This window comes from Eulemur rufifrons, chromosome 28 (assembly GCF_041146395.1).
Source record: "Eulemur rufifrons isolate Redbay chromosome 28, OSU_ERuf_1, whole genome shotgun sequence".
Lineage (NCBI taxonomy): Eukaryota > Metazoa > Chordata > Mammalia > Primates > Lemuridae > Eulemur > Eulemur rufifrons.
The window spans coordinates 19,053,324-19,172,791 of record NC_091010.1 but is presented as its reverse complement, the minus strand read 5'-3'; the positions used below and the strand labels follow the sequence as shown (position 1 = coordinate 19,172,791).

General features: G+C 52.9%; 1 protein-coding gene across 1 annotated transcript; it reads left to right on the top strand.

Annotated features, from left to right (window-relative positions):
• The first annotated feature begins 52,096 nt into the window (after window positions 1-52,096).
• On the top strand, window positions 52,097-112,026 carry ZCCHC24 (zinc finger CCHC-type containing 24). Its single transcript, XM_069460764.1, has 4 exons — window positions 52,097-52,406; window positions 65,187-65,387; window positions 100,973-101,137; window positions 107,923-112,026. Exons 1-4 carry the CDS (start codon window positions 52,158-52,160, stop codon window positions 108,034-108,036), a joined length of 729 nt encoding a protein of 242 aa, XP_069316865.1. The 5' UTR covers window positions 52,097-52,157; the 3' UTR covers window positions 108,037-112,026.
• The last annotated feature ends 7,442 nt before the right edge of the window (window positions 112,027-119,468 follow it).

Below are 119,468 nucleotides of genomic sequence, written 5' to 3'. Positions count from 1 at the left end.
TTTATCTTTTCTATTTGTGACTGGTGAATAGCAATGCAAGTGGTTATTATATTTTGATTTTGTATCCCATGATCTTGCTAAATATTCTTATCCATTCTAATAACTTAGCTGTAGATTCTCTTTGACTTAATTTCTTAAATAGATATAGGACAATTTGGATTGGGTAATTTGTGTCTTTCCAAGAAGTTTGTCTATTTCATCTAGTTGTCAAATTTATTGGCATAAAGTTGTTTATAATATTCTTTATTTTTAATATCTGTAAGATTTAGCTGATGTATTTATTTCCAACATTGGTCATTTTTATCTTTTTTTCTTGGTGAATATTGATAGAATTTTTGTTTTGTTTTTGTTGGGATTTTATTAATATCGTGCAGTTGTGTTGTCCATGAGTTTTGGTTTTGTTACCTAGTTGCTATCTATATGTGATGATTAGGGGAGATTTAAAAGTGATGTCATTGCTATTGCGGTCATTTTCCTAGAATCCTACACTTTTATTGTTGAAGTATATTTCAGTGGGTATAATTCTATGTTGGCAGATTTTTTAATTTCAGCACTCAAAATGTCATTCCAGGGGCTTCTGGCTCACATAATTTCTGGTGAAAAGTCATTCTTCTACTTACTGTTTTTCCTTTGAGGACAATATATCTTTTTTCTCTGGCCACTTTAAAATTTCTTTTTCTTTCTTTGTTTTTTAGCAGTTAATAATGATGTTTCTAGGTGTGATTTTTCTTGTATTTGTCTTGTTTGTGGTTTGTAGAGGATTCCTGAGTCTATGAACTAATGTCTTTCTTTTAATTTTGGAATTTTGGGGGGCTCATTTTCTCTTTAATTTTAGGTCCTGTCTCATAACTTTCTTTCCTTTCCTTCTTGGACTCTAATTACTCACATATTAGACCTTTTCCACATGCTCCATATCTCTCATTAACTTTCTTCTATCGTCCATCCTTCTCTTTCTCTCTCTCTGAGTTTAAATTTCAGTGTTTTCTACTGACCCGACTATCACTTTCCTAATCCTCTCTCCTATTTTGTTTAATTTGCTGTTAAAATCCATATATTGGATTCTTAATTTCTGTTTTTTTCCTCAATTCTATAATTTTTATTTAATTCTTTAAAAATTAAGGTTCAGCTATTTGGTAAGATTCTTCATATTTTCATCTGTTCTTGATGACTATTAATCACGGTTAATTATTTGTTATTGCTGCTGATCTCTTAACTGGAGATAGTCAGAATCTTGCCTTTGACACAGGGTTGTGTGTCTGAGTTATTAATATTTTAGCCTTTACTTTTTCTAGGCCAGCAGAACTCGGCAGATGGAGGGCAGCTCAAAATGCACAATCTTTCTTCTCCCCCCTGCTTCACTGACAGAGAACTGCATGCAAATATGGCTTGTATATATTGTTTCTCATTTATTTCACCAGCTGTGCTTCTCCTTAGTATAAAACCAGGGTCTCAGAAGCTTCTTCCCAATCTGTTTTTTATCCTCTTTTCCATGACCTTAAAAGGAGGGTATTATATAGAGTAGCAATTAATAATCCAAAAATGAACTTTAAAAAATTCCATTTACAATAGCACCAAAGAGAGTATAATACTTAGGACCAAATTTAGTAAATGAAAAGACATAGTGTGTTCACGGCCTGTAAGATTGAATATTGTTAAGATGGCAATACTCCTCAACGTCATCTACGGATTCATGCAATCGCTATTAAAATCCCATCAATCTTTTTTCAGAAATTGACAAGCACATTCTAAAATTCATATAGAAAATCATGGGACCCAAAACAGCCAAAATAATCTTGTAAAAGAACAAAGCTGGAGAACTCACCCTTCCCAATTTCAAAACTTACTACAAAGCAACAGCAAGCGAGACAACGTGGGGCTGATACAGGACAGACATAAGGGTCAACGGAACAGAATTGAGAGTTCAGAAATAAACCCTGACACTGACGGCCAGTTGATTTTCACCAAGAGTGCCAAGAAAATTCAATGGAGAAAAAAATTGTCTTTTCAACAAATGTTGCTGGTACAACTAGATTGCTACATGCAATGAGTGAAGTTTAATGACTTCTTCATACCATATGGAAAAACTAACCCAAATGGATCTTAGACCTAAGTGCAAGAACTTTCAGAAGAAAATAGAGGAGTAAGTGTTTGCGACCTTGGGTTAGGCAAAGCCTTTTTAGATATGGCATCAAAAGCACAATCAACATAAGAAAAATAGATAAGCTGGACTTCATAAAAATGAAAAACTTTTTTGCTTCAAAAGATACCATCAAGAATGTGAAACAACAGCCCACAGAATGGGAGAGATCTTTTGAAAATCATACAAAGGACTTGTATCCATGATATATAAGGAACACTTATGACCTAACAATAAAAACACAAATAATGAAATTGAAAAGCAAGCAAAGGATCTGAATACACATTGCTCCAAAGAAGATACGCAATTGGCCAACAATCACATGAAAAGGTGTTCAACATCGTTAGCCATTAGAGAAATGCAAACGAAAATCAAAATGAGGTACAACCTCACACCATACGACTTCACTGCCAGTAGGATGGCTGGAATAAAAAAGACAGGTGTTGGTGAGGGTGTGGAGAAATTGGAACCCCCACACACTGCTGGTGATACTGTAAAATAGTACACCTGCTGTGCAAAACAGTTTGATGGTTCCTCAAAAAGTTAAGGAAGGTGTTATCATTTGACTCAGCAATTCCATTTATCAGTGTAGACCCAAAAGAAACAAAAACATATATCCACATAAAAACATGTACACAAATGTTTATAGCAGCATTACTCATAATAACCAAAAAGTGCAAACAACCCAAATGTCTATCAACTGATAAATAAGTGTGGTATATCCATACAAGGGAGTACTGTTCCAAAAAAAAAAAAAAAAAAGGAATAAAGTACTGGATACATGCTACAACATGAATAAACCTCAAAAACCTCATGCTAAGTGAAAGAAGACATTCACAAGGACCATATATTATATTTGGTTTATATGAAATGGACAGAATAGAAAAATCTGTAAGACAAAGTAAATAACTAGTAAATAAGGCAAAGTAAATAATTAGGGCTGAGGGAGTTGGGCAGAAATGGGAATAACTGCTAATGGATACAGGATTTCCTTCTGGGATGATGAAAATATCCTAAAATTGATCATGGAGATAATTGTACCACTCTGTAAATGCATTAAAAAACATTTAATTATACACTTAAGTGGTATGTGAATTCTCTCTTAATAAAGCAGCTTTTTTAAAAAGGGAAGATACTCTTTCCTGTTTCGCTTACCCTCTTCACAACTGGCTGGAAAGCAGATGTGATGGCGGAGTCAATGCAGCCATCTTGAACTATTGAGATTGGAAAACACACTTGAGGATGGTAGACAAAATTATGCAAAGAGCCTAAGTTCCTGACATGGCTAAGACACCCTATTAGCACTGGACCGCCTTCCAATGCTTCATATGACAGAGAAATAAACTTCTAAGTTGCTTAAACCTCTGTAATTTTGTGCATCTTTATGACAGCCACTTAACCTGTATCTTAGCTTACACAGTGCTTATAAATGTCTCCTGGTTGAGTTAATAAATACAGATAGCTGTTGATGTAGTACTGGAGACATGGGTGATATACTTTCTCCCAAAATCTAATGATACATTTTTTATATGAATGCATGTTCTGTTTATGGTTATCCTGGGAGGACTGAGATATTATCCCACCCTCAAATACTACAGGAAATTAATTATGTAGAGGAATTTTCAAAAATTTGGATGAGGGACTACATAACACTTATTATAGTATCTTATAATTGTTCATTTGCTTGTATATACATATATATATATATATTTTTTTTTTTTTTTTTTTTTTGAGACAGAGTCTCACTCTGTTGCCCAGGCTAGAGTGCTGTGGCATCAGCCTAGCTCACAGCAACCTCAAATGCCTGGGCTCAAACAATCCTACTGCCTCAGCCTCCCAAGTAGCTGGGACTGCAGGCATGCGCCACCATGCCCGGCTAATTTTTTCTGTATATATTTTTAGCTGTCCATATAATTTCTTTCAATTTTTAGTAGAGAAGGGGTCTCGCTCTTGCGCAGGCTGGTCTCGAATTCCTGAGCTCAAACAATCCACCCGCCTCGGCCTCCCAGAGTGCTAGGATTTGCTTGTTTATATTTTAATTTAAGCCCCTTGTTGGCAAGAACTATGTCTTTTTAAATTTTTTTCTTTTGGCAAAGCCTTAATATATTTAAAAAAATCTTTGTATCTTCTAGAACTAGTATGTGCTGGAAGCACATGATCTCTCTACTGAAGGTGTTGTGATCATCGTGCAGGGTGAAACTTTCTTGAACACCTTCTCTGTGTCTAAGGTGATGGGAGAGTGTCTTAGAATTTGGTTGACTTTGAGCATAAAAAGAAGTGACAGAGATATTCAGAGCTGGCTTCAAGGGAGGGAAGCTGCTACAGTTTGCTGGCTGTGAACTTCACCTGGGAGGAATGAGGGAAAGTGCAGGCTTCACTGGTCAGATGTGGACCTTAATAAGCAAAAGCCTTGGGAATTGTGCTGGTATACACACCCCAGATCCAAAAAGACCTTCAAAAGCTAGATGAGAGGCCAAAATGAACAAGGAGAAATTTGCTACAGTTCATGCTAATGTTCTGTCCTTGGGTTCAAATAGTCAATTTCATAAATTCAGAATGAGGAAGATCTGACTCAGGAAGAGTCCTTAGGAAAAAGTCTAGGAGTTTCAGTTGGCTTCAAGACTAAAACAAATTTTAAAAAACCTAATGCTATCTTTAGTATCATTAACAAAGATGTAAAAAAATAGAACAAGGGAGGTGATATTCCCACTTTACATCGGTCAGCATACCGTACAGGGCCTGTATTTGGTGTTGAAGATATGAAATGTACAACGCTTATGTTGAAGGAGAGAAAAGCAAAAGCTAGCCAGATGTGTGGTGTATGTGCCAGCTACTCAGGAGGCTGAGGCAAGACGATTGCTTGAGCCCACGATTTTTAGGCTGCAGTGTGCTGTGATTACGCCACTGCACTCCAGCCTGGGTGACAGAGCAAGACACTGTCTCAAAAAAAAAAAAAAAAAACCCCAAAAACCAAAAGCGATTACATTGAGGACATCATGTAATGAGTGCTCCAATGCAGTGGTCCCCCACATTTTTGGCACCAGGGACCAGTTTCATGGAAGACAATTTTTCCATGGACAGGGTTGGGGGGAGTGGAGCTCAGGCAGCGATGTGAGCGATGGGGAGCAGCTGTAAATACAGATGAAGCTTTGCTTGCTTGCCCACTGCTCACCTCCTGCTGTGCGGCCTGGTTCCTACGTTTCACGGAAGACAGTTTTTCCATCGATGGGGGTGGGACGGGGTTAGGGGGAGGCAGAGCTCAGGCGGTGATGCATGGCTCGGTTCCTAACAGGCCATGGACTGGTACCGGGCCGTGGCCTGGGGGTTGGGGACTGCAGCTCTAATGGGGGTACAGGCAGTGCTGAGACCAACTTATCTAACTGTACAGGATTAGGGTGGTGGGGGAGGGCAGTCAGGAAGCTCGCCGGAGACACCTCATCAATTGATGTCTGAAAGATAATTAGGAGCTCTATGGATGAACGTTTTAACCCAGGTAGCCAAATCCAGTGTACCAGTGCATGCTGGTACAGGGTAACCCTGGGGCAGCGGGGAAAGCACATGCAAAGCCACAGGGTCAGAGGAACACGGCAGCTTAGGGCAGGAGCACACTGTCCCAGCGGCGAGGCCTCAGATGGTGGCTGCAGGAGAGCACACAGTCTCACGCACTGCGCCGTGGGCCTGGGGGCTCCCGAGGGGGTCTGAGTAGGAGGGTGACAGGGTCACTCTGGAGGAGGAGAAAGATGAAGTAGCCAACAGGAAAAAGGAATGTGGGAGCAAAAAATCAGAAATGCGTAAAGGGAAATGTTATTAAGTTTCTGCTGTGTGAGGTGAGATATGATTCTCCTCCCATCTCCCCGGGAAATATTCTGTAAGCCAGGGGTCCCCAACCTGTGGTGAGCTGTACAACTATTTCATTATATGTTACAGTGCAATAATAATAGAAATAAAGTGCATAATAAATGTAATGAGCTTGAATCATCCCCAAACCATGCCCCCCACCCCAGTCTGTGGAAAAATTGTCTTCCATGAAAACAGTTCCTGGTGCCAAAAAGGTTGGGGACCGCTGCTGTAAGCGATTCCTATCAGAATAGGAAGGGAGGGAGTGAGGGAGGGGCTCGCCTGGAAGCCACGGGAAGGGTGGGCGGACAGGAGATGCCTGGAGAAGACGAAGACTCGGGAGGACACAATCTCTGAGTCATTGAAGGGCTGCTGTTTGGAAGAAGGGACAGGCTTGTGTGAGGGTCACAACTGTATCCTACGGGTAGAAACCAGAGGGGGATCAATTTTGATTCTAACTTACGATTGGAGCAGGCCATTTAGCAATAGAATGGACTGCTTCAAGATCTAGTGAGCTTGCTGTCACTGGAAGTAAGCAAGCAGAAATTGGCTGGCTGGGTGTGATTCCAGCCAAGAGGCAGGGTGTTGACAGGTGACTCTGTGGCCCCTAAGCTATTCATTGGGGCTCAGAAAGGCAGCCTCATCCCTTCCGGTCCTCCCCTCTCAGCCAGTTCCTTCAGGCACTGAGACAGTCATTTTGCATCTGATGGAAGGTGTTAAACAACAACTGCATACTCAGACCAAGGCTTGGGTGATACGTAGCACACCTAGAAAGAAAAATAATTGGAGAAGGCAGAATTCTGCAAGGAGCAGGGAGGAGGGGTTGGTGATGATGATCCAGAACACAGACTCCAAGAGTCAGGACTGTTCCATCGGAACCAGGTGAGTGTGTGTAATTTCCCCCTGAGGGCTCCACTCATTAGGTCTCTGCAGAATCACTCCAGACGGCTCCATGAAGATACTGTAAAGTGACCACCGGCGAGTGCGGGCAGGCTAAGGGAACAGATGGGCAACAGAGAGGCTCCCAGAGACCAGCAACAGCGGGAGGACTTCATCACCCCTGGGCTGCAGGAGTGGGAGAAGAAATGTCCCAGACTCCTTAAGAGCTGGGGCCATGGAGGGGGAGTCATTTGAGGGAGCAGCAATCCTGGAGGTGACACAGCTGCAGATGCAGGGGAGAAATACCCCCAACCTCTCTCCTCCCACCCCGCAGAGTTCCACTGTGCCTGCCATTGGTTAACCCAAAGCCAGAGGCGAAGGAGCCAGGGAGACTCTCGGTCTGCACGGGTGAGCCGCCCAGACCACAGAGGAGGGAGAAAGCCGAAGAAAGAAGTGTGGGGTCTCGGGGAGGGACAGATGGAGAACGAAAAGCAGGGGGGCTCCTTTCCCTGCTCTGTGGCGGAGACTGCAGGTTGCCCCATAGTGTCCTGCTGCCTGGAATGCAGACACACAGGGGGCCATTTGGGACCCCGAAGATGAGGGCAGAACCCCAACAGGGCAGACTGAGCCTGGTCCCCACCCCAGACTGCTGCCATTAAGACTGTTACCTGAGAGAAACCCAAAGTAGTAGCAGCTCAGAGCTGTCAACCTGTGCCCACCCAAGCTATTATTTTGAGAATGACAGAGTATCCAACTTTAAGGAGGCTTAAATAACTTGGTGCATGGTGTTAAGTGGTCCAAAAAGGGCCGATCCCCTTCTTGCATAGGATCCCCATCCCTGAGAATGCCCAGAGTAGCTATAATCTTGCTCAGAGGTCTCTCTTGGTACAGATTTCCCTCCAGGGCATTTACTTCCTGGGTTCTCTACAAAATGTCGGTGTTGACCCCGAGTGGACCGAGGTGGGGCTGGATGATGCTGCAGCTCTGTGCCTCTCTTCCTGGCCAGGCTCTGTCCTGCATGGCTGTTCCTCCCCTCACTGGCTGTGTCTTCTCTGCCCTGGACAGTTCATGGGAGGGCAGTTGCTGGTAAGAATCACTTCCCGCTGGGTCCCAAGGTGAGAAGAGCTGGCCCACTGTGCAGCACCATCTCACTTCCTGTGTGACTCCATTAAGCTTCCCCTGGGAGCAGCGGAGTCTGTGCTCAATCAGGTCATACTCCATGGATCGTAGGATGCCCTGACCTGCAGGAAGTTGGGGAGGGAAGTGACAGAGGAGAACACCTGTCCCCTACCACCTTCACTCCCCAAGCTGCCTGCCTGGCTCACACAGCAAAGCATATACAATTTGTACGAGTTACTGATAAATCAATTCTACGTTTGGTGTTTTTTCAGGCTATAAAGCAATTTCACATAGGATTTTACTCGACCTGAGAAGTTTGGAAAAAGCAATTTTCATTCCCATTTTGCAGATGTTGAAACTGAGGTTCAGAGGGGTAAAGTCACTTACTCACCCAGTGGCATATAACCAGTAACCAATCAGGCTAAGACTACAATCCAGTTTCTGATATTTCTATCAGAAGGTGTTTTCTTTTCCCAGAGTAGCTCCACGTGGTTAAGAAAAAATTCCCTCTTCTTAGTAAATGACACTTATAAATTCTGACCTCGGCCCTCCTCAGGCCTTGGAACGGGAGATAAGGGGGTCACCAGGGGGACACCTCACACCTCAGAGGGACCAGCTCAGGAAGCTGGAACCCACCCAGCTCCATGAACCAGAGACAGTTTTGGAGAGCTTGTCTAGACCCTGTGCTGTACAATGAAGCGTGTGCTCACGTGTCTGTGTGTCTGTGTGTGTGTGGCACGTGTGCTGTGTACGTGGACGGCGGGTGGATCTGTGACGTAACGTGTGTGTGGTGGGTGTGTTCACTTGAGGGTGTGGTGGGTGGGTGTGTCGTGTGTGTGTACATGGTTATATACGCATGTGTGTGTTTGTGTGTGACACGTGGTTGGAATGCATGAGTGCGCGGCGAGCCTGCGTGGTATATCGTGTGTGCAGACGTGGGGTGTTCAGGTGTGCGGGTGGGTGTGCGATGTGATGACTCAGATGTGAGTGTGCAGGGTGGGTCTTTCTGAGTCTAGTGTGCCGGGGTGGGTGTGTCCCCTGCGGGTGGCTGTGTGGTGTGTGTGTCAGTCTGTGCAGTACGTGTGCGTGAGTGAGCATGAACGTGCGCGTATGTGGGGAGGGCAGGTCCGGGACGGAGGGCTCTGGGAGAGGACATCTGTGCCTCCAGCAGCACAGGTGCCACGGGCTCCTCCATGATGCCTGTGCCACCTTCCCCCGGACCCCCGTCCCCCGCCATGCCCAGCCGAGACCCGTTTCCACTTGCCAGCTGGCTTGCCTTTTGTGTTGGACGAGACCCAAATGCTTGGCTCGGATGGGGCCCTCGCTCTGGCCCAATCCCTGACTGCAGACCGCTTCTGAGCCACACAGCTTCCCCCCCTCCCAGTCTGACCCAGAACAGCCACGCCCCCTGGGAAAAGTGAAAACCAGTGCCTGACGCCAGCACACTACAAACGTCAGAACTCTGATAGGGGAGGTCTGCTGGCCACCTCCGCTGTCATCCTCTCAGGGACGCCTGCCAGACCTCCCTCGCCCAAACTGCAAGCTGCCCCGCACCCCCCCCCCCACAGTCCTGACACTCCTTGCTTCAGCGTCTGTTCTCTGTTGTTTGAATAGCATTTATCTCCTAACAGCCTGCATGGTTTACTTCTTGTGTACATTTCACGTTTGTCTCCCCTCACTAGAACGTAAGCTCCGTGAGGGCAGGGACCTTTGTGTCGTGTTTCCATGTGCCTAGACGAGTGCACGACATTTAGGAGCTCAAAAAAAAAGATGTGTGCAAGGACGGGAGGGAGGGAGGGGGCCCTGTGGTCGAGGTGAACGGACTCCCCTCCCGCTCATGACCCAGCAGCAGCTAGAGCCGGGGGACAGCCTCTGGTGGCTGAGGATAGGAGGGCCTGTCCGCGTTCCTCCGGCAGCCTGATGGACAGGCACAGCTGTGGGTGGGAGGGAACAGGGAGGAGAACGTGTCCAGTGTATGAGGACGGAACTACCAGCCCGAGGGGGACTTAATTTAGTCTGAGTCTGGCGAGGCCGGGGCGGATGAATGTAGGTCAGGTGCAGGCCTTTCCTCGGGGCGGGGAGCCAGGGGTTGGCTCGCCTGTGTTATTGGCCAAAGGGGCCTGAAGCCAGGCCCAGAGTGGGGTGAGGTAAACACCCCCTTGGGACAGAGCAGTCCTCCCTCCAGGAGAACAAGACAGCTGGCCCTGGCCTGCCCAGGCCACCGTGATCCGAAAGAGTCAGTGTGTTTGTCTTTACAGCCCACGGACCCCTGTCTCGGGCATGGTCCCATCCGGGCCACAACCACCTGTCAGGGAACTCAAGTGTCCATTTTACAGGTGAGGAAAAGGAGTCTGCGAGGGCAGGAGAGGTTTGGAGGAGCAGAGGGCAGTGGCTGGAACCCAGGGCTCCAAATCCAGTGCTCCTCGCTCTTCCACTAGTCTGATGGAAGGAGCTGACACGCTCGCCTGCTTCCCCGCCTATGGAGCGGGCCCACCAGGGACGCTGGACCGCCCCTCTAAGCCCACACCACGCCCTGTGCTGACGGCAGAGCAAAGCCACGCTGGGAGCCAGAATGCCAGGGTTTGATCTCCAGCTCAGCTGCAGACTGGGCAAGCCACCACTGCTGCCTCGGACTAAAAGTTTCCGTATCTGGACAGGCCACGCCTTGTCCAGCTGATGGCACTCGGGTGGGTTTCAGGGAGACTTGAGCACGACTAGGCTCTGTGCACTGTTGGACTCCAGGCACCAGCCAGGAGCTCCAGAGGGTTCTGCAGGAGCTCATGCTCACTCTTGCCCTCTCCCCCCACCTTCCTATTCTCTTTTCATCCTCTTCTCACTCTGTCCTGGGCCCTGGGACCTAAAGAAAAACCACCGCAACTCAGAGGTGCCCTTCAGGGCCTGCAGCTGCTCCAGGAAGCACCATGGTGGCTGCAGCAGCCACCTGGGCAGGCCGGGCGAGCCCAGGGGAGGACAACGCTTTGCAGGAGGAGGACTCCGGAAGGGGCACGCTTGCTCCAAAGGGTGGACTGCTTCAGGCTCTCAATGACTTCTACGTCAAAATGGGGCCAGTGATGGAACAGCCCCAATGTCCATCAGCAGATGAACAGATACACACCATGTGGTATATCTATATGAAGTGGAACATTATTCAGCCATGAAAAGGAACGAAGCCCTGACGCATGCTTCGCATGGATGAACGTTGTAAAAAATTATGCTACGTGGAAGAAGCCAGACACAAAAGTCTGATGGTGTATGATTCCAAGAATACAAAACATCCAGAACAGTTAAATCCACAGAGACGGAAAACAAATTTAGTGGTGGCCAGGGGCTGGGAGCAGGGGAGAACGGGGAATGACTGCTTAATGCATTTCGGATTTCCTTTTTGGAGGGTGAAAATGTTTTCCAACTAGATAGAGATGGTGGTTGCGTAACATTGTGACTGTACTAAATACCACTAAATTGTAACTCTAAAATGGTTAATTTTATGTGACAAGAATCTCAAGTTTTAAAAATGAGGCTAGTGCAGTAGGCCCAGGTGCCCGCACCTGCCCTCCCCCGGGCCCACAAACACCCTCCTCCTCGGCCCCCTTCGGTGCCGGGCCAGCCCTGACTGTGGGGGTGTTCTCAGCCCATCTCCTGCTCAGTCATTCCCCGTAGGGTTCCACTAAGCTTGACACAGTCGTCCCTATTTATAGAGCACCTATTACACACCATACTCTTGCTGAGCATTTACAACGCCTCTGCCAGGTGTTGTGCCAAGTTCATTGTGTGAGAGGTGACTGTTCTCATTTCACTGGCTTTCTGTGAGGACGTGTTTTCAGCCTCGCCCGTAGGAAGCCCTGAAGACAGGCAGCTGCTACAATCTGTTATTATTGCTGCCCGCGTCTCACAAATGTCAAAGCCAAGGCTCAGAGCTGCAGCAACCCGTCCAAGGTTGGGCCCACAACCATGTCAAGCTGAAACATGGACGCTGGGGACAGAGGAAAAGGGCCGTGGGCAGTTCTTCGAGGCCTGAGGCTCCTAGGAGGTCACGGGGGGAATCTGCGGGGCCCTGAGCCAGCGGCCCAGGAGGAGGGCAGGCCTGGGTAGGGCGATGCCAGAGGGAGAGAGGGAGAATGGAGGTTCTGGGAATGGGACGGGGGGGCGGGGAATAAGTCTGCACAGGCTCCTTAGGAAACAAAGGCGTTTTTCTCACCTATAAAATGAGGTGGAAGCAGACCTAGTAGCCAGTCCTGAACCGAAAGCAACCACCAAAAACAAGTGTCCTCAGGCGAGATGTACCCGCCACTGGAGGCAGGACTGCTTCCCGGGGCAGGGTCCTGAGCCGTGCCCGGCCACGGGGGAGACACTGGACAATCCACTTCATCAGGATTGTCCAGCAGCCTCGTCTGACAGATAAGGAAACCAGGGCCCAGAGAAGGTATCGAGGACTTGCCACAATTTCATTGCAGAGCCCTGTTGGGGCCCAGGTCTCATTCCCCATCAGACGCTCCTTGTCGCACCAGCTGAACACCTAGATCCATGAGAGATAGCAGGGAGCAGCTCCTGGGACCTCGTGCTGTGAGACTGAGGTCCTAGGGGGCCCCAAGCCCCACTCTCTCTCCCATACTTCACCCCGATTCCTGGAATCCCGCCACTGGAGAAGAGCTTGCGGGGAGTAAGGGACAACCCACCACCTGATGCTTGGGGATTCGTTTCTAATCACAAGGTAGGGACTGTGTAGAGTCCAAACTACCCTTGAAGGTAACTTACGAGACACCTGGGAGAATTCCCCACGCAGCCCCTGAATAAACCCACACGGGCAGGTTTTCCTGCTACCTTGGTTCCGATCCCTGTTTCTTTGGTGGACACCAGATGAAGTAGCTGGCTTGTTTCAGGATCACTTATGAACCGTGCCCATCTGTTCACCCGGAGTCACTCCCAGCCCGGAAAGGAACTTGTGAGAGAGACCAGAGACCCAGCGAGGGCAGATGTCCTGAGCACCCCTCACCAGCTAAGTCATTCTGTTCTCGCCCTCACTCAGGGCCAAACGGGCGCTGCTGAGAGGCCTGAGCCCACAGCTCACAGGGCGCTCGGGGTCCAGGCGGGGGTTAGCTGCCCTGTGTGCTCCCCGGCAGGTGACTGGGCAGGTCTTTCCCAGGCCACACGGTGGGGTGGAGAAAGATTTGGGCTCAAAAGTCATCACAGCTAGGCTCAAACCCCGGCTTTACCATTTCCCGTTTCTGTGAACAAGTCAAGTTTCTTACCTTCCCTGGCTCTCCGTTTCCTTATTTGTCAAAGAGAAGAGCAAGACAGTTGAGGGTAAAACCAAACAAGCTGCTCATGTAACAAGGCTTCGGGAAAGGGCAGTGAGCGCACGCACACCCCTCGGCCTGGGGCGGGGGTGTATGGGGACGTGGAAAGGGAGGCCAGAGGTCCAGCGCCCTGGGAGGCAGCAGGAAGGGGCATCTAGGGGTCTGGGGGGAGGAGGCGGCTGGGAAGGGCTGTGGGTGGGGTGCAGCCCAACCAAGAGGTCCCCACCCCAAGGCAAGTCCTGCCCCACCACACTGGGCGGAAGGTGTCAGGAGAAGCCTGGCCAGCCAGGGAGTGAGGGGTGGACCAAAATCCAAACATCAAAGCTGGGTCTGAGGTTTTTGGCCAAACGAAGAGCAGCAGGAATGTGTCTGGGAGTTGAAAGGCCCAGGAAACCCCAGGTGTCTGAGCTCTCAAGGCTTCAGAGAGACCTGGGTTGAGTGGCTGGAGCCTTCTGGACTCCATCCAGACCCCTGGCCAGCCCTGCTTCACTGTCTCTTTGACTCATGTCGGGGGAAGAGAGCAGGGAAAACAGAGGGCGGCGAGGGGGAGCCATGCAGCTGTTCCTGAGTTGGGGGCCTGGGAAATTCAAGCCGGGCCACAGGCTGCGGGCAGGCAGGAGAGGCCCCTTGACAGCTTCCTTCTGAGGCCCTGGCCCGGCCTCGCCAGCAGCCCCAGGATTAGCGCAGCAGCAGTCTCTGAGCTCCGAACATCTGCAGCCTGGAGTCCACTCCCTCTGGCCCAGCCCCATGGGGCAGCCCCCTGCGACGGGGGCAGGGGGAACAGACAGCTGCAACCTGGAAGGGGGTCAGGAGGGGGCCCCGGCTGGCCTAAGACTCAGGGATTGGGACACAGCAGCGGGACAGGAGTCAACCGGGCCTCATTCCAGAAATGCCTTCCCCTTTCCCTGCCTTGTGAGCCTCTAGGAGATGGGGTGAGGAGAAAAGGAAGGGAAATAACATCTGCGTGGGCCCACCAGATACTAGGAAGGAGCTGGGAGCTTTGCCTGATGCTTATAGCTATCTCAAGATTGGTCTTACCACTGCCATCCTTTATTTGAGAAGACAGGCTCAGAGAGGTTAGGTAACTTGCCCATAGTGACCCAGTAAGTTAGCAGTAGTATCAAGATTTAAAAAACAATCCCAGGTCCAGGTCAATCTAGCTCTAAATCTTGAATATTCAGTTTATCCGGAGTCCAAAGAATTAGAACCAGGCAGGTGAGAATGGAAGCCAGGGGTGGGGCTAGGCTCGTGTGCCTGCTGAAGGCTCAGTGCAGTCATTGGCTGCGTCACTGAGTTAGAAAGAACACCGAAAGGGGGAAGAGGCAGCAGCCTTTGCAAACTGCTGCCGGATGGCTGCTCAGTTTGCACACTGCAATGTGTCCAGAAAAGAAGATCAGGTGAGAAGTCAACAGCCTGGAGGCCAAGCTGGAACAACTGGGGGCCATCTAGCATGGAGAAGTCCTGGTGGAGGCCGGGTAGTTGCTGGCCCTGAGCAGACTGACTTGTTCTGTGGGACCCGGTTCAGCCAGGATAGGTTAGGTTTCGCTGTGATAATGAATAATTCCCAAGGCTCGGTGGCTCACACAACCAAGCGTTATTTCTTGCTCACAGTACACGTTCAGCACAGGTCAGCAGGGACTGTGCTCATCCTAGAGGCTGGGGGATCCAGCCCAAGTCAGGCTTCATCAAGGCACCAGCTCCCCCAGACACTGCAGCAGTGGCGTAGAAAAGAAGTGAACTGCACTCTGGTTCTTAAAGCTCCTTCTCACATTTCATTGGCCAAAGGAAGTCGCATGGCAACACCAAACTTCAGGGGACCGGGAGATGCAATCCCACGCGGAGCCCAGGAGCAAATAGAAACTTTTGACGGGCAGCAGTAAAGACTCCTGCAAGACCCGAAGGTGCAGCTGGGGCTGTGGGTGGACACATTAGGACGTCACTTTGAATCCACTGAAGCATGACCTTCCCAGGAAAATGGTGAGTAGCAGAAGGGTGCCAGCCAAGGCAGATGGGAGCGTTGCAGGAAGGTGGTAGAAGAGTCTCCACCATCACTGGCGTCATGGCCTGTGCGGTGGCACAGGGCAGTGGCAGTCAGGGCAAGGGCTCTGGAGCCAGAGGGATTTGTGTTCAAATCCCGTTCGCTCTTATTAGCTGTGTTGCTTTGTGCAGATTATCTAACATCTCTGGGTTCCAGCGTCCTCTGTAACGTGGGGGTGATCGTAAGTCCACAGGATTATCATGAGGATTAAGTGAGGTGATGTACATAAAGCCCAGAGCGCCCAAGCCTGGCACACGGGAGGCCCTAATCAAGTCAGTGGCTCTTGTTGTTCTCATCCCTACTCAAGATCCTGTGACCGCCCCTCCTGGAATTCTTGGCTGCATCCTTTCCCTGGCCTCTCACATCCCTAAGACATTAGTCAGCGGCCGGGGCAGGGTTGGGAGAGCTCTGCGCATGGCCGGGCAGGCTGATGTCTCCCCCCGGTGTCGCATGTCTGTGGAGGTGGGGTGCTTTCCCTAACCGACCCCCGCTCCCCAGTGTTCCCCCCTCCCCCTGGCTCCCAGCCTGACTGCAGAGCAATTTCCTGCTTCAGCTCATCCCCACATCTTCCCTGACAACCATTGATCTGTCTCTGCTTTCGCCTTCTCCGCAGTGTCATATGAATGGAGCCAGACGGTATGAGGCCTTCCTGCTGTCTCTTGGTTTATCTGCTTCACAGACGTTTGGCCGGATCAGACGGGCGATCTCCCGCCCCCTTCCTCCCATCCAGTTAGATCCCCGGCATTGGCCCCTGGGTTGCTCTCTCCGTAACTCTGAGTCAAATGCTCAAACCTTCAGCTGTAGGCAGTGTCCCTAGGCTGCCCACTTTCTGAGATAAAGCTACCTTATCCTTCCCCTTCCCAGAAGCTCTCAAATGACCATTTTGGTGACATGGGGACGAGGTGTGGCAAAGTGAAGCAGTGTGCTTTGGAAATGGGTGCTGCAGGGGCACAGAGGAGGGGTGGATAAGAGAGGCTTTCTGGAAGAGGCGAGCTTGAGCCTGGCCTTGCCCTCTTAGTCTCTGGAGGCAGCGACCGGCCAACCCGCCATCCCCACCTGCGAGCCCCGACCTGCAGTACCTCACTCCAGACACCAGGGGGAAGACAAGTGGCTTTGCTGGGGCCACCTCTGCACCTGTGGACCTTGGGGGGCTCAGCTCTCGTCACCCCGGTTTCTCTAGGTTCTCAGCTCTCAGCCCTCTACCCCCATGGAGCCCCCCACGTAGGGGTTGGGAACCTGCGGCCTCAAGGCCACATGCGGCTCTCCTTTATTAAAAGCATTTGTTCTGTAAAATTTAGATTCAGTCAAAAGGCCACACTCAAGGATCCAGAAGGCCACACGTAGGCCCAAGGCCACAGGTTCCCCACCCTGTTGTCTCATTTGCACTCCTTGAAAGTGTGGTCCCTCGAGCCTTTGCGTGGGATGCAGCTTGTTACCCACGCAGACTCCGGGGCCCTGCCTCGGACCTCTTGTTAGGAGACGGGCCTGGGACTACGCTTGTTTGATGCTTGGCCCGTGTTCTCCCCTACGCAGAGCAGACTGAGAACCTCAGAGTCAATGCTTTCCGTGATCCCAGCCGCTCAGCCCCTCCAGCCTCTCCGTCCCCTTCTCTCCTGTTGTCCATGGCAGTTTCCAGGTGAAGGGTCTGTAATTTTGGGAAACACATGTTTGATTCCTGGAGATTCACTGTCCACAGTACCATGCGTAGTAAATACGCCTGTGTGACTTTGTTAAAACTAGCATTTCCCCCAATTATTTGGCAGGGAACTCCCTTTCCCCCCATTTAAGGCCTGTTTACATCACACGTGGCGCACCCTGAGAAAGGCCATCGTAACCACCTTCAGGCCTCACCTGGCTGTTCCCACCATAGACTGTACACTGCGTCCCACTCCCCCAGGAAGGCTTCCCAGTCTCCGTAGCACCCACAGCCTAGAGCTTCTTGGGGCTCCAGCCTCAAATAACCCTCCCTTCTATGTCACTTTCAGTCACTTATTAGATGCTTCAGTTCCAGCCATCTCAGTATAAGAAAACCTCCTCCCTCCCCGTGTTCTGGAGGAGAAGCAAAGGCACAGGCCCTCCCGGCCAACATCTCCAAGGGAGGGAAAGACAGAAAGACTCATTCTAATCCCCCCCAAGTCCTGCCCACTCCGTAGGCTGAGCCCCAGCAAGCTGGCCCTGGTCCCTTCCCAGGTCACCCCCTCATCTACCAGCTCTACCTAACGCAGACCACTCACTCTCTGTTGCTGCTCCGGGCTGATCCCCAGAGCACGTGCTCAGAGGGGACAAAATGCTATTGCTGCTAAACTCAGGGGCCACCTGGATTTTCATTCTCCATCCTTTGAGCCCAGTGCTTCCTAAAACTTTCGGATTTCAAGGGCCTGTAAGCAAACTACACCCCCTGCCTATATGGAGGGCCACGTAATATTCTCAACTTTTAATTTTGCCAAAGAGCCCAGTAAAATATTATCTGCTCAACACTTCAGTTTTCTCAAAGTGTGGTTCTTGGAGCCTTTGAATAAGAATCCCCCATCATTTTATAAAATAATTTTAATGCATATTTTAATATTTTTATTTTAATACCAAAATAAGTAAAAGAAAAGATTTTTGGAATAAAGAAAAGTCCCCAAAGTTAATAAATTTAACTTTGTGGAAAGTTTACTATATCATCCTCAATTTTCCTATTTTGTGTGAACAAATGAAGACCTTGCCACAAACCAGCCCGTGTCCCCGAGCCGGGGTTTGGGAAGCCAGCAGACACGTGCACCTGCTCTGAGCACAGGTCCGTGCCGGGGACTGGGCCGTGACTGCAGTGCCAGGCAGAGGGGCTGTTCTGGGCTCGCAGCGCACATTCCGCATAATGTGAAGACCTGACATTTTAAATGAAAGAGATGTTGTTGTCATTATTTTCCATACTTGATCTTTGTGCTGTTCCGAGGATTGAGGGTTTATGAACATGCAAGAAAACGATACCATGTCATGCCGCACACATCGTGTCTACTCTGTGGGCTGGATGTGCCTGGAGTCTGTGGACAGTTGCGGGCACTGACCTTGAGCAGCACGGGCAGGATGCGGAAGGGTGGGGCCTGCGTGGTGGGGGATGGCCGGAGGATCCGGAAGTGCCCTCTGCAGAAGGTGAGTCCCAGGAAGGTCACGGTGTCGCCTTCGTACCTCTGCAGGATTGACCCCGGGAGCAGCGAGCTGCCTGACGCTCTAACACCTGGAGAGAAGAGCTAGGCCCCGTGGAGAGAAGTGTAAGCTTGAGAGAGGAAAGAGGTTCTAGAAATCAGAGATGCCTAAATATAGAAGCTTCTCATTACTGAATACAGAGGCTGGACAGTCGTTGGTCTGGGAGGAGGTGGAGAGGATTACTGTATTTAAATAAAAATAATGAAATTCAGTAAAAATAATAAAAATTATTTTATGTTTATAGTACTTGACATTTAATAAGTTGTTTTGATATAATTGAGTCTCAAAAACAGTCTTAAGGTGTAGATAAAGAATTATTCTGTCTTCAGATACAAGACAGAAGATTAAGGACACATAACAATGAATAAAACAGACAAAAATGTCTGTCTTTGTGGAGCTCACACTGGAGAAATTTCATAGATTTTTATGTTACCCTGGAGATTCTGAAAGAACTTGAGGATAGGGTAAAATAAGGCAATACAAGAAGAAAAGAAAGGCAATTATAAACTACAAGAAAAAAAGGCAAGAAAAACAATAAAGGCAATTTAATTGTGACATACTATTGAGTATACTGTAAACAATATCTACATTGACACAAAAAGGTAAACACTGGTTTTGATTTTTTGAAAAAACTTATAGACAAAGCATAGAAGCTTAGCAATGATTAAAGAATAGAATGTAAATGTTAATTATCTTGACAATATAAAAATAAATATATAGCCAATGGAATACTCAATTAAAAGGTGGGAAATATAAGAAAATGTGGAGGAGATAAGAGCCTTATCCTCATACAGGGCCATTGAGACATTGAACAGAGTAAAAGAAAGAAAGAAATAGAAGTATATTATTTAAGTGTTTGAACACAATCAGTAGAAAAGAACAGATGATAAACTGATGGATCAAACTAAGAGGAAGAGAAGAAGGAGGGAGCTTATGTGAACTAAATTCTCCTTTATCATTGCTTAAAGTTGATGCTCCTTGGCCATCTCGTGGTTAGGGTTCGGCGCTCTCATTGCTTAAAGTTGGTAAATCAAAAAATGGATCCATAAGCATTTATGATGCTCTAAAGTTTCAGAAACTAAGCCCCTAAATAAACACAAACAGAAGTGGTTAAAAGAGGCTGCCTTGGGGAAGTGAATCAGGGTTAGGAAGGGTTGGACCAAAAAACTTGTTCTTCATCACAAACACGTGTGTAACATTTCTTGGTTTTTAGAAGATACAATGTAATGTATTTTTTTTCATGTTGTTTTTATGCGTTTGTTTAAAGATAGGGTCTCATTCAGCTGGTCTAGAGTGCAGTGGCTTCATCATAGCTCACAGCAACCTCAAACTCCTGGGCTCAAGCTATCCTCCTGCCTCAGCCTCCCAAGTAGCTGGTAATACAGGTGTGTGCCACCATGCCTGGCTGATTTTTAAAATTTTTTTGTAAAGATGGAGTCTGACTATACTGCCCAGCCTGGTCTCAAACTCCTGGCCTCAAGTGATCCTTCTGCCTCAGCCTTCCATAGTGCTAGGATTAAAGGCTCATGCTGTTTTTACATTTAAAAACTACCTTCCCCATAACTAGATGAAGAAACTGACCCTCAAAGAGGTGAAGTACCTTTCTTGAGGTCACAACACTCAGAAGAGAAGGGACCGGGAATGGACACGGTATGTCCTGACACCAGCTGCTCTGAGCTGGGCGGGGCGGCTCACACCACCCTGGGAGTTCATTCTCCCGGGCTTCTAGGATCGCCACCCAGGCGGGCTGCGCTGCCTTTGCACCTGCTCCTTTCTCTGTCTGGTGTGTCCCTCCCAACCTCCTCCATGGCATGAGCCAGTTTATTTTTCATGCCCCAGCCCAATGTCAGTCCCTCCATAACTGTGACTCTCTTTTGTTCTCTGTGCATACTATGTCCTTGCCTCTACTATAAGGTTTATTTATGATCCCACAGGATCATAAATATTTGGTTACCTATCTTTCTGTCCACCTTGCTGTCTCATTTGCTAGATGGCGAGCTCCTCAAGGCAGAGGTTTGTGTCGGATTCACCCCTGTACCCCAGCTCCCACGCCAGTGCCTGCCACTGGGCATTCAGAAGCATCTAGGGAATTTGCAAATGGGTGGAGTGCATGTGGCTTTGCCTCTAAGATTCTGGTCCAGTGGACCAAGGCCCCAAACTCTGGCCACAGGACTGACAGCTGTGGACGTGGCTGTCCCATCAGGTTCAAGCTCATCTCTAAGTGACTCTCCCTACCCCCACCCCCACCCCCACCCAGCCTTTATCATCTGCCACCCTCCTGTTTCCTTGTGTTCCTCCCTCACCCCAAGGTTTATCTGCAAATCTCAGCACTCCCAAAAGGCATGTTTTAAGAGCCAAGTGGATGGAGCCTTCCATCTGGATTGAATTAAATCACTGACAGAGTTATGTCCCCGAGTCAGCAGGGGCTGGAGGAAGGCTCGGGGAAGTGACCGGACCTTTCCTCCTTAGAGGAACTCACTCAGAAGAAAAATAATGTGCTGGTAAGAGCTGCCCAAAGGGGTAGGAGCAGGGAGATGGATGAATTGAGCAAGTCTCTTGCTAGACGTGTGTCCCCAGGCAGGCTTGCAAGTCTCTGGGCCTCCTTTCTCACTTGGATAGTAGGGGTAGTGACACATGCTTCCTGCTGGTGGGTCAGTGAGACAACCCACGTGGAAGTGTCCAGAACAGCACAGCCTATGTGTGAGCTCTGTCCTCTCTTGTTCTTTTCTTCTTTTCCTCTAGTTTTGTTCTTATTTTTACCACAATTACCTATGAGCATAGATTAAAAGTTTCCACTATTTCTTTTTCCCTAGAGATAACTCTTTCTTAGGCAATTCTTTTGGTACTTACTTCCATATTTTGAAATAACTTGCTCGTATTGACACTTTTTGTATTTTCCATTTTGTGCCTGACCGATTGATTTCCTACTGTGGTTGCTGACAGTCTGGTCTCCTTGGCATACCCCTCTCCCACCCTCACATCCTCCCCCAAAGTTCTCTCTCTCTCTCTCTCTCTCTCTCACAAACACACACACACACACGCACGCGCACACACTTCCCGTGCTGCCCCCACCCTCCCGTTATGCTTGTGTTGTAATTTTGCTTAGAGCCATTTTCAGAGTTCACATTTATTACGATTACATAAACACTACCCATCGCTGAGACAGGAATTGCCCACGGTTACTTTTTCCCCCGTCTGAACAGTATTTTCCCCTCTGGAATTAATAATTATCATTTTGTTCGATTGGTTTTTAAAATGTTTGGTGTAGTTTATTTTATGTACCCCAACACCAACTCCGCTGTGTAAATCTCCTCTCAGTGTGTTCAACCATATATGAGAATCCAGCATTTCTGTCTTTCTGGAAAAGTCCCTCCCGGCCCCTCTGACCGGCTCCTCCCTGGCCTGGCTGCTCTCGGGGCTCCCCGCACAGTTGGCAACAGGGGTCTGCTGTGACCTTCACCCTTGTCTCTCTTGTGTCATGTGTCCTATTTTCTGTCCCAAGCCTTTCTCTTTCTTGGTTTACACCCTCCCTTTTGGTGTAAACCAAAATCCTCTAGTAGCTTTCTGAAAAGAAAGCAGATGAGGCAAATACTTGAAAATGTCCTTATTCTACGCTCATACTTGACTGATACTTTGGTGGGGCATAGAATTCTAGTTTGAAAATAAGTTTCCCTCAACAGTTTGAAGATGTTTCTGCGCTGCTTTCCAGCTTACAGTGCGCTGTGGTAAAGAGTAAAGCGGTTCCGATGACTCTTCGTGCTTAGCCTGATTTGTATCTCCGCAGTCTCTGAGCATCTGCTCTTCGCTCCAGGTGTTCTGGCATTTCATCGTCTCGTCGTCTTGGTGCGGATCTATTTTTACCCATTGTGCAGGGCACTCGCTGACACTTTCTGATCTGGGAATTTATGTCTTTCAGTTGTAGGAACATTTCTTGAATCATTGCTTTGATGATTTTCTCCCCAACATTTCTCTCTGCTCTGTGTCCGATCCTCCTGTTAGGCAGATGTTGGACCTCTAGCTGATCCTCTGATTTTCTCATCTTTTCTTTCCTGATTTCTATATCTGTATTTTTTTCCTCTACTTTCTAGGAGAGTTCCTCAATTTCATTTTCCTTTCTAATTAATTTTCTTTCTTTTTAAAAATTACATATCCCTGTTTTAAAAATTAACAGGTCTTATTTCTAGAGCAGTTTCAGGTTTGCAGAAAAGTTGAACAGAAAATGCAGAGCTCCCACAAATACTTTTGCTTCCCTCACAGCTTCCCCTATTAACCTCTTGTGTTCGTGTGGTACGTTTGAGACAACTAGCGAGGCAATACTGATATGCTGTTATTAGCTAAAGTCTATAGTTGACATAATGGCTCACTCCTTGTGTGTGCATTCTATGGGTTTTGACATGTGTGTGTCATGTATCAGCCACCACATGTCACGCAGAATAGTTTCACTCCCCCTAAAAAATGTGCCCTATTCATTCGCTTCCCTCCTCCATCCCCCAAACCACAGGCAGTTGTTCTTTTTATCACCTCTACAGTTTTGCCTTTTCCAGAATGCTCTATAATTGGAATCATACTGTAGCCTTTTCAGATTGGCTTCGTTCACTTAGTAATATGCATGTAAGTTTCCTCCATGTCTTTTTCATGGCTTGATAACTCATTTCTTTTTATCACTGAATAATACTTCACTACACGAATTAACCACAGTTTGTTATCAATTCACCTACTGAAGGACATCTGAGTTGCTTCCATTTTGGGGCATTTATAATTAAGTTGCTATAAACATTTGTTTGAAGGTTTTTGTGTGGACGTAAGTTTTCAACTCATTTGGGTAAACACCAAGGAGCATGACTGCTGGATCATATGGCAAGCGTATGTCTAGCTTTGTAAGAAACTGCCAGCCTGTCTTACAAAGTGATGGAACCCTTTTTGCGTTCCAATGTTCCAACCAGCAATGAATGAGTGTTCCTGTTGCTTCACATCCTTACCAGCATTTTTGGTTGTAGTGTTTTGGATTTAAGCCATTCAAATAGGTACGAAGTGGTATCTCATTGCTACTTTATTTATAATTCCCTAACGACATATGATGCTGAATATCTTTTCATTTGCTTATCTTCCACCTTTTATCTTCTTCAAAGAGGTGCCTATTTTTTAATTGGGTTGTTGGTTTTCTTATCGTTGAATTTTAAGGGTTCTTTGCATGTTTTGGATACAAGTCCTGTATAGAATATGTGTTTGCAAATATTTTCTCCCAGTCTTGGGCATGTCTTTTCATTTTCTTAATCTAATGACGTTTTACTCTGATTATATGCTTAATTTCTAAGAGCTCATTTTTGTTCTCTGAATGTTCTTTCTTGTTCTTTCTTTTTGTTTCATGTGTCCAATAATTTGTCTCATCTCTCTGAGGATACGGATGATAATTTTTCTGGAAGTTTTCTTCTCCTGGAAAAGCCTCTATTTCTTCCAAGCTGCTTTTCTTTCTCAGTAGAGGCCTTCTTTAAATGCAGGTGATTTTTGGCTTCCTTCTTATCTGAGGAAGACACCAAAAAATCTGACTGGATGCTTGTGTGTGTGTGTGTGTGTGTGTGTGTGTGTGTTGGGGTTGGTGGGTGTTTGCTGACTGAGGGCATCTCTCTGGGGTGATCGGGCTGGGCATTTTGTTGGGAGCCTGTCTTTACAGTCCTTGCCTCAGTCTTACAAACCTGGCTGCTTGTAGTCTGGGATTTGCATGGGAAAAAATACTGGAGGTCTCAACATCTAGTAAGTAAATTTTCATTTTTTAAATGATTATTTAGTTTTTAAATTGACAAATAAAAATAATACGTATTTATGGTATATAACACAATATTTTGATATATATATTCATTGAAAATAGCTAAAACAAGTTAATTAACATATGTATGACCTCATATACTTATCATCTTTTTGTAATGAGAACACTTAAAATCTACTTTTTCAGAAATTTTCAAGTATAGAGCACATGGTTATTAACTGTAGTCACCGCATTGTACAACAGATCTCTTGAACTTATTCCTCTTTATTGAAATTTTGTATCCTTTGACCAACATCTCCGTCCATTTTCCTAATTGTTCAATTCTAGTATGCGTGTATAGCAGTAGCAAAATCGCTAACCTGTACTCCCATGGGAAATAACTAGAGTATAACTAAACAACAGCAATTATTATATGGACAGGGTTTTTTCCTTTAGTGTTACAAACTCCCCTCGTTTCCAGAGTTAGTTAGGTCAGCACTGTTCTACCTCCTCCCCTTCAGCCAGGTTGGTTCAGACTTGTAAGACAGTTAGATTCTTTTGTTATCTCCTTCATTTGATCCTGAGATCTGTTGACTTTCTTTCTACATTATTTTTAAAAATTTTTGCAGACATTAAGGTTTATTCTTTGTGCTGTCAAATTCTATGGGTTTTGACAAATGTACCATTACAGCATCACACACGATGGTTCCAGTCCTCAAAAAAACCCTGTGCTTTTCCTATCCAACCCTCCCCCACTCCCTGACAATCCCTGATCTCTTTACTTTCTCTATAGTTTTGCCTTTTCTAGAATGCCATATATCTGGAATCAAATAGTATATAGCCTTTTCCAATGAGCAATATGCATTTAAGATTCACACTTGTCTTTTCAAGCTCATTTTTTTTTTTTTTTTTTTTTTTGAGACAGAGTCTCACTTTGTTGCCCGGGCTAGAGTGAGCGCCATGGCGTCAGCGTAGCTCACAGCAACCTCAAACTCCTGGGCTCAAGCGATCCTACTGCCTCAGCCTCCCGAGTAGCTGGGACTACAGGCACGCGCCACCATGCCCGGCTAATTTTTTCTATATATATTTTAGTTGTCCATATAATTTCTTTCTATTTTTAGTAGAGATGGGGTCTCGCTCTTGCTCAGGCTGGTCTCGAACTCCTGACCTTGAGCGATCCACCCGCCTCGGCCTCCCAGAGTGCTAGGATTACAGGCGTGAGCCACCGCGCCCGGCCTAAGCTCATTTGTTTTTGTCTCTGAATAATATTTGATTGTATGATGTACCGCAGTTTGTTTATCCATTGAAGGACACCTGGGATGCTTCCAGTTTGGAGTGATTATGAATAAAGCTACTATGAAAATTTGCATGCAGGTTTTTCTGAGGATATATGTTTGCAAATCAGTTGGGTAATTAAACAGACTTTGACAAGTGGTTTCTCTTTTGGGATCCGTCTTCACACCCACTTCCAGAGGAAAGGGGTCCTGCCTGTTCTTGAGCTTTTGGGGTTCTGCAATGTCAATTGACTTGCTTCATGGCTTTCCACCTGCTCGTTTATGACTCAGGTTTCTCTGGTCCACTCAGCCAGTTACATTTTTCCATCACTTTTCCAGCCTAGAAAATGATGTTGCATAATTCCCTCTCCTGGTCTCATTCTTGGGTTGGTTTATACCTTCTCTTGTCCCCTTTTTGTCATTTTAGTGGGATGGAGTAAAAGCTAATGTCAGTGTTCAACCCACCAACTTCAACCAGAAGTATTCCCGTTTCTTTTCTTAGATGCTCAGATTTGAGCTCTCTGGGGATGAGGCAGGTAGAGCCAGCATCGGGCAAGGCCAGGGCTGCTGTGACTCCAGCCCTATGCGAACACCCTGTGCCTCCAAATCCAAATAGGTTTGGGGCTTTGAAGGCCCATGTTTATTTTAACCTTCATTCTTCCTCCTACATCATTGGCTCATCTCTCACTGGGGTCAAGAGCAGCCTCCCAGCTCTCTGGTTTCCTCTTTGGAAAAGTCGTTGGAAGATTTGTTCCCATGGGATGAAAATCTGGTTCTGAGGATGACTCCAGAGCTATTTAACCAATCACTGGGGGTTTATGCAATATTCTCGCTGTCCCCAGGCCTGTGCCAGCAAAGTTTTACTGTGTCCGGGATAGAGCCTGAACACCTCGTCCTGTAATTCATGCCACCAACATCTGTGACATCAACTTTATCTGGGGCTGCAAAGAGTCAGTGGGGCACAGGAGTTAGGAGTGTGGCGCCTGCAGGCACCCCACCTGCGTTCTCGTCTGACTGCCCTGCACTCACTGTGAGACCTTGGGCAACCTGCTCACCTCTCTGTGCCTCAGTTTCCTTCTTTGGAAGTGGTAAGTGATGGTAATAGAAGTAGGTGCCTCAAAGAGTTTTTAGGAAGATTAAGTGAATTAATAAATGAAAAAGGCTCAGAATGGTACCTAGTGTTCAGAAAGTGCTGCAGAAATGTAAGCTACTAGCCTTACCTCCTTCACTTCCCAAGACAGATTCTCTGCCCTGCTCGGACTGGACCTGTTCCCCTCTCCAGCTCTGAAACTTCTGCTGGCTAGAGTCTTCAAGGGCACAGTTTAAATCCTCCTCTCCTCCTTCCCCCTTTCCTCCTTCTTCTCTTCCTTATTGTGTTATCAATGAGGGCTACCATTTATTGAACACTTGCTACATGCTAACTACTTTTCCCGTATGATTTGTTCAATCTTCACAGTAACCCTGAAAGGCTAGTAACATTACTCCTATTTTATAGACAAGAAAGGAAAGTGTTTCGAGTCACTTAATTGCTAAGTGGCAGAGCTGAGAGTTGAAAGGTGTCCCTCCTGCCCAACTCTCTTCCTTGGCAGGCTGTCTCTCCCGGTCTTACCATCAAACATTCACTGTCCACCGCCCCAGCCCGCAAGCCCAGTGCTTGGGGCTCTCCTTGTTATGAATTGTATCACTTGCAATGCTTTTTGTTGCAAGTAACAGAAAGCTCAGCTTAAGCCAGTTTAGATGAGAAAGGGGATTCATTGTTCACAAAAATGAAATATCTGTAGGTCAGGCAGATTTCAAGGAAGGGTGGGTCCAAGGGCTTATCAGTGTCCCAAGGAGCCGCTTTCCCTTTTCTCTCTGCCCTGTCTTCTTTCCCGGCCCTGGAATAGCTGTCAGCAGCAGTCCCGGTGCCTTAAGTTGCAGTCCCCCCAGACCCTGAGACAAGGGTGTGAGGATAAGGAGTTTATTGGGGAAGTGATCCTGGGAAAGACTAGTAGGAAAATGAGAAACCGGGGCAGGGAATAAAAACAGCCCATGAAAGGTTATCTAGAAAATTACTTCTGGAAAACTAGAGTGCAATCTTACTGAGGAATTTTGGGGAACGATGTAAAACCATGTGTCTGAGTTATCCCACCAAGTTTACCAGGCCCTGTTGGCCTGCTGCGGAGCAGACTGAGTGGGCTCCAGCAGCCAGGAAAAAAAAAAAAAAAAAGCAAAAGCTGAGCATTGGAAATGAGATGTGGGAATATGAGTGAGGGCATGAGCACACCTGTCACGGGGTGTGCGCGTCCTCGGTCAGACACTGGGATGGGAGTCTGGGCTTTGCTCTGGTTCACCTGCTGTGTCCCAGGCCTACACCTGAACCAAACCCTGTGTCCAGGCGAATACCCTGCTCTGGTCACCTCCATCTTCAGTCACTGCCCACCCAGCAGCTGTTGTGGCAAGAGATGGGGTGGCACAGGTCAACCGACGATGCAAGCCAGGGCCTCCCAGTGCTGGGGGCGGGGCCAGGACTGCACAGCGGGGCTGGGACGCTGGGAGATGGGAAGGAGGCTGAGATGTGAGAGGCAACATTCATCACGTAATTGTTTCCCCAAAACAGAAGGTACTGGCTGGGCACGGTGGCTCACACCTGGAATCCTAGCCCTCTGAGTGGCCGAGGCGGGAGGATTGCTTGAGCTCAGGAGTTCAAGACTAGCCTCAGCAAGAGAGAGACCTTGTCTCTATCGAAAAGACAAGGAAAAAAAAAAAAACCGGAGGTTGTTGCGGTGTGCGCACCTGTAGTCCAAGCTACCCAGGAGGCTGAGGCAGGAGGATCATTTAGAGCCCAGGAGCCGGAGGCTGCAGTGAGCTACAATGACGCCACCACACTCTACCCAGGGGGACAGAGTGAGACTCTGTCTCAACAAAAACCAACAAGGCAACTGACCACCCCTCCTCACAACCCCCAGCCCTTCATTAAATAAATAAATAAATAAATAAAACAAAAGGTACTAGTGGAATGGAAATAAAACTTGGAAACTCAGGGCTGGGAGAGGACTTTGAATGTCATGTAGCTTAATCCACTTGTGCTGCTGTAATTTCCTACTCTGTCCTCCAAGATGACATTCTATCTTAGCTCGTACACCTCCAACAAGGGACGCCCACCGTCCCAAAGTAACCCACGTTTCTTCTAGAGACAAACCACTGGAAGTCTCTCTTCATGTTGGGTTGGAACATTCCTTCCTATGACTTCTCGCCTTGGGCCCAGCCCTGTCCTCTGGGGTATCTAGGACACATCTGCTTCATCTGTCCTAAATCTGAGTCCTACAGGGACGTGTAAACAGGGAGCGCATTTCCCCAAGACTTCTCTGGAACACACTGACCCCTCCCAGGCCTGTCGCCTCAGATGGTGGTCAGAGAAGGGGCCCGACATCTGGAGCGGGAGCTGGGGAGGCCCCGGGGGCAGGCACCTGGGCACGGGTGGGGCATCGGAGGGGTTTCTTCCCTGGAAGTGCTGGCCAGTCTCCCAGTCAGTCATACTTTACTGCTCAGAAACAAATGGCCTCAGTCACAGGGAGGAGCCCCAGTTCCCTCATGGATGTGTTTATTTGGAAGCCATGACCCTCCAGACACGCAAACACACTACCCGCCTCCCACCCCATCAGTTCCCACAGGCGCTCTGGCGTGCCTGGGGGTGGCCGCGGCGTGCCCTGTGGCTTTAGTTCCTGAGGTCTGGGCTGCTCCCATCTGGCAGCCACATCCAGACTCCCAACCCAGCGCTGGTGCTGGCCCCCCATCCCATAAGCGATCTGCGAAGGGCTGGGAAGTTCACAATGACGGAAGGAGTCCAAGCTGGAGTCAGAGTCCCTGGTGAACCCTGCTCTGCTGAGATAAGTGACTTTGCCTCTCAGAGCCTCAGTTTCCCTTATCTGAAAAGCAGGGAAAGGGAGTCACTTGCGGAGATGCTGTGGGAATGCGAAAGTACCGAGCATGGCGGGGACAGCAGGTGCGCGTGCTGCGGTGTCTATCGGCGAAGGCTTCCCTTGCTGCCTCCCGGATTGTCAGAATTGGTCCACACGCCCCTGAATCCCGTGTTCTAGCAACCCTGCAACTCTGGTGGCGGATGGAAATGCTCCTGCCGTGGAGACGCTGTGGACACCCTGCCGTCCTCCAAGAAGCCCCTACATGTTGGCCGGGTAGGCTGGGGGTCCCCTCCTCGCCCCACCCCTCCCTGACTTTACAGACCGTGTAGGCGACTGTGGTTGTCTGCCCCTCCCTCTTCTTGGTTACTGCCCCGCCCACTCACTCGGGCTGTCATCCATCTCCCGGGCCTCCGCCGACCTCGTGGCCTAAGCTGGGTCAGGCAGAGGTCTTCCCTCAGCTTCTCCAGGCTGGAAGCGGAAGAATCCTTCCTCCTCCAGGGTGTGTAGATCAGGAGTTGCTGGCAGTCGTGTCACTTGGGAGCGAGAGAGCAAAGCTGACACACAGAGAGCCACAGAGACAAGAGACGCAGCACATCTGAGCTCCGGTTCCGTCTGTCCCCTGCTTAGTGGCACAACCATCCTTAGTAGAGAAGAGGAACAGCCCATTTCCCAGCCTCCGCCGAGTTCCAGCTGACTGGACTTTGGGTGGACATGTGACCAGGGGGAATTAATCCAGAAGCCAGATGGGCCCAGCATCTCCTGGAGTTGGGACACAGAGCGTCAGAGCCGGGTTTTTGCCAGTGCTGAGCCCTGAGGTGAGCACACCTTTGGGGGCAGACATGGGGATTCTTACCCAAGCGGAGAAAGGGACATCTCCAGAGCTGGACAAGGCCGGAGTGGGGACGGGAGGAAAGCCGGGACAGGCTGCCTCGCCTTTTGCCAGCGTCCCCCTCTCGCCTTCACTCCCTCCAGGGTCCGGCCCTCCTGCCCCAGGCAGCGCTGGGCACTCCTGCCTCTGTCCGGTGAACCTTCCCTCTCAAGCTCAAGCCGTTCTGTGCCTCTGGCTGTCCCGGCCCTTCAACACTGCCAAAGACAGAGGCCACAAAAAGAATCTGTGATCACCCGTGGGGAGCACTGGAGGAAGGGTCCCCACCATGACCTGGGAGTTTACAGTCTTTAATGCACATACATAAAAGTCGCCCTTTTAAAGTGTACAATTGAGTGTTTTTAGTGTATTTACAGAGTGTGCAGCCATCACTGCTATCGAGCTTCGGAACATTCTCATCACCCCAAAATGCAGCCCATACCCCTTAGCAGTCACCTGCCATCCTCCCATCCCCCTCCCCAGCCCCCAGCGCCCAGTAGACTGCTTTCTGCGTCTGTCTGTGGAGTTGCCTGTTTTGGACGTTCATATAAACGGAATCATACAAAATTTGACCTTTTCTGTATGGCTTTTCCCACTTACCATAGTGTTTTGAGGTTTACCTGCGCCGTAGTGTGGATCAGTACCGTATTCCTTTTACAGCTGAATAATATTCAGATTCTGTTTATTCATCAGCTGATGGACATCTGGGTTGTTTCCACCTTTCATCTGTTGTGTGCAGTGCTGCTGTGAGTATTTGTGTATTACTATTCGTTTGAGTACCTGTTTTCAATCCTTGTGGGTGTGTACACAGGAGTGGAATTGCTGGGTCCTATGATAAGTCTACATGTAACTCTCTGAGGACCCCCCATCTGTTTTCTATAGCAGCTTCCCCATTTCACGTTGTTACCACCAGTGTTTGAGGGGTCCAGTTTCTCTACACCCTGGCCTGTCCTAGTGGGTGTGAAGTGGTCTCTCATTGTGGGTTTGATTTGCATTTTCATAATGACTGACAGTGTTGAGCATTGTCTTATGTGCCTGTTGGCCATTTGTATATCTTCTCTGGAGAAATGTCTATTCAGATCCTTTGCCCATTTTAAAAATTGGGTTGCTTTTTGTTCATGAGTTGTAATACTTTTTGAATATACGGTGGATACAGGTCCCTTATGAGATATATAATTTGCAAATATTTTCTCCCATTCTGTGAGTTGCCCTTTCACTTCTTCGATGGTATTCTTTGAAACACAAAAGATTTTAATTTTGGCCAGGCGCAGTGGCTCACACCTGTAATCCTAGCACTCTGGGAGGCCGAGGCGGGAGGATTGTTTGAGCTCAGGAGTTCGAGACCAGTCTGAGCAAGAGTGAGACCCCATCTCTACTAAAAATAGAAAGAAATTAGCTGGACAACTAAAAAAACATACAGAAAAAATTAGCCGGGCACGGTGGCATATGCCTGTAGTCCCAACTACTTGGGAGGCTGAGGCAGGAGGATCGCTTGAGCAGAGGAGTTTGAGGTTGCTGTGAGCGAGGCTGACGTCATGGCACTCTAGCCCGGGCAACAGAGTGAGACTCTGTCTCAAAAAAAAAAAAAAAGATTTTAATTTTTATGAAGTCTAATTTGTCTACTTTGTTGTTGTTGCTTGGACTTTGGTATCATCTCTCCAATATCCATCTTTTCTCTTAAGTTCGGACTCTTTCCATCTGCTGTGTTCCAGATCTGGCCTGATATCTGCAAATGTCTTTTCTACTACTTGCATCTTGAACAAATCTATCTGTCTCAGACGACAAATTTCCCCAGGGCCAATGACCAGCTCTGAAAAAAAATCAAGCCTACACTGTGCAATTAATTAAAGCTTTTAATATGATCATGATAATGGCCAGGGTCAGTAAGTCCTCCCGTGGGTCTAACCTCACATTGCAGAATAAATCCATTTTCCGTTCACTGGTTGGGAGGAGGACTTTGAGAAAGAGGAGACTCCGAAACACAAAGAGGGGGTCAGGAGCAGCTTCCCCACTTGGAGCAGGACTTTCCACTAAACCTGGCTTTCCACCGAGCAAGGCCTGCGCCTTGTGCGGGGATGATGGTGGGGGCTGGGAACTGGCCCTGCCTCTCCCACTCCAACAGACAGAACTGTGGTGCCTGGGCAGGATCAAGTCCCTGTCCCCGTCAGCTCAGGTTAAGGGTAGTGACAAGGTGGGGCAGGCAGAAAGCAGAGGACTGAGGAGAGTGGCTGATCAGTTCCTGGTCTCCAGGGACACTCTGTGGGCTGTAGCTCTTTTTGGTCTGCGACTTGGAGCTGACCCGTGTGGGAAACTTGTCTCTGGGGATCTTCCCAGGCCAAACCAGGGCAAGCCAGCCCTGAACCAAACACATCTTCTGCCCGTAGACAGGGACCACAGCCGACCAGCCTCAGATTCCAGACTGCCCACACCCATGCGCTTTGGCTGAACTCTCCAGCATATTTGGATCCGTCATCATTTAGAGCTCCCACTGTGAGCCTGTGCCAGGCTCCACGGTGCCCTCTGTCCTGGGCCTCGGCACCAGGCTTGGCACACTGAGTGTTTGGGTTGGTACTGGAGAGTCCAATGTCCCTGCTAAACTCCAAGGCCATACAAAGAGCATGGGCTTTCCATGTTGGATTACCACTTAATCCAGGTGTGACTTTGGGCAAGTCACTCAACGCCTCTGAATGTCTCTCCCACATCTGTAAAATGATGTGTTTGGTGTCACAAGGTGGCTGTGAGAACACATGAGGTAAGGTATATGTATTAGCCAGAGAAACAGAGCCAATAGGGTATATGTAGACAGATATATAAGAGGGGATTTATCATGAGAATTGGCTCACATGATTATGACAGCCGGGAAGTCCTGAGATATGCCGCCTACAAGATGGAGAACGCGGAAGCCCATGGTGTAACTCTCAGTCTGAGGCTAAAGGCCCAGAAATCTGGGGGCTGCTGGTTTAAGTCCTGAAGTCTGAAGGCCCCAGAACCTGGAGCTCTGCTGTCTGAGGGGAGGAAAGGATGGATGTTCCAGCTCCGGAAGAGAGAGCGAATTCACCTTCCTCCACCTGTTTTGGTCTAGTGGACCCTTCATGGATCAGATGATGCCTGCCCACACTGGTGAAACTGGATCTTCTATACTCAGTCCACTGATTCAAGTGCAATCTCTTCCAGAAGGACCCTCACAGATATACTCGGAAACAGCATTTCACCAGCTATCTGGGCATCTCTTAACCCAGCCAAATTGACACCTAAAATTAAGCATCACAATATTAAGGGTCTAATGTAATGCACAACTGATAGAACGGGCTTGATAAATGGAAAATATTGCTGTCATTAACCACACAGCCAGCCTTCAGTCCTCGTCTCACTTTACCTGATCTCTTCTTTAATCTCTTCTTTAATATCCTAAATTGGCATCTCAGCCCGGATCTCTCTCCTGAGGACCTGACTATCCAATTGATCCCAGACACATTCACCAGGCATCTCAAAGCAGATCAAATTCAGCACACTTATGCTGATCTCCATCTGCCCACGGAATCTTGCTCCTCTTCCCATTTTGGTAGTTTCAGTAAGGGCCCACCATCCAGCCAGTGACCCAAGCCAGAAAGCCGGGTGTCATCCTAGAGTTTTGCTTTTCTAAACCCCCCCATCCGGTCAGTCACCAGACCCGCTTTGACACCTCCTGATTCCCTTGTGGCCCCTATGCCGTGCACCCCACCCCCACCCCGGCAGAGCACTTTGGGCGCTGGGCATCACACGCCCTCCCCCATGGCTTCCAACGCCGCTGTGCAGCTGCACTCGGGCTCTTGCCTCCCCTACTTCCCCACACTGCTCCCTTCAAGGTCCCCCATGACCTCCGTGATGCCAAATCTGACAGTCAGTTCCTTTCCCTCATCCTTCCTAACCCGCCAGCAGCCCCTGACACAGGGCATGCTCCCTCCTCCTGAGACGCCGCTTCATCTAGCCTCCAGGACATCCCTTTGCCCGATTTCTCCCACAGTCTTCAGCTGTTTTCTCAGCCTCTCCTGCTGGCTCCCCCTCACCCCAACTCCCAAATGGGGGGGTCCCCACTCCTCAGTTCTTAGCTCCCATTTCCTACCTACACTTACTCCACAGGCGAGCTCAGCCTGGCCCGTGGATTTAAAGACCACCGCCCTGTCGACGATCCCCAGTGCTCGTGCACACGTGTCTGTGTCTCCCTCTCTCTCTCTCTCTCTCTCATCTGCGTATCTAACTGCAGACTGATGTCCCTGCCCGGGTGTCTCCCAGACATCTCAAGTGAACCACACCCAGAACTGAGCTCCTAGTCCTCCCTGCGAGCTTGCTTTCCTGCAGCCTGTAGTCCCCAGCTCAGTTCATGGCAACTCTATTCTTGCAATTGTTTGGATAAAAAAAAAAAAAAACCCCTTGGTGTTATCTCTCATGCTCTGTGAGAAACCAGCCAGGAAATCCTGTCAGCTCCACTTCTACACATACCAGAACCCAGCCTTTCCCACCACCTCACGGGCTGACTGCTGTTCCCAGCCACCGCCACCTCTTGCCTGGACTGCCACAGCGGCTTCCAACCAGTGTCTGTACTTCTGCCTTCATTTGCTCTAGAGTAAGTCAGAGACCCTGTCGCTCCTCTCAGACCCCTCCAACCCAGCCTCTTTCTCACTCCCAACAAAGCCACAATCTTTACAGTGACCCAAAAGGATCTACATACGCCCCTGTTTTCCCTCCAAATTGTATCACCTTCTCCTCTCCCACAGATAACAGTTAAGAACACAAATTTTGAACTCAGGAGCAGTTGATGATAGAGGTGTGATTTATCCATCTCAGCATCCATTCGTCCTTCCTTATTAGAATAAGAACCCAGTAGGTAGATGGGCACATTAGACCTGGAAAAAAGGTCTACATCTCCCATATTCTCTTGCAATTAGGTACGGCCATGTTACTAAGTTCTGGCTCCAAGTTATCATGGACATAATGGCTGGAGCTCCAGCAGCCATCTTGGGCCATGAGGTGACTTTTAGGTTAGAAGCCAGTGTATAGGATAAGGAGCAGAAAGCTAGGAACTTAGGCCCCTGATGACAGGTGGAACTTTCACACTGGTACTAAGGGCCTACTCCCAGGTTGCTTTTATACTAGAGAGAAATAAACTTCTACTTTAAGATATAATTGGTTTGGGTTTTTCTCCTATATGCGAATGGACCTATTTATAATTGATAGGAGAGTTAGAGTAGACCCCTCCCCGCTCCCTGCCAAAGATTTCCACATCAAATAATCCACAGATTATTATGGATTATTTCTTATTTGAAAAAAGGTCTTTGTAGATGTAATTAAGTTAAGCTCTTAAAACGAGATCATCCTGGATCATCTGGGTAGGCCCTAAATCAAATGACAAGTGTCCTTTTAAGAAGCACAGAGGAGAACAGACACACGGAGGAAGAGATGATGTGACCACAGTGGAGATTGGTGTGGCCACAAGGCACATGCCAAGGACAGTTGACAGTTGCCAAGAAGCTAGAATGGGCAAGGAATGGATTCTCTTCTGGAGCTTCCAGAAGGAGTACAGCCCTGTCAACACCTTGATTTCAGACTTCTGGCATCCAGAACTGTAAGACAATGATTGCTGCTGTTTTTGTTTTGTTTTGTTTTTTAGAGAGACAGGGTCTCACTCTGTTGTCAAGGCTGGAGTGCAGTGGTGTGATCATAGTTCACTGTAACCTTGAACTTCTGGGCTCAAGTGATCCTCCTGCCTCAGCCTCCCAAGTGTCTGGGACTACAGGTGTGTACCACCATGACAGGCTAATCTTTTTGTTTTGTGTAGAGACAGGGTCTCACTATGTTGCCCAGGCTGGTCTTGAACCCCTAGACTCAGTGATCCTCCTTCCTCAGCCTCCCAAAGTGCTGGGATTATAAGTGTGATTCACAGTTCATTTTATAGCAACTCGAGAGGCATGATTTTACTTTTTTAAAAAATATCTCTTTTTAATAATACATAGGATAGAAATGATTTTTGCTGTCTTAAGCCATCAAGTTTGTGGTGATTTGTTATAGCATCTAAAAAAAACCAATATGGGAGTCATGGATACAATGAAGGTCACTGAAACAATGAAAGTGGACAAGGTTCCTCAGGGAGAGGTCAGCATCCTGGGCAGAGCAGAACCTGCAAAGAAAATTGCCAAGCAGTGGTCAGAGGGGAGGAAACCAAAGCAGAGACAGAGTGAGGTGGACAACAGTGTCAAATGCTGCTCATGTCAGAGCCGAGATGTGGCCAGAGAACCGGACGATTTAACATCAGAGAGGGCAATTTTGACTCTCATCAAAGCATTTTCCGTGGAGTGGTGGGAGTAAGAGTGAGGTGCAGAGGATGTGCGGGTGGGTGAGTGGCTGAGATGGGGAAACGGCGAGTGTAGACAACTCCGACGTCTGGTTGTGAAGTGATGGAAAGAGAAGCTGGAGAAAGCAGAAAGGTTTTCTTTAGATGGTGGAGACTCGAGGATGCCCGATTGCTGATGAGGAGACGGGGAAGGGTGAAGACTCAGGATGACTGCCCAGGGGAGGGAAGGGCTCCCGAACACCAGAGGAGGTCCCCTCCCCCCAAAGTGGATCCCAACACAGGTCAGTGAGAGAGGTGTGTGGCAGGACGCTGAGAAACAATCCATCCAGTGGCTTCCATTTAGTCTCTGATGTGAAAGACAAGGTCATCTGCCCAGATGGATGAAAAGAGAGTGGGATAGAAAGTGGTAAAAAAAAAAAAAAAAAAGAAAACAGTGAAAAAGGTTTTAAATAGCCTCAGGAAGCGTGAAGAGAGGCTCGAAGGCTCACTGAACTCAGCTGAGTGCCAGTTGAAGCCGGAGATCAAGAATTTAGTGGCCCCGGCTGGCAAGATTTTGCAAGTTTCTCCAGCGTCTCTTGACAGCCCAGGCCAGTCCAGAGAAGGCAGCCAGTGGATGAATCTATGCTGGACATTCTCCAAGCAGGGGGGACGCCAGGCCAAAGGGACTATTGGGATGCTGACACAAGTAACTGAAAAGATGTAGCAAGACATGTAAGGTAGATGAGGAAAGAATAAAACATGGGGTAAGACAAGCCAGGTGGTAGGGCTGGTGGAAGGAGAGAAGTTATGGTCAAAGGGAGATGTCTGCATTTTCCAGTGTCAGAGAGGAGGCAGTTCTGAGTGTGGCCAGGGGAAGTTCGTGGACTGCAGTACCGTGGAAGTGACCATCCCTGGACATGAGGTGCTTAAGGGACCAAGAGGGTAGGGTGGTGATAGGTCACCATGTAATTTATTGGCTACTTTTGAAAGTAAAAGGAGGCATTTATCATCCACCTGGCATAACAGGCACGAGTCTGGATTGTCCTGAGCAAAGCAAGGCAGGGGTCACCCTAATGCTCAGCCACTCAGGCTGACGGCAGGCCTCGGGATGGAGAAACAGGCAGTGCCCTGGTGAGAGGCCATCAGGGACTGATGGGGCCTGCAGGCGGTTGAGCACAGCGTGGGGGAAGGTGGCATGGCCAATGCCAAGTGGCTCGCCAAGCAGGGGCTTTCGGAGAGGGGAGAGGCACCAAGGTAGGAGGCTTTGCTGGGGAGGGTGGAGGACGCAGTCCGCACCTCCAGACCTTGCGGGGGTTTTGTTAGGCCAGAGAATGAGGTTTGCTCAACCTGCTGCATGGATTGCACTTTTTTTGACTTTCCCACATGTCTTTTTTCTCAGCCTCTTAACTTCTTTGAGTGTTATCTGTTTGTGCTTCCCATTTTCAGAAAGTGAAACCAAGGTTGATTGCGGTTTAGGTGATTGACCCAAGTATAGTAAATGAGGAAACCCTAGAAGTAGGGCTTCCATATAAAATACAAAATACCCCGTTAAAATTTAATTTCAGATAAACAATGAATAAATAAATTATTAGTATAAGTATATCCCAAATATTGCACGGGACAGACTTATACTTAAAAAAAATTATTCCTTGTTTATCTGAAATTTAAATTTAACTGTTCTGTGCTTTTTATTTTGTTGTTGTTTTGCTTTGTGTTGATAATTCTGGCATTCTAAAAGGAAAAGGAGCAGGCCAGAGTGGCCAAATACATCAGAAAGCCTTCCTACTGGCCCAGGAGACTGGGAGGGGAGGGCCAGGCCTAAGCACAGCTCAGAGAAGGATGTCAGCCTGGGAAAGTGACTCAGAACCATATCTAGCATGGGAGGCCTGAAGACTAGCAGGGCTGCCTGTGGACAGGGAAGGGGTAGGGAAGGATGCTGTCTGCTCTGGGCCACGTGACTTGCAGGTGAGCAGATAGAGCCTCGGAGCTGACAAAGGGAGTTCACATCTGCTATTTTTATTAGGTCCTTACCCAGCCCTGGGAAGCAGGCACAGCAGATCCCTGTGCCCAAAGGTTCCAGGAGAGATTTTGCAGAGTTCCTAGAGTCGGGGGGTACAGAAGGAAGGGGTCTTGGGAAGGATGCCTGCTCATGCATGGTGGGTGGGGGAGCTGTTGCAAACCCTGGAACCCACCCTGCAGGCCCTGGGGAGCATGGGCCCAAGACTATGCCCCGGCACGAGGTGAGCAAGGCCCTCCATCTAGTAAGGGGGCAGGCAGGGTGCAAGAGAATCCTCTGAGAGAGCCACCATGTGCAAGGAGGGAAGGCAGGGAGGAGAGAAATGACCAAAGCTCAGATCACCTAGTAAATCATTAGCCTTCACCAGAACCCAGAAGCTGGTGGACTGGTATTGCAGGATAATGAAATGAAATGGAAACCAGCAAAAATAAAATACAACAAAGTCAAATAAAATAACAAAACAAGAGGAATAAAGATGCCAAACCATCTGATAAAGGATGGTGTCAGCCAGAATCTGCCAGAGGGCTGGCACCTAAGGTAGGCTCCAGGACAAAGCTGATGGCCACACACCGGGGGCTCGGAGGCAGCAGGGGACAGTGGTGTCAGGAGGCCAGGGCTGCACTCCTCACTGCACCATTCACTCCCTCGGTGACCTGATGGCATCTCTTGTCTTTTTGAGCCTCATTTTCCTCAGCCATTAAAGGAGGGGGCGAGCCGGCGAGGGTTCAGCCTGGGTTCTGCCGAGGGCTCGGGGAGACCTGCAAGCCGGTTTCCAACTGTGCAGAGACACCAAGTGCTGCCCCCCAGGTGTTGGAGCCAGTGCATTCGTTCACCAGCACGTGGCGACCCCCTACTGTGTGCCAGGCAGCGTGCTGTGTGCTGGGTGAGATGGATAAGGTCCCTGTCTTTGTGGGGCTGTCTTAGTATGGGGGGAGACAAGTAATAAGTCAACAGATAAATGAGCAGGGAGGCAATATTTGGTGGAAGGCAGAACGGTCTGTGCAGCCAGGCAGACGCTGGGGCTGAGCGGCCCAGGCAGCGCCAACAGCTAGTGCGAAAACCCACAGGAGCAAACCAGCTGAGGGTGTTAGGAGAACAAAAAGGCCAGTGACTGGAAAGAGAGCGGGTGAAACAAGCTCTGAGAGGAGGTGCAGGGCAGATGCTCTAGGGCCTGTGGGCGGGGTGAGGACTCAGGGCTTTTTTCAAATGCGGTGGAAGCTACTGAAGGATCTTGAGCAGGGGCATACTGGCATCTAAGAGATGTTTTAAAATGGTGGCTTAAGAAATAGTTGTTGTATTATGATCAGGCACACTAGCTATGTATACAAGCATATGTGTTTTTAAATAAAAGAAACAAAAGTATCAATAAACAATGGATGCTTTCTACAATGTATTCTTTTTTTTCCGAGACAGAGTCTTGCTCTGTTGTCCCGGGCTAGAGTGCCGTGGCGTCAGCCTAGCTCACAGCAACCTCAAACTCCTGGGCTTAAGCAATCCTTCTGCCTCAGCCTCCCGAGTAGCTGGGACTACAGGTGTGCACCACCATGCCCGGCTAATTTTTTTTCTATATATATAATTTTAGCTGTCCAGATCATTTCTTTCTATTTTTTTAGTAGAGACGGGGGTCTCACTCTTGCTCAGGCTGGTCTTGAACTCCTGACCTTGAGTGATCCTCCTGCCTCAGCCTCCCAGAGTGCTAGGATTACAGGCGTGAGCCACTGTGCCCTGCCTACAATGTATTCTAATAGTCTTGATTTTCTCATTTCATTAAAATAAAAATCAGTCTATGACCCACTATATTGATTTCACAACCCACTAATTGGTTGTAACCTACAGAATACCCTACTTTTAAGATATTACTCTGGCTGTTGGGTGGAAAATACATTGGCTGGGGAGACAAGAGAAGAAGCAGGAAGCCCAGTGAGGATATTGCAAAAATTCTGGCACAAGAGGATAGCAGATTGGAGCAGTATGTTGGTGGTGAGGACAGAGGGAGGTGGGTATTCTACATTTTAGAAGCAGCATGGACAGAACTTAATGGATTAGATGTAAAGAAAGAGAGAGGAGTTAGTGATGACTTAGTTTTTGGCTTGTGTTGCTGGGAGAACAGCAGTGTTGATTACTGACATGGATTATTTTGGCTAAGGGGCAGATTTGCAGGTAATTGAGAGTTCTGTTTGGGCAATGTCAATTTCAGTGCATTTTCACCCATCTTAATTGTTCCTGCTCTAGTCTTAAGAGTCAGCCAGAGAGAAGTTACACGGCAGGTAGAGAGCAGCCCCACAGTGAAATGCCAAGGCACAACGAAAAATTAGTTAACATCTGCTCCAGGCATACTCTGCACCAGGCAGCTTTAAGAGCATTACACATATTCATTTAATTCTCAGGATAATGCTATGGAATAGGTGCTATTGTTGTCTATATTTCACAGGAGCACAGAGAGGTCACTTTCCTTGTTCTCCATCACACAGGAAATACATGCCATAGCTGAGATTTGAACCGAGTCTGTCTGATGACAAAACTATAATATAGCTCTGTCAGGGAAAAGAGGTACTTAATCTCTTGAAGTAGGATGAATCTTGAGTTAGAAAAATGTTCACATTATGTTTCAGAATTGAAAAACAAAAGCCGGCTTCAAATTAAAAACAGTACATGCAGTTTTTGATCTGCTTTTATGGTGAAAATTATGCATGTATATATGCAAAGGAAAAAAGGGCTGGTATATATCACACAGTTAACAAGAATTGTTACAATTGCTATTGTAAAAGAATTTCTTTTAAAACAAGGGGAAAATTGAAACAATGTTCTGTGTATCTAGAGTGTATTTGACAAACTCGTGCAGGAAAGCGCGGCAGGAGGAAAAGTGTGTGTCGTTGTGGAGGCCTCAGAAGATTTGGACTGTCATCCTGCCCCTACCTGGACCTCACTGTGTGGCCTTGGGACCACACGTTCCTCAGAGGGGGATCTTGGAGAAAGTACCTAGGAGCAGTGGCATCTTGGTAAATGTTTAACAACCAGCTCTCAAAAAAAAAAAAAAAAAAAAATCCTGGATTTGTAGTGTTCACTGATTTCCATGATGTAAACGCTCCCACCAGTTTGAGCTCCTTCTATGACAAATGCAGGCTGGGAAGAGATGAACAGCAGTATACAATTATATTGTATTTCCACCATGTAAATATAATACATAAATCACCTCGTGAGGATAGATGACAGTAAAATGTAATAAAGTAGGTGTTTCAAGTGTTTATTACTTTTGTTTTAATACGATTTTTGTATTTAGTTGCAATCTTATATAATCTAATTTTTAATAATGACTATTTAACAACTGGCCTACAAAATCCCTAAAAATTAAGCAACTGGCTCTAGTAAGTCAATATGAGGCTCCAGCACACCTGGAGCCTTCTGGGCTATGCCAGGCTGAAGGTCAAGTTCAGAAGGAGCTATGAGCCTGCTGAGGCAACCGAAGGTGGGAGTCTCACCCCCAGCTCCTTGGCCCCACAGGCCTCTTGGCCTGAATCTCAGTCCAGGAGAGAGAGGAAGGAGCACAGGAGAGGACTCCAACCAGGAAGGCCAGCGGCAGGAAGGGCTGGCAGCATCAGTGTTATCGTGGAGCTGTTTTTCTCTGTCTTATCAATGGCAGAGACCAGGGAAAACAATACCCCTGACCTGCTAGCACTTTGTGAGCCAACAGGAAAACCCCAGAACCATGGGTTTTTCACCTCAAGGATGGGAGAGAGAAAACATGGAGGGCCCACACCCACTCTTGCTGCCTTGCAAGAGATACGCAGCTTCTATTCACCTTCCCGTCGAGAACGACCACTTGGCTCCCACCCAACTGCGAGGGAGGCTAAGAAAGGGAGGAGGACGTGGATGCCTGGTGAACATCCACTCTCCCTGCCAGAGCCCCCTGCATTTCTATAATCCTCGGAGTCTCTGAGTCGTTCCAGCACAGATTCGACAATCTCCTGTTTCTGAGTCTACAAACCACAGAGGCTTTCTGAGTTTATTCACTCGTTTCTTAAGTAAACAGAGGGCCTGCTCTGATCCAGAGCTGGGTTAGGCAAAGGAGCTTAGAGCTCCTTGAGGAGCTTATCGTCCAGTGGTGGTGCTGGGCGGGAGGGGTGGCAAGGGAAGACTGACCATCTTACAAATGTCGTAATATCATGCAGACACCCCATAGTCGAGAATGGAAGAGGGAACATCTAAGGGTGTGTGTGAGGGTGGGGGTGGGGGTTGTGACTGCAAGAGGCTTCTTTGAAAAAGTCTGTTTTTCAGCTGGGCCTTCAAGGATGAGAGGAGACTTCCAGGAAGACTAAAAGAGAGGGCTCTTCCTGGTAGGGGAACAGCATATGGAAAGGCATGGAGGCCGTGATGCGTGTTGAGTGCCTATTACTTTTGTTTTAATATAATTTATGTATATAGTTATAATCTTATATAATCTAATTTTTAGCAATGACTATGTTTGTCATTATGTGTGGAGAAAGGCCAGTTATTTCATTTTGCTGGAGGATGGGGTACACATGCAGTATAGGGGTTGGGGGGTAGGTTGTACCTGCAATTTGGGTAGAAAGGTGGTCAGGAGTCAGATGTCGAAAAGGCCTAGACTGCCGTGGCCAGTAGGTGTTTGGACTTCGTCCAGTGGGCCTCCATGGAAAGATTCCAAGTAGGCAAGGAAGGCCAAGGGCTGACCCTCCCAAAGCCTCCATCCACCAGCTTCCCTTCCATTCTTTGATGTGGACAAAATTTTTCTCAAAATAATGTGGAGAAATGTGCACATTCAGCTTTAGGATGCCTTAATTCCCATCTCCCAAACAGATGTGCCACAAGCCTAGATACATAGACATTCCAGAGCTGTTTCTCCTCATCACCCACAAGTGGATACACTCACATTTGGATCACTGGCCGTGACTGACCAGGCATCATCTGCAGTGGCCGGTGACCCCTGGAGGCCCATGGCCTCTCCACAGGTTGAGGTTTGCTAAGAGGCCGTTGACAAAATGTATAGAAGTTCCCCCTTATCTGTGGTTTTGCTTTCTGTGGTTTCAGTTACCTGTGGTCAACTGTGGTCCAAAAAAATTAAATGGAAAATTCTAGAAATAATTCATAAGTTTGAAACTGGGTGCCACTCTGAGCAGCATGATGAAATCTCTTGTCTGGGTCATCCCTGTGTCCAGCATAGCCACGCTGTGACGCTGCCCACTTGTATATATCACCTGCTCCTAACATCCAACCCTTGACACCGCCATGGCTTGATGGCCCCAGATCACCAAAGCAGATGCTCCTCCTGCTGCTGTATCGTCAGAAGGTCAACAGCAGCCCAAGGCCACATCATAACGCCCACATCCCTCGCCTCCTTCGCCTCATCATCATGCCATCTCTCACCGTCACAAGAAGGGCGAGTACAGTACAACAAGGTATTTTCAGATAGACTACATTCATATAACTTTTATTACAGTGTATTTTCATAATTGTTCTATTTTATTATTACCTCTTGTTGTTCACCTCTGTGCCTAATTTATAAATTGAACTTTATTATAGGCATGTAGGTATAATAGGAAAAAACATAGCATATACAGGGTTTGGTACTAACTGTGGCTTCAGGCATCCATTAGGGGGTCCTATAACGTATCCCCCTCGGATAATGGGGGACTACTGTATATGACTTACCTTTTTTTTTTTTTTTTTTTAAGAAAAGTGGATTTGAAATTGCAAGGAGAGAAGGAAAGTGATTGCTACCCATAGCTCCTATGTGAGGAAGGGGCCATCTCTGTCCTACCACATTTCTGAGGGTAGTTCCTCTGGGAACAGGGAGCCTGCTAGGCCTGCTCCTGTGACTTCTAGGAACCAGAGCTGCAGGGTGCTCTGCAGCCTCCCCAGGCCACATATAAATGCTAGGAGGCCCCAACACTGAGGCCGGGGTTCCTCGTGCCTCCCTAGCACTATCCAGCCACCAAACCAAGCAAGCACTCTCTGAGGGCTTCCAGAGGCCAGGAGGATTTCATACATGAGGAAACGGTCCAGGGGAGGAGACTCAACTTGCCTATGTCACACAGCTAGGAAGGGGACAGTCTCCAAAGGTCCAAGCACTTTCCACAACTCAGAACCTTCAGGGAACGGCAGGCTGAGTTTAAGGTTTGTGGATCTACCCCTCTTTCATCTCATGCTAAAGACCGCTCAAGAGCCTGTGGGTGGGGCCTGGAGCGGTCAGGCTGCTCTTACGGTTTACCATCTGTGCACTGCACAAAGATACCTGAGTTAGTGGGGCTGGAATACAGCTAGTGTTTACCAAGCTGTGTGCCCCAGCAACAAGAGGCTGCATCCATGGAAGGAGGTACCCTTTGTGTGTGCGTGCGCACGCATGTGTGTGTGCATGTGTGCGTGTTGTGTGTATGTGTGTGCGTGCACACGAAAGTGCCTTCTAACTAAGATTTCAGCCCACCGGGGTTGAGAGTGGCCTCTTTTCTAACTCCGCACAAAGTTGCCATATAGGTTAGAGCTGGGGTGAGGGACCTGCAGCCTTAGGGCCACATGTGGCCTTCTAGGTCCTTAAGTGTGGCCTTTTGACTGAATCCAAATTTTACAGAACAAATCCTCCTATTTTTATTGATACATTTTTGTTCATCTTTTATATTTTTATTTTATTTTTAAAATGAATGTATTTAAAATACCAAAGAATAAAATAAGTTTCAAAGAAATAATCTTCCCAGATTGACCAGCACGATTAGAACATTAGTAAGCCACAAGGGCTAAATTGATGGCCGTCATGCTCATGGTTTAGTCCTAACTTCCCCTGCCTGACTGGTGCCACTACCGCATGTTTATGGGGGTCGAGTATGCTATTTTGTTATCAGCTTTTGACAGTGGTGCACTGTGTTTCTGTTTGAAATGGAATTTGTGAATAGTTGCACAGCTTGACAGTATTTTTTAATTCCGTCTGCTTAACAGCCCATCATGTCAAAGATCAAGAGAGTGCTGAAGGAAGAAAACAGATTTTTAAATGAGGATTGGGAATTGCGGTATTATCTTATTTCTCCTAAAGATATGATGATTTGCTTGCTTTGTGATACTGTAATAACAACATTAATGTAATGTCAACAAAAAATTCAATGCTCATCAGCATTACAACACTGATAAGGACCACAAATATTTTAAATTAGGGGGAGCAGCCCGAAAGGTTGTATTGCAGAAATTAGAAGGTGAAAAGCAAAAGCAAAGACAATTCTTTCAAACAGCAGCAAGACCTGGAAATAATGCCACTGAAACAACTTATAAAGTCGCTTATATATTCGGAAAAAAAAGGGAAAGCATTCAATGATGTAGAAATTGTGAAACAATGCATTGTTGAAGTTGTGGGATGCTTAGACCCCAATAACATTTCCAAATACAAACAACTGCTTCTTTGAGGAGAACCATAACTGATTAGCAACATGAATTAGCCTTCAACTTAACAGAACAACTTCATGAAATACTTCAAAAGGAAAATATATATTATTCAATTGCTTTGGATGAATCAACTGATACTACAGACTCAGCACAGGTTTTATACTTCATTCATGTCATAACAGAAGATTTTCTTTGCTATGAAGAGTTACTTGCTTTGGGCACTCTGGTGAACAGAACACAGGGAATAGATATCTTCAACGACTTTCAAGAAAAATGTCTTGAAGTTGGACTGAATTTAGTATGAATGAGTGTATGTACAGATGGTGCACCTTCCATGACAGGAAAACATGAAGGGTTTATTGAACAGATTAAAAAAAAGTATTAAAAGATCCAGATACCCTGATTTCTTTTCATTGTATCTGGCATCAGCAAAATCTCTGTGCTACAGCTATTATTTTAAGTGACACTTTGCAACAAGTTGTAAGTGTTGTTAACATATTGGTGCAAATGCAACCTGGCATCATCAGTTTCATAGCATGCTAAAGTTGAATGATGAGGTATTCAGTGTGGATTTGCCATATCATTCTAAAGTGGGCTGGCTATTGCAGGGACAGGTGTTGGCCAAAGTTTTATCTCTGAGAGAACAGATAGTTAAATTTTATGAAGAACAGAATCAGCAATGTGAATTAGTGAAAGAAGATTGATATGGGAATGTAGCATTTCTGTATGATATCATGTCAAATCAAAACAACTTAAATATTTCTTTGCAAGGTAAAACTAAGTCTATATATGACAGGTGGCAAAAAATCCAGGCATTTCAAAAAAAGATACCTTTTTTCAATACACTTCTTCAAAAGGAAATTTCACATGAACATTTTCCCCAGTTAGCAAAAGTCATTGATGAGCAGGATGGTATATGCAAATCATTTGAAGAATACGCAGCTGTTATAGACCTATTAATTGGAGAATACAATGAAAGTTTCACTGACTTTGAGAATCATGACACCACATTCAAATTAGCATTTCAGCCTCACCTAGTTGATATCACCAAGGCAGCTAAAGAACTACAGATGGAATTGACTGAGGTCTCAGTAGAAGACATTTTAAAGTCATTGTTTGATTCTAAGAGAGATCCAATTGAAATACAGAAAAATGCTATAGAATACACACACCTCTAGCAACATGCCTGAAAATTGCTTTCTTGCTTTTCAACCACTTATTGCTGTGAATCAACAGTCTCCTACCTAACTCAAATCATGACACCCTTAAGGTCACAAATGACTGATACCCGTCTAGAGGATCAACTCAAACTGGGGACTTTCATGCTGCAACCAAACATTCAAATCCTTTCCAACATAATTAATTAAAGAAATGAAGCCAAAAAAAAAAAAAAAATCCTTTCCAACAAAAAGCAGACATAACAAAGTCATTAAAAGGTTAGTTAACTTTAAAATTAACAAATAGTTTTCATTTTTTGAAATTATTAAGTATATAATAGTGAGAATTTTGCAAAATAATGCACACTTTTAAGTATATCTAATTGAAGTTTCTTGAATGTGGCCTTATTTGATTACAGCTAAACTAATTCTGCCTTCCGACATGAAAAGGTCCCCCATCCCTGGGTTAGGGAGTGCCTTGGGAAAGTGGATATAAGGCCAGGCTGGCAAATAATTTGCATCTTCTGAGTCAACTCCAGCTTCTTGTTTGTGGCAACATGGGTGCTGTGTTGAGGAGGAAACTGAAGTCTTGTCTGGGAAGGAGTTCTGCACTGACCGATGTCTGTCCTGGGTGGGGGATGGGGCAGTGGTGCATGCAAGGAGAGTATTTGCCATTTTGCCATCTCTGCTGTAAACTGACACCTTCTGTGTCAACACATAGTCTAAAGGAACCCAATGCCCAGCCCTGGCCCTGAGGAGAGGTAAATCTTAGCTCTGTCAGTGCATACTTTGCTGTTCATTCCTGACACATGGAATGTGGGGTGAGTTCGAGAGGTTTAGGGGTTCCTTTGCATGATAAATCATCATAGGACATTTTTTTAGAGAAACAAGAAGCATCAACTTGCCAGGATTGGGAAGCCCCATCTTCTTCCCCTGCTCATCTCTGCTCGCCTTTCTGGCCCACATTGAAGGCTGACTCCCCTATAAAGACCCAGCCTTTCCTCGTCTTTCCCAAGCTTCTCCTGCTCCTCTGATCTCCACACTCTTGGTTTGAAACTCCACCAAACACCTATCAGACTTGTTGCCCGGGCAACTTTAGAAGCAGACATTTCCCTACCTGCTCCTTCCTCCTCCAATCTCTGCAGATAAAATGAATATTACTGTTATTGAAATTATCAATACCACCCCCCATGTGGCTGCTTACCCACAGATAGGAAAGCACTTTCCTGTTCTCATCCTCACTTGATCCTGTTAGTCTCTGTAGTAGTTGGTAGGGATGGGATCTACGTTCCCATTGATAACTGGCAAACTGAGGTTTACAGGAGGGCAGAGACCTGCCCACAGTCACTAAGCCAGGCTTCTTTCCTCCAAATCCTGTCTTCTCTCCGTCCTCCCATTCTGGAGACCCTGGATGGCGTCACCAGACAGGGAAGGGGGCAGGGACTTGAGCCTTGCCTGGGAGTTCTTTCCTAGCTTTGGGTCTGAGGACAGTATATGGGGCCAGAGCTGCCACACCAGGAATCTGCCAGACTGGGGCCAATGAAGGGAGAGCTAGGATTTGGCAGTGGGTTAGGAGCAGCTGGCTTAGCTATCAGGCTCACTGGGTGACCTGGGCAAGTCCTTTTCCTTCTCTGGGCCATGATCCCTCCTTCTTTGTAAAGTGAGGGCTTGGGCTAGAAGGTTTGACATTTTAAATGCAAACCTTCTCAGCGTGTAAACAATAGGGCAGGGAGGCACAGAGATTGGGCCTTTCCCAGTCTTCTGGCCTGGTACCTGGGCCTCTGATACCCACCTGGTCACTCACACACACTACCCCCCAGGACATGTTGTCTCAGGGAACTCTGGAGCATACATCCCCAGCAGCTAGCTGAGGCACTAACGTTAGGTCAATTCATGGCTATTCAAGCAAGCTGCCTATAAATTGTTCAAATTATATTTATTGATCACCTACTGGGTACAGAGACCACATGTTGAGATGTGCTGTGGGCAAGGGGAGACAGAAAAGTACAAAACCAAGCAAGCCATTCAGGCTTCAAAGGGAAGCACGATCTGGCCATCTCCATCCATCCATCCATCCATCCACCCCTCTCTCCTTTCATCCACCATCAACCTGCCACATATGTCCCTGTCACCTACTATCTGCACACCAGGCTCTGTGCAGGAACAATGAGGGTGGGGTGGGGGAGGGAAGAAAGGGGCAGGGGCCATCAGCGTGGTCACTAGGTATGAGAAGCACACTCACATCATGAAATCACTCTGCAGGACAGGGAAGCGCCAGAGGAGGTATATCTCTAAGCAGGTGCCAGACTCAGTCTCAGGCTGAGAACATGACAGAAGTGTTTTGTTTGGCTAGCATTTTAGCTCTCCATGGGTCCCATCACTACCTGTTTATTGTTTTATACCTAGTGATTACTTGCCTGTCTCTAAAGGAATTTGAATTTGTAACCCATAGCAGGGAAAATGTCAACACTTCTACATAATGGGGGTACCTTCATCTAGAAGGTGAGTGGGGGGCAGAGACAGAGAGCTCTGGGCTGGAGTTGGGTGCCTCAGAGTCTCCTCTGGGCTCCCCCTCCCACCTGCTTGTACAATTGGAAGATACCCCCTCTCTGAACTACAGTTTTCTCTATAAAACTAGGGAAGGTCTAGATCAGTGGTTCCAGATCCTGCCCCCTACTCTTGGAAGCTCAAAGACAGTAGCAAAGTTCCAGAGATGACCTCTGAATATTTCTAGCAGTAAAAAGGTTGTCAAATTTATTTCCATCAAATGAGTACCCTCTCTTTAAGCAAATAGGCTTAACACTGTTTAAAAATATAAAGAGTACTGTATAGATGTGTCTTTGATGAATAAAAATATTAAGATAGGATTGGGGCCGGGCGCGGTGGCTCACGCCTGTAATCCTAGCACTCTGGGAGGCCGAGGTGGGCAGATCGTTTGAGCTCAGGAGTTCGAGACCAGCCTGAGCAAGAGCGAGACCCCATCTCTACTAAAAATAGAAAGAAATTATATGGACAGCTAAAAATATATATAGAAAAAAATTAGCCGGGCATGGTGGCGCATGCCTGTAGTCCCAGCTACTCGGGAGGCTGAGACAGGAGGATCGCTTGAGCTCAGGAGTTTGAGGTTGCTGTGAGCTAGGCTGATGCCACGGCACTCACTCTAGCCTGGGCAACAGAGTGAGACTCTGTCTCAAAAAAAAAAAAAAAAAAAAGATAGGATTGGTATATGTGCCATCATTTGTATTAATCATTGCAAATTGTTTGATAGACAAAATCTTTGCAAACATGGAGATCTGAGATCAAAGGGGCTCTTGGTTGGTGGGAAGGGCAGCACTTGTTGATCACTGAAGGCCTTTCTGGTTCAAGATCCACAGGTGTGCTTAGGTGCCCTGCCTAGAACAGGTAATGGGAGAAATCCTCCTGGAAGGGCATGGTGGAAAGCTGTCCCAGGCTGGTAAGGACGCAAACATCCCTGGAAGTAAGGCGATGATGATTCCCATTTTACAGAAGCAAAACCAGGCTTGCTTGCAGAGGTTAGACGCCATGCAAAGGTCACTCAGCTGGAAGGTGGCCAAGCTGGCACAGGAACGCGGGGCGGAAAGGATCCAGAGCCAGATTGGAGGTGGGAGAGGTGACTGGCTAGGTCCCGGTCTCTGGTGCAGCGCAGACTACCCCGAGACTGAAAGGGTGAAGGCTTGGAGCTTCGAGCGGGTGCTAGGGGCATCAGGGGCGGCGTGGGCGAGCCTCCCCCCAGGCAGACTTGAATTAGCTGGGCTGTCCTTGGGAGGTGGGTGACAGCCGTTTTTCCGAGATCCCCTGGCCCAGGCTGGGGTCCTGGCGACTCTCCAAGACATGGGGCTGGCTGGAGCCGGAGTTGGGGCGGAGGAGAGGGGCGAGAAACAGGGCGGACCCAGGGCAGAAATGAGAGAAGGGAGCCGGGAGGAGGAAGAGGGGAGAAGGGGGCGGGGAGTCTTTCCTGGGGCAGGAACCCGGGCCCCCCTTGGCGCAGCCGGCCAGCAAAGCGATTCTGCAGATGGAAGGAATTAAGTAGGAGGGGGAGGGTCCTACGGTGATAGCGAGAGAGGGAGTTAGAAGTGCGTGCGTGCGTGTGCGTGTGCGTGTGTGAGTGTGAGTGCGTGAGTGTGTGGGAGTGTGTGTGTGAGTGTGAGCGCGCGCGTCTAGGAGCGGCCGGGGTAGGGGAGACAGAGAAACATCAGACGAGACGAAAATAGAAGAGACAGAGAGGAAGAGAAGGAGAAAGGCACACGGAGAGACAAACAGAGACAGCCGCAGAGAAAGACCACGAGATCAACGGAGAGACGAGGGATACGGGAGATTTTAGTCTAAGAGAGTGAGAATAAGAAGGAAGGGAAATAGGAAAGGAGAAGCGAGTGAAAATGAAGTAACTGGAGAGGATTTGGAAAGAACGAGGCAGAAGAGAGCCGACAAAGGAGCAAGCCCAGATTGATTAGGCCGTGGAGACACCGAGCTCCCCGTAGGCTCCGGGAGCGCAGTTGACCCGGCGCGGGGGCGGGGACGGTGGCTGCGGTGGGCGGGCCCGCACATTGCTCGATATGTAGATAAGCCTTATTTCCCCTCTCCCCGCCCCCTCTTTTCCATATTCAATAACGCAGCCAATGGAGGGCGAGGACGGTGCCAGGGGGCGGGGAGTGGGCGGGTCCTCCGTGGACCCCACCCCGGAGCGGCCGCCGTGGGGTCAGCGCTGAGGCAGATAGCGGATCGCGGGGCGGGGCGGCGGCGCGGAGGGGGCGGGGACAAAAGTTTCCTGCCCAACTTTCGCTGCCTCCTTCCTCCGCCCGCGCGCGCCGGGCTGCAGTCGGGGGGAGGCGGCGGCGGCGGCTGCAGCGGCTGCGGGCAGCGCGCAGGACGCAGGGCTCTGGGCGATCGCAGTCGGGGCTCGGGCGGCGGGCGGTGGGCGCAGGCTCCCCGGTGCCCGCCCCTCCGCCTGGGGGGGTCGCGAGCGGGCGGCCGGGGAGGGGCCGGCACCGCCGCGGCAAAATGAGCCTGCTGTCGGCCATCGACACGAGCGCCGCCTCGGTGTACCAGCCGGCCCAGCTGCTCAACTGGGTCTACCTGTCGCTGCAGGACACTCACCAGGCTAGCGCCTTCGACGCCTTTCGGCCGGAGCCGACCGCCGCCGCCGCCGCGCCCCCGGAGCTGGCCTTTGGCAAGGGCCGCCCGGAGCAGCTGGGCTCGCCCCTGCACTCCAGCTATCTCAACAGCTTCTTCCAGCTGCAGCGCGGAGAGGTGGGTGCCCCAGCGCGCCTCCACCCCGCCGCGCCGGGCCGTTTCCTATCTGCCCCGCTCTTCCTGGCTTGGCCCGGCCCGGCTCCGCATTGCCCGGCCCGGCTTGGCTTGGCTTCGTTTAGCTCTGCCAAACTCGCCGCACGAAGTCCCCCGGGCGCCGGGAACGCGTCACCTCCCGGCCGAGCTCGGCCCAGAGCAGCTCAGGCCCGGGCGGGGCCCTCCCGCCCCCTCTCCCAGCCGGGGGAGCCCTGCTCGAAGGGGGCTGGGAGAGGGAGTTGGGGGGGGGTTGTCTCCGGATTCTCTACAGACAGCTGGGGTGCGGCCAGGGCGGGGAGCCCCTTCCAGCTGTCCTTCCCACGCCCAACCCTATCAACCTCCTGGCCACCGCTGGCTGAGACCGAGAGTGCAGATTCTGCCCCGAGCTCCTCTGGAAGGCCTAAAATCTTTTCTCCTCCGACTGCTGTGGTTCCAGACCGAGGGGCACCCTGGAGAGCAGAGAGTGCCGAGAGGGCTTTTCCTGCTGTTTTCACACGGGGACCCCCAGATACATCCTCCAGCTGCTCGCCCTCCCCCAGCCACATAGGAAGTGGTTTTTGAGGGCTTGACCCCGCAGACTGGCAGACTGCGCTGTCCCCTGCCCTCCCAGCCTGGAAGGAAATGAAAGGGAAATCCTCTTGAGCTCGTGGGAGGGGGACTAGATAGCGGGAGAGGTTCCAGCTGCCCAACGCCTTCTGCAGAAACCTGGGCCGGCTGTGTTGCGAAGTCTGCCTGTTCGGTGGATTCAGTTACAAAGTCGACTGGGCAGTGCCTCTTTGCCAGCTAGATAAATACACGGATCGCCAACCCCTCCCAGATACTTTTGAAGAGTCCCCCCAGAGCCTGCCCAGATATCGCTCCTCTCTCGGGCTAGGCTAGCTCAGTGGGACGTCCCCTCCTCCCCCAGCCCCACTCACTTCTGCCTCATGTGGGAATTGCAGACACCCATCTGTGGCCTTCATTTCCTCCCCTTGTGGGGACTTTCTCTGCAAAGGTGCAGGAGGTGGGGGCAAGACACACATGGGGGACACTTTCCTTCCAGACCTGGGGACACAGGTTAGCTTTAGGAGAGTCTGAGCTCTGAATGGGTTGGGGGGCAGGCCTGGGTGCTGGGAATAAGAGAGGGAGGCCTCATGAACGTGTGCATCGCTGCTGTTATTTAGTTATTTACTGGGAGAAACACAGGCATATAAAATACTGGTCTAAGGCCAGCACCACCTGGGCTGACCTGTTGACCTGTGCAGGGGCTGGGCACAGTGGAGGGGATGAGTCTGGAGGGGCACCCTTGGGTGCCAGGCGAAAGCATTTGTTTGCTGAAACTCTCGGTAAACCGTAAGGCATTCTCTCCACATGAGGAATTGCTCTTGGCTGGGATCTTTCTTTCTTGTAAGAGAATTTTCTGCAGGCTTCAGGTGACCACTGACTTTGGAGGACCGTTTGTGGGGTGTTTCTTCAGTTGTTTGTTCTCTTACCAAACACTTGTTGAGCTCCCAGTCGGCCCCTGGGGATTCACAGCACAGGCTAGCGGGGGCCACAGATGAGCAGACAGACAAGCAGACACAGTGTGAATGGTGGGCAATTTAAGGGGGGTCTGTGGGAGCCCCAAGTGAGCTTCTCCTCCAGGGAGTAGGGTGACCATGACCTATAGGTCAAGTAGGGGTCCCTAATTCACCTCTGCTAGCCTCCCCCTGCTCCCAACCCTTGGTGGCCTTGTTCCCTGCCTCTGGATCTGCACTGGGAGGGCCTGGGAGTTCTTGGCCATCAAGTGTCCCCTGAGAGAGTAGAATGTTGTGCTTTTTCTTGGAAATTTCTGGCATCCAGGATCCCAGCCTCCTGTCTGTTCTTGCTGCATACCTCAGTTTCCCCATGAAGGGGCACAAGGTGGAAAGAGCAGGAAAAAGTTATGCCATATAGTGCAATGATGGGAAAAGTCTCTCATGACCTGACTTAAGGGAACTCCCTGTCTCTCTTGGGCCTCAGTTTACCCACCTGTTAAATTTAGTCTCTGCTGTCCACCAGGAGTATGTCTGGGGTTTAAGACCTATTCAAACATGGAGGATGTGCCTACAGACAGGTTGGGTCAGGGGAGGAGACAACAGGGGCTTCTCTTATGCTCACAAGCCAGTAGCCTCCTCGGAGGGGCTGGAGGGCTGTGCCTGCTGACTTCCGGAAGATTCTCCTAGCTTCAGGCTCACTCGACCTCACCCTCCACCCACTTTGCCTCCTAAACACTGTCAGAGCCCCAGCTGTGCTCCTGGGGACAGGCCTTTCCTGCGTCCAGGGCTTAGCTGGTGACCTAATATGGCTCCAAAATAGCAACTGGCTAAGAAGGCAAGAAAAAAATACCCCCCACCTCAATGCCACCAAGGGGCTGGTCAGAAGGGAAGCAAGTCGTGTGTGGGCCGGAGGGGACTCTACGAAGGGACCCAGGGGGCCCAGGAGTGTCGCCATTCTGTGCAAAGCCTGGCAGGCCCAGTGGCAGTGCCTGTGGATGTGACTTGCATGCTGACCGCTGACCACAGCCTGTCTGCGCCAGCCCCTGTGCCAAGAGCCCACCCCCTTCTGCACCACCCCCAGGCTGCTCCCACCACAATAGCAAAACACCATGAATGCAGCTGGGATTGGGGGGGGTGAGGACATGGGGGCACAGAAGCCCATTGTGCCCCTGGAACCTCAGCTCTGGAAGCTGAAGATAAGCCAAGGGTTCTGAGTGGCACACTGGCCCTGGGAGGAGAGAGAGAGATGGCAGAGTTCACATGCAAGTGCAGGAGCAAGCACCAGGAGGTGGCTTGGATTCTTGGGGCTTCCCAGCTCATGGTGAGGGTGCTGGGCCAAAGCAGGCACATCTTATGCGGTTTCTGAAAAGGCCTCTTGGTCTAGAAACTGGGCCCTGTGAACCCCAGTTTCAAAATCCTGATCTATGGCAACAACTATATGCCTTTGGAAAAGGATTCCTGTGGCCCTTGGCCGAGGCCCTCCTCTTTCTCCAGGTCCCCAAGGAAGGCAGTTGTTAGAAGGAGTGGGGGTTGGGCCGCATGGGGTCTTCCTTGCCAAGTTTTGTTTGGAATTTAAATTCACAACAGTGTAGGGGCTGTAGGATTCCACCACTGGAAAACTAGAATTATGTCCTTGTTAAGTGTTACCTCTTGGGCCCCTTGGAGTGGTGCTAAGAGCCCCTCCTAGGTAGTTCCTGTAACCCCTTTCTCCCCAGGGGGATGCGACTGTCTTGTTGCATTCATGTTGGATTCTGAGGGCAGTTGTTTTTGTTCCCTTTTCCTCCAGGGTCAGAGGTAGCTGGAAGGTATGACCCTACTGTCAAAAGACCCCTACTTTGTGGCTGTTGAGGGACAGACTTTGGAGTCAAGTATGACTGGAGAGCACAGCATACTGTCTTTCCCTTGGAAACACACAATGCCTGCTACAACAGTCAAGGCTCTGAGAAGGCCTGTAGTACAAAATCTGTTAACCTTTCTTCAGCCAACATTTCCCATATCTATTTGACCAGAGAAAGTTTTTGGCACAGAACACCTGCCAGTGTTCTTCCAAACATCCCAAGGCCCAGGGATGCTCCAATGAGGCAGAGCTCTCCCTTATTGGATAGTTCCAACTTTTAGGAAGCTCTTCCTAGAGCTGTTAACTCAGGTGCCCTCCCTTGGGCCAAAGCATTATCTTCTGCAGCCCTGAACACCCACTCCTCTTTGCTGCTCAGGTCCACCCACTGGAGATTTGCGAACAGCAGCAAGGTGTCATGAGATGGCTTAACAGATGGCCCTCCCATGGTGTTAGCCCTTCTGCACAGACATGGCTACTAGAACCCATAAAGGCTCTGGGAGGCTGAGGTGGATGGATCATCTGAGCTCAGGAGTTCGAGACCAGCATGAGCAAGAGTGAGACCCCATCTCTACTAAAAAAAAATAGAAAGAAATTAGCTGGACAACTAAAAGCATATAGAAAATATTAGCCGGGCATGGTGGCACACGCCTATAGTCCCAGCTACTTGGGAGGCTGAGGCAGAAGGATTTCTTGAGCCCTTGAGTTTGAGGTTGCTGTGAGCTAGGCTGATACCACAGCACTCTAGCTCAGGCAACAGAGTGAGACTCTCAAAAAAAAAAAATAAATAAATAAATAACCAACCAAACAAAAGAAAACGCATAAAGAAGCATCTGTAGCATCTTGCTTTAAAAGACCCCAGTCTTGACAGTTTTCTGAGGGGTCGGATGTGTCACCTCTGCCCTTGAGGGGTGTAAATGAGCCCAGGGCTGCCTGACCAGTGTGGATATGCAAAACAAAGCCACATTTCTGCCCAAGGATGGCGTTTGCCTGGCTGGAGCTGAGAGTGGGCTTCAGGAGCTGAGGCTGGTTCCCAGCAGCCTTTATGGGCTGTGTGGGTTGGGTTTTTGGGGGCAGCCCTGGGGCCTGGAAGGAACAGCCAGGAGCTTGGGAGGATGTCCCAGCTCCCTTGGCCACCCTTGGAAAGCTGAGCTGTGACTCAGGCAAGGAAGACCGTCATTTGAGAGGTTGTTGGCTGAGGTGGCCTGACCCTCCCTCTGTCAAATTAAGTTGACAGGGCGGGTGTGGGCTCAGAGAGAAGACCACACCTCATGGACCGTCTGAGTCAGGTGGGAGGGAAGAAAGCAGGCGGCATTAGTAATTAGAAGCAGCAGAGAGCCAGGTGGTGTCAGCACCCAGAGGAGGGACCATGGAGAAGGTGGCCCTCACATACAGTCCCTTACTCTTGAGTGGTGCTTTATTCTTGGCATCTCTTTCCTCGTAGCTCCCACCTTACAGATGAGAACATAGAGACCCGGCAAATCAGTGACAGGACTAGATCTAGAACTCTTCTGTGTTCCAGCCATGAGTTGCGTCTGTGACTTGTCCTGCAGTCGGCCCCCAGGTTAGCTCTCACCTGGTCAGTCTCTGGGCCCCAGTGCAGGGCAGGTGGTAACCCATCTTGACAAGGGCGTCCTGCCAAACCTTACCTTAGTGGGTGACATTTTGTCCCCAGTCCCAAACCTTTCAAGGAGTGGTAGGCATTGATCATGGGTCCTGGCTTTCCTACCATGTCCCTGTCCCAGCCGCTCCCCAGAAAGCCAGCATGGGGCTCCGTGAGACACGAGTGCAAGGCTGGCCTGGTTTAGGAGAAGCCAAGGAGATGGACACTGAGCACTTCCTACTGCTTTTGTACCCACATCCTAGCCTATGTGCAGCATCCCCAATGTCCAGATGGGGAAACTGAGGCTCTCCGAGAGGAAGATGATGGTTCAGGGAGTCAGTGGCAGAACCAGGGCTCCAGCCTAGGTCTCAGGATACTTGATCCATCTGTGTGTGCGCATATGGTGGTGGTGTATAGTCCTATCTTCAGTCCTCCTTTGGCTATACTGGTCTTCTTGAGGTTTCTGAACGCACCAAGCAGTCCCACTTCTGTAAGCTTTTGTACTTGCTATTGCTTCTACCTAAAATGCCATTCCCTGCCCTTGTACAATGGACAGAGATGACACAAGTGGATGTGGCTCCCCTGAGAGGCTTTACCTGGCTGCCGTGGGAGCAGACCTCCTTCCAGCTGCTGTGATCTTGTGACACATAAGTTGTAGATGCCTCTGGTAAAGTGTTTTGAACAACCAGTCTTGTCCTGTATTATGCAAAGTGTGTCTGTCTCAATAGCTAGATTGTCAGCACTCTGAGAATAAGAGTCGTATCTTTCCCCCATAGCTGTCCCAGTCTCTGATGCTTAGTCAGTACCCAGGACATGCTAGGTGCTCAATTAAGGTTTACTAGATGGGTGAGTGGATGGACGGCTGGCTGGCTTGACCCATGGGTGACACCTCTCCTCTTCTCTCCCATCTCTGGACTGGTGACTATTCTCTTCAATCTCTTAGCCTCTCGTTTTATCTCACAGAAAAGTTTTTTTTTTTTTTTTTGAGACAGAGTCTCATTCTGTTGCCCAGGCTAGAGTGAGTGCCGTGGCGTCAGCCTAGCTCACAGCAACCTCAAACTCCTGGGCTCAGGCGATCCTCCTGTCTCAGCCTCCCGAGTAGCTGGGACTACAGGCATGCACCACCATGCCCGGCTAATTTTTTCTATATATATTTTTTTAGCTGTCCATATAATTTCTTTCTATTTTTAGTAGAGATGGGGTCTCGCTCTTGCTCAGGCTGGTCTCGAACTCCTGAGTTCAAACGATCCGCCCACCTCGGCCTCCCAGAGTGCTAGGATTACAGGCGTGAGCCACCGCGCCCGGCCCTCACAGAAAAGTTGATGATTGCGTCATTCATTGGAATGAGCTGACTTGGGAGATGGTGAAACCTTGTCCCTTGAGGTATCCCAGCAGAGGCTTAGGTATGCTGACGGTCCTTGGCTTTCTTCGGTTAGGAACCTCTGTGCGGATCTGAAGACAGCTAGACTTCTTGTCGTCAGCACGACGCACAGAGCACAGGCATGTGCACACATGCACGCACATACATTTCCATGTGATTTCGGGGGTCATGGACACGCTCATGCTGACAGGGGATCCCAGATCAAGGCCTCTGCCCCACTAGAGAGGCTGCAAGCTTCAGTGGTACCCTAGACTGGCTAAGTATTAGGGTCCTTTCTGGCCCCGGGATTTTCATATTCATGCTTTTTGCTTTCATTTGAAAATAAGCTCTACCAGTGAGAGGCAGCCCTGTCCCCAGTGCTCACATACTAGCTGGGCAGAGGTCATATAGCTGTGTAATCTGAGCACCTGTCAGGTGAGTGGTGACCCTGGGCGGGAGCTGGAGGAACCAGAAGGGAGGGGATCCCCCTGGGTCTTCTCTGCTTTGTCCTGATGCCACTGCCTGCTCCTCTTACCCCCTCCCCCCACCAAAAAGAGTATGGACTTGTTATTTAAACTAAAATCTTTTACTGAGAGCTGGCTGTGTACAGGGAACTGTGTTTTACACGTGCTGGGTGAATGGGCCTCCAGGAGGCAGTGGTGCCCTGTGGGGTCCTGGGTGAAGGGGCACCGCCCCGTCATGGCCAGCCCTGCACCTTCCTGGCCCACAGGTCAGCTTTAGACCTGAGGACCAGGAGCAGAGCTGGGGGCTGAGTGCTGCTAGGGAAACCTTGGTCAGGGTGTGGCCTCGTTTTTGCATTGGTCCTCTTCCTGCCTTGGCCACAGTTGTCTCCGTCTGTCTCTGAGCCCAGCTCGAGCCCACCATTGTGTGTACAGGGCACGCCTGTGTTTGACTCTCACGGACTGGAGCCCCGGATAGACCCTAAGGGTAGAAGAAGTCCAGATCCCCTGGGGAGGAGGGGCGGAGTCACTGTGGGATGAATGGTTTCTTGTCCCAAACAGAGGAGTGTGGGTGCGTGTGCCTGCGCGTGTCTGTGGGGGGTGGGGTAGGGGTGGCTTTGGGATAAGAAAGCAGTTGTTCAGCTGATGAAAGGAGCCCCCACAGAGTTGGGGGTTAGCATCAGAGAGTTCCTCCTCCAGGGCCTTCTCAGGCCTGGGGAGCAGGACTCAGCATTTGGCTTCTGCCATGGGACACTGCCTTCTCTATGGCCTCTCCCACTGCCACGTCCTTCCCAGCGGGTGCTGCTCCCCATCTCTGCCTGCTGTCCCGGCCTCTCTTGTCTGTCTCTTGTCCCGTCTCTGTGTCCTCCCTTCTCCCTCTGGGCTGCCCTCAGAGGCTTCTGCCCCCCTGCCCCAATCGCTGCCCACCCCTCCCGCGCTGTGCCCTCTCACCGTCCTGGCGGGGAGGGGAGGGGGCAGAAGCACTGCCTGGCAGGCTTGCTCTGGGGAGCACTGGAGGCAGCCCTGGAGGTCTCTGCCTCTGCGCCCCATATTCCGTAGCAGAACCACCATCCCCAGGGCCCAAACCCCTCTTGCAGCCCAGAGAAACTGGTCGCTCATCTTTCCAGGGCTGAAGGGCTTAGCATATGACATCACAGGGCTTCTGTGACAAGGAGAGTGGTCCACACCTGGCATTTTCCTCTGGCTCCCTTTCCTATAGGAGAAGCCAAGCCTACAGGGTCGTGCAGAGCTGGAACATAACATGCCAGCACACAGCTGGCTGTGCTCCCTTGGGCAAGTTACTCAGCTGTCTGAGCCTCAGTCTCCAGCTCTATAAAACGGGGCCAACAATGCCCGTTTAAATAGTGTTCTTGGCCAGGAGGTAACTCGTGCCTATAATTTCAGCACTTTGGGAGGCCAAGGTGGGAGGATCACTTGAGGCCAGGAGTTTAAAGACCAGCCTGAGCAACATAGAGAGATCCCATCTCTACAAAAAATTTAAAAATTAGCCTCGTGTGGTGGTGCATGCCTATAGTCCTGGCTACTCAGGAGGCTAAGGTGGGAGGATTGTTTGCACCCAGGAGTCTGAGGTTACAGTGAGCTATGGTTGTGCCACTTCACTCCAGCCTGGGTGACAGAGAAAGACCCTGTCTCTAAAAAATAAGAAATAGTGTTTTTCCCAGGTATAAGGGAACTAAGAAAAGCAAAGGATCTAGTCAAGTATATAATACACGGAACGATCGAATAAACCGTAGTGTTTCCCAACTACCTTTCCCTAGTAGCCAAGCAAGAACCTTGGAGAACTTCCAGCTCTGGGCAGGAGTCTGATGCTCAGTCCCTCAGATATGGTGTGAGGGTCCCATGGTTCCTGCTAGCTGCTGGGGTCACTGAACCAGGGAGGAAGGAGAGGTAGGCTCTTCTCCAAGGCTGGTGATTTGGGCTGGGATAGCCCAGGGGCTCCCACCCACCACATAAGTGGGGTTAACCTCTGCTCGTGACCGGAGCGGCCTAATCTAGGCAGAGAGGATCCTCCCACCATCCACAGGAACACTGAGACCCCAACCTGAATGCTTTAAGGTGTTAGGGCACCCATCACCCTATCTGTCACTGGGGCTCCCGGGCCCTACCCTGCCTGTGGCTGTCTGCACCCAGGACAAGTGTCAGTGCAGCCTGGGCTCTGGGCCATGGAAGGTTGCAGAACCTCTGTCTTCAGGGACGTCGAGCCTTGTGGGAGAGATGGGGAAGCATCGCTCGTGTAAAGAGATTAGAGAGCGACATCAGAGCTGCACCAGGCAACTGCAGGCAGAGCCGCATGGTGGTCCCTGCCCCTGCCAACCGCATTGCTGGACTGAGCCGCAGCCGGGGGTCAGGGTGGCCCCTGGGGGAGGCCTCTGTGGCCAGTGGGGCCTCCGGAGCACCTTAATCTGTGCTTTTCACACCATTCCTTGGAGCCTGAGTAAGGGGAAGAGAGTGTTCAAGGCCACAGCACTGGAGGTAGAGCCAGTCTGGACTCAGGTCCCAAGGGGGTTCAGATGGATACAAAGAGGGGTGCTCTCGGGGTGGGGCAGCAAATGCAGAGACAAGCAGAGTTGCTCTGAGGGGACAGCAAGAGCAGCGAAGCTAGGGCTGACAGAGAAAGGCTCCTGGGCCTGCCTCGCCCTCCAGCCACAGACGAGAGGACGGGGAACAGGTGGTGCCTGTGTGGACCGAGTGCCTTCTGCATTCCGGGCTCTGGGGCGTCTCTCAGTACCTGGTGTCTGCACCCCAAGAACGCATGACTGTAGGGATCATCAAGGGTGCCCTTCTTTTCGGCTCCATTTACAGTGTACAGATGGAAAACCCCAGGGCCTGCCCTGGCTCTGCACGGGGAGGGACGGAGCTCTGTGTCCTGGCCTCGGCCCTGGCCAGTCCCCACAGACCGTGCAAACAGCCTCGAGGCCGACTCGCCTTTCACCTCCATGGCCCGAGCTCAAACGGGGCTTCGGAGAGGAAACAGCTTGCTGCCCCGCCCGCCCTCTGCGCCAGCCAGGCAAGCAGGGCTCCTGGCCCTGAGGCCTGGCTAGGTGCCCTGGTCTGTATCCCTGTGCCTCTCTGGGCCTCAGTTTCTCCATCTGTAACTTGGGAATGAGCCTGGATCGGCTGGCAGTCTCTGCCCTTTCAGCTCAAAGGTGGTGTTCGTCTTGAATTGGGGCTGCGGGAAGGGAGGGGGAGCAGCCCTTGGGGACAGGCCAGAGGACATCGGAGGTGGGGAGGCGTGAGGAGGAGGAGCTCTGGCCTCACTTCTTTGAGCATGGAGCTGCCTGTGGGCAGAGGGGAAGCCGTGGCCTTCAGGAGGCTGCGGGTGGAGTACGGAGCTGCCTGCTCCGAGGCCTCTGGCGGTCCAGGGGTGCCCACGGGGCCACTGTGGGCAGGGGAGCGTGGCTACAAGACGGGGGAGAGGTTTTTCAGGGTGTAATTAGTGCACTTTTTGGCACCCACCAAACTTCCCCTTCCTCTTGACAATTTGCTGCCAAAACAGTCCTGATTCCTGTGGACTTGCTTAAATCTTATCCAGAAGAGGAAAAGAAAGAAAGAGAAAGAGGGAAAGGAAAGGGGGGAAAATAAGAGGGTTGTTATTTGTGAAATCGCATTTCCCAGCCATGAGGGTGAGTCACACCATTTGGAGCTTCAAGTTTCTTGTTTGGATGAACTTTTCTCTGAGAAGCTGGGGCCGATTTGGGGGTAGGAGGGGTCTCCCGGTTTGGGGAGTGTCTTAGAGTCAAGATAAGAAGAGACCTTGCTGGTTGGAAAGTCTGAATGCTCTAAGGCTGGTAGAGCTGGGCTGGTTGTCTGTGAACTGCCCTTCAGGGAGTGGGTGGGGGGCTTGAAACATACCCACTGGGCTGGGGGAGGGGGAAGGAGCTGTTGTTTAACAGATACGGAGTTTCAGTTTGGGAAGAGGAAAAAGTTCTCCGGGTAGATAGCGGTGATGGTTGCACAACATTGTGAGTGCACTTAATGCCGCTTAAAATTGTTAAAATGGTACGTTTTTTGTACTTTACCACACACCAAGAAATGTACATTTGGGGCCCTCGGTCCCTGGTAGCTGGCTGCTGTGGTAGGTCTGAGGTGGGGCCTGGAGAACTGTGTTTGGTTCAGACTTCCCAGGTCATTCAGTGCAGGTTTGAACACACTCATATAATCTGTGAGATGGGGACCGTGACTCATAGGGGTTGTGGTAAGAATCAGCTATCTTAATATGTGTAAAATTTCCAGCACCGGAGACACAGTGAAAGCTTGGGATATGTTACTGTTATCATCTAATCCGACTTCCACCGGAAACCTCCCCGGTGCTCCGTAAGGCCGACCCCCATTGGCTCGCACACCTCCAGGGCTGGGGGACCCTCTGCCTCTCAGCTTGGACACCCCACCTCGGGCTCCTCTGAGAGTGGAGCCCCCTCGGACCGAGTGCGGGCAGGTGCGGATGCTCCGCTGGTGCTGGTTGCGCGGTAGGGCCGAGCAGCCGGGGAGCAGATACGGTCACCGGGGCCGCTGTGTGTTGGGCCCGGGCTGCCCCTGCTGTGGTGTCTGTGCCTTCCCTTCCACGTCCCAGGCTCTGGTCCAGAAGCACACAAAAGAGAACAGAGACCCAGAGAGGGAAAGAGCTGTGGCCACACAGCAGTGCGTCCTGAGGTACCAAGCACAGCAGTCACACCCGCATGATGAGGGCTGTGTCTGCTAGGAGGGCGGTGGCAGAGCCCTGAGGCCGGAAGCAGTAGGGAGGTGCGGTACACAGGTGTGAGGGGTGCGGTCTGTCCCGGCTGGGGGAGGGGCCAGCTCTCAACCCACCTCCCTCCGCTTCCTACACCGAGGGGACCCAGAAAAGCCTGCCCCACTCCGGCCCCCCGTCTGCCCCATCTCTGTAAGGGAGACTGAGGACCTTCCTTTTTGGGCCCCACTTCCCCATCAGCCCAAGGGCTCCCAAGAACAAAGCCTCATCTCCCGTCACACCCAAGGGCCCCAAGGGCCATTGCTTACTCCTGCAGTTTTAGGGCACCTGAGCTGGGCCGAGCGTGTCCAAGCCTCATGCCCGGGTTTGTCATTAACCCTCCTGGGGAAGCTGCCTCTTTCCAGCCTTGACCTCGCCCCAGGAAAGGGGGACCCATGGCCGTTCCTCACCAGCCTCATCGGAGGCCCCACCTTCTCTAAATTCCAGTGCGCCAGGCTGCTGGGAGCCCGTGACTCCTATAAATAGAGTCTGTATACACCAGGAGGGGGCCTGGGCCACATCTGCTTTGAAGCTAAGTGAGATGTCTGGTTCCTGTCATCTGGAGGTGAGAGAGGTGGGCCACTGGCCTCCTCAGGCGCCCAGAGAGGTGGCTTGGGCCAGGCTGAGTGCTCCCGGACACAGTCCACGCTGTCTCCTGCACAGGCCTCGTGCCACAAGAGACCAGGCAGAGGTTGGACTTCAGTCTTCTCTTTTGTAAAATGGAGGCAATGCTGCCAGCTGACATCCCCCTTCCTTCCAAGAGGGGAAACTGAGTCAGCAGTGGTTTGCCTAAAGTCACTCCACCAGTTAGTGACAGGTTGCTTTCTACTATACCTTCTTATGTTGTGGCAGTGTGTAAAGAAGAAATAAAGGTAATTAATAATAATTACCATTATCATCATCATCATTGCTATTTACTGAGTGGTTGCTCAGTGCCGGGCACGAAATAAAGTGCTTTATACTCCTGACCTCATTTTAGCCTTAAAGAAACCCTAGGTGTGTAGCAATCATTATATTCCCATTTTACAGACAGGGCCACTGAGGCCCAGAGTCGTTAACTGGCTTGTCCACAGACACACAACCAGGGTTAGGATTCAGACTCCTGGGGGCCAGAGCCCTTGGGCAGCTGAAGATTCAGTATGAGCCTGTGTGTGTGTGTGTGTGTGTGTGTGTCGGGGGGGTGCATTGCATGGAAATGTCCCGAGGGCCGCAGCGGCAAGGCCCGTGCCTCTGTCTCCTGCAGGCGCTGAGCAGCAGTGTGTACAAGAGCGCCTCGCCCTACGGCTCCCTCAACAACATCGCCGACGGCCTCAGCTCCCTCACCGAGCACTTCTCTGACCTGACTCTCACCTCCGAGGCCCGCAAGCCCAGCAAGCGGCCCCCGCCCAACTATCTGTGCCACCTGTGCTTCAACAAAGGACACTACATCAAGGACTGCCCCCAGGTAAGGCAGCGCGGCCCGGGAGGGGCTCTCAGGCTCCCTCGCTGTCCTGCATTCTGGCTTCTGTGGGTGGGGCGGACGCAGTGGCCTCCCCAGCGGCCCTTCCACCAGAGAGTGGCCCTGGCCCCTGGTGTCTCCTTCTGGGTCCCCTCTGGGTTGTCGGAGGCCAGGCCGGCTGGTGTGGACAGGACGGAGGCCCAGCTTGGGCCCATGCTGGCTGCTCAGCGGTCTGGGTGAAGGATCTTTGGACCCAAACTGGGCCCCCAAATGGGGTTCTGGGCCTTCAAGTCCCCACCAGTGTTTCTGGGGTGGAGCCTGTTATGAGTGTCAGCCTCTGTGCGGCTCTGGCTCTGGCTCTCAGGAGGCCGCGTCTCCTCACACTCACAGAGAAGGAATGCGGCTCCGGGCCAGGAATCCAGATGTGCAGCCCCTCCCCCCCTGCTCCTCAGCCTCTGCCTCGAGGGAGGAGGTGACTTTGTACCCCCAGGATAGGTCTCGGCGAAGGCCTCGGGCACTGTGGGGCTGGGCCTCTCTCTTGGGGTGGGGGCCGGGGCTGCAGGGGCGTCCCACGGACCGACGACCCCGGCTCGCATAGACATGGCTGTGGGATCTGAGGTGCGCAGTCGTTTTAAATACAGCATGAGATGATCAGTGATTTTTTTCTTTTTGCTATTAGTTTTTCTTATTTTCCAACTTTTTACAATGTGGTGCTGCTTTTATTTTATGTATGTAATGGAAATGGAATCTTGGAAACTCTGAAAATCCACGTGGCATCACCCTCCAGATGTTGGAAGCCGAGGCGCGGCTGGGTGGGGCTGCATCCTTCCAGGCCCAGGGGGAGGCCGAGGTGTGCGTGTCGCTCATTACGTATGTGCGTCAGGGCCTTGCCGCTTCAAGTGTGGCCCAGCACAGCTGCCGCTGTGCCTCTGGGGAGGTTGTTGGAAACGGAGAGCTGCAGGCCACCCCGCACTGCAGTTTAGTGAGACCCCCAGGTGAGTCGTGTGCCTCCCCCAGCCTGGACCCTGAATGGTGGCGCTGGCCCGCTGGTATCTTTCCTCCGGACCCCACACCCCTCAATATGTGCAGCGAGCAAAGGCCCTTGGCATGAGCAGACCCCAGCAGAGGGTGAGCCCCCACCCCAGGGTTCTCTGGGTAGGAGGAGGGGCAGATGGGCAGCTAAGGATCTGACGGGGCCTCAAGGGCATGCCCACACCCCCCAGTCCACAGCCCCATGTGTTCTACCCAGCTGCGCCCCAGTACAGGGTCTCCCAGCTCATGTCCACACCGTCGTCCACAACAACCTTCCAACATCCCCTGCCCACAGCCTGGGGAGTGGGCAGAGCAGGCCTGAGCCCCGCGGGGAGGAGAAGGCGCTGTGCCAGATGCTCTCCAAGCAGTAGTTCATTTAGTGAAACCACCCTGTGCATTGGATGCTCTCGTTAGCCTCATTTTACATGAAGAAACAGATGCTCTGCCAAGGAGGGAACTGGCACAGGATCATTGAGCCGGTCAGTGGGGGAGCTGGGATTCTAACCCCGGCAGGTAGGTGACACTCAGACACCAGCAGGGGCACTGGGGGTTTCAAGGACGTGCACTCACTCTGGGCTGGCAGCCGGGGAAGCTTCCAGGAGCAGGAGGGCTTGGGAGAAGGGCGGCAGGTCCTCCCGCAGTGTGGCCAGTATCTAAGGGCAGTGGATGGTGCCCAGAGGTGGAGGGATGGTGGACGTGCGTGTGAGTGTGTGTCTGAGTGTGTGTGTGCTCCAGACAGGGCCAGAGCTCTTCTGAATGTCGGGGCAAGCTGGGCACAGTGGCTCATGGGTGTAGTTCCAGCTGCTCAGCAGGCTGAGGCAGGAGGATCACTTGAGCCCAGGAGTTTGAAACCAGCCTGGGCAATATGGTGAGACCCAGTCTCAAAAAGAAAAAAAAAAAAAAAATCTTGGGGCGGAGGGTCCTTCCTGCTTTCCAGCACAGCCTGGACACTGGTTCTTCCTTTACATGGATCATCGTCTCGTGTAGGGCTCCCAACGCCATGGCAGAATAGTGGCCCCACTTCGCAGTGGCAGAAACACAGTCTCAGAGAGGTGCAGTGCGGAGGAGAGGGCAGGACACGCATGAGAGCTCCGGGCTTGGCACCTCCTTGCGCATCCGTGCCACTCCACGCTGAGAAGTGGCGTGGTCTGTGGAGCCTCAGTTTCTCTCTTGAGCTGGTTGAGGGCTTTTCCTGGCCCTCTCCCAAACCTGCTTCTGTCCAGGTCTCTTGAAGGCCCAAGGATCTCCCTCCTCCCCTGGGGAGTGGTGGGAGCACCAACTCATGGCATCAGTTTCGTCATCTGTCACTTGAGGCTGACGGGAGCCCTGACACACAGGAGCGTTGTGAGGATGCAGTGAAACAATGCATGGAAAGTGCTTGGCACGGTGCCTGGCACACAGGAAGCGCTCAATACATGATGGCTGGTGTTATTCTTTTCCCTTTGGATCACTACGAAGAGTGCACCCACCTGGCAAGGCACTGGGTATTTTGGCAGGGTGGAATTTAAATTGGATGCTGTGTACCCACCACCTGACCAAAAGCTGGCGAGGGGCAGGAGCTGGGCTAGATTCGCCCCTGTATCCCTGGCCGTGTGACCCTGTGCCAGCCTGAGCGGCCTCACGCCGCGGGTACTCGGTGCGAGTCTTCTGAAGGAAGGCACAGTTGGCAAGGCCTTTATGAACCGTGGAAAGAAGCCCGTGCCGCAAATGAGATGTTATGTAACAGCTTAACATATATATTATTAAAAGTAGAATGGTTTTCTTGGAACAGCTTTAATGCCATATGATTCACTTGCCATATAATTCACCCATTTGAAGTGTACAGTTCAGTGATTTCTAGTATATGCGTGGAGTGGAGCCGCTGTCATCACAATCAGAGGATATTTTCGTCACCTCAGAAAGGAACTTCATACTCTGTGTTCCGCCTCCTGATCTGCCCTCCCCTGGCAGCCACAGCCGCTCATCTGCCTGCTCTCTACACGGATCTGCCTGTTCTGGACGTTCCGTAGAAATGGAATCATACAAGACGTGGTCTCCTAGGACTGGCTTCTGTCACTTAGTGGAATGTTTTCAAGGTTCGTTCACGGAGCATGGATCCATTCCCATGGTTTTGGAAGTGTCCCATCATGTTCTCTTTTCTGGAAGAGTGAAGAATTACTATTCATTCTTTAGAGGTGTGATAGAATTCCCCTGCGATGCCATCTGAGCCTGGGCTTTCCTGTGTGGATAGATTTTGGGTTACTGATTCAATCTCTTCACTTGTCATAGGTCTGTTCTGGTTTTCTGTTTCTTCCTGAGTCAGGGACTGTAGTGTGTGTATTTCCAGGAATCAGTCCACTTCGTCTGATTTACCGAATTTATTGGCACACGGTTGTCCATAGTATTTTCTTGTAATCGTTTTTATTTCTGTCAGGTTGGTGATAATGTCCCATCTTTCATTTCTGGTTCTTGTCATTTGAGTCTTTTCTCTTTTTTCTTGGTCAGTCCAACTAACGTTTTGTCGGTTTTGGTAAACTTGTCAAAGAACGAACTTTTGGTTTCGTTGATTTTCTCTATTGCTTTTCTTGTCTCTATTTCGTTACTTTCCACTCTAATCTTTATTTTTACCTTGTGGTAAAATACGCATAACATAAAATTTACCATCTTAACTATTTTCGAGTGTGCAGTTCAGTGGCCTTAAATACATTGCCGTTATGCCTGCACGGCCGTCATCTGTCCACAGAACCTTTTCGTCTTGCAAAACTGAAATTCCGTACTCACCAAACAACGATTCCCCCTGCCCCTCCTCCCCCGACAGCTACCATTCTACTTGTTGTGCTGTGAGTTTGACTTCTCCAAACCCCTCAGATAAATGGAATCACATAGAATCTGTCCTTTTGTGACTGGCCTAGTTCCCTTAGCATAATGTCCTCAAGGCTCATCTATTTTATAGCACGCGTGAGAGTTTTGTTCCTTTTTCAGGCTGAATGACATTCCACTGTGTATAGATACCACACTTTGTTTATCCATTCATCCATCAATGGACAACTGGTTGCTTCCACCTTTGGCTACTGTGAATGTCGCTGCTACGAACATGGGTTTGTAAATCTCTCTCTGCATCCCTGCTTCCAGTTCTCCACTCTAACCTCCATTCCTTCCTTCCATCCGCTTGCTTTAGTTTGCTCTTCTTTTTCTAGTTTCCTGAGGTGGAAGGTTTGGTTACTGGCTTTATGTCCTTCTTTTGTTTAACGTAGATGTTCATAGTTATGAATTTCCCTCTGAGCTGCATCCCATAAGTTTTGGTGTATGCTGCGTCTATATTTTTGTTTATCACAGGGTGTTTTCTCATTTTTCTTCTGATTTCTTCTTTGACCCACTGGTTATTTAGAAATGTGTTGTTTAATATCCACATATTTGTGAGTTTCCCAAACATCTTTTAATGATTTCTAACTTTATTCCATTGTGGTTGTAGAACATACTTTGTATTGTTTCAGTCCTTCTAAATTGATTGTGGTTTGTTTCCGAGCCCAGCATGTGAGCTGTCCTGGAGAACGTTTCGTGTGCACTGGAGAAGAACGTGTTCTGCTGTTGTTGGGTGGTTGTTAGGTCTAGTTGGTTTATAGTGATGCTTACTGCCTTGTTGATATTCTGCCTAGTTCTTCTAGCCATTATTTTAAGTAGGGATATTAAAGTCTTCAACTATTAATGTTTAATTGTCTGTTTTTTTTCAATTCTGTCAATTTCTGCTTCATGTATTTTGGTACTCTGTTATTAGGTGTAACTGTATTTATACTTGTTGTATCTTCCTGATGGAGTGATCCTTTTATCATAATAAAATGTCCTTCTCTAGTAACATTTTTTGTTTTAAAGTCAGTTTTGTCTGATATTAATATGGCTAGTTTTCTACTGGTTGCTGTTTACATGATAGATATTTTTCCATCTGTTTACTTTGAATAGTATTTGAATCTAAAATGTGTCTCCGGTAGATAGCATATGGCTGGAACTTGTTTTTTGTTGTCCAATCTAAAAGTCCCTGCCTTTTGATTGGATTACTTAATCCATTCACATTTAATGATGTAGTTGAGTTTAGATCTGCCATTTTACTGCCGTTGGTGCCTTTTTTGTTCCTCTATTCCTTCTGCATTGCTTGCTTTGGCATTAATTTTCTAATGTAACATTTTAATGTCTTTGATGAGTTTTTCACTGTATTTTTTTAGTTATTTCTTTGGTGGTTGCTCTAGAGCTTATCTTATACATCTTATCTTATCAGAATCTGCTTCAGATTTGTAATAACTTAATTCCAATGAGATACAAAAATGTTCTTCCTGTATAGCTCTATTCTCTCCTTGTCTTGGCTTTTACTTTTATTATCCTGTGTGTATTGGTGGATCTCTTTATGTTTATCCTACTTGGGGTCTGTTGAGCTGCTTGGGTGCATTGATTAAAATTCTTCATCGGATTTGGGAAGTTTTTTAGCCATTATTTCTTCACATATTCTTTCTGCTCCTTTATCTTCTTTCCTTCTGCGGAATGATTTTTAAATGATCTAAATGCTTTTAAAATCTTCAGTGGTCTAACGGGGGTGGAATGTGCAGAGTCCTACTAGGTCAGCCCTGCCTGGGTCCTGAGGCGGCTCGTGGAGCCCCAGGGGTCTGAGGAGGCAACGGTGAAAGTGACGGGGAAGCATTCAGTGCTGGGGGCCCTGGTGGTGGACGCAGGAACCGGGGGCTGGTGATCTGGTAGTTAAGGGTAGCACAGAGGTGTCCAGAGCTCAGCTCAGCAGAGTGATGGGGCCTCTGGCATGTCCCAGGGGCAGAATGAGGGGGGTGCACACTGGTAGGAAGGCTGGGAGCCCTACAGCAGAGACAGAGGGTGTGGACAGCAATGCTGGATGTTGCGGAAAGGCAGGTCCGCCTTGCGGGGTGAGGCTGTGCCTGGGCCATGGTCCATCTCCAGCAATGTCAGCACTGGCCCAAGAAGGCTCAGGACCCGAGAGTGTCTATCACTTGGTTCTTGATAAAGCAGCCTCTGTTGTCGCCACCTAGTGTGCCGGCCATGCAGCCCGAGGGCAATAATGGTATTAACAAGAACAGTAATGGCCGCCAAGTGTTGAGTTTACCACTGAGTTCAGCATGCTATATGTATTAGCTCATTTAATTCTCTCCACAACCCTCTCAGCGAAGTACTATCTGTATCTATATCTGTAATGATCCCCAAGTGCCAGATGATAGAACCAAGGCCCAGAGACATTAAGTGACTTGCCCAAGGTCGTACAACTAATGACTATCAAAGCTGGAACTGGAACTCAGGTGTTCCTTATTTCAGAGCCCACACTTTTTCAATTATGTCCTGCTATCACCCTGAGCATCTAGACTGTGATCTCCACTCGCATTCCCAGAAAGTCAGCGTCCTTTGAAAAGATGGCTTTCTGGACAAGCGGTGTGGGCAGAGGCCATGCCGGGCCTGGTCTGGCCAAGTCGACATGCCTGGTACTTCCACCACCGGTCCGGCCTCGGGGTGTGTGCTGCCCCAGTACAGTCAGGGAGGTCGTGGGTGGGGTGGGGCTGCCAGCTCCAGTGGCAGCCAGAAACCTGGTGACAGCAGGGGAGTCATGGCTGGTGTCTGCTGGGCCTGCCTTGCAGGGTCACCCGGGTATCTCGAGTTGGCTTCTGCACACTCGGGGCAGGACTGTGAGGGCCCGAGCGGCAGCGTCTCCCTCGGAGCCAGCTGCAGCTGCCTGCATGGTTCTGTGTATTCATGTGGGGACTTGGCGTGGCGCCAGGTCTGTGCGCAAGAGACACAGTCTGCCCAGGACAGAGCAGGGCCTAGGACATACTCCCCTCACCCAACCCTTCCTGTGTGCCAGGCCCATGCTAGATAAGGCCCAACCCCTGTCCTCGGTGGGACAGACAGAAACAGTACTGGCCACCCTGGGGGCCGAGGGCTGTAGTTGAGGTTTGCACGAGGGCCCAGCTTGGCCTGAGGCTTCAGGGGAGGCCTCAGAGAGGAGGAGGCTGAACTGGGGTGGGGAAGGCTTCCAAGCGAGCGTGTAAATAACAGGAGTATGATTTCCGGGCACCGTGGGCCCTGGGTGACTGCAGGCACTCCTGGGGGAGGAGCGGGGGTGTGGCCGGAACAGGTGATGAAGGCCTGCGTGCCAGGCGGCACAAACTTGGACTGTCTGGAGGGCAGGGAGGAGGGTCATAGTGACAGGCTCGGACTGGCATTTTGAAAGGCCCTGCTAATGGCAGGCTGGGCAAGGCTGCGGAGGAAGCCAGCCCCTGAGCCCGGATAGGCGCCGACGAGACTAGATACAGGGCAGGGGCGAGCAGAGGTCAGAGGTGAGGGACGGATTCTGGAGACTGAAGAATTACCATCTGTAGGGCGTGGTGCCCAGAGAGGGGGAGAGGGAGAAGACAGCACAGTGAGTGACCAGATCTTTGAGGCCACCTGGGCAAGTGAGTGCCACCAGCTGGGTTACAAATACACCTACAGATAGGCTCGCCTTCATTTATCCATTCAGCAGATATTTGCTGAGCACCTACTATGTGCCAAACATGCAGTAGGCATTTGAGGACGCCACAATGGGCAAAACAGGACAGGTTCCTGCCCTCTTGGAGCTTACGTGCCAGTTAGTGAAGTCAGGCCGCAAGTGCAAAGCAGTAAGAAAACAGGGAAATAGCAGGTCAGATGAAGAACATCGAAGGTGCTTTGACCAAGTGACCAGGCGCCTTCTCTGTGAGGAACAGTGGGCATGCCGCCAGGGCCCACGGTACTTTAGGGATCTGCAGAAATGTTTCATTTTATTTATTTTAAAACCAGAAGAGACCATGAATATAATAATGATGAACATGTGATTATGAATCCAGCCTGGAGATCTGCCCTTATACAATGCAGCCAGAAAATATAATTTTTAATCATTTTTTATGGAGGAAGGGCCTATGAAGGCAAAAGTGGCTAGGGCCCACAAAAGCCATGAGACGGCCCTGAGCAGTGTCTGGGGGCAGCTTGACACTGGGTGGCCACTGTAGACCTCTCTGGTGACAGCACATGAAAATGCCAGACAATGCCATCCTCTGAAGCTCAGGCAGGGTTGAGGGTCCACATGCCAACAGTGAGGACTCTGATGGTAGCAAGGGGGATATTTTGTTGAGGTCAAAGGAAACAGCCTCAAATTTATGAGTTCAAATTCCAGCTCTACCATTTTGCTGCTGTGCAGCTTTGGGCAAGTCACTTAACCTCTCTGGGCCACCTTTCCTCATCAGTGATTTAGGGCTGGTGCAGGGTTCCCTGCCTTGACACACTCAGCTCCTCTGTAGGAATGGAGGCTGGGGTGGGGTGGGGGCCATACACCAGGACCCTGTGTCCTTTCCCTAAACCCTCCCCTTACCCTCCATGGCTGTGAGGCCCAGCCCTGCCCAGCCTGGCATCACCCTTCAGGCGCTGACCTGGGAGCAGAAATCCTCTGAGGCCTCAGCCTCTATCACTCCCAAGACACTCCTGGCGGGTGCTGGTTCCTCCTTGAAGGAGGTCTGAGGGGTGTTGTCATCTGTGCCTCCTGTGTCCAGCTAAGCCGGGCGCCGCGCAGGTCCGGGGAGGGCCCGAGCGCAGGGGAGCTGCCGTTCCGAGTCAGCATGCCCAGGGCGCCTAATGAAATCCAGATGTCAGACAGAAAACAATCATCGCCCCCACCCATCTGCAGCTCGGGTTTCGTGGAGATTGCAAAAGAAGCAGGAAAGTAGAGCCAGAGAGAATGGAGTCCCAGAACAGCTGAGATCTTGGAGGTGGGATGTAACTAGTTCAGGGTCTTGCTGGGGAGAAGGGAAGGAGACCGGGGAAAGAGGGGGCTGGCCCAGTCTTCCTCCCTCACCCTGGGCTCTGCAGCTCTTGGACCCCAGGCCCTGTGCCCCTCCCCAGGCCAGAGCAGGCTGGTCCCTGGGGGCTGTAGGGTGTCGAAGGTGACAGGCAGGGCCTAGGCCGCCAGTCCATGTCTGACCCTTGCCTGGGGTTTCCAATCCCTCATTCCAGCCCTGACCTCACTGCAGGTCTGGGTGTCCTCTTGGGCCAGAGCGGCTGGAGCCCAGGAGGGGGCAGGCAGAGAGGGACTCGAGTATGCAGAACCCTGGGCCTGGGCCTAGAAGCTTCTCCGCGGAGGCCCAGAGCTGAGTGGTGTGGGGAAGGAGGATGCGGGCTTTGATGGGCCAGTCGGGGGACCTAGTCCCTTCCTTTCCCCAGGGCAGCCCCACATGGCGGGGAGCACGTGAAGAAAAGATTCTCAGGCTGATAAGGTTTAAAACCATCGATCAGTTCAGACATCCATGTACTGGTGGGGAAACTGAGGTTTTCTCACAGCACCCGGGTTAAGGACTACATGTTATACAAAATCCTTAGGGGGGGAGGGAAGAGAGGCAGAAAGATAACACCAGAGACAAAAAGCCTTTTTAATGTTGGACGCCGGAAATAGCAAAGCAGGCGTTCGTTGTGCCCCATCGTGTACTCGTTATAAAACGTCCAGAAGGAAGGAACGGCGGCAGCATCGTTGTGGGATCCCTTTGAGGAAGGGCTGGGCCCAGGGCAGTGCCCAGCAGGGGCTCCACGCTGCGGGCGATGTCGCAGGGCTTCCTTGGAACCTGGGGTCGGCTGATGGGCCAAGGGGCCCGGGCCACGGTTTTCCAGCGCTTGGCACAGAACCCGGAATGTCGCGAGTGTCCGGAGAATGTTAGCTGGGATGGGCATGGCTGGGGGCGTTGTGCCTGCCATTTGGCAGGTGGTGACTCTGGCGGAGGTGCTGACGTGAGGGCAGTGCCCCAAACCCAGTGTCATGGCCTCAGGGCTTTCCTCCTGCCCCCTGCGAGGCCCCGTCCTTGCCGGGCAGCGGCTTCGAGCACAGCCCCGAAGCCGGCCTGCCTGCATTGGCCTCCCAGCACTGCCTCGTCACGGCTGTGTGCCTTTGGGAACAAGTCATCCAATCTTCCTAGGCCTCAGTTTCCTCTCCTGTAAATTGGAGATACTAAACACCCTATCTCGTGGGATGTCGTGGGGCTAAATGGGTTATTTTATCTGAAGTGCTTATCAAAGTGCCCGGCAGCTATGTGCACTGCAAGTGTTCACTGTGAGGACCCTGTTAACTCCTCATTATCATGATGCCTCCACTCAGCTCTTTCAAACTGGTTTGAGACGTCCCAGAGGTCAAAGAGAATGCTCAGGACTGTGGGGGCCACAGAGGCAGTTGTGGTCCCCCTTCCTGCCTCGTCCCCCGAGACGGGGCTACCTCTGGGATGAACCGCAGGGAGGCCGGTGACGAGGCTGTGCTTTCTCAGCAGCCTTGGGAGGGGGCAGGGGAAGGCTCTGCTGAATTTGGGTCACCCGGGTTGGCTTCAGGGACCGAGTCCTGGAGGCTCGGCCCTGCCCACAGTGGGTGCTCTGGGAGGAGGGGTGGCGAGGCATGGCTGGGAGTACACAGTGCCACCTGTGGGCTGTCAGCTCCCCTCTGGCCCAGGCACAGGGTGGACTTGCCAAGGGCTTGCCCTGGCTCAGAAGTGGGAGCAGCTGCCGGGGGAGGGGTGGGGGTGGGGTGACAGCAGGGTGGGGCGCCGGGCGTGGGGGTTCACGGGCAACCACTTTTACATCCTTCCTGCTGTCTTGCGCCTGGCAGGAAAGTGCCTGGGAGGGCCAGTTTCACATCCTCAGCTGCCAGTTCTCCTTTTAAAAGGATCGCAGATGGTGATTAGGAGTCCTCAGGAATCTAGATGTGTCAGTGGCCTCACCCTCTCAATCCTCTGCCCCGGGGTCTGAGAGACAGGGATGCTGGCAGAGCCTGGGAGTCTGGAACTACCTGCCAGGCCTAGTGAATGCAGCACTGGGGCAGAGTGAGTGCGCCCTTGGGCTGAATAGCTCCCGGTGTTGCCTCCTTCAGGAAGCCCTCTCTGATTTCTCCTATCCTCCAAGCTCAGAGGGACTGCTCTTTTCTGAACGTCGGAAAGACTCACTCACCCACTCACTCATTAACTCCTCACTGGCCGAGGGCCTCCAGTGTGCCAGGCTCTCGGCCTGCCCCTCACACATGGCTCCCTCTCGTTTTGGAGTAACTAAGGTCGGAGCTGGATCTACAGGCCCTGTGGGAGGTTCTGGCTGGGTCATCCCTTGGTTCCCTCAACCTTGGTGAGGATGGGAGAGCCCAGGGCACCTGAGTCTCACTGGGGTGGACTCAGACTTCACTTCTGCCCTTTCCCAGCTGTGTGACCTTGGCCACGTTGCCTACTTCTCCCGGGCATCTGTAAAATGGGCTCACCACCTTGTGGGATGTCTGTGGGGAAAGCATGTGCAAAGCTGCCAATACAGTGCCTGGCGTCCCCCGAGCGCTCAGTACGCGGCAGCTCCCGCCGTCAGTGTTCCGGGTCGGGCTGCGGGGCCTGCTGGGCTGGATCTGCCCTCCGTTGTAAAGTGGGGTCACGTGCCTGGTGCGGGGTCGGTGGGAGGTAGATGAGAAGCAGCCTGGGGCAGCAGGGAGGTAACAGACCAAACCCTCGCCCTCCTTCCCCTGCCCCACCCCTGCAGCCGTGCACATGTGTGCACACACGCATGCATACCCCACACGTGCACACATAGACCCCTGGGCTCATGCTGTCCCCACCGGCCCACAGTGCCTTTCCCTGATCTCTTCCCTCCCTTCCCCGCTTCAGAGCCCAGCCTGAGCCCGTCTCCCTCAGGGTGTCTCCCCAGCTAACAGCCCACGCTGTCCTCTCTGCACCCCACGTGTCACGACAGCACCCCCATCTTGGGACTTGGTTCTGAGGCCTGCAGTGGTTTCTCACCTGTCCTTCCTCCCCATCTAGTTCCTGGAGGACAGGGACTCCCCCTCCGTGGGTAGGCAGGCTCTGCTCTACCCTGGAGTGCGGCCCCGGCCTGGGTCCTAGGAGGTGGGCCGCAGTGCTTGCCCTTTGACCTTGGCTGAGCTTTCTCACTCCCCAGAAAGTGTACTGTGGCCTCAGCCTGTCTCTCACTCTCATTTTCTCCCTCTTATTCTCCGACCCTAGCCCAAATGTGTCCTTCTGTGCCCTGGAGCTGGCTCCTACCCCATCTTGCTGAGCCCTGCCCAGCCCAGGCCCGATCCTGCACGAGCCTCTCCTGCTTCCTGGGGGTCCTTCCCAGGCAGGTCTGTGTCTGCGAGGCTGGCAGAGCGAGCATGGCACTGAGTCAGACAGCCGAGCTCCTGCCCCAGGCCTGGCACTCAGGAGCTGTTCAACTTTGGCCGAGTCAACCCTGACCTGGGCCTGCACACCCTCACGTGTGAAGCAGGGTTGGCCACGAAGCCTGTCTCTCGGGGCTTCTGTGAGATTCAGAGGCGATCGGGCAGGCAGCTGCGCTTTGAAAACTGTGAGGTTGGACCATTTGCTCCACTGGCCAGCAAGCAGCCACGTGTGCTGGGATGCCTGGAGGTGAGCAGGTGAGGGTGTCTGGGGTTCCCCAGCAGGTGTGAGCTGGGGGCCGTGCCCCAGCAACACTGTCCCTGCCCACCGCCTCTGGGGTGGCCACCTGGGTCCCCCCTGCACCCTGTGGCTTTGTCTGGAGTGGGGACAAAGTAGCCAGGGGACAAAGTAGCCAGTGCCCAGCTGCTGGGTTAGAGGACCTGGCACCCCTGCCCTGGCCTGCCTTGGGGATCTGGCTCCCCTCAGCACAGGCCTCCATTCCAAGGTTAGGGCCTCGGAGAAATCGGGCTGCAGGTGCAGGGAAGAAATGCACACGGATGGGATGGGGGCCTGGAGAAACCAGACCTCCCTCCTGCCTGGCTCACAAAGCGCCTTCATCTCGTTGCTCACTGGGTTCCCACGCTGCCGGGATGTTGTCTGGGGCCCGTCTGCCCACCGTTCTGCTCTTTCTTCATCTGTCTGTCCCGTCCTTCCTTCCCTCTTTTCTTTTGTAACAGAGTAGCACAGAGAGGCCCCTCAGCTGGTGAGGATAGGGCCAAGTCAGTCTGACCCCAGGGCCCAGCCTTTCCCGCGACCCCCCTCTGCCCGCGAGAACTGGGATCCGTCCGCCAGGACACGCTGTGGACCTGCTGTGCTCGGGCGCTGGCCGAAATCCGGCTGCGGGAGAAAATGTGCACCCCAGGCTGTGTGGGAGCCAGGTAGCTCCCCTCCCACAGGCAGGGGTGATGGTGAGGAGGAGGGCGTGGCCCCGGGCGGTGAGCATGACGACAAGGGCTCGAACCCCGAGCTCCTCCGCTCCTTGCTGGGGGGTGGGAAGCTCAGGCGTCCCCCCTGCCACAGGCCCTCTCGGCCCTCCGTGTGCATTAGCTGCACCCACCTCTGTGTCCCCAAAACACCCTGCACAACCAGCTTAGTGTTTTGTATTCTCTTTTGACTGTGATCTCCAGGGCAGTGGGGGCAGGAAGTCACGCAGCGTGGTGCCTGGCACAGAGCGGGTGCTCCGAGTGTGAGCCCTGGCTGCTGCCTCCACACCGCGTCCCCAGCGTCTGCCATGGTGCCCGCCGCTCAGCCAGGCCTCAGTCATGAGGGAGGTGGCACGAACAGTGCGGTAGCTGGCACTCGCGGGAGCGTTCACGGTGGCCCAGGCCCTGCTCTGAGCGCTTTACACATACCGACTCATCTGACCTTCCTGTAGCCCTCTGTGCTGGGCACTCTGGTTTCCATTGCACAGAAGAAGAAACTGAGGCACAGAGGGGGTGAGTGACTTGCCCAGGGTCACGCAGCTTGGATGCATTCCCCAGCAGTCTTGCGTCAGAGGCTGTGCTGTCAGAAATCTGTGCTGAGGAAGGGAAGAAATGATTAAGCCTCCGTTGGAACGTGGAGAGGGAGAAAAGGCAGGGTGCTGATGGTCGTGGCACATCGTTTGTGTACCAGGGATGGCGCGTGTCATCGGTAGCTCAGAGAGGGCAAAGGATGTGCCCCGGGTTACACGGGAGCTGAGGGCGAGTCTGGGATCTGAGCCCAGTGAGTCTGGCTCTGTGGCCTGCTGATTCCTAATCCCCCCGACCCCATCCCACCAGCTCAGGCCACAAGGAGCCAGAGCAGTCGCCAGCACCGTTCATCAAGGGCCCCTGGAGGCCCCCAGAGGCCTCAGGCCCACACAGCTGAGTCGGAAGCAGGACAGGGAGTCACTGGGCGAGGCCACTCACTGCCAAGGTGTTTGGTTCTAACCAGCCGTTGGAGAGAGTTTAGGGAAAGGAGCATAGCCAAGTGGGCGACCTCGAATAAGCTCCTTGCCCTTGCTACACCTCGGCTTCCGCTGCTGTGCAGTGGACCCAGCAATATGCGTCCTGTCCCTTAGGGCTGCTGTGTGGGTCTCATGAGCTGGCAGACCTGGAGATGACTCGCAAGCCAAGCTGAGCAGAAAGTAAGGTGCCCTTAGGGATCAAAAGGCCTTTATTTATGAACATCTAAGGGTTTGCCTAGAAGTGTGCTCAGTGCACCAGCAGCAGTGGCCGCACTGGGAGCTTATTGGAAATGCACAAGCTCAGGCCGAGGCCCAGCCCAGCCCTGCTGGCTCACAATCTACATTTTCACAAGCTCTTCAGATCACTCGTGGGCACCTGAAAGTTTAGGAAATGCTGGTCTAGGAACATCCAGGCTCTGCTTCCCCATTCCTGGAGGCTGCATCTTGGGCCTTCTTTCCATAGCTTGCTGGGGGTTCTTGGCTGGAAATTCCCATTTTGTTGGAGGAAACACCCCGGCCCAGCCAGACCCCTGCCCTGCCAGGCTGCTTAGGAGCCGGGAGTGCACCGGAGTAAAGTGGAAATTGGGCAGAGGCTCTGACAGCCTCTGATGAGGCCACCCCCGTTTGTTTGGGAGTGTGGCTGCCACCAGAGTCAGCAAGGCCGGCCAGACCTGGGACGGGACGGGGACGAGGGGCACCCTCAGGTAGGGTGCAGGAGGGCTAGGGGCAAAAGGCGTTAGTGCCAGATAGTCTCCGTCTTCATGCAGCAGGGCGCAGGGCTGAAACTGCAGTTGGAATGTTTAGGGTTAGACGTGAGAAGCGACTTCCTCCCTGACCAGGAACAAGCCAGCAAAGGACACTGAGGGCTCCGTCCCCCTGAATGTGTGGCCATGTCATGTGAGGTCACAGGGGTTCTCCGTCCAGCCTCCTGCCTTGAGACCATTTTGATGTAGAGAGGCCAAGTAACTTGTCTAAGGACACCCAGTGAGCAGTGACAGCGAGGACCCCAGTTTCTGACTCCCTGTGCCTGGGCCTCTGTTCATTACAGGCCTCCCTGGAGGCCGGGGATTGGCCTTATGACATTTGTGGCCTTCCCTTAAAGCAACCTGGAGGGTTCTGAGCACATGGAGCGGGGTGAAGGGAGGGGCGGGCTCTGTGAGCTTGGCAGCTCTGCGTGTCTCCCTCTGTCCTGGCCTGTGTGGTACCCAAGACCATTAGGAACACCGCTGGGGCAGGCGTCCTCTGATGCAGATGCAGTGAGTTGGGGACAGGACCACTAGAGCTCAAGGGGTCCAGGCAGAAGAAGCAAGTAGAAGCCTGGGGGCCTTGTCCTTGGTGTAGAGGCTGGGAGCCACTGCTGTGTGTCCTTGGGCCAGTTACTTGCAGTCTCTGTTTCCCCATCTGTAATATGGAGGAGAGGTTGGACCAGATCAGTGATTTTCAACTAGGGTGTCACATTAGAATCACCTGGGGATCTTTGCTTTTGTTTTGTTATTTGGTGCTGGAAATTCTGAGTCAGTAGATTCAGGGTGGGCCTGGCCATGGGCATTTGCTCGGCTCTCCAGGTGATTCGGACGTGCTGGGCAGAAGCACGTTGCCGAGTCTGAAATGGCTGGGGTGGGTAGCAGGTGAGCATCACTGCGATTGTCCTGAGGCCCTGGGAGTGCGAGATTACAAGGTCCCTTGAGTCTCAGAAATGCATATTCCTGGAGTTCCCATTTCTAACACTGTCTGATGTTTGGTCCCAAATGTCTTAGATCATGTGACTGCAGTTTCATTATTCTGGGAAGCTAGGCCTCCTACATTAGATGTTTCGGACACTTGGTTGTTCTGAATGTTGTGATTTTAAGAGTCTGAGGTTCTATAATCATTCTGTACCTTAATTATGTGACTCTGAACCCTTCCCCGTGTCTGCGTTCAGTGTGCTGTTATTGTTCTTTGAGATGAAGATTCTCCTTGTCTATGATTGTAACACATTATTATCCCGAATTCTAGAGATTCCAAGAATTTAAGCTATGGTGGCGCTAACATTTTTTTTAAATTCTAAATTCAGCAACTCTGCGATCTGTCATTCCATCTGGGCAGTTGGCCACCGAGGCCTGGGGCCTGGCCTTTGTCTCCCCAAGACAAGGTGGCGATTGTGTAAGCTTGGACGTGTGCCCCCTCCCCTCCTCGGCCTGGAGGGCCCGTCCCGGGGGAAGTGGTGGGGTGGGGAGAGCAGAGACCCCACGGAGCTCTCTCTGCTCCAGCTCTTCCTCCAGCACTGCAGTCGGGGAGTGGAAGGCGGGGCAAGTGTGGGGAGCACACGTGTCCGTGCAGTGAGAATGGCGGCGTGTTAGACGTGTAGCGGCATCTCTTAATGCATCAGCCCCATCTCACAGCAGAGCCATCGGTTCCCAGAGTGTCAGATTTGGCTCAGACATTAGAGGCTATTGCATCCAAAGCACCTCCCTAAACATTCTCTCTCTCTCTCACTCATACCCCAATTCCAGATGGGAAAACTGAGGCCCAGAAGGAGGAGGTGACTTGCCTGATAGAGCTGGTGCCCAAACCCAGGGACCCCTACCTCCCAGCTATTATTGCCTGTCCTTCCCAGGTCTGGCTTTTTGCACAGAACCATAAGCTTTCTATAGGAACAAGTCAACCTTCGGGTCCCCCCAAGGTGACAGAGACCAGCCCTGTGACTCAGGATGACACGTTTAAAGCCTGTAGCCTGGCAGATTTCATTAGGCCCAGGCCAGGCTCTCCCTGCCCCTACGTGACCTCCCTGGGCTGCTTCCTGCCTGCCAGACCACACTGTCTTCTGTTCCTCCCCTCCCAGGCCTGGTGCCCACCGTGTGCCAGCAGCCGTCAGGCTTGGAGGCTGGGAAGAGTCAGGCTTTGGGGGTAGGGGGAGCTGCCATGCACTCACTGTGTGACTTTGAGAAAGTCCCTTCACCTCTCTGGCCCTTTCCATGCTGAGGGCCGGTAGAGCATCACTCAGAGTTGCTGGGAGGGTGAATTGGGGTCCTGTATGGGAGAACCCGGGTGCCACATGAGCCACTAGCTCATCACACTCTGCACAGAACTTGTCTTGGACGAGGGGCTTGTGTTTGTGGAAAGAGGCTGGGTGGACTCACTCATATTCACTCAGACGGTGAAATGCTGGGTTTCAGAGACTTTTCTGGGTTTTCAGAAGGTTGGTGGGGTAGAGGAAAAAGAGTGTAGGGGCCTTGGACATCCGAGATTTTAGGCAGGTGTCCATAGAATGATGATGATGGTGATGACGGCTACCATTTACCGAATTCCAACTAAGTGCCAAGCACTTTATACTCATGAGCTCATCACATTTTCTCAATGACATGCCTGATAGATACTATTATCCCCCCTTATGCAATGGGAAACTAAGGCTCAGAGCATCTCAGAAACTTCTCCAAGCTCTTGCTGCCGGTAGTGGCAAAGTCAGGGTCAAGCCCAGGTCTCCAGGGCTGCATAGCTGGGGCTCTCACTTGTGCTCGGCCGGGTGAGGGGATGCAAAGCCACAAGCCAGACAGTGACCACTCCCCCACGTGGCCACAAGCAGCCCATGGCCAGGGAAATAGAAGGACATTTTCCAGACCAGATAAGAGTGGTTTTATTTTCTCTTCTTTCGGTGCAATTCTCCCAGTTTTCCATGCAGCTATTTTTATCATTTTGGGGAATCCAGAGCTTCCTGTGGGTGGCCAGCCCTGGACCTGCCCCCAACCCGCCGAGGCCTGTGGAGGTGGGTACAGAGCAGGGGCTCTGCCCAGCCGCACGCACGTACACGCACGTACGCCCTCCCCGTCACGCCTGTGCACACTCACACAGAGGCTCCTGCGGGTGCTCGCTGCTGCCAAGCCCAGGGACCCAGGAGGTCAGCGGGAAACGCCGCCAGCCACCTCCCTGGGAGTTCTGGAGCAGGTTCAAGGGGCTGCTGTTCTGCCCTTGCCACTTGCCTCCCTGTCAGTGACTTAAAACAGAGCTGGCAGGTCGGGCTACGGTGCATGCCTGGGGAAGCACACTGCCGTGTCATTCCCCGTGTGCGTGCACGCCTGCGCGTCTGGGGACCTGTGCCTGCCCAGGCACAGAGCAGCGTGCAGGCTCACTGCCCCTGGGTGGCAGAGCAAGGAGACTTTGCTCCTCAGCTCGCTCACGCCGACACTTCCCAGGTGGTTCCTTCCGCTTCTCCGATTCCAGCCGTCTGGGCTGCTGGGAGCGAGGCAAGGGTAGGAGAGACAGGGCACTGTCAGGGGCACATGTGGGTAGGCTCCGGGGACTGGGGACGGTTGACTTGCTGTGGGTCCTGCCCTGGTGCCACCCTAGGAAGGAACACGGGTGCCTGGAGACAGTGCCCGGGGCAGGTTGGAACACCCTCTCCTGTGGCATAGCATGGGCCTCAGGGGTCGAGAGGCCCTCTTGGAGTGGTATGGTGGGGTCTCAGGGCGTGGCACTCCAGGAGGCACTGGGAGCGCTGTTTGGAAGTTGCCTCCAACCCCACGGTTGCTTCAACTCTCCCAGAGTGCTGGGCTGAGTGGGATCCAGGAGGCCTGAGCTCCGGGCTATGTGGTGCTGGGGGCCACACGGCCACCTCTGGCCTCAGCCTCCTGCCCTGTGAGGAGGAGGGCCCGTGCGAAGTGAAACGAGCCCGCAGCAGTCCCGCACTGGCATGTACCGTGCCCGGGCTGTGTGCACACTGTGCGGCTGTGTCCCTCTAGACCCCAGGCTCGTCCTCTCCCTCCTGGGTCTCCTTCCACTGTAGACTCAATGCCTCTTCTGTAGATCCCTTCTTCTCAGCTCTGAAGGACTGTTTTGGAACAGCGGGGAAAGCCCTGGGCCTGCCTCAGTGGCCTGTGCTCACGTGGCCTAGCCATTTCTAGCTTGGCCCTTCCCACTCTGAGCTCTTTTGCTCACCTGCAGGGCAGTGTGTGTGTGTGTGTGTGTGTGTGTGCGTGTGTGTGTAATTAATTACAGCACTGTGCCAGGGTGCCTGGCCCCACCTCCAAATCAGCTTTGGGGTGGAACTGCCCCCAGGGGAACCTTATACAGGCTCAGGTGACAGGTTTATAGGTGACTCCTGAGGACAGGAGCCAGGGCAGATAGTTATCACCTGCTGTCCCATCCCTCACTGTTGCCTGCTGCCCGGTTATGGCCAGGCACCCCCCATCCATCCCTGCCAACGCAGGACACAGCCATACCTTCCCTCGCCCCACCAGCCTTGTCCTAGTCAGGGCCAGGGCTGTCACGGGCCAAGAGGGGAGTGCCTGGCCCGCCCCACAGCTATGTAGAATGTTTGACGCCGGACACCTTGGGGTTGTTCCTGAGCCCTTGCTCTCCTCCCCCAGGGCCGACCCAAGTCCTGTTGACTCTACCTCCTGCCTGTCTGGGAGTCCCTCACACTCCTGCTCTCTGCCACCCTTGCCAGACCACACCACCGTCGCCTCTCCCCAGCCGTGTGGCAGCATCCCCCGACCGGTGTCCTCACGTCCAGTCCCTCCCCCGACTCAATCCATGCTCCATGGCCAGCCAAAGAGATCTTCCCAAATGCCAGGCTAACCTTGGCATCCCCAACTCAAACCCTTCCCTGTGTCCCCATTACTCCCGGGCTGACATCCGTCTCTGCGATGTGGTCCCAGGGCCCGGAGTGGCCTGGCCTCTGCTGGCCTCTAAGGCTCAGGCCCTCCGTGCTTCCTGCCGTCCACCCCTTTGCATGAGCCGCCCAGCCACACGGAGCCCTTTCCACTCTGACAGCACCTGGCTGTCCCGAATGCCCACGACCTCCTCCCCAGCCACCCGGCCAGATGCTCCTGGAACACAGGGCTCCGCACATCTCTCAGCGTGTAGGTCCGTGTTCAGGTGTGCCTCTTTTGTCTGTTCATTCAGCATGTATGTATTGAACATCTGCTGTGTGCCAGGCACTGCTCCAGGCACTGGGGACATACCATAGTGAACAAGAAAGACGAGGAAAGGATGTGGCTCACATTCTTGTGGGGCAACAAACAGGAAAGAAACAGACACAAAGGGATATGCTATGGTGTTAGGTCATGTTTAAATAGGGCTGTCAGCAGTGGTGTCTCTGAGGACGTGACAACTTGAATAGAGATGAATGAAGCAGGGAGCAAACTGGGTGGAGATCTGGGGGAACAGTGTTCCTGGCTGGGGGAACAATGTCCCTGGCAGAGGGAACAGTAAATGCAAAGGCCCTGAGGTGAGGCACAGGTGTGCTGGGCTGTTTGAGGAAGAGTAAGAGGGCCAGAGTGGCCCTCCTGACAGCCCCAGCTCAGAAGGAGAGCTAGTTGGGAGGGGAGGGGCTGAGACACAGGATTGAGCATGTCCCCAGCGCCATTCTCCCTTCTCCCGCCTCCTCCCCCAGCTGGGCAGCTCTTCTCTGGGGGACACAGATGGGTGCTTGTCCTGAGAGCCCCCCTCCTCCCCCAGCCTCTCCGAACACTCACAGTGGGGACAGGAAGTGTCGGCCCTCGCCTCCCAGCTGCCCGGCTGGGACACCACCGAGCCGGGCCGGCCTGCTCAGGGAGGGACAGAGGCCCTATTGAGCCTGCTCTCTGGACCATCGGAGACAATGGCCACACTGAGGACCAGGAACATCGGCCAGCGTGCTTGTCCAGGAAGTTGCCAGGCTGCTGCCCAGCCCCCTTCCTCATGAGCCAACCTCTCTGGCTTTTCTCGAGCTGCTTATCTCAGGCTGATAGGAAAGCCCAAATGGTCACTCTGGCCTTCACCTCCTCCCCAGAGGTTCCCTGCCCTGTGCCAGACCCATGCTGGGTCTGGGGAATCAGAGGGGCATCCCACGTGGGCTCTATGCCTGAGGAGCGGCCTGGGGAGGAGGGGACAGGCACACAAACCAAGTGGTGCATCCCCAGAGCTTCCTTGCAGAGATGCACAATGCACAGGTGGCCCCTGGAGCTGGGGAGATGTCTGCAGGGAGGGCTGGTAGGGAAGGCTTCCTGGAGGAAGAGTTATGGTTCTAAGGAGCTTCTGCAGCCAGGGGCATGTTTTGAAGGTGCGGCACCCGTGTGGACCAGCAGGGCAAGAACTAGCCTCTGTTCCAGGCCCAGGGTGGGGAGGAAGGGCCCAGGCTGGGACTCAGCCTTTGCCTCCCAAGGCTGTGTGCTGTCTTCTGGTGGAACATTTGCACCAGAAAGAGCTTTAGTGATCGCCCAGCCCTGGAATGCCAGCACAAGTCACACGTGCCTGCCACCCATGGCCATGGTGCGACAGGCACACCAAAATCCCACCGTTCTTGCCTGTTGAGCTTGGATGCAGCTGCAGAGTCCTTCTGAACACAGTGCTCTGGAAGCAGGTAACTGGAGTGGACCGATGAGATGACGCATTTGACTTTCCTGGTTCTACCCTGTCCCCTCATTGACAGATGCAGAAACTGAGACCTGGGCAGGGAAGGGACTTATCCCAGGTCACAAGGCTTGTTGGTGGCAGTGCATTGGGGTTGGGGCAGGGGCGGGAAGGAGGTGAGAAACACCCGCCTTGAAGCAGTTTACGTTGTGAGACGTCAGAGACTGGGCGGGTCCAGACTGCCCTGGACAGACCCTGCTGTGTGGCATCCACTCTGAGTAAGGGCCCGGTCTCTGCCACAGCGCCCCATGCCTGCACAGCCCTCATCACAGCTGGAATTCTTTAAATGAGATACTTGCTTTTCTTCTCTTTCCCACCTGGCTGTGAGTGCACCGGGGCTGGGGTTATGTCTGTCTCGGTAGCCACCCTCTAGAATATTTGTTGAGGGCGTGAATGGACGAGCCGGTGGCAGGCAAAGTAAATGCTCACAACGACCGTCGCCCCAATGCCTTCCCTGCTCCATCACTGGTTGTTTGCCTGCAGAGGACAAGTGGGACCCCTGGGGACAACTTGGGTCCAGGCATCAAGCTGCTCGGGTACACAGAGAGAAGCCAGCCCAGCTGGGATAGTCCCTGAGCTCCCTGCAGGGAAACTGAGGCCCAGGGAACTAAAGTCACGAGCCGGGAGTCTTGTAGGCAGAGCAGCGAGCTAAGCTAGGGTCTCCGGGCTTCCGTCCAGGCTTCTGGGCACCCAATCTAGCCCCCAGCCCCCACGCCTGTAGCTCAGGGGCTGACTTTTCCCGACAGCTGGGCCCGCTGGGAGCTGCGAGTGCCGGTGCCAAGGCAAACATCGTGGTGGAGGTGGGGGCAGGAGGTGCCTGCAGGCCCCATGTTCCTTTGCTTTCCTGAGCAGCCAGGCCTCCTGCTCCACGATCATTGTTCCCTGTGATGGTTTCCAGATGCTGAGGAGTCACAGGTTTGGGGCTGGGCCAGGAGAGCCAGGCCAGCCCTCCCCCAGCACCCTGCTGCCAGTGACACCACCAGTCCTGCTTGTAAAGAGATACCCCACCCCCATTCCAGGCTGTTGCCCTTCTCCAGTCCGGCAGCCTCATTGTCCCACACCCTGCCAGCTCCTGGCGTGAGGAGCCCTGGGCTCCACTCCCAGCTCTGACCCTAACTTCCTGTATGGCTTGAGCAAGTCCCTTGCCTTCTCTGTGCCTCAGTTTCCTGGGCTGTAGAATGGGCATGTGGGGGCAGTGTGGCGGAGACAGTATCTGACTGACACTCCTACTTTAACAGACTGTGACTGGGATCATCTAGGACAGTGGTTCCCAAAGTGGGTCCCCAGACCTGCAGCATCAGCATCACCCAGGAATTTGCTAGAGATGCAGATTCTCAGGCCCACGCCAGACCTATTGATTCAGAGACTCCAACCCTCACCTAGGGGTAGGGCCAGCAGCCCGTGTCCCAGTGACACCCCAGGCAGTCCTGATGCACACTGAAGTGTGAGTGAGGGGCTCCTGTGCTCTAGAACCAGGAGCCTGGCTGTCTGGATCAGGACACACGCAGACTTCACAGCTGTGTGGCTTGGGAATGAGCTTCGTTTCCCGGTGAGGAGAATGCACCGTTGCTGCCACCCCGGTGTGTGGTGACCGCTGCGGGGGAGCCCAGCTTCCACACCAGCCAGCGCTCTTCTGGGACAGGCGCTCCCTGAGGGCAGGTTGGCGTCTGGCAGGCTAGCGCAGCGTCAGCGCTTTAGAGGGGCTGGCTAGGCCCGGCAGGGGGCATGTGTGTGCACGCGTGCAGGGGCGTGTACACGCGTGCAGGGGCGTGTGCGTGGCTTTCCTTCAGCAAGTGTGGAGTGGGCCCGAGGGCTGCTGGAGGAGTCTATGGCAGAGAGTGACAAGATGAGCCTCGGAGGTGGGGGCAGGGGGGTGAGCACAGAGACCAGAGGGGTCCCTACAAGCCGAGCAGTGAAGGAAGTTTCCAGGAGGAAGTGCAGCTTGCACTGGATTTGGTCGGGAGACAAAGTCTGCTAGGGAGTGTGACTGGGGTCTGCAAAGGTGGGTGCGAGGACAGGCATCGCCAGACAGCCCCCACCCTGTCATGGGCACACACTCCCTCTCCTCCCTTCCCAGGGCACCAGCAGGGCTATCGTCACGTGGGGGCTGTCCGCAGACAAGAGCAAGGAGAAGGTCAGAGCTCAAGGCCAGGGGGGAGGCCTGCGGTGCTGTGGGAGTCAGCCAGGCCTGGGTTTGGATCCCAGCTCTGCTACTTCTGGCTGTGTGACCTCAGGCAAATCTCCCAACCTCTCTGTGCCTTGGATTCCTCATCCATAGGGGTTCCAGGGAAGATGGAATGGCTGGTGGCAGGGACCCTGCACATGGCAGGGGCTGTGAGTGTTTTAGAGCCGGGGAACCTGGGGCCCAAGGAGGGGAACAGACCATTTGGGGACACCCCATCACCTTGCCTCCTGCAGAGCTTCCTGCACTGAGCACCCTGGCCCCTAGGGACAGTGAAGGCTGTTTTGCAATGACTTTCCAGCCCCTGGGTGAAGAAGTAGGGTCAGCGGGATTGGGAAATAGCAGGCTTCCTTCCTCCCTGCGACCCCCTGGAAAAGTCACCCTTCCTCGCAGGGCCCCCACCCTGAAGGGGAAGAACGCCGTGAGCTGTGTGCTGCATGTTTGGCACCCTGCAGTGACCAGGAGAGCCACCGGCACATGCATGCACACGCACAAACACACTCGTGTGCACAGGTACCCTCCTCTACACAGCCCATTCTCTGATTTCCAACACCCGCCGACACCAGGGAACCGTGGGAAGAGCTGGCAAACGCCCCGACTGGCCTCAGAGGCCTCTTAACCCCTGCTCTGCCTGACTGCAGTTGCCGCAGGTGACCTTGAACCCAGTCCATGGCTCTCTGGACCTCTGATATCTCGCTCAGCAGTGAGGGAATTGGACAACAGCCCTAAAGGCAAGGGTTCAAAGCCTGCCACTTCCTTTTTGACCTTTGACAGGTGACTTAACCCCTCTGGGCCTCCATTTTCGCATCTGGAAACAGGATCACAGCAAAGCTATTAATACCTCCGAGTCCAGCGTGTGGCAGTCCCGAGAGCAGTGGTTGCTGTGGTCTCCTAAGCTCTGTGAGCTCCGGTGCTCACCCCGTGGACGCTCTCGGGGTGGAGAGCTTGCCTCTCTGCCCTTGTGGCCAGATGAGGAGATCGAGGCCCAGAGGAAGGTGATTTATGCGAGGACCGAGCGGGGCTGGAGGTCAGGCCCACAGCGTCTCCCCAGGCAGTAGTGGGGGCCCCAGCCCCCGGCTCCTGCCAGAGTGGCCCCAAACTGCTGACTTCAGCATTTCACCGGCCAGGGCAGATCAGATTTCTTTTCTGGCTCTTGGCCACCCTCCACACCCTTCCCCCATTGCTATTTTTAGCTGAGAGCTCCCCATCCCCCCTCCCAGGGCTGTGGCCCTCACACCAAAGCCTCACTCCAGGCTGAGGCCTTTCCACCTCCTAACCCACCACCTTCCCGCCCCAGGATGTGTGCAGACCCTCCCTAGAGCCAGGTAGGGCTGGGCTGGTCACGGCCGCGTCTAGCCAGGCCTCGCCAGGGACGGCCTCAGATGCAGAGCCAGGGGCCGGCTGGCCTGTGGAAATGGCGCCACCGACCTGAAGCAGCCATCCAGAGTGGTCAGCACAGCCTGAGAGGGGCGTCCCGGGAGTGGCCAGCCTCAGCACTGCCACCCCCTGCCTGTGTGACCTCTGCCCTGTCCTTTACTGTCCAGCTCATACCTCACCTGTCACTGGCACTGCCCACACCTGGGGTCCCCTCCTGCTGCTGATGGGCTCTGAGCCCAGCCTGGGCCTGGTGCTCGCAGAGAACTGAGAGACGTGGAGGGCCGGCATGGCCATAGCACACGGAGAGGCTCATGGGAAACACGATGGCAATTTGTGAAATTTCTTTAAATTCGAGATGAACTCTCTGAGTCTTACAAGTTGAAGGCCGGGTCAGAGCAGGACATGACCCAGAGCTAAGTGAGTGGTGCAAACCACAAAGCCCTCTGGAAGTTTGGGGAGCTGGGCCTTCTCCAGGAGAAGGTGGCGGGTGGCTTCCCAGCTAGGGTGCCAGCCAACCTGGGACTCGGTGGCGGGGTGGGCACCCGAGGAGGGCTGTTAGCCCTGTCTGTGCCCCTTGGGCTCACCCCGAAGGGTACGTGGACTTTCCCTGGGTGGAGAAGTGTCAGGGGCACAGGCACCAACGAGAGAAAGGCCCAGAGGCGCAGCATGCCACTCGAAGGCGATGGCTCTGCTTTATCTGAGCGCAAGTTTTGTAGAAGGCGGTAGCAGCAGCTACGGTCAGAAGGTCAGCTGGGGCCAGATAGGGAAGGGGCCCGAATGCCCTGTGTGTTTTGTGGTGGGGGACTCCAAGCCTGAGTGGTCATTCGAGTACTGGGGAGACCCCGCCTGGCCCACCTGCAGCTGTGGCTGTAGCAGGAGAGAGAGGCGCGCTCAGAAGCAAGGGCTTGCTGAGCAAAGGGGACCCACACCCGTATGTGCAGGGACCTGGAAACCCACTCAGGAGAACAAGTCGCCTCCAGCATCAGCAAACCACAGGGCGCCTGCAAACCGCACACCCACCCTCTATGGGCGACCAGCAGTCCGCAGAGGAAAACCCGTGTCTTTAGCAATCCCCGCGATTCGGATGTTTTCCACCCCTCTGCGCTGGCCCCTCTTCCCCTGCCCGCCCTGAGCTGTGCTCCGTGTGGTTTGCTAAGGGAGGAAAGCAGGAAACAGATAACTTAGGGAGTGGCTGTTCATGTGATTAAAAAGTATTTTGCTTTCCAAAAAGTTTTGCCTGAGATTACTTCAGATCGCCTGGCCTTGGGGTGGGATTTGGAGAGGGGGTTTCTGTGGCCATATGGCCGGGGGCTCCCCAGGGCCCGGCACAGGGCCTGGAGCATGGCGTGGGGGGATGTGTAGGGGTCTCAGCACCCCCTGGGTCCTGGGGGGCCTCTTGGTCTCTGTGGGGTGCTGTCCCTCCGTAGGTCCCTGTCTCCTCTTCCCTTTTGTTTCCCCATCACTCCTCTCGCCACTCCTGTCACCTTGTCCCCGCCCCGTCCCTTATGCCTGACATCGGGGCTCTCTTTTCCCTGACTCTCCTGGGTCTCTGTCCCCTGCTTGTCCTCTCCTCTCTATCTCGGCCCCTTCCTTCATCTCCATACCCCCACTCTGTGCCCCCGTCCCCAAGGTTTTCCTGAGGCCTTTTCCTGTCACTGTGAAAGCTTCCATTGTTCCCTGCACTTTGACAAACCCTAGTGTTGTGGAATCAGGATGGCATTTTTGCGGTGACTTTGGGCTGGGAACTGGGGTGGGCCTTCTGGGCCCATGTGGGCTGCGGCAGGAACCCAGCAAAGAGGAGGGGGCCTGGCGAGGAGGCCAGGACGTCTGTGCTCAGACAAGGAGGCTCTTGAGGCTCCAGAGGAAGCCCCGGGTGGCCTCTTTCGGCATCCTTCCTCCCTCCCAGCATCCTGCAGGCCGCGGCCCAGCCCACCTGTCCCCCTGACCGCCTGCTTCCTCTGGGGCCTCCGTGGAGCCTGCAGCTGCGTGGACCACGCTGCAGAGGCGCGGCAGCCCTCCCACCGCCTGTGAGGTCGTGTGTGCGGAAACGTGAGTGTGGGGTCTTTGGAGGGTCTCTAAAGCAGTGCGCAGAGCACAGAGGGGAAGGAAAAGCATGGGCTTCGGCCCTCGACAGATTTGACCTCAGATCCCAGCCCCTCTGCTGTCTGATGATGTGACACTGGCCCGGCCCCGAGCCTCAGTTTCCCCCTCTGTTGTTGGGGTTAAGAGTGCTGCTTTTGTGGGGCTGCTGCAGCGATTGATTAAATAATTTCATGCATCGTGCACTGGCCCATGCCTGTCACCTGGGAGGCCTGTGTGGCCTCTGCCTGAGGTTGTGGGTACAGCCATGTTTCCACAGGTGCGAGTCCGACTGGGGCTTGAGCCTGGGAGTGTGTGGCCAGGGGTGTCCGAGACTGGTGTGGGCCGTGATTGATGAAAGGGTCACAGAGCTGACCCCTTTGGAAGGCCCCACACTGTGAGCTCTGCGAAGTCAGGGCATTCCTCGTCTATTTCCATGTTCCTGGAATTTTCTACAGAGCCTAGTGCAGAGTGGGTGCTCAGTGTTAGGCCAATGAATGAATATTGAAGTGGAGGCCGGGGCTTAGAGGTCAGAGGTGGGGGTGTGTTCCTAGGAGCAGGCTTGTCCTCTCATTTTCTCACAGCCATCTCATGGAGAGGCCATGCATTTGGTGGAGAGTGTCACACTGGAGTCAGCAGATGGGGTTCCAGTCTCGGCTCCATGCTGTGGGGCCCCGCACAGGTTGCTTGGCTTCTCTGGGCCTCAGTGCACTCTCTGTCAGAGGCAGGGGCTGCGGAGTGTCAGGTCAGGAAGTGCGTGGCACGTGGTAGGTGCCCATTGGATGGTAGCATCCCTGGCTCCTCCAGAGCAGCCCCTCACGTCGCAGATGCAGGAACTGAGGCTCCAGGATGGGCATGGGAGAGCCAGGGCTCACCCTGTGCCTCCGACCTCCAGCCCCTGTCACCCCTAGGCTCAAGCGGGGGGACAGCAGGGGGAGCAAGGAGAGGGGGTTCAAGAGAGGAGCCTTCTGCCTCCTGCAGGGAGGGCCTCCAGGCAGGGCCAGCAAGGCTGCACAGCGTCCTGGGCCAGGCCAGGAGTCCCTGATCAGTTCCCATGCCTCCTCTGCTGCCGAGTGGCTCAGCCGCTGTTCATTGGTGGAAAGGCCATCTCAGACCCCTGAGACCAGGGCTCTTCCTCCCTGGGAAGGTGGACTCGAGGCCAGGCCACCTCAGCGGCCAGGCTGCAGGAAAGCACACAGACTGGGCACAGCGGGTGGGACAGGGCCGGCAAGCGGCCCATCTGTTCTTTATTTCCTCCCCCTGCTCCTCCTGGCTCCAGCGGAGCCTTTCAGCTGGCCACACGGCGGGGCTGGGCTCGCGCTCCATGGGAGGGCGGAGTGAGTGGGCCGCCAGGCACACGCTGAGTTATGGGCCTCCCGGGAGGCCAGTGACCCTGCCCAGCGGTCAGTCCCACCCCTCCTTCTGGAGATGGGAAAACTGAGGCCCAGGAGGGGACGGGAAGCCCCCAGTGTGCCGGGACCCATGGCGGCAGCAGTCCCTTCCTGTCTCCCACCGTCCCAGCTTGGTGGGCTCTCTTCTTTGTGCAATCCTGGCTCGTTGCACAGCGGTTGAGAACGTGGGCCCACATCAGACGGCTGGGTTCAGAGCTGGACTCCCCCACTTCCTGGCGGAGCAGCCCTGGGCAAGCTCCGTAACCTCTTCATGCTCCAGTGTTCTCATCTGGAACATGGAACGGATCGTGCTTAGCTCATGGGTGGATGTCAGGACACTGACGAGACACCTAGTGACAGAATGACGGCGATTTCTCTAACCCGCGGCTGGGCAGGGCACAGGCCTGCTCTCAGGGCAGGTGGAGGTGGTGAGGCCAGGTCTGGGGGTGTCCAGGCCCACAGCCAGAACCCCGTGCCCACAGAGCGGAGGCCGTGGGTACTGGGCCAGAATCCAGCCTGGAGTCATGACAGGCGGGGCACAGCCACAGGCCCTCAGCACCCTACTCTGCTGCCCTCCTGGCCCTGGGGTCCCTGCGATGCTCCGCCTTGAGCTGCCAAAGGACACAATGCCATCTCTGTGCCAAAGGGACTCAGTCTGCAGGGCCCACGAGGGGACAGAGCTTCACCCTAAAGGATTACTCTCTCATGGTGGGACTGAAGGCAGCACGGGCAGGGACGTGGACAGCCAGAGTGACCAGTCACACTCTGTGTCATGTGACAACGTGTGGGTACTGCTGACTTCCCCTAAAATTGAGGGAGCAGATGGGATCCAGGGGTGGGCAGTAGGTTCCATGTGTGGGGGCAGGGTGGCTCTGTGGTACAACCGATAGCAGCCAGAGCCCAGCCAGTGCCTGGTGGCCCGGCCCCAGGGTCCACACCTGCAGGGGCAAGGAGGGACAGGTATGGACAGAGCCGCCGTCTCCCGTGGGTTCCCACGGCCTCGGGAAAGCCCAGCGCGCCCCCTAATGGGCAGGAGGGGCCCGCGGTGCGGGGCGTGGGCGGCTAGCCGCCGTCTTCACCCATCAGACCCGCTGCCTGCAGACAATTCGTTAACGGGGACAGAAGACGAGAAGCAGAAATAAAACCAGCAGCAGCCCAGCCTCTGAACCCTACTGGCTGATTTCCTGCCGGCCCTTTCCTTGCACATTTTTCCTTTTCACAGCTGGAGCAGGGACTCTGCTCAGTTGTTTATCTCGCTTTCTTTATAAGCATTTTCCCAAACCCTTAACAAAAATCATCCTAACGATTTTAATGGCTTTGTTGTCATTCATCCAAGGGGTGGAACATAATTTAGGGAACCAGAGTGTTGTTGAATGTTTAGCTTGTTCCAGTTCTTCATTGTCTTAACTAACGTTGTGGTGACCATCCTTGAACACTCCTCTGGTCCACACGGCCGATAATTTCCTTAGGACAGTTGCCCAGAAATGGACTTGCCTGGGGGAAGGAATGGACATTTTTTGAAAGTTTGAAGGCTAACTGCCAAGTTGCCCTGTAGAAATACAGCAGAAAAATATACCTGTTCAGCCCCCACCCCCCCAGCAGCATCTGAGAGCACCTCCTCGCCACGCCTGCCCAGGTGGCCTTCACCTGCTGCAAGGGTTGGGAGGGCTGTGGAGCTGGAAGTGCCCTCAGAGTCACCAGGTCCAACTGCCTGACCAGGACAAAGGTCCTCTCAGCAGCTTCCTTAATAACCGGTCACCTGGCCTCTGCTTACATACCACCAGTGACAGGAAGCTCACCACCTTTCAGCCAACCCCAGGAGATCTCATGACTTGTTGGGAAGAAAACACTGAACCATTCTGAAGAAATGTCCAGATAGTGTCAGCATCCTCTGTGTCTCTTCCCAGGCTGCTGGCTTGCCTGGGTGGCTTCTCCCACCTCCCCGCCTAGCTCTGCCTTCTCTGCCCCTCGGCCTGGGTCCTCCTTCCTGCCCCCATGCCAGCCATGGCCTCCCACTTCCCAGGCTCTGCTCCTGCGGCGATCCTACCCCAGTCTGAAAGTCAGAGGGCCGTCCCTCCCCCAGTTCAGCGTGTGTCCCTGAGCAAGTCCCCTGGCCTTTCCCATCCCCAGAGGGCTTGTCTGTGCTAGAGAGGGGGGTTTCTGAGCTCTGCCCCAGCTCCTGGCAGATGGGATTCCCCAGGGGGGTGCGTGGCAGGGGCCTGGGTCAGGAGAGCTGGTCCGGCCTGGCATCCGTCCCAGCCAGGCGGGTGGTGGCCCCTGCAGAGCTGTCGGCGATTACTGTCTGTTTCATGCTGAAGTTTATGAGAAGAGGCCGTGCCTTTCTGGGAGGAGGCAGGGGGAGCGTGGGGGCGTAGAGAAGCCTTTGTTCTGTTAGAAATTCCTTCTCTCTCTGGCCCTGCCCTCATCTGTAAGCATAAACAATGTCGGGACCGAGCCCTTCCAGGAAGTGGCTCCTCGCTGCTGAGACTGCCCACTGGCCTGTCTTCCCTCCGTCCCCTGCCTCTGCACCCCTGCCCGGCAGGCCTAACCCTGGACTGGGCTGTGCAGGAGGCCCTAGGAATTCTCTCATTTAACTCCTGCTGGGGGCTCTCTCTTCCCAAGCATGGGCCTCAGCCTCATGGGGACACGCTTGGGGGTGACAGATAGAAGGAGTGAGCCAAGTATGGCCTTGTGAGAGAGCCAGCTGGGCCTAGCCCCCTGCCCCTCACACACTGGAAGCTCTTCAGCAAGTCCTGCTCCTTCCCAGTGCCTCAGTTTCATGATCTGTTAAATGGGTTGGGGATGTTCCCTGCCAGCAGCATCCCAGAGCTTTGCAGCCTGATCCTTCCTTGAGAATTCCAGAAGGTGAAGACACCTCGTGCTGTTCCTTGTTTTGCTTGCCACCCCTGCCCCCTACCCAGGCCTCCTTCCCATCTCTGGAACCTTCCTCTCATGACTTACGCCTGCTGGTCTCAGCCCTGGCCTCTGCGTCACCTCAAACACCTCTGCTCCCTCTGCCTGCGCAGGCCTGGGGACAGGATCGTGCTGAAGTACGTGCAGCTAACGGTTACTGAGCACCTGCGCTGTGCCAGTCACTGAGCAGCTTAGGAGGCAGGCCCTTTAGCATCATCCTGGGTTCCAGATGAGGAAACCGAGGCACAGAGCGGATGAGCAGCTTGCCACCCCACCCCCACCCCACCCGTAGTCACAGGCAGAGCCAGATGTGACTACAGGCATTGGCCCTGGAGTCCGCAGTCTGGCTGCGACCCGTGCAGTGGCGTGTCAGAGCTGGGCTCCCCCAGCGCCGGGCCCAACGCAGCCGTCGGAATGGTGTGCTGAGGACGTCTCGTCCTGCAGGAGGCTGGGAGCCCCGTCCCCGGCCCTGCCAAGCCGCTCGCACGCCCTGACGGACAGCTCCAGACGGCTGCTTTTCTACTTACACCGTGTGGCCGCGCTTGCTGGCTCACCCCTCGCTCTTGTCTCTCACCTCCCTGTTTCTCCCCTGGGCCTGCATTCGGTGTCTCCTTTATCCGTGTGGGCCTCCTTCCCGCTCGTTTCTGAAGCAGGGACTCTTTGGGACCCGAATTCTCAGAGGCCATCTCCAGCCCAGCCCCAGCCCCCACACTTCTCTCTGCCAAGTGTCCCGGGGTGACCGCACCCCTCCCCTCTGACACCTTGACCCCTGCCCTTTGCCCGGGCTGTGTGAGGCCAGGCGCCAGGTCCTGTCGGCTCTCTGAGCCAAGAGGCCTTCAGTGCCACATCCCAGAGTGGGCCTGGCTGGTCAAGGTCCCCATCTTCCTCCCTTTAATCAAGGAGTCTCAGATCCCAACACTGGGGAGGCCCCCGCACCAACTTCCTTGTCCCCTCTTCCCATGTAGATGCTTCTGAGAATGGAGATGGGGGGCAGTGGGTTGAACGGGTGCTGTACTTCAGGAAGACTGCAGGAGGGAGGCTGTGGTGGCCGTGGCCGCTTGGAAGCCGTGGGCACCGGCTGGAGGAGATGGTGGCACCAGAACGGGTCATAGGGACATCCACTCGCTTGAGACCGACAGAGCTCCATGTGCCTTCAGAGGCACACACTGACCCCTCTACCATGGATTGACCGGACCCCGGGCTGTGACTGCAGGCCACATGCGCCCCTGGCGTGACCAACCTGTCCCCCCAACCTGCGCTGCCCACAGCCCAGGCTGAGCTTTCTCCCTGGGAGGTGGCGGCGGCCAGGAAGGCTCATAAGGATCCGATAGGCCTTGGCCGTGAGCCCAAGAGGCCGGTGCTGTTGTCGCATTCTAAGTTTAGATTTACACACTCAGCATGGATGGCCCTTCTTAGTGTTTTGCCTGAAATTCTAGTAGGCTGTCACCAAGCGGTAGTAATGGCTCCTGGGAAAAAGAGACCTGATGACTGAAGGAAGAAGTTAGTACTTTATATACCACTGTTGTTCTATGTTAATACACAACGCTAGTACCAATACTCCTGTTTTGCCTTCCGTGTGCCAGGCAGTGCTATCTCATTTAATGTATCATCTCATTGAATCCTCAGAACAGTCGTATGTGGTAGTTACTGTCATTATCCTTGTGAAGTAACTTGCCCGAGATCACAGAGGATTTGGAGCCAGAGTCTGTGCCCTTAACCCATATGTACTACTTCATAAATGGACACTAGGGAAACGTTACCATGGAAACAGATCATCTCATAGCTCAGCGCTTCTTTTTTTTTTGAGACAGAGTCTCACTCTGCTGCCCAGGCTAGAGTGCAGTGGCATCATCATAGCTCACTGCAACCTCAAACTCCTGGGCTCAAGCGATCCTCCTGCCTCAGCCTCTGGGTAACTGGGACCACAGGCATGCGCCACCACACCTGGCTAATTTTTTTATACTTTTTGTAGAGATGGGGTCTTGCTCTTGCTCAGGTTGGTCTTGAACTTTTGGCCTCAAATGATTGTCCTGCCTCGGCCTCCCAGAGAGCTAGCATTATAGGCGTGAGCTACGGTGCTCAGCCAGCCCAGTGCTTCTTAAATTTAATGGCATAGGAATTCCCTGGGGCTCGTGTTAAAATGCAGACTGTGGTTCAGTAGCTCTAAGGTGGGGCTCGACATCCTACATTTCTAACAAGCCCCAGGTGATGCTGTCCCTCCTGGTTTGGGGTCCACACTTTGAATAGTCACCATGGAGAGCCTGTGTTTAAGCCTGTCTCAAACTCAAAGCCTTCGAGGGCTGAGTAGGGGACATAAATGCACAGAGCAGCTGGCGGGAACAGAGGTGACATTGAGGGTGTGTGCAGTCACTGATGGGTCAGCCACTCCTCAACCCTCAGCCAGCCGGAATTCTGGCCCAGTGTGGTCATGTTCTCCATTTCCCATTTTCAAATATCAGGGTAACTCATCCAACTTTTAAAACTCTCTACACCTTGTACAGGAAGTCCATAGCAGCTGTATTAATAATAGCCAAAAGTTAGAAACCAGCCAAATGTCTATCATCTGATGAATGGGTAAATAAAACATGGCACATCCATGCAGTGGGATATTATTTTGGCAATAAAAAGGAATGATGTGCCGACACATGCTATAACATGAGTGAACTTGGAAACATTACACTGAGTGAAAGAAGCCAGACACAAAGGGACAAATATTGAATGTTTCTGCTTATAGGAAATATCTAGAATAGGGGAATCCATGGAGACAGAAAGTAGATTCATGGTTGCTTAGAACTGGGTGGGGTGAGGAGGTGGGGATAGGATGGGGAGTGACTATTAATGGGCACAGGGCTACTTTTTGGGGGTGACACAAGTATTCTAAAATTAGATTGTGATGATGGTTGTACAACTCTGTAAATATACTAAAAACCATTGATTTGTCCACTTAATGGGTGAAATGTAGGATATATGAACCATATCTCAATAAAGCTGTTTAAAAAAAACACTGTGCAGGAGACAGCAAGTTTCTTCAATATATAAAGTACAGTTACAAATCAACAAGAAAAATATCAAACCCCTCAGGAAAAAAAGAATTACAAAGGATATGAACAAACTGTTCACAAAGGAGACATAAATGATTCTCAAATGCATGGAAAATTTTCTCTTGCTCATAATAAAAGCCATACAAGTCAAAGCTACTCTGAGAAGATTTTCGACCTTTTAGATTGGCAATAACGAAATCTCTGTTGATGAGGGTATGGAGTATTAAGTTGGTATACCTGCAGTATGTGGGGGTGGGGCTGTGGTAATTTGATCTTATCTTTAAAAATAATGCTGCATAAAAAATGGAAGATGCAGAACCAGATGTATACTCTGTTTCCATTTGCATAAGGGAAAGGAAAGAATGTATGTACAAATGTATGTGTTTTATTCATTTGTAAATGCAGAGCACACCTTCGGGGTGGTATGAAGGAAACAGATGGCCTCCTGGTAGGAGAGCCGGTGTCTGGGTGCAGGGGAGACTCATTTTCATTGCACACCAGTTTCTGTGCCTGTGCTGCCTCTTCAATAACCATTTAAACCACAATGCTGTGTGGGCCAAAGAGCACCTGTGTGCAGGTCCATGCCACTGCCAACTGTCCCTTTATAACATCTGAGTTAAAGAAGGAACTCCTAGCTGAGTGCGGTGGTTCATGCCTGTAATCCAAGTAGGCTTACTTGGGAGGCTGAAGCGGAAGGATCGCTTGAGATCAGTAGTTTGAGACCAGACTGGACAACATTGCAAGATCCTATCTCTACCCAAATAAATAAATAAATAAATAAGAGTAACTCCCAGGCACCATTGAGTATCTCACTCCTTGAATCTAAAAGAGATGAATGCCACCCACCACCTCCTCTGTTGTCCATCCCCTGTGCAGGTCTCCTAGCCTTGGGATTCCTGTGTATGCTCTGGGGGTGACCCTGGACAGGGGACAAAAGGTGCCTGCACACAGAGACACAGGATGAGGACTGAAGGCAGAGGGCAAGGGGACTCCATGGGGGCATCATGTTGGCCTCTAGACCCCAATCTTCTGTGTTTGCTTCCTGTCCTCCAGGCACGCCCCAAAGGCGAGGGTCTGACTCCGTACCAGGGCAAGAAGCGCTGCTTTGGCGAGTACAAGTGTCCCAAATGCAAGAGAAAATGGATGAGTGGGAACTCCTGGGCCAACATGGGGCAGGAGTGCATCAAATGCCACATCAACGTGTACCCACACAAACAGGTGAGCCGGGGGTGGGGGGCCTTCTCTGACAGACCGCAGGAGGGTGGCTGTTCCCTTGTTGGGCCTCAGTGTACCCCTCATATGATAAGCATGAGGCCAGAGCTCTCCAAGTTGGCCTTTCTCCCCCTGTCTCATCTGAAATAGGGGAGAGGGAGAGAGCCCATGTCCCCAGGAAGGGAGGGCGGATGAAGTGGCAACTGCACCAGGAGCCTGAGCCCAGGGAGCCCAGGGAGCCCAGGGGGATTTTTAAGCTAATGTGGAGGGGTGGGGGCTTGTTGTGAGACAAACAGGGATGTGAGGGCAGCAGGAAGCAGCAGGAAGCGTGCATTTCATTCCTTTACCCGTCTAGACGGCACATATTCATGGTAGGGAGGGCCGTGCACCAGGCACAGTACACAGGGACAGGACAGGGCTGAGACACCTCATCCTAGGGAGGCCCCACCTGAAGCAGGCTGCAGGGAAAGCCACTCAGAGCAGCTGACATTGACTCGGGGACCTGGGTGGGTGGGGACCTAGGCCCCCAGTCACAAGTGGGGAGGGCGGCCATTCTAGGAAGAGGGCACAGGAGTGCAAATGCCCTGAGGTTGTAAGGACTTGGGGTGCTCAAGGCCCACCGCTCGGTGAGGGAGCAGGAGAGTGGCTCGAGAGGAACGAGGGGGGGAGCTGCACAGGTGATCGCCAGAGCCTTGGGGGCCACTCGAGGGGCCAAGGAGCAGCAGGGCTTTCAGCCTCATCTTAGTTCCTCTGGTTGTGTGCAGAGATGAGTCCAGGTGTGAGGGGGAGAGACTGAAAGTGGGAGGACAAGTGGGAGAGCCATTAGCGTAGTCCCCATACAAGCTGGGAGAGGGCTGAGCTCAGGCGGCGGCTCTGGAGCTAGATCCAACACCAAGTGCCCCCAGACTGGTGGTGGAGGGTGAGGGAAGGGCAGGGATCCGGAGTAGCATCTCCCTGCAGGCTGAAGCACCTGAGTGGGTGGAGGCGGTTGTTCCTGAGCTGGGCAGCCGCGGCTGGAGGCGTGGCAGATGGGATGCAGGTATTGGAGATAGAAGCCTCTGATACACACGTTACATTTGAGATGCCAGTAAAATCAGAGATGTCAAGGAGGCAGTGGACGTGTTATTGTGATGCTCATATGAGAAGGCAGGGTGTGCACGCATAATTGAGTACCATTGACCTGAAGGTATTTAGGGAATGGACGTGATTTCCTGCAGAAGGACTGCGGACAAAGAGGGATTCCGCAGACTAAGCATTCAGTGGTCAGACAGGGAGACGCAGGGAGGGTGGGGTCCTGGAAGTCGCAGCGGCGCGGGGAGCGCTGTGCGAGCGTGGGTTGCTGGTCGGTGCTAAGATGTTAGGTATAATGACCACAGAGGCATGCCCTGGAGACTTAGCGATAAAGAGATGGTCCTCAGACTTTGGGGAGCATCACTTTTATCCGAGGAACTTGCTGAACTACAACGAGGTTTAAGAAGCACGAAAGCTGGTGCCTGGCAGGTCAGGCCAGAGTGGAGATGTCCACTGACGGCTGACCTGTTGGCCGGGGCGGCGTCCGTGGAGCAGTGTCGGGAGCCTTGTTTGGATCTGGGTGCAGAGGGAACGCCTCACTGTCCACTCTCTCGAGGGGGTGTGAGTGTGGACGGGACCACAGCAGTGGCCGGGGCAGGGCAGGAGGCCTTGGGCCGGGTGCTGTGAAGACGGCAGAGCCCGGAGCACAGTGCAGGCTGGTGAGAATGGCCTGGAAGGAAACAGAAGGGTGACATGCAGGGACAAAAGGGGCGATGCCTTCCCATGGGCACAGGAGGGAGGGGGATAATTAGGGAGGTTTGTGGGTTTGACGGGGCAGAGAAGAACCTCATATCCAGGGCTTCTGTTTCGCAGTGAAATGAGAGGAAGGTTCTCAGGTAGAGAAACGAGTAGGGCGAGGGGAGCTTGAGGAAGGTCCGCAAGGAAGCAGAGCACGAGCGAGGCTGCGCCCGGCTGCCTGCACGTTCCGGGTCTGGGTGGTTTGTGACCCTGATGCCATTGAAGACGTCAGCCCAGTGCTGTGACTTTCCCAAGCGCTGCTCACTACACGGGCCACACCCAGTGAACAGGAGGGTCCGTGGGCGAGGTTAGGTGCAAGAGTGTTCCAGAGAGAAGGTGCTGGGAGTTGGCGTATCTAAAAGTGTGAGGATCATGCGCGTCATCCTGGGGTGTCAGCTCAATGGTGGGGAAGGTCGACCGAGGGGCCCCATAGAGAGGGGGGATGTGCCGGGGCGGGTGGGCTGGAAGGAGAGGAGGTGGGGGCAGCGGTGGGTGGTGTCTGGAGAAGACCGAGTCCAGGGTGTGGCTGATCAGGTGGTCACTGCCGATGAGGTAGTCGGGGAACTGAGGAGCCGGGCTGGGGGGCCTCCCGGGGTGTGCTGGGTCACCAAGAAGTATCAGGAGCAGTGGGGAGGGAGGGGGCGGGAGGGTTGGGGGAGGGGGCTCTGGGAGCTACGGGAAGGCTCCCTGGGGAAGTGATGTAAGGCTGGGCTCTGGTGGGGGAGGGACAGTAAGCGGGAAAGGGGGGCGGGGGAGGGGAGCAGCAGTGCAAAGCGAGGAGGGCAGCCCCCCAGGCATGGCGTCCATGGGGCTCCCTCTGGCTAGCTGGGAGGCCAGGCTCAGAATTTGGTCTCTATCCTGCTGGGGTGACTGGGAGGGTTCGTTCGTCCTCCTGCTGGACAGACTTCCTTGAGGGCTCCTCTGCGGCCAGGCCCAGGCAGGCACGGACGGAGGGTGCAGGTCACGGGCTGCCAGGCCTTCGGGAGCTCCCTCCCTACCTGAAGAGACAGGGTTAGTCAGAAGGGTCAGCACTTGGCATCCGGAGGAATCCTGGCCTGCCACAGTGGTGGCCACCTGCCAGGTGCCTTAGCTGAGCCTCCTGCATAAGCTCCCTGTGTGTGTTCTCCCCTCACTCTTGAGGTTCTCATCCCATTTCACAGGTAGGGAACCCACAGCCTCAACAGGCCACACGCTGTCCCCCAGGTCCCCAGGTGGGACTTGGGACCTCTGAGCTGAACTTGCACCTGTGTTTGGAGACAGTCTACAGAACTGTTGGGAGCCTGGCCCTGAGGCCAGCCAGGCCTGGGTTTGTGTCCCAGCCCGGCCACATATGACCTGGGCACGCTGCGGCAATGTGCTCAGCCACGCTGCCAGGCACTCCTCTAAGGCTTTGTACCTGTCATCCTCTCAGCCACCCCATGAGGTCAGCTCTGTTGTTTCCCCATTTTACAGAGGAGGAAACTGAGGCACAGGGGTGTAAGTGATTTACCCCAGGTCAGTAGAGAAACTGGATTCATGAAGAGTGACTGCGTTTGGGGCTGGAGGGCAGCGTGGAACTGGAAGGGGGCACATGAGTGGCCACAGAGGGAGGAACGCAGAGGGAGGGCAGGCCACGGTGGCTGGCAGGGGGGAGGAGTCGGGAAGAGCCTGGTTTCTGCAGGGCCTCACGTCTGGGGGCTGCTTGGCTCTGTGCTGACAGGCTTGGGGGCTCGGTTCTTGGGACTCTCGCTCCCTCTGTGACCTAAGCAGAGAAGCAGGCCCAACCCCTGCACCCAAGGCCTGTGGGCACTGACTCCCTGCAGTGGCTCCAGCCTCCCAGGCCTCTGCCCCCACATTGTCCTAGCAGGTGGCAGCGCAGGGCTTCTCACTGTGTCCCTCCCAGGAAGCCAGGCCCATTCCTGGCTTGTACCGCCATCCCTAGACTGGCAGTGGCCGCACCTGCCCCGTGGTCTCCATCCTGCCAAGCTCAGTCCCACCCCATCCCCCATCCCCATACTCCGGACTGGGGTCTCTAAGGACTCAACTGGAGGATCTTTCCAGAGCATCTGGTTCTGCTCGTCTCCTCCCCCAGTTGTTTAGCTGATGTTTGTTGAACATCTACTGTGTGCATCGGAACACTGAGGCCCCTAGGGGATGTGTGACTTGAGCAGGTGACCCAGCCAGCGGGCATCAAGGAGTCCTGTGACCCAGGTCTCTCGCCTCCCAGTCTCCTCTCCTGGGCTTGCAAGCTGGGGAGGGGTGTGGGGTGGTGCCCGAGCAGTCAGGAGCCTTTGAAGAGCTGAGAGGGGGTGCTCCCGAGCCCCTCCCCTTGGCGCCCCGTGGTGGAGAGGGGCTGGTTTATTTCTCCTGCCCCCGAGCTCTGACCTGCCCGGCATCGTTCTCCTGAGAACCCTCCACTTCCCCGCTGCTCCCGCCCCTGCCACATCTGTTTCCTGTCAGGCTCCAGCTGCGCCTCCCCCTGCCAGCCCTGTCCCCCAGGAGAAGAAAACACTAATGGGCTTTGCCTTGCTGCAGGGGGTGGGGGTGGCCCTCGGTGGCAATCAGTCCCAGCTGCTGTGTGTTTTCCCTCCGTGACAGCTCCCCGAGCTCCCCACCCAGGGCAGGCTGAGCAGGGCTGAGCGGTGGGGCCAGGACCCCTGGGGAAGTCCAGGAGGGTCATGGCCGAGGAGCGGGCGCGGCTCAGATGAGCCAAGGAGGGGGCCTGGTGAGGATGTGGCGGGAGTGTTTCCACAGGGACTCGGCTCGTTCCCCTGCCCACAGCCTGCCCCTAACCCTATGTCATAATGGTCATAATTCATGATATTAGTACTGCCCAACACTTCGAGCACTCTCTCTGTGCCAGGTGCTATTCTAATCGCTTGCGTAGATTAACTTTTCACTCTTTACAGCAACCGTATCAAGTAGGTACTCTTATTAGCCCCATTTTATGAAGGAGAAAATTGAGGCACAGAGAGGTTAAGGGACTTGCTAAGGGTCACACTGCAATTGCTAAATCTTGCAGAGCTCTTTGGGTTATAAAGTGCTTTAAGACAATCGTCCCACTTACTTCTCTCTCTACCACACAGACAGAAACAAAAAAACTAGGAAAAAGATAGAGAATATTAGGCCCGGTGTGGTGGCTCACACCTATAATCACAGCACTCTGGGAGGCTGAAGCGGGAGGATCGCTTGAGGTCAGGAGTTGGAGACCAGCCTGAGCAAGAGCGAGACCCTGTCTCTACTAAAAATAGAAAAATCAGCCAGGTATGGTGGCGCATGCCTGTAGTCCCAACTACTTGGGAGGCTGAGGCAGGAGGATCGCTTGAGTCCAGGAGTTTGAGGTTGCTGTGAGCTATGATGATGCCACTGCACTATAGCCCGGATGACAGAGCAATACTCTGTCTCAAAAAAAAAAAAAAAAAAGATAGTGAATATTAACCTCCCACCCAGGTTACACAAGGGCAAGTTGAGGTTCTAGAGGAGAAAGATCTTGCCCAAAAGACTTCGGCTGATAGGTGGCAGAGCTGGCATGCAAAGCTCTGTCTGACTGCAGTGATGCTGCGTCCTGTGCAGACACTGCAGAAGACACCAGCAGAAGAATTTTCCAGAATAGTCTTCAGGACACGCTGAAAGCCCCCGAGGTGCCTGCCCTTGGTCACCTATCCACAAAGGACAAGCCAGGCCTTTGTTTTGTGTCTTCAAGGCTGGAAGCTCAGGGATGGGTTTTATGACCCCTGGATCAGAATCCTGCCCACCCACAGTCCCCCTCCTTGCCTTCTAGAACCTTCTGACTCTTCCCCAGACTACTCTGAGTGTCTGCTTGGGGCCAGGACAGCACTCACCCTCAGCGGCCCTGCCCAGCTGTCCTGGTTTAGGGTCGGCCTCCACCGTCCCCTCACCCCACCCCAGCTGTTGTTCCTGCCGCCCTTTCCTCAGCATGTGGCTCCCAGCTGGCCCCGACCACCTTCCTTTGAGTCCCCCCCAAGTCTGTGCAGGGGACCTTCTGCGGGCAGGGCCTCTGGCGGGAGAGAAAGCAACGTCTCTGTGAGCCAGCCAAGAAACCGTCTGCGCAGGAGGTGTTCCTCATGGCTGCCATAAATTCTGCAGAGAAACAAGTCTCTGCCGGCTCTCGAGAGCCAGGAAAGGAGGGAAACAGGGAGCGGGAAGCTCCCTGCCCAGCAGAAATGTGCTTGTCCTGCCCAGCACTGTCCAGGTCACAAACATCCAGACTTCTCTCCGGGGCCTCCTGTACCTTGCGTACGAGGTGCTATAAATGGCCCACTTTACAGATGTGGAAACCGAGGCTCCCTGAGGCCACACAGTCAGCGAGTGCCATAACAGGCCTGGCAAGTCACCTTCCTTCTCTGGGCCTCAGTTTCCCTGTCAGAAAACTGAGTTTCCGTTCCTGTAGGCAGGCGCTGGGCCGGCCCTGGGATGTGGGGTCACTTAAAAACCCCACTGCTGACCTCACGGAGCTAGCAGCTCGCGTGCCACATGCTGAAGCGCTGACTGTGCCCAGGTTAAGCTGCCCTTGAATCCTGAGGCAGCATGAGCAGGCTCGAGAGTGACATGTGGCCAGAAGCACTGGATACCGGGACTCGGGGTCTGCCTTGCTCTGGGCCTCAGTGTCCTCGTCTGGACACCCTGCACCCGTGTCCTGCCTCTATCCTGGACTTCTGCGAGCTTCAGGTGGTGGCCGCTCCAAGAGTACTGGGGCAGAGGGTTCTGGGCACAGGACTCCCTCCCTAGCTCTGTCCCCAGCCCAGGGCCCCAGCCTGTGCCGCCGGGACACGGATGCCTGCAAACAGGCAAGAGCAGCAGGGCCCTGGCGCCCCGGCCCAGGCAGCCTCTGACCGCAAGTGTCCTCTCGCTCTCTCTCTCTCTGTCTGTCTGTCTCGTGTGGACGTGTGTCTCTGTTGCTGTCTGGGCCCCCCCTCTTCTGTCTCTGTGTGTGTGTCTTTCTCTCCACCCGCCTTGGGCCCCCTTCCTCTTTCTCTCTGCAGAGACCCCTGGAGAAGCCCGATGGCCTGGACGTGTCTGACCAGAGCAAGGAGCACCCGCAGCACCTCTGTGAGAAGTGCAAGGTCCTGGGCTACTACTGCCGCCGCGTGCAGTGACCGGCCGCCCGCCCGCCCGCACCCACCGCCCCCTCCCGCCAGCCCGAGGAGACACCACTCCCCTGTGCTGCTCTGAGGGGCTGTGTGTCCCCCTGTGCGTGGAGCGTCCTCGCAGGCCGGAGGGCTGGGCAGGGGGGAGCTTAGGGTCCTTGTCTCATGTGTGTTGACAAACAGTGTTACTGACATTGCTGCCCCCACAGGCCAGAGAAGGCAGGGTCTCTGGGGCTCTTTGCAGGTGGGCCTGGGGTCTCTGGGAAAGGGACAAAGCTGAGCAGAGGCCAGCACCCAGGACCCCACAAAGTCCTCGGTGTCCCCCGCAGGCTCTCCTCTGAGAGTCCCTTTGGGGTGAGCAGCCTTGTATTGGCCACAAGTGCACTAAATTTACTGTGAATCCCAAAGCCTGCAGGGCACCGTCTCCCCGAGACCAGCCAGGCCCCCTTCTCCCACCCTGCGCCTTCCGGCTTGCCCTGCGCGGAAAGCCGCTCTCAGAAACCCCTGTGTTTCTAAGTCAGCAATCGTGGCAAGTGGCCATCTGTCCCCACAGCTGCTGAGGAGGGGCCTCTCTGTCCCCTGCCCTCGCCAAGCCCCAAACCTTGACTGCCTCTGATGCCACTGGCATTGCACCTGGGTGCTGCCCCCCCCATCCCCATGGACCCAGACAGGACAGTGCTCCAAGATGTGTCCCAGGGAACACCGGCGGCACCTCCCACGACCCCCACCAGACGCTCTTCCCACTGGCTCGGGTTTGCCAGGCCCACTCCCTTCCCCCGACTCTGCCTCCCACCCACACTGGGGGGCCACAACCCAATCAAGGTTGTGGGGCCCAGCGTGGAAGCCACTCTGGCAGGAAGGACACAGGCCTGATGTTCTGAAGACCTCGGCTCAATTGGCCCTGCTGCCGACGCACTGTGTCACCTTGGGCAAAGACTTCATCTCCAGGCCTCAGTTTCCCCATTAGTTAGGTGAGAACATGACACTAGTCCTGATGTTCTGGGACTCAGGGTGGCTGGTGCCGTCTCCTGGAGCAGAGAGCTCTGTTTGGGGAGCTTCACCCAGGATGGAGGGAGAAACCTCCCAGGTGCCAGGTGTCACACCATGACCCCTCCATTAGTCACTTAGGAGGTCAGGCTGAGGGATGCCACATCCTGCCCCCACCCTCTGCAGCCCGAGCTCTGCTTGTCATCCTCCACCCCTACAGAAATGGAAAAGGATGCCCCCTCCTCACCTAGGCCCCCAGCCCCTCACATGGGACCCTGGGACAAGCTACAGAACCTCTCATTTGTAAGATGGGGACAATGATTTCCTACCTCCCAAGGGAGCAGAGAGGCCTCTTGGCACACGGCATGGTCGGGGAGCCACTGTCCTGGCGGCAGGCAGGAGCACACGCTCCTCTCTCTCCCCCAGATGAGAAGCCCCTTCTGTTGTCGCAGCCTCTTTCCTTTCTCCCAGGGGATGGAGAGAACCCGCTGTCGGGACTGGGTCGCTTGATTTTGCCCCAACATTATGCCTCTGGGGGTGGGGGGGGGGATCAGACCGCAATATAGGCCTGAAATTCAGTGTTTACCGTGGCTCAAGGACACCCACCTGGTGCCCAGTTGCCTTTTGTTTTCAAATGAAGATGCTTTGTACAGCTGAGGAGTTACAGTGAAGTGTTAACCAGGGGTCCAGGGAGAGAGTTGAAAAGACGGAGTGAGTGCATCTGCAGCCGGGCGCTGCAGGGTAGGTTTGGGGGCCCACACCCTCTGAGCACTTGAAAAAGGTGTATTTGCTCTAGGCTGGGCAGCAGACTACCACCCTTGCCACGCTGGGGACCGCCCCTGCGGACTCCCCGGGCCCGCTGCTCCTCTCCAGGGTGGCGAGGGGAGCAAGGCTTCTGCACCGAAGAGAAGCTGTCACTGACAGCCATCTTACCGCGTTTCTAAAGAGAATGTTCACCGTGGTGGGCAGTGTGCTTGTCCCAACCCTTCCAGGGACCTGGCCCCACTCAGACACCTTGGCCCAAGGCTGCCTGGGGCCTGCCAACAGGGCTGCAAAGATGGGGGACGCCCACACCCTAAAAAGAAGCCAGGCTCCAGACCGCTGGAAGCCAGGGCTGTCCATACTCGGGCCAACAGGAGGTAGGACATCATTCCCAAGTGTCCTTTCAGTGGGCTTGTCCAGCAGGTGGCCATCGCCTTTCCATCTCTGCATCGTCGGCCACCTCGGGGGCTGTGCCCACCCTCCTGAGGCCACCCTTCCACAGTGCGGCCCCCCCCACCCCCAGCTCTGTTCTGGCTGAATTTGGGAGCTGTCTGTGGTCAGCAAAGCCACTGCTGTCCAGGCTGGGTGCTGTGAGATTGAAGTGCTCAGAGGGCCTGGAAGCCCAGGGGACAAGAAGGTGTGTGGTTTTAGTATGTTCAAAAGGGACAATCGCTTGCAGTTAGTAGATCTAGTGATCTAGTTGGGAGATAATGGTGTTTACCCCATATGAAGTATTCAATAGTTCTACATGTGAATTTGTATTTATTTTGAGTTATACTTGACACAGAATTCCTTTTTTTAAAAAAAAAATACTATGTGTGTGTATTTTGGAAAAAAAAAAAATTCATAGATGTTAAAATTTCTGCATGGTTACCAACTTTTCTCACAACACTGAATTTGGTAGCTTCTCCCGAAAAATCTTCACCGTGATTTTCGTCTGTATATATTTGAGGGCCTTTTTTTAAAAAAAGAAAAAGAAAAGAAAAATATAATTGCTTGATTTTTGAGATTTTAAAAAAACAAACAAAAAGGGTGGCATTTTTTAAAACTTCAGAACTTTCAGGAGGGTAACAGAATATCAAGCAAAGATTTCTGGAAGTATTTTTGCAAACCTTCTGGTTGAGCTGCGAGAAAATATTTATAGTGAGAACTTTTCTCTTTTTCCTGTTATTGGATTTTGGGTGTTTTTTTGTTTGTTTTTTGCTATGCTTTGGTCTGTAAAAAGTATGCATCTGAACTACATTAAGAAGGAAATATTGTCTACATAGATATTATATGAAGTTGGTACATAATTCTGATGAGAAAAACAAATCTTTGCAATTCTTTAAGCCATATTGTTGTTATTCTGTGTTATTTTCCTTGGATGAAAATATCAGTATTAAGTAGCCAGCCTATTATTCAAGTGTTTAGACTTATTAATATGTTCTTGTCTTGTATTTATACATATGTGTATTTTGGAAAGTATTGCCTTTTGAAAGGGAAGCTATTATTAGATACATAGCGAAAAAGGGAATGGTGCCTCTTCTGCGGAGGATAACAGACATAGCAATATAACCCATTCCCTCGCACCTTCTTTTTATTATCTTGTTATTGTGGATTTATTAATTTTGTAGGGGGGCAGGGAGTGGGCAAAGGGGAGAGGACACATTGGACTCACCAGCCCCTCTGCGCTCTGCCAGCCCCTTGGCCTGGTCGGGGGCTTCCCAGCGGCAAGGCCACAGGAGGGAAGAGGAGGCGGGGGGCAGACTTCTCCACGCCCCCGTTGGAGCTTTGCCATCTTAACCAGGCCTCGGGGCCGTGCTCCTTGAACTTGGATGTGTCAACCAGAGCCCTCCAGCATCTAATAGACTCGAGTCTACTCCAGACGAATATTTAATCCAACCTCACTACATCGTAGCCCAGTGCAACAACTAACCCTGAAGTGTGGGGTGTTCTGGCCGTCAGCAGGGTGGCCGAGCCGTCCCCCTCTGGGGGCTGGTGGCAGTGGGGCTGCCAACCTCGCTGTGCGACCTCCTCCACCCCTGTGTGGTGACCCTGTCCGTGTCTGTGTCTGTTACTACGTGTGAGTCCAGCTAAAAAGACAAACAGAACCCGTGGGCCCAGCTTGGAGGGGACGGGGTGAAGCTCCCGACTTCTCCGAGGGCTGCCCTCGGGGTGGCATTCCGTTGTGTGCCTTATTCCTGGAGAATCTGTATACGGCTTGCCTATAGCAATATAGCCTTTTTATGCTGTATTAAAATGACTTTTAAAAGCAAAAGAGGCTCACAGGTTTTCTTGTTTATGCAGAGTGCAGGGCGTCAGGAGGAGGCTGGATGTTTTTGCAGAGGCTGGAACGGGGTGGGGTGGGGTGGGGGGCGTGGGGCTGCCCTCCAGCTCCCATGGGTCTGGGCCATCTTGCCCTTGCCCGGCCGCCACACTGTTGATTTGCCCCCTCCCAGCCCCTCAGCCCCTCAGCCCCCAGTGGATGCTCCCTCCAGGGCGAGGGCCCTCCCCGAGTCGGGCCCCAGACTGGGTGAGATTGTCGGCAGATTAGGTCACTCCTTAGCTGTATGGTGGGGCTCCCGGGTAACCATATATAGGCGTGAATCTTCCTCGGACGGCAGCCCTGGGCCTCACCCCCTGCTGCTCACGCGTGGCCCACTTGGCCGCGTTCAGGATTTGGGTCCCAGACACGGGACATCACACAGTGAACGCACTGAAGCGTTCAGGGGAGAGAGAGCAGGGCCAGGACGGGGCTGGGCTGTCACGAGGTGGGGGCTCTCGCTGAGGCCGCAGACAGGAGCCACGGCGAAGCAAGGCCCTCAGAGTTCTCCACCTGCCTCCGAAGTCCTTCCGCCCAGGATCAGTGCTCTTGTTTTTCTCAATCTTTCAGGGGCTTTTAAAAACACCAAAGCCTTGGTCCCACCCCAGAGAGGCCGAGGAATTGGTCTGCGTGTGTCCTTGGACTTTTAAAGCCCCCAGGTCAGTCCATTGCACATCCAAAGTTGAGCAGCGCTGCGCTTGAAGATGGTCCCACGTGTTCCTGTGGGGCTGATGGTGATGCAGTGAGGAGGCTGATGGGCAGCCTCACTTCCACCCCACTGGGGTGGGGAAGAGGGGAGAGGAAAGCTGGAAGCCCCAGTTGTTACGTGAAATTGTTCACATTTTAAATTTGGCAACCAGTTCATTGAATTTTTAAATAGTGTGTAGGTCGGAGCATGTGTCTGTGGGCCGGCCCATGCCTCCCGACTGCAGCCTGTGAGATGGAGCAGAGAAAATAAGTGCCAGGCCTTGGGGTCAGGGACCACGGATGGGGCAAGGGGGTGACAGGCAGGAACAGAGATCACTGAGTCCAGAAGCAGGACCTCTTGTCTTATTTGGGGTGCAGAGTGAATCCCTGAAGCCACCAAAACTTGTCCTGCTTATTGGCGTAAAGATTCCCCTCCGGTACCTGCCCTCGGGTGGGAAATGGCAGGCAGGACCGGAGTCAGCCTGATGCAGGTGGGCGCCCATCGAGCACAGCAGGAGAGTGGAGAGGGGGCCCACCCCCGGCAGAGTCAGAGGAGGACAGAATGACCCCCCTGAGAGCTTCCCTTGTAGCGGGCACTCTGCCACGCCACCAAGTTCTCCAGCAGCCTGGGGAGGGGTGTCACTCTCCCCAGGCAGATCCGAGGACCGGAGCCCCAAGTCTGTCTCCGAGCAATGCTGCGAGGCCAGCCTGCCTCCTCCAGCTGTGTGACGTGGAGCAGCTTGCCCTGCCTCTCTGAGCTCCAGCTCCCTCGGGGATATTGTGCTGGCAAAACAGCCCAGTGAACACAAGACTCAGCCCACTGCCTGGCACCCAGGTGGGGCCCAGGGCATGTGCATCTCTTCCTCCCTTTGTCTGTGGCCCAGGCAGAAACATTTTGCCGGAGATCTCACAGGCGAGTCGGAGGGGAGCGGGCCTCGAACCCAGGACGCTGGGCTCATTTGCTCACCCGGCAGGCACCCAGGCGAGAACTGAGCGCCCTCTGTGTGCCCAGGCTGGGGCTTCAAGGTTGTTCCATCATCTGCCCTTGACTTTGTGTGTGTCAGTGTGCAAGCGCCTGTGTGTTTGTTTTGTTTTGTTTTCTGTGGAAAGAAAACAAACCCAAGGCAAATACAGCCTGCATTTCGACATCTCCGGGAGCCGTGGAAACCAGTAATTCCCCTGGACAGGAAGGATTTCCGGTTGGACTCAGTGCCCGTGTCTGCAGGCAGCGGCTGCTGGGGACCCAGGAGTCCACTGGGGAAAAGGGTGTCAGGGGACCCAGAGAGCACAGCCCGGCTCTGGCCTGCAGCTGGGGCCCCCAGAAGGGAAGGTGCTGCCTGAGGCCACCCAGCAGGCAGGTGGCAGAGCCAGGATTTGAACCTGGAGTTTTCACTTCCCAGTGTGGTGCATTAGAGGCGGGGCCGGGACAGAGAGCTGCAAAGGCGGCACACCTGCTCCCGACACTGAGAAGGGAGACCAGGCCGGGGGTGCCCAGCCCCCTCAGCCAGAACGTCTGGGAGCCCAGGGTCCCCTTCAGGTGACCCGGACAAGGTGTGACACGGAGCCGAGTGTCCTCGTCTGTAAGCTGGGGGCAATCAGGACGCACGGAGTGCTGCGGTGGACCCCCGCTCAGTGCCCGCACACAGCACAGTGATGGCGCCTCTCTCCCCACTGGCCCCCACTGCGGTGGTGAAGTTCCTCCCACCAGGGGCCAGGCCCGGCGACAGGCCCAAGTCTCTCCCGACTTTCCGGCCTCCTAACAGTCCCGGCAGGAGCCAGGCCAGGGAACAACACCCCAACACGGCAGGTGGAGAAGCTGAGGCCCGGGGAGGGCCCTGCGCCTCGGACTGGCACATGGGGTCCTCCCTGCGCCCTGTGGCCTCCAGTCTGCTGTTTCTGATCCCGACACCCCCTGTTCAGCCTTCAGCAAACCGCTACCCGTCAGCGTTTCTCCCGGCCGTGCCCGGAGCCCTGAGCCAGCTTCCGCCCGGAGGGTTTGGGCCCAGGGAGGAGCCCTGATGCCGGGGGCAAGGGCTGGGGTGGGCTCACCACCTCTCCAGAGTCAGGCGTCCTGGCTGTCCCCCCAGAGCCGTGGCCAGAGCCAGGAGCCAGGAACAGACTGTCCCTGGGCCTCCACACTTCTCCCACCATTTGTCCCGGGGCTGGATGCCTGTGGGGATGTGAGAGGCCACCTGCTCGCCTGCCCCGCCCGACACACGCTCACACCCGCACAGGCTCACACGTACTCTCACGCCCGTTCACACGTTCCCACACAGCCCCACTCACACACACTCAAGCATACACGTATTCACACGCTCCCACACTCGACCCACACGCAGGCACAGCCACGGCACGGCGGGAGTCCTGGGGGCAGGCCCGGGCTCCCCTCCCATCTGGAAGGCGCACCCCCTGCAGCCCTCGAAGCGACCACCAGCCGTGCCCCAAGGGCGGCCGCTCCCAAGCCCTCTCGGCCTGCGAGGACGCTCCAGCGAGGACACTCCTGCCCCGAAGGGTGAAGGACGGCATGTGACTCTGCCCATGTCCCTCCCCACAGGCCACGAGTCCTTCCCAGGAGCTGAGGACCCCAGGTAGCTAAGAGACCCCCGCCCCCGCCCTCAGCCCAACACGGTGAGCCAGAGTCCGACCTCATGCTCTGCAAAGTTGAGAGAATTTATATGTTGTTAGGTGCCATAATGGCATTGGGATCAGGTGACAAATATCATCATCTATTAGATTCTGGAGTATTTATGGGTGAGATGAGACAACACCTGGGCTTTGTTTTCAAACAATCCAGAACACGGGCTGCAGGCGGGCGCCTGGGATCTGCTGCTCTACGTTCTCCGCTTTTGCATCTGTTTCCACTCTTGGGCAGGAGATGAGCTCAGAGGTGAGCAGGCCAAGGAGGTGCCCCAGGGCAGAGGGGGCCAGGTCCCCCGTGTCCCTCCAACATCCCGGCTGCCTCCTCTAGGGGGACTGCTCGGCCTCGTTCTGCATCTCCCGTGTCCGGTGTGGGCTGGCACAGGGTCGGGTTGTTAAAGGCGGAACAGACAAGTACAGGAGAGTTACGGCCAACGTCCCTTGAGCCCCCTGGGGTGACAACCCTTGTGCTAGTGACCGACACACATCGTCATTTTTGATCCCTGCAACAAACCTGTGAGGTAGGTAGAACCATGAGTCCCATTTTACAGACGGAGAAGCTGAGGTTCAGAGAGGTAGCAGGGGCAGAGCCCCTCCCTGCCCCCTCCCAGACTCCCCACCTCCGACCCCCAGGGTATAGCAGGCCCAGGGTCTAATCCCCGCCTTCTGCTGCTTGCTGCGGCTGTACGGCCCTCCCAGACAGGCAGCCGCGGGCCTGCCCTCGGCCCTCTCTGCTCTTCCCCGGGCCCCTCTCCCCTGCTAGCCTCCCCGCAGTAGCCCAGAGCCACCTAGTAACGGCCCGTGGTTACTGGAGGCCTGTGTGGAAGCCAGAACCCAGGCCCAGGCCCCCAGGGGAGACATAACCCTCCCTCCACCTCTGTCCTTGGAAAGTTCCCAGGGGCTCCTTGGGGTGGGAGCAGCTGTCCCCACTGTGTCCTGTGTGAGTGAGCCAGGCCAGGCACCTGTGCCTTCTCTCCCTGGACACTCCTCCTTCCCTTCCCCACCTGCCCCGCAGCCTCCTGGAGCCCTGTACTAAGACTGTCCCCTCCCCATCCTCCATCTTTGTCTAGGATGCGAAGGGGACCTTCCTCCCGCCCCAAGCACTCAGAGCTGGGGGCCGAGCGGCATCCCCCGCACCACCCTCTCAACCTCCCCCCAGCCCCTCTCTGGTCACTAGGTTGGTCCCGACCCCCCGGCCCTCCACACCCAGCTCCTGCAGACGGTGGGGCAATTTGGGCTCCAAGCCCTACCTTGTAAGCTCAGGATGATGGTGCCCGCTGGGAACTCCCTCTCTGCCTCCCCACCCTCATCCTGGGCAAGGACTCCCAGGCCAGCTGGACTGGACACTGAATCACAGCTTCATTAGTGTCTTCGTAAGCAAGTCACCTCACCTCTCTGAGCCTCAGTTTTCTCCCTTGTAAAATGGGAACGCTAATGTCCATCTACCTACCTGAGGGTCATGGTCAAGACTAAGCCAGATAAGGCGGCAAGGCCCTTGCACGAGGGACGTGCTCGAGCTGTGAGCTGGTCACGGAGGCAGTGACCGTCCCCTGGGCCTGTGCTGCCTCTGGAATGGGCCTGTGATTCCCTTGTGCCTTCTCCCATCAGCCCCTGAGCCATGCATCCTGAAATCCCCCTGACAGAGTGGCAGCAGTCCCAGGAAGGGACTTGGACCTGCTGGCTCTCCTCGGTCATTCCGCTCCCCTCCCCCAGCACCCACGCCCCGTTAGTCCAGTTCTGACTGGGTTTCTGCCTCAGTTTCCATGTTGTGCTGAGGCAAAGGACCCTTGTCCAGCGTGTAACTGGTCCTCCTCTCCCTGGGACTCTGCCCCCAGCCCCGCACCGCGTGGAGACTGCTTCAAATAGCGACGCCCTGCCGTCCCCTCCCCCACAAACGTGCCAGCTCAGAAGTCCCCAGCTGTCCGTCCTCTTGCAGAATCGGCTGGGCCCCTGCTGCCCCCTGGTGGCTGATGCTAAGAACTACAACTTCCTGCAGGCGGGCAAGCCAGTGCAGGGGACAAAGGGGATTTTGTTTTTCCTCCCAAATCCCAGATGAGCCTCGACCTCCCCATGACAGGGCTACCCGGCCCTCATGCACCTGTGCTTGAGTAAAACTGCCAAATGGTAATATTGGTTTTTTTCACCCTTGATTATAAAAGTGATGCATGTACAGTATGACATGGAAACCACACAGAAAGATCAGAAGTAGGGCAGCAACGCTCTCAGCGGCCCACCTTCCCCACCAGACCACTGTCCGGTTTGGCCATGTCCTTCCACATGCCTTTCGCCTATACACACGTGCACACGCGCGCGCACGCGCCTATGTTAACGGGTTACGCTGGACACGCTGTTCCGTAACTTGCTTCGTCTTGGTCACCTGCTTCCCTGTTAGCACAGAGACCTTTCTCACTTGTCTAATCGCTGGCTAATGTGTTTATCAACCCCACATTAAAGGGCTTAAAGCATTATCGTTTTTACAAGTCCATCTTTTTTTCCTAATCACTTTTCTCTTCGGTGCAGGGAAAAGAGCTGGAATCAGGACAGCTGGGTTTGACTTGGCAGGTCTCAGGCCACTGCTTTTTTAAAATTTTCTTTTATTTTTAATTGACACATAATAATGATACATATTTATGGGGTACATTGTGATGTTTCAATACATGTATACATTGCATAATGATCAAATCAGGGTAATTAGCTTACCCATCATCTCAAACATTTATCATTTCTTTGTGGTTACGGACATTCAAAATCCTCTTTTCTGGTTATTTTAATACATACAACACAATACAGTTAACTGTGGTCACCCTCCTGGGCAATAGAACACAGAACGTATTCCTCCCAGCTAATTGTCATATTGTACCTGTTGACCAATCTCTCCCCACACCCCCAATCCTCTCCCTTCCCCAGCCCATGGTAACTGCTGTTATACTCTCTACTTTTATGAGATCAGCTTTTTAAAATTCTGCAAATGAGTGAGATCATGCAGTGTTTGTATTTCTGTTCAGGCCACTGTGTTTGATTACATCCTTTTTTCTCTCCAGGCCTCAGTTTCCCAATCTATCCAACTAGGGCCTGGGGCTCCATGCAGAGGCCTTCCCTCTGACAATCCCTCTGATCCATTATGCCATGTTGGTTGACACCCTACAGAGGGGTCTGAGGGCCCACACACCTCCGAGGCCTGGGGCCCAGCGAGCACCTGGACAGTGACGGAGAGGAACAGTCTGAGACTCTGGCTGCTTCCACCTGGGAGGGCTGCTGGGGGAGACAGAGTCTGGGGAGAAGGCTGAGGTCAGATCCACCTTCCTCCTTCGGGGCCGGCTGCTTCCTCTTGGAAACGGAATGTGGGCATCTGTATCTGGCTCTCTCCACTCCATGCTGACATTGTGTTAACATATTACCCAGGAATAAGAGAGCGTATTCTCCTGGTAAACAATTCAAACAATAGAGAAGATTTCTGCTTCTGGCCGAGATGAAGTAAGACTGGATTTACCCTCCCATCTTAAATAACTAAATCAGCAGACAAAACATTCAATGCAATGGTCTTCAGACACTGGACGGAGGCAGCACAGAACAGTGACTTCTGAGAAAAGGCAAGAAAATGAGTGAGCTCTGCGGCTGCCACAGGGCACTGCCTGGACAGAGCTTCCAGGTCCCAGTGCAGGGAAGGGGGACTTAGGCAGAGCACAGAGAGCTCCCTTAGTTGAAGAGACAGAGTTAAGGACTGGAAGAGGCAGGGGTTAAGGTTGAATTTTCAGATCACCGTCCTGGAAACATGAGAGCTTCACAGAGAATAGAGCATGGCCTTGAGAGGAGAAAGATCACAGAGAAAGTTCTAGACATGTGCAGACGGTTCCCTCCATTTCTTCAACTAAAAGCTCATCAGTACCTGTGTATGAGGAAGTTATCTGAAGCTGGGAAAAGGAGGCCACCAAAAAGAAACAGGCAAAAGTAAATCCCCAGAGCTCATGTGGGGCCAGAAGTAGTTTAAGTTTTCACCAGCCAGACTGGAAGACAGGGAGTTGGGTAGAGTACTTATGACGATATTATGACGATATTACCTCGGTAG

Excerpts from the sequence above, each read along its gene's own strand:
- ZCCHC24 (XM_069460764.1), top strand. The coding sequence starts at position 52,158 with ATGAGCCTGCTGTCGGCCATCGACACGAGCGCCGCCTCGGTGTACCAG. Across the intron at positions 52,407-65,186 it reads TCCAGCTGCAGCGCGGAGAG|GCGCTGAGCAGCAGTGTGTA; the intron begins GTGGGTGCCCCA and ends TGTCTCCTGCAG. Across the intron at positions 65,388-100,972 it reads ACATCAAGGACTGCCCCCAG|GCACGCCCCAAAGGCGAGGG; the intron begins GTAAGGCAGCGC and ends CCTGTCCTCCAG.